The sequence below is a fragment of the Galleria mellonella genome, unplaced genomic scaffold (genome assembly GCF_026898425.1).
Source record: "Galleria mellonella isolate WM207_F2 unplaced genomic scaffold, CSIRO_AGI_GalMel_v1 utg352, whole genome shotgun sequence".
NCBI lineage: Eukaryota > Metazoa > Arthropoda > Insecta > Lepidoptera > Pyralidae > Galleria > Galleria mellonella.
The window spans coordinates 4,779,218-4,923,396 of NW_026442084.1; the positions used below are offsets into that span (position 1 = coordinate 4,779,218).

Here is a 144,179-nt window from a genome sequence, read left to right on the forward strand (position 1 = left end):
TGACCTACCTTTTCATCCTCACCTATCATCCCTTACTGGTGCTCCGCCAGCGTCCGTCAACGTCTATTATCGCTCATAATTACTGGAGAATTATGGAATATTAGTAATACATATTTGACCCTAACAATAAAGAGAAATCTTGAAGATTTCGAGAAGATTCCTGGAAGAGATCGCTCTTAGCGATAAGGCCGCCTATTGTTTTCTTAGTGTAATATTTTCTTGTAATTGTTTGTATTTATAATAAGTTCACTATTGTAATCTTATGGAGGAAACAATAAAGAGTATCTACCTGTCTATCTAGTTTATCATATTGCCAAATTTCAGATTTGAATCTAAAATTTGGAGGTGTTATATTTTTCAGAGTATAATACTATGTAAGTTGTTTCAAAAGATATCTTCAGTTTGCCTCAAACTTAAACAGTGGACTACCCATGTTTTCCACTACAGGTATTGTTCTTTCAAAATATATTTTTACTTATATTGAAAAAGCGCACGAGTAACCGTTTATCATTAAACGAATCATATGTTAATACTTTATATTTTTGTAGACTATTTTAATATTCCTACATTTTTTTTTATACAGGTTAGAATGGCAAACAAGCTGATGGCGCACCTGATGAAAAGTGGTAACCGTCACCTATAGACATGAGCAATACCACGGACATAACAGAGTATACTGTTTCGCCCATGATACCCCCATGCGTTGCCATTTCTGAGGACTCAGGTGTTATTCCACTGTACACTGTAAATTCACGCTATATCCCACCCTTCAAACCGAAACACCGCCATGCAAACTAATAAAAAAAAAATAGGCACAGTAGGTACAATTTTGTTATTTTCTTACGCCTTCAATTACAAAAGTAAGACTATGAATGAAGCAATCAAACTTCGGCCGAGTCGAAACTTGTTCGTGAAACTTATTTAACTTTTAACTGTTTTGTGCAAACTTTCGTCTCGGTAGCGAGAGTTTTGACATTGCGAACTCGTTTATTTATTAATATTAGCATTTTATTCCCAAGTATAAATGGTTAAGCATTTTTTTTTATTACGATTTGATACTTGACAGTTTTACTGCATAATTGCAAATTGATATGGAAATATTATAAAAATATACAAAGTCTTATTGCAGTAATTATTAAGTGATTGAAAATTTTCGAAGCAGTTGGAACTTGATACCGCATCTTCTATACTATACTATCCTTTTTTTCTATTTTACCCGTGTGGAGTACAGGCCACATATATTATTTCACATATTATACATCACCAGAGGGAGACTTTGTACAAAAGTCGATTGCTTGGGTACCTCTGTCCCATTCGTGTTTCAACCGTGAAGCAGTTGTGTTTGCATGGCTGTGTTTCGGTTTGAAGGGTGGGATATGGCGTGAATTTACTGGGTACAGAGGAATAACACTTGAGTCCTTAGGAATGGCAACGTATGGGGGGTATCATGGGCGAAACAGTATACACTGTTATGTCCATGGTACTGCTCATGTCTATAGGCGACGGTTACCACTTTCCATTAGGTGGGCCGTCAGCTTGTTTGTCATTCTAAGTTGTACAAAAAAAAATATTTATATATTTATATTATTATTTACCAAATTCGAAATTGACACGCATCTCTATTGTTTCTTTTTGGTTTCCCTTCACAGCCTTTGTCTTCTCTTTTTGTTAATATACATACCTATAGTTCCAATTCGTGATTTTTCTGACGCCTAAAATCCGACTACTGTAAAAAGTTATAAGGTTTTGAGATGCATGTAAAATATGCCCTTCTTTTCTTCTTTTTTACTCTGTGTCGGGAATAAAACACAGTATATATCTTTCTCAATCTCAAGTAGTTTGTATCTAATAAGTATCGTACCAACTGAAGGTACCAAGAAGTACACAATAAGACAGAGAATCCATCTTCATGCACTAAAACCCAAATGGTCGCGTACTGTGCAATTTCCTTCTGCAAACGTTCAGGTTGTGGAATGAACTCCCTGCTGAGGTTTTCTCTGGATACCACAGTAAGTGGTTTTTCAAAAAAATTTAAGATTTCTTCAGGGTCAGCATCACGGATGTGATATTCCTAGTGTTGCAGGTATCCATAGGCTATGGTGACCGTTTACTATTACGTCCACGTGGTATAAAAAAAATACAAAGTCTTACATTTATAAAATCAGTAAGGATTTGTTTTAAGCATGAGAGTGAATCAAAAAACCCTTACTGTATAGGTAAAGTACCATATAAGTTCTGTATTATGTATACTTTACTAGCTGTGTCCCTTGGCATCGCCTGTGTTCGTATCGTGATGCTGCCTTTTGCCTTTCTCACGAAAAGAACTATCAAATGCTAGAAGAATTTTTCGAATCCGACTGGTAGTACCAGAGATTAAAGCATTTAAACAAACAAACAATCTCTTCCACTTAATCTATTAGTATTTATCACTGTAAGGGATGAGTTGGTAAATACATTACCAACAATAAATAGATTATTCTGCTCAGGAGTAGGTAACTATCTTTATTTTTCAAAAAAACCACCAATTAATATACATTTTAAAACATTAATTATTATGGATAATTTAATTTGTATACCTAATTTACGTACAGACGCGGCATCGCTACATTGAATTTTATTGTCTACAACATAAGGTCATATATCATTTGACACAGATTTATTGTCATTAAAAATTATTGTCCAAAACACAGACCGCGCTGTATATGGTTATTACGCTATATAGCATATTGATTTTTAGCTATCAACCATCGAATGTTACGTATTTGAGTATTCATAGACAATAGTTTTTTTTTTTTTTTATATAAAGAAGTGTATTGAATCGTTATTAAAGAAATATATTATTGTATTTAATTTTATTATTAAGATTTTATCTTGTAATGACGATGTAAAATTAAAATAAATACACAAAGCTTTCCACGTGTATTACATAAAACTTTGGCATATTGAAGAAAGCTGTATGAATTAGTTCCTTAGCTTAAAAATGGACATATTATTTTTTTTTACATTCGATGGCTTCACATATATTTATCACATAATGCAGAAATATAATACTGATATGGTAAATTATATGTTTCCAGTTACTGTGACTTCATAGTCCAGGGATATGTAAATGCGAAATGTCTACGCAATATATCATACGATTTATTAATTAAACACCTATTTATAATTGCAATACGCTTCCAATAAACACTACTCAATGTTTTATCCACTATCTAATTTATTAATGATATTTTTTTTTATAAGACAATAAAATAATTTGTAAAACTCTACCGAATATTGTTAGAAAATTATATATAAATAAAAATATGTATAGATAATCTCGCTAAATCGTAATATGTAGGATATGACACATCCTACAATAAACCCTTTACAATAAATAGAAGATTAATGAATTCATTGACTTGCTTAAAGCCATCATAATACATGTGTTTATATAATTTTAAAGCCAAATTTCATAGTCTGTGAGGTTATGTCGACGTGTTGGGTCGATACTTACAAGTCGATAGTTGATTAGATATAATAATAAATATAGTACACAAATAGATAACAATTTCCTTAGAATTACAGCCTCCGCTTCATGGCAACACTTTTTTTGGGTAACATTTGATAGGTAATGGCAACACTGTTAAAATGGAGATAAGCGACCGACGAAACACCGTCGCCATTCGTTTTTTTATCCGGAACTTTCATTATTGTCTCGCTTTGTCGATATTTTAAAATATTTTTTACTCCTTCAAAAATACCTTCGTATTTTTAATCGTCATAGGTACCTATCAGGCTGCCCCCAACCCTACACCTAAGATCCAATAGTACACAAATATTAAATAAGCCGCGCGAGGCGCGCCAATTGCTAATTTACAATTAACTATTACAATAAACATGAAACATTTAAACGTAGTTAAAGCATTTATCTGTCGGACCTCGGTTGCGCAATTACATCGTACGATATTCACAAATTTGATTCGCACAAAGCACATCCGAAATCGACTTAGCCGTCTTGAAGGCTTTTGAAGATTATATTACATGATAACTATCACTTAGTGACTAATCACAACAATGATTATGTATATATTTGGTGAATAAATAATCTACGGAGCCCGTAGTGACTTCCAGACAGTTATTGTCAGCCTAGTATATAACATTCCTATAAAGATAAAGTCATAGTCGTGAGTATTCTACATTTTTTTTTTCAAATAATACTGAATAATACAATAAAAATTTTAGCAACAAGCAAATGAAAATTCATATTGGCAGTTCGCACACAAATATAAGTACATCACAAATTACGAATACAAAATTATTTTTATTCTAATTTATAATGCGTTTAAATTAACTTAAATAATTATAAATAGGTATCTACATTAAAAATTAGCGAGCGTCTAATACTAAAACATGTAAACGATAGTAAACATATATTGATACTTGAGTATTTTTCGCTTCGATTCCAAGAGGCCGTCGGGCTCGGACTGTACCTCGTAAATATATATTTATATAAAAAGAAACTATACAAAATTGATATTAAAAACAATACGTCAAAAATCAGACCTTTGATTATTAATGTTGCTAGTAGAGACATCTCATTAAATGGGAGAATCAAAGCGAAAACCTGGCAATCTTTGTCCGGCTTCCCGCCGCGTTCTAAATAATTAGATTCTTATTTTAAAATGAAAATATATAATTTTCGACACCCTTATTTTCTACGAAACATCAAATTGTAAAACACCCATACAATATTATTGTCAGAGTATAATAATATAAATTTATTATGTTGCAACATTATCGTCGAATTAATTATTTAAGGAATTGACGGGTGTTAAAGGATTAATTGCTCGATTTGTATACGAATAGTGATTTATTGTCACATTTGGAAGTACCGTAATTCCATGGTGTCCTATTAGGACTTATATTCGAAGAACTATCCCACTTTTCTTAAACCTATCGAAAAATACAATGCGATTATTCAAAAGGGGTATATTAAAAAGTCAAATATCTACATAGAAAATGGGGAATAATTATAAAAATATTGCAGTAAGTAAGTTTTGCCCAAGCTCGCGTATAGGGGACAAACTGTCGACCAAGCGAAGCGAAGATATGATTTCGATATGGCGTAGAAACAATAGTTGGAATTAAAGCCCTTCGCGGGAAGGTTCCCGTAGAATGTTCTAGAACGTTATAGAAAGTCCGCCCTTTGAGTCCGAGGGGTGGGGGAGGGTTCAGTACGCATAAGGGACGTACTCAGGGGCTAAGTAGTCGAAGAACGGGTGATAGAATGTACGGCGGACTGGTGGCAGCATCACGTCGGAATACCGAGAGAACTGAGAGATCTGGCGGCTTCCAGGTGAAGGTGGTTTCCTGAAATGATAAAATATATGTATTTTAATACTAATTCCTTTTTTACTACATGAAATGACAAATAATGACAAAGATTGACGAATCCTCGATGGAAAGTTCTAACCGTTGCCTAGACATGAACACGGCAGTATGCACATCACTGTGACCATAGTATCGCTTATGAATAGACATTTTAGTTAATAAAATGTTACGCTTATGTACCCTGTAATTTAACAGCCATGTCCCTTCAAACTAAAATACAACTATGCTAGCGCATCTACTAACTTAAAATAAGTTTTGTAACACTCAGTACTCTATTTATATAGGATATAAGGGGGGGGGGGGGGGGGAGGGACTATTAAAAATGGGGTCTAACTTTTTTTTTATACAACTTAGAATGACAAACAAGCTGACGGCCCACCTGATGGAAAGTGGTAACCGTCGCCTATAGACATGAGCAATATCATGGACATAACAAAGTATACTATTTCGCCCATGATACCCCCCATGCGTTGCCATTCCTGAGGACTCAGGTGTTATTCCTCTGTACCCAGTAAATTCACGCCATATCCCACCATTCAAACCGAAACACAGCCATGCAAACACAACTGCTTCACGGTAGAAACACGAATGGGACAGAGGAACCCAAGCAATTGACTTTTGTACAAAGTCTCCCTCTGGTTGGTCCTCCCTAACATTCCCGTTATTAGCAATATACCATAATCGTTCGTCACGATGGGCTAATTGACCTGCTTTCGTCCTCACCTATCATCCTTTACTGGTGTCCCGTCAGCGTATATCGATAACGAAGGCGGTATCAAAAATGATACCATTCCATTTACACCCATAAAAATCTATCTATATATACATACATATATATGTTTATATATATAATATAGAAAATTACAGTTCTTTTTTATAAATGCCATTGACTGTTTCAATATAATTTATAGTATAATAAACAAAAAAGTAATCTTACTTGTTGTGCCTTGCGCTGGGCTCGTCAGCAGAATACTCCACTTGTAAGGGCTGCAGACCTCGTGGCTCCTGTTCACCATAATTGCCATATACGTAGTCATCACCACTGTAAATAAAAATAAACATGCTACTCAATCACATTAATAACCTAATCCCCAAGCCAAGGGAGAAAGGGATTGTTAGCAATGGAGTTTGACAGCTCCATTGCTAGGAATATGCTCTACTAGGTCGACCTCCACGTGGTTCCCCCTGGAAACCATCGTGAACTATTCTTGTTGAATTCGTCACGATGGGCTAATTGACCTGCTTCATCCTCACCTTTCATCCTTCACTGGTGCCCCGCCAGTCTATACCGATAGCGCGGGTGGGGTTACCATTCCATTAAAAACCATTAAAAAAATCCTCAACCCAGGGTACACTGTGTTGGAAGAAACCAGTTAAAGAACATTTGAATACGCCCCTAAATGTTCGTTGACTCTTTCCTAGCCCTGAACACCCAGACCTGTGTCATTTCATATTCAAAATTTTTCACCGTATAATTACATTTCGCATACATAAAGCGCTCGAAAGCCCTGATTAAGGGGTTTTCTAAGAATTAAGAAATTAACTCTTTTGAGTAAAAACAAAATGTGTACTACCAAAAACTTTTACTAGACACTGCAAACTAAACAAATCAAAACATGGCCCAACAAGGCCTATACCCAAAAAGTGTTTGCAGATTTTGAGGATGAGGAAGAAACGCCGCAGTACTTAATTTGTGGCTATAGCCCACTCGTAAACGATATATCTCCTTTAGAAAATACACTTTAAATCGCGAAGCGATACGAAACATACAAAGAACATCTTAACATTCTTACATACCAGAGGGAGACTTTCACGACTTTGTACAAAAGTCAATTGCTTGGATACCTCTGTCCCTTTCGTGTTTCAACCGTGAAGCAGTTGTGTTTGCATGGCTGTGTTTCGGTTTGAAGGGTGGGATATGGCGTGAATTTACTGAGTACAGAGGGTATCATGGGCGAAATAGTATACTCTGTTATGTCCATGGTACTGCTCATGTCTATAGGTGACGGTTACCACTTTTCATCAGGTGAGCCGTCAGCTGGTTTGCTATTCTAAATTGTATAAAAAAAATCTTATAACTGATACAAATTAGCAGTGAACTTTAAAAAAAAAGGCGAGTACAAAAAAAATTATGATAAGGTCGCAGTATCATAAGTTTTTCTGCCTGGTAAAGTCAATAATAATAACCATCTTAACTCAATAGAAAACTCCGAAGCAAGCGTAGAAACATATGACAATATGAAATAATAAAAGATTTTTAGTAAGTCTACTAAAATAAAATTTATATTCAATTTAAATTTAACAAGAATGTATAAGATAATGTTATTTATCTAAGAAAATATATACAATTACGTACAGCAACAAGTGGTCATAATGCGGTGATGTAAATATCTTTTGACGCAATATTTTAACGCCACGTCAGATTATATCCGCTGGAATACTTTAATATTCCTCCGTTCCTCGGAAAATTACCCGCAGTTCCGACGCTCTACAGTTAAAGTGGGACAAATTAATACTAATCCGCAGAAAGAGAATAATTTAAAATAAAAAAAACGTGTGCATACAGAAGATATGATTTAATAATTAATAAAAAGGAATTACTAGAGGGAGACTTTGTACAAAACTCGATTGCTTGGGTACCTCTGTTCCATTCGTGTTTCAATAGTGAAGCAGCTGTGTTTGCATGGCTGTGTTTCGGTTTGAAGGGTGGGATATGGCGTGAATTTACTGGGTACAGAGGAATAACACCTGAGTCCTCAGGAATGGCAACGCATGGGGGGTATCATGGGCGAAACAGTATACTCTGTTATGTTCATGGTACTGCTCATGTCTATAGGCGACGGTTACCACTTTCTATCAGGTGGACCGTCAGCTTGTTTGCCATTCTAAGTTGTATAAAAAAAAATTAAGAAATACAAATTTTGTTGACAAAGTAAGAATACAAGGTATCGTCACTCCCTATTATTCCCATTGTATCAACTAGGGATCAAAATACAAAAGAATGAATTATTTATTTTTTTCTTCACAAAAGATAGTAAAATTAACAGTTTGCGGTACAATTAAATATATTATACCAGTTTTGTGAGAGACTGTTAGACATCAAAAACAAAGCAGGCGCAGTAGATTTGTAAACGACCTGTGTTACAAGTCACCAGTGTCCCATCTCCATGAACTACACAAGTATAAGGCAACCAATAAATGTTACAATAGACAGATAAAAAACAATAAAGAAATATAAATTACGAGAGTAAACTTAATCTATAAAATAGGCATATGCATTAATATTGTATTATATTTAATGTTTGTTATATGTGTTATAATGCAATATGCTGTTGGTGTTCCTTAAAATAAATAAATAATTAAAATAAATAACATTGAAAATTATTTGAATTGTAATTAAGGTAAAAATTATTTGCAACCTACAGACTTTGTGTGTATTTGTGTGAGTGTGCATTTGTGTAGGTGTGTGTGAAAGGAAGAAAAAGAGTATAGATGGAGTAAGTGTAAGAGATACATTAATGCTAGAGAAGAAAAGCTCTAAATAAAATACCTAATATCTATAGCCAGCATAATAATATGTGATCAGCGTAAAAATAATGTAAAACTTTAAAAAACAACGTCGGTACAAAAGATACTATAAAAATATAAATAAAACGAAAACAGGTTTTTTGCTGACTTACTAACAATACAATGTACTCCTATCATCGCTTTATTTCATCCTCGGGATATCGAATAAGGGATCAGACACCAAATAGCAAAACACATAAATTACCGAAAATACTAAAGGAGGAAAACTTGAAATAAAATACTTTAGCAAACCACCCGGGCGGCGTAATAATACGAGCGTAAATACAGAGTTCGAGTGAAAATAATATAAAATTTTCAAAAACGCACAACAGAACTTATCTAAAAAAAAAATTTATTATATTTTTTTTTGTTGGTGAAGTAAAAATACAATGTATTATTGATTCTTCATCCCCGGAATGTTGATTAAGACGTCAAATATACAAATAACAAAACACATAAATTACAAGAATAATAAATGAATTAATTAAGAATGTCTTTTTTTTTTATATTCTCAATTTAATAATGCACCATCTACTTATTTCTCGGTTTTCCCATTGATTGACTGATAGAGAAAACCGTCCGGTGTTAAGTCCATCATATGTACATAATTTCACTGTGCATTAAAGTTTAAATAAATAAATCATAATACTAAAGAAGGAAAACCCGAAATAAAATGCTGTACCAAACCGTCTGGCCATATACTTTACATATTAAACATTTTAACTACAATTAATTATTAATGTTATTGTGATGGAGAATTTGTTTGTTTGTTACATCTTGACACCATAATAGCTTAGCCAAATATCATGAAATTTGATTTACATATCTTTAGGATGGTGGGTGTCGTGAAAGTCGAATAAGGGAACTTAATGATCAGTGTCTCTCTTTAAACATCATTAAAGCTTAACTACAGTTGCGAACTAGCCTGCCAAGTACGAATATAAACTTAATAATATAACTTTTCCCTATTGGGAGCTTCTGCCAATAATTTTTTTTTTTTTATACAACTTAGAATGGCAAACAAGCTGACGGCCCACCTGATGGAAAGTGGTAACCGTCACCTATAGACACAAGCAGTACCATGGACATAACAGAGTATACTGTTGGGCGTATCATGGGTGTTTCACCCATGATACGCCCCATGCGTTGCCATTCCTGAGGACTCAGGTGTTATTCCTCTGCACCCAGTAAATTCACGCCATATCCCACCCTTCAAACCGAAACACAGCCATGCAAACTGCTTCACGGTTGACACACGAATGGGACAGAGGTACCAATCGGCAATCGACTTTTGTACAAAGTCTCCCTCTGGTGTTTTGACAATAATTGCCATCAACTACTGGCAAAACCTCCCAATAGGGAAAAGTTCATATTCAGCAGTGGACATTTAACAGCTGGTATGGTGATAATAATCTATGGGATGGCGAATGAAATAGGCACATTGACATATCCCGATTACGCGGACGAAGTCGCGGGTAAAAGATAGTAATACACGTTCTTAATATATCTCTGGATTATATTGAGACATTAAGGTCGAAGGGCAGTCCAACCGTACTTAAAATACCCTCCCTTTAAATGAGAAAGGGTCCTTATACGAAATAAGTGTCTCATCGTATTACAGATTACGCCGAGTTAGGGAACCCTTCCGATTTTTCTCAAAAAGATGTTAAGCTTTTCTCCTTCCATTTACCGTTAGCTGTCAGGATTATTTTTATAAAATATATAGAGGATTATTTGCCTCATTTTGTGTAGGCACATAGGCTGTCACCTTTAATCCTGAATGGGACCACCATCATCATCATATCAGCCGTTAACTATCCACTGATGAAGATAAGCCTCCCCCCATTGAGGGGTTTTTCAGAAGTTGCTACGCTTGGTATGCGGGTTGGTAACCCCAGTTAGACTTTGATGATTTAAAAGGAACGTTACTGTCCATCTCTATAGCATTTAGTTCCCATAGCCGGCTCTTACGAGGTAAGAGGTAGCCCATTCTATGTCGGAAGTATACGGTTAACATGAGTGAGTACATACATATATATAACTACGGACTATGGTGTTATACTTCCATACTCTGTAATTTTACTTCCGTATCCCATTCTTCAAATTTAAACATAGCCATTGTAAAACAATTACTCCATTATCCTAAGGTTGTTTTGAAAGATTGCTCTCAGCAATAAGACCACCTTACTGTACGTATCTGTATCGTTATATTTATTAATTGACTTTTTTAATTTTTTTATGCAACCTAGAATGACAAACAAGCTGAAGGCCCACCTAATAGAAAATGGTAACCGTCGCCTATAGATATGAGCAGTACCATAGACATAACAGAGTATACTGTTTCGACCATGATACCCCCCATGCGTTACCATTCCTGAGAATTCAGACATTATTCCTGTGTACCCTGTAAATTCACTGCCATATCCCACCCTTCAAACCGAAACACAGCCATGCAAACACAACTGCTTCACGATAGAAACATGAATAAGACAGAGGTGCCCAAGCAAACGAATTTTGTACAAAGTCTTCCTCTGGATTTTTGGTGTTTTCTATATTGTATAATTAAAATAAAGTATATTCATTATTTCATTCATTCATTCACAGGAACACGAGTGGGACAGAAGTACCCAAGCAGAGGACTTTTATACAAAGTAAACATTAACTTACCCGCGCCCTGAAGTGATCTCCTTCAATTCCTGTTTCTGTTCCGTGTCGTATTTCCTCTGCAGTTCACGCACGTGCTCTTGTCTGATCAACTTCTTCAGAGCTTCGAACCTAAATATTAAAGAGAATAATGAAAAAGGAATTAATATTGATTAGTAGTAATATGTAGTAATACATATTTTAAACATTAGTACTTGTAGCAATTTAGCTGCCTGCTAACGACATGCTTTCCAACTGTATTGGGTTGACTGGAAGAGATCTCTGTCAGAGATAAGTCCACCCTATCTTACAACATTTATAAATGCATTAACAATGTAATTTACAAGTGCAATAAAGAATATCTAATATATAAAATTCTCGTGTCGCGGTGTTTGTTACCAAACTCCTACGAAACGGCTTTACCGATTTTTATTAAATTTTGTGTGCATATTGAGTAGGTCTGAGAATTGGCCAACATCTATTTTTCATACCCCTCAATGATAAGGGTGACCCACCCTTAAATATTTTTTTAAAATTTTTTTGAAAATTTTTTTATATTTAATTTATTATGTTTAGCATTGAAAAATACATACAAATTCAAATTTTCACGCTTTTACGATCAATCTCTGTTTTTTAATCGCGATTATTATATGCCGCGATAGGCTTGCAAGATGGCAATTGAATATAATAATTGTAGTAGGATACATTTTTATCTATTAGTGCTCGAAACAATGTTAAAACATTGAAACAAACATATGGTAAAACAATGTTTGCCGAGTCAGCTAGTATATATATATATATATATATATATATATATATGTACGTGACATTACCAGGAAACTATCTCTATAGATATCTATATATAATCTGTATCTTTACTAATAGTAATAATATCTATATAAATATTATAAAAAGGAAAATTTTGATTATTTAAATTACTCAAAAATTACTTCACCGATTTTAAAAATTCTGTCACATATAAAAAGCTTTGTTATCAGCGACTAACACGGTCTATATATTATTTTCACAAGAATTGGAAAATCCCTATGAAATTACAATAATAGAGCCCAAACCCAATATTTTTTTTTTATACGCGACTGCCCAAATAAAAGGTGTGTACTGATTCAGGTTTCATGTATGTGATTTTTTTTTATTTCATCATAACTTCTAAATGAACACATTTCTATGTACAGGTAAATATTATTAAAGTCTACATCATTCCGAATAATACTAACACATTTTAAAAAACATTAATATGGCGGCTGTTTCGCGCCATTTTCAAATGTGAAAAACATAATTGGAAATGGTTGGATTTTCGTGTTATTTTCTTTTTTTTTTAATTATGAAAACTTATTTAATTTTACCTGTCTCGTTGTGGTGGTACCATGAAGGTGGACCCTCGAGGTCGCGACGGGCCCGGGTACCGGAGGATCTTGCCGGACGTATGTGGTACATTCAGCATGCCAAACATCTGTAACAAATTGCATATATACATATATTGTTGGGTAAAGTTAAAATTTAGCATATATATAGTTTGTTGCAATAAACTTTACGTAATCCTTACTAATATTATATGTAAAAATACGTTTGTTTGTTTGTTACCCTATAACCTCTTAAGAGACCATTATGAAATATTTATATGGATAAAATCATTTTACGCCGACACCAAAATTTATATAATTGAGATAAGGGTAGGAAATTGATGACAATGATGAATAAATATACATACAATAAATTAGTAAAACGACGTATTGTAGTACTTTGTTTATTTTATCATAAGTATCACCTTGTTCGAATACGCATTTTAATTTATCAAAAATATCGCTAGATGGCGCTGTGTACTAAAACGTACAAAACATTTCACAGCTGGTTTATCCCTTCTTTGCATAATGTCGGAAATTTCCATCATAACACTGAATGCCCAAAAGTTATATAAAAAAATAATTTTATTTAAGTTGAACGTATCTGAATACCTTTTTAATGTCCATTGCAGAAAAAAAACATAGCTGTCAAATTTATTTTTTTAACCATTTTTCCTTTAATTTGGACATGAATTATATCACCTTGATTTATTTTACCAATAACAAAAAAACCATATATATACATATATATTTCGAAGGAATAGGAATATACATAGGAATGTACCCGTTTCTCGTACAAGTCAGTGTTCTGTTATTGCTATTAATAGAACATATATTAATTTTAACCAAAATAACTTAATTTATGTTCATATAATTATAGATTAATATTCTCTGATATTCCGGCACTACAGAGAAGCGAGTGTGAAGAGGCTACCAATTCCAATTATAATACCAAATTTAGCTTTGAGTTCTTAAATGATAAAGAAAAATATAAATGTTAAATGGTTAATCAGATATGTCACCAGAGGGAGACTTTGTACAAAAGTCGATTGCTTGGGCACCTCTATCCCATTCGTGTTTCAATGCAGTTGTGCTTGCATGGCTGTGTTTTGGTTTTCGGATATGGCGTGAATTTACTGGGTACAGAGGAGTAACACCTGAGTCCTCAGGAATGGCAATGCATGGGGGGTATCATGGGCGAAACAGTATACTCTGTTATGTCCATGGTACTGCTCATGTCTATAGGCGACGGTTAGCACTTTCCATCAGGTGGGCCGTCAGCTTGTTGGCCATTTAAAGTTGTATAAAAAAAAATTGTAAATTATGTTGTAATTTTTATAATTAATTATGTTTATTTATTATTACATTTATTTTATTATTGAATTAAAATCTTTACTAGACAAGTAATCAGTATATAAATAAATCATTTTATAAGTAAATCACTTTTATTTTCATCTCATGTGTTTCTAATTTTTAAATATTTCACACCTGCATTGTGGCAAAAGATTGGACTATAATTTTCTTCTCATGTAACAGTTATAAAAAGTGCCTTATTTTTAAGCAAATAAATAAATTCTATTTTATGCTGTTCTATAACTTTTACCCGCGTCTACGTCCGCGTGACTGGTATATATTTACTGATCGAGGTAAAAAGTAGCCTATGTCCTTTATTCCATATAGTTAGTACCCATATACCAAATTTTATAATGATTTATTAAGCTTTAAATGCGCCAAGAAATAACAATTTGTTTTTTACCTCTTAGCGATTTAACGGCAATACGTAACAAACTTAATACTATTTACTAGATTTTATTCGCGACTTCGCTCACGTCAACAGAGATTTTGTTCAAGAATTCTGGTTACTATATATGGTATAGATAAAGTTAAAATAGTTACAAAAAAGTCACCACCTTTTAAGGAGTAGTTTGATATATATGTATACTTTAATACTTATAAATAGTATATCTGCAAATTTTGAAACAAATTGGACGCAATAAAAAGTTTCATACAAAAATTAAATTCAAATTTTTCGTAAAAAAAATATTATTTTATTTACAAGTTTCTATATACAATATATCCAAAATAAACTTTAATAAAACAAAGTTTCAATTGTGCCCTTCATGCGATATCGCAAGGGGAGCTAGTAAACAAATAAGAAATATGTTATTCAAGTAAACCTAAATTTAAACATTTTTTGATAGTCATTTTTTATAACTCTATAGTCAATTGGAAAGCAATTTCAACTAAAGAGAACGGGTAAAACACGCAGTTGCTGCTGTATAAATAAATAAAGTAAAATTATGATAAACTTATAATTTGTATGTGATGTACTGAAAAATATTAAAATATAACAATAAAAAAAAAAATACAAAAGGGTAATATTTAATTAAAAATTACAAAAAGGGAGCTTTCGAGCCTGCCAGGAGTCGAACCTGGAATCTCCTGATCCGTAGTCAGGCGCGTTATCCATTGCGCCACAAGCCCACATGACGTACGTATCGAAATTACAAGTCACTTTCTTCAGTCCACATTGTTGAATCTATTTTTACATTATTAGCTAATCTAGTACACGTTTTTTTCCTATAAATAACTGTCCCCTACCCGTTTCATTGCTTTATTATCGAGATAAAAAATGAGCAAACTACATATTATTCGTATATACTTACATTTAAAAATCTTATTAAAATCGGCAAAACAATTTCGGAAATTAGCATTGACATATATCACAACACGAGACTTTTATAAAATTATTTCAATATTACACATAATAATAAAATATTATTACAATACAAACAAATAATTATATATATAACCTATATACAAAGCAAATATTACACAAAAATTTTCTTTCTTAACTCTTGAACGATCCTTTGTAAAAACTCATAAATACTTCTTAAGGATTGAGGAAATTAAACATTTCAAAAGAATCTTCAATGGAAAATAAATATATAATTTCCTGTCATGGCGGAATAGATAACTGTTTATACTCATTCCTTGCACTGCCGTGAAACATTGTGTATTTAAAAAAAAAAGTCAAAGCGGGAAACGGTAAATTGTCGAAACTCACAAATGTAATTACTCGAAGATCTTATTTATTTGGAACATTTTACTTTTTAAAACAGCCCTTCTGTCTGTTCTTTGAAGTGAGTTTGCTATTGTTTCCTTTGATTCTTCTTTGTCGTTATAACGCGCCTCTGTGATGCAACCTTAACGATTAACGTTGTTTTTCGTCGTTTCCGGCTTTTGTTTTATTTTTTAAATACAACTTTTTCTATTTTTTTTTTCAACTTAAGAAGTGTTTTAAATTCTTTTTTTTTAATTCAATTGTTTTAATTTGTACAGTCTTCTCTTTTCGAGTGTTAACGTTCATTAGACGAATTGATTTTTTTTTCGTATACACTCTTGACGCAATGTTGACTTGACGTCCTTCATACATATATACTAAAAGACCATTTAAATCATCCAGTCTCAGCTACATATTACTTTGATAGCAAACAAACATACGGCCCGTCTGATGGTAAACGGGATTACCGTAGACTATGGACGCGTCGCCGACCCATACAACAATATAGGCTATCAACAGCAACACAATGACACTGTGGACATAACAGAGTATACTGTGTCGCCCATGATACCCCTCATATGTTCCCATGCTGAGGACTAAGGTGTTATGCCTCTGTACCCTGTAATATCACTGTCATATCCTATCCAATTCAAACCAAAACACAACCATGTAAAGACAATTGCTCCACAGTACAAACATGAATGCGACAGAGTAATCCAAGCAGACGACTTTTATACCAAGTATTCAAGTTCACTGGTAAAAGTCGCCTGCCAAAATTGGCAACCACTGCCAAAACTCTCCTTATGGGGAAGGCAACGGTAGACAGTCAACAGGTGAAATGACTTTTAAAACACTTCTTTAACAATATGTTAAACATTTCAACTAAACACTATGTAAAAAAAAATAAAAAAAAGTCTTTTTTAATGGATGATAATGGAATGGTTACCCTGCCTACGCTAACAGTATACGCTGGAGTACCAGTGAGGGATGATAGGTGTGGATGAAATACGGGTGAGATAACATAAAACAACTAACCCTTTCCCCCCGGGGGGAAAAGGATTGTTAGCAATGGAGTTTGACAGCCCCATTGCTAGTAATATACCTTATTAGGTCGACCTCCACGTGGTTCCCCCTGGAAACCATCGTGAACAATTCTTGTTGAATTCGTCATGATGGGCTAACTGACCTACTTCATCCTCACCTATCATTCTTCACTGGTGCCCCGCCAGTGTATACCGATAGCGCGGGTGGGGTTACCATTCCATTACCATCCATTTAAAAAAACCTTCCCCCCCCCCCCCATAAAAGAATAGTCGGTACTAACCTCGTCATAGTCTGGTGTGCGGACAACATTTGGGGGCGCTTTGGTGACGACCCGGCCGTACGCCTCCCGCGGCAGCGTAGGATACTGGTATCTAAACCTGTTGAAAACATAAATTATGGTCAAGCACAATTTATTTCTTGTCTGGTTGTCTGGAAGAGATTGCTTAGCGATAAGGCCGCCTTTTGTATCACTTCTCATTACAATTAACTGTATTTACTATTTTATAAATAGTGCAATAAAGTGTAAAATAAATAAATAAATAAATATTACTTAATTACAGACGAGGAAAAGATATTTTTAGTAATGGGGATGTTACTCCCCATTACTAGCAATACAAGTGGTTTCCGATGGAGATCATCGTTTTTAATTCTTGATGAATTTATCACGATTCTTCATTCATACAGCTGTCATTTCTTGCTGGTGCCCCGTCAACTTATACCAATAGCACAGGTGAGGATATAATTGTATATTATTACCCTATTTATATGTAAATGCGAAAGTTTGTAACGATAGATGGCATTTGTTACTTTTTTACGCAAAAACTGCTGAACTAATTTGTATTGAATCTTGACTTTTTATTGATTAGCCAGTCATCAATAAAACAAAATATTTCGCACCAAAATCCATCATGAGTTAATATATTTCAATTTATCTTCTCTACCTTCAGTTATACTGGGCCCATAACATAACAGTTCATAGTATCTTAATACGTCTGGATTGGCCAGTCCGGTTTCTTTGCCCTTAGGATACTGTTGGCGTAAGACAATGGATATCACGATATACGCAATGTCGCCCATGGCATCCCCCATACGTTTCTATTACTACGTCTTAAGTGTTATGCTTCCGTACTCAGTAACTTTACTGACATATCCCATCTATCTTTCAAATAAATATGAATCAGCAATAGAATAATAAGTGAACTTCGCTGTGAACAGAAGTACTCATGTGTGTAGTCTTTTATTCCTTTACTTTCGAATTCACTTCAAAAACATGTATTAAATTCGATAGTATTTTTTCTGTATTTTAATATTATAATAATATTTCGGTAATTTAATGTTGGTCTCATGTTATTATTTTTTTTATACAACTTAGAATGGCAAACAAGCTGACGGTCCACCTGATGGAAAGTGGTAACCGTCGCCTATAGACATGAGCAGTACCATGAACATAACAGAGTATACTGTTTCGCCCATGATACCCCCCCCCCCCATGCGTTGCCATTCCTGAGGACTCGGATGTTATTCCTCTGTACCCAGTAAATTCACGCCATAACCCACCCTTCAAACCGAAACACAGCCATACAAACACAGATGCTTCACGGTTGAAACACGAATGAAACAAAGGTACCCAAGCAATCGACTTTTGTACAAAGTCTCCCTCTGGTTATATAATCAACAATTCAAAACATATTTTAAGTACACAATCGGGACTTAACGCGATGAAAACCCTTTGCAGGTGAATAGTCTACCCTTCACCTACACGCTACCTACACAATCTTTGTCTGCCAGCTCGTGCTGGCAAAGTCACCGCTATATATAGTCACACTAAACGCTGCTTCAATCCTGTCTTGACCACGACGAGATGCAATCCACGTCGAAACATCGACAATAAAGAAGCAGGTATGTAGGTAGTATATATATATATATATATATATATATATATATATATATATATATATATATATATATATATATATATATATATATATATATATAATATGTGTAAACAAGTCGAAAATTTAAAATTAACTAATTCAAAACATAATCTTAAAGTATCGAAATTATATTTCAGATATCGGTAATATCTACTTCGTGGTTACAAAGTTATTAGCAATTCAAGATTTATATAGATAATGTCGAAACTAAATGTACCGAAGTGATCAAATCCATTTCGTGACTTGGACACTTCTGTGGGTACATAATAGTGATGTGCCGAGTATTAAAAATGTATATTCAGGGATATTTTCTTTGTTGACGTAAAAGGCGACTAAGGGAACTTAATGGTCAAAGGATGAGCAGCAGCGTCTCTCTTGAAACATCGTCAAAAGCTAACTGGGGTTGCCAAACTGCCTGCCATCTAGCATCTAGCATGGCAACTATTAGAAAAACCTCTTAATATGCATATTTAGCAGTGTACAGTTAAAAGCTGCGATGATACAGAAAATAAGTATCTATTATGAAAAATATATATATAATGATTGATGTATATTGTCTTAAACTTCTTAAATATTTCTACAAAGTATAACTTAATTGTATTCAACAAAAAACCGATTTCAATTATGGAAAAACTAGTTATTTTAATTTAAAAACTAATGAACCGATTTTGATAAAATTTCTGTAGGACTAATCTGTAAACATGTCCTTTCCGATAAAAAAAGAATTTTGGAAATCGGTTTAAAACTGTCGGAATTAAGAGGTATGAAAAAAATAAAATTACGATTTAATTGAGAACTTTTTGATATCAATTGAAAGAAAGTAGTCCTCCTCTCTCCTACTCTCTGTGCTCAACAGGGTCCATAAATAGACCTATTTCGGTATTTACCAACCACATCATGGAATGCAATAAGAAATAAATAAATAAATAATACCTTTCAGGTACTATAATGGTCACTCACTGTAATAAATGTTTAAACATCAACTTTCTACATTATAAATGTACCTAATATGTCATTCAGGGGGAGAAGGGACTGTTAGTAATCGAGATTAGTAGCCCCATTGCTAGCAATACACCCTGTTAGGTCGACCTCCTCGTGATTCCCCCTGAAAACCATCATGATTGATTTATTGCTAGATTCGTCACAGTAGGCTAACTAACCTGCTTCATCCTCACCTATCATCACTCACTGGTGCCCCGCCGGTGTATACCGATAGCGCAGGTGGGACAACCATTCCATTATCATCTATTAAAAAAAAATTATTCAAAGAAATAAAAATTAATTTAAATGGATATTAATAGTATTTCATTACGATCTATATTTAGAATGTCATAAATGAAATTTAATAATGTATAAGATCCATTCGAGATATGTCAAAATGTAATGGACACAAAAACAAATCTGTTTTCTCTCTCGGATATGATTTATGTATAATATTGTATAATATAGACAGTATGAATGGTAGTTATATAACGCGAATTCGCTCACGTGAATCAACAAGTATATAAAGTGGTAGTACATAAAAGCCGTTAACAGTCCACGGATAATGGCTGAGATGATGATGATGATGAACGATGATAAATAACCTATATCGAAACAAATTAAGTTATCATTCAAGTAAAGTTACAATTCATTCATCCATCCTTACAAAATTTCACATTTTTAATATTAATAGTAGGATCTCTACTAGTACAAATGCAATATTGCAATATGGATAGCCCCTATTCTTCTATTTATCCGCTCCCTCTGGTAAATTAAAGGTAGACAGCTTTTTTGTTTTGTCTAAATGTATGAAAACTAAATATTTTAATAAATACTTGCAAATACGAATGCATATATTCAACTTTCAAAACTTAACTTTCATTTTAAAAAAGCAACTGCTGAGTTTATTTCCCGTTTCTCTCAGCTGAAATTGCTTTCCGAAGCCTTTACTTTGCGGTAGATTTATAAAAAAAAAACGACTATTAAAAATATTTATAATAAAGTTTACTTGTATTTCTTTTTTTTATTTGTACGAATACCCGGCACATCACTAGTACTTAGTTCGGGCTGCCCTATTATTTGGTCGCATTTCCACTACCCACCCACGGCAAAGCCGATCATTCGAGAAGACTTGTCAAATTAAGTAAAGGTGGGTCGAGAGCTTGGGGTCTGATGTTACTTGTCAAACTATAAATGGATCTACGACGCATTTCCTTGCCCTTTGTCTGTATGACGGAATAGATAAATTTACTTTATATATATATATATATATATATATATATATATATATATATATATATATATATATATATATATATATATATATATATATATATATATATATATATATACACTAACTTTTAAACTTTAACGTTGTATGTTTTATGATTTATTAAGAGACGGGAATTAAGGCGACCATTTTGGTAGACTGTAATAATTTATCAAAATTTTTTATGGTGAAAATAGAATGGCAAGCACGCCTGCATTAACAAAATACACTGGTGGGGCACCAGAAAGGTTATAGATGAGAATTCAGGTCATTTTTATTAACCACTATGGTTTCCGGGGCAGAGGGGGGGCGTGAAGGGCGTGAAGACCTGGTTGGGTATCTAATCATAATATCAATCATAATAATACATTCTATAGCATTTTGCCGTGTGGTCCCGGCGTAGAATACGCTACCCCTTCCTTTACCGTGGGTGTCGTAAGAGTCGACTAAGGGAGGGCGAGGGATGGGTAACAGCGTTCCTCTTAACACATCTCTAAAGCCTAACTGCGGTTGAAAATCCGTCTGCTAAACGTAGCAACTACTAAAACCCCCCAAGGGGAGGCTTATGTTCACCAGTAGTTTTTATTATTAATCCTATATCCATTCGTACCTTCACTAAGCTTTCAGATCAATTATCTTTGATTTCTTATTACGACTGTACTTCTTAGAAAATATTGTTGAATGAAACAAGGACTCGTATAAATATTGAAATAGAACATTCCAATATTTATAAAAGATCTCTTTCATAATATTTTTCATAATATCGATTACGATCCGTATATTACATTCAAATTCATTCATTTCAATTCATCAATTCTAGTTATAAGCATGATTGGGTCACAAACATTCAAATATAATTATAAAGATTCATATATTATTATTATTATTTTACACTTTATTGCACCAAGTAAAAAAGAAATAACAAATACAGTAAATATTAATGAAAAGTGATACAACTCAGGGGGAACCACGAGGAGGTTGAGCTGTCAGGGTGTATATTGCTAGCAATATGGTTGTTACTCCCCAATACTAATAATCCCTTCTCCAGGGGGGAAAGGGATTGTTAGTAATGGAGACTGAGAATCCCATACCCAACCAGGTCGACCTCCTCGCGGTTCTCCCTAGGAACTATCATGGTTAATTCCTGATGAATTCATTATGATGGGCTAACTGGCCTGTTTTCATTCTCATCTATCACCCTTCACTGGTGCTCCGCCAGCGTATCCCGTCAGCACAGGTGGAGTTACCATACCATTTTCACCCATAAAAAAAAATACCACCTCGATGATGACGTATTTCCCTATACATATATAATGTATGTATGCCTCGCAATGTATAAAAATCTTGCGTCACGTTTGTTTAAGCTAATCTTCAACAATTCAACTTTAATGAAATTTCATATAAATATATATGTATTGTTTATTCTAATTTCGCGGGAAAGGATATCTTAAAAAAAACGGGCCCTGTAGATGGCGGTAAGAGGTAAAGCAAGGTTTACTCTGTCAATTAGTTTTGTTATAATTATCGTTACAATTTTCAAATTACAATCATAGTTACATGAGAAATTTTTAATATATTTTTAAATTATATATTTTTAATTACTAAAATATAGATCAATAATATGTATTAAACATAAAATATTGTTATCATTACACGAATGAATGAAACAAACAAAAACTCTTTATTTTTCCTTTACTATTGTTACTCCTTATAATCTGTATCATTCGGATTGTAAAGATTAACAATATGTACAAATACAAAATGAATAATTAATTACATTATCTTTATTAAATAAAAGCAAGATAAAGAGGCATTAATTGGCGGCCTAATCGCTGAATAGCGATCTCTTCTAGGCAACCTCAGAGTGGAGAGGAATAATTACAATTATATCTGCTCAAGACGTAATAGAAAATAATAAGACTGAAAAAGAGAGAAAAAAGAGCTAATTTTTTTTTAATTTATTTTCTTAGCGTACCTTCTTCTTTCACAATACTACGAGTGGCGTACGTATTAGTGAATTTCAGCTTATTATATCGGTTACATGCGTATAATAAACAAAACATTACCTGGGTGCGGCTCTGGGCAACGCAGTATACACTGGCCACTCGTTGTACATCAACGGATCGCGGTATGAATCAACATGGTTCACGAACTCGGGAGCACGAGCTTGCCGTTTTGAAAACCTGTATACAAAAAAAGAGATTATTTAAAAAGGTACATAATCTGCCTGCCAAGCGTGGCAACTACTGGGAAAACCCGCCAAGGGAGAAGCTTATGTTCAGCAGTGAACAGTTAAAGGCTGATATGATGATGATGATGATAGGATGGATAATTTCTTTTAGCTTCGACTTTTTTTAATGGTTGATAATGGAATGGTAACCCCGCCTGCGTTATCAGTATACACTGGCAGGGCACCAGTGAGAGATGATAGGTGAGAATCAAGCAGGTCAGTAGCCCATCGAGACATTCAATAAGAATAAGCCATGGTTTCCAGGAGAAACACGTGGAGGTCAATTGATACAGTATATTACTAGCAATGGGGCTATTAAAGCCCAGTATTTCCCCCTTTTTAACTATGACTAACAACTTATATTTATAAAATTTGTGCTTAATTATTCCATATCAAGATTCGTGCACTATATTATTGTTAATTATTTTCTAATCCCACAATGTTAATTTAACTGGAAAAAATCTCTTTTTTAGATAAGTCCACCATTGCTAACAATATCTACAATAGCTACACAGCAACTATAAGTTTTTATAAGTTCCATAAAGATTTTGCTACAACAGAATAGGATAAGAATATAGACATATAAAAGTGGCTATGCGAAAAGTCAACACATTCTCGTATCAGCAAAGTGCAAAAACAGATGGTACTTCTAGTGTTGATCGAATCAAATACCAATACCAGTACCAATGTACCTTTCAGATATAAAAAAAAAAGAAAAAAACGCGAATTATTACATATCGAATTTCAAATAATTTTAAGCACTTCTAAATTTTTATCTTCTAATGCAACCCCACTGTTAATACTGCAGTTTTATTTGAGAACAATAGACAATAAACTGGGCTTGATTGGTGTTTTCAAACAAAAATATAATTTTTTGAATACAACCTATCAAACAGCATTGAAACCGAAACCAAATTACGACTTTTATTCTATTCTTGGCAGAAATAGAAACCTTTTTTAAACAATTCTTCTATATAATTTTAAAATATCGATTAATTTAAATAATAATAACAAGAATTTTTTTATTATTGCAAGTAATTATTTTATAAATAATCTAAACTGAAACCTAAAGTTTTAGCGAGTACTACGGATTCTCAAACATTAAGATGCAATTATCTAGTGTCGTAATTGTGAATTAGAACTTTGGTATCATTTATTGTTACCACCATTTCCAACCCTGCACATTTTATACGAGTCTACATAAATTATAAATTAGAACTGGTATCTTGGCACTCTTATTCGGTATCATTGTTTATTACTATCGTCTCCAACTTTTCACATATTGTACGAGTCTACATAAATTATTAATTGGAACTGGTATCAAGGTATTCTTATTCGGCATTATTGTTCATTACCACCTTTTGCAACCCTGCAAATATTGTACGAGTCTACATAAATTGTGAATGGTATCATGATACTCTTGTACGGTATCATTGATCGTTACCGCCGTTTCCACCCCTGTACATATTGTACGAGACTACATAAATTGTATCATATCTATTTCCTTTCATGTATGGAACACCCATATATTTATTAAAACATTCCATAGGCTCAGTATTACGTTGTTTAGTGTAACATTTGGCGACGTAACATTAAATCTTCAACGAACGCTGAGAACGTGAAACGGGAATTCCTCGCTTGAATATTCAACCTCATTCCCTCTTAAATTATATTTGTGCATGCCATTTTGGACCTTTTTGTTAGTGTGATAAAATATTTTATTAGAACAAATATAACAAAATCCGTTGCCATTATCATAGGGTGAGAAAACAACGACTTTACTCGAAACATATTGTCATTAATACAAATTGACAATATTGGGAAATTGAAAATCTACTGCAGTTTATTTTACAAAAAGATTTATGTAGCAATTTTAGAAATTTATTTTGATAATTATATAAACTTTTTCCTTATTTATTATATTTCTTTTTTATTATTTTGAGTCCAAACATTTGTCATGCGTATTGCATGTCCATGAGTCCTATCATTTTATTTACCTTTCATCTTCATCATTCAACCAATTTTTTTTTTTTTTTTTTTTATTATACTAAATACGTCATCATTATCATCATGTCAGCCTTTTACTGGCTACCTGAAGGATTTTGCCAGTAACCGCTACGCTTAACAGGCTGATTGGCAACCGCAGTTAGGCTCTGGAGATGTTTTAAAAAGGACGCCACTGGCAATCCCTCGCTCTTCTCCTCATCGATACCCTCATGAAAATAAGGAGTGACTTATTCTTCTATATCGGGACCACACGAAACTCTTGAAATCGGTTGAAAAAGATACAATATCATTCAATATATTTGTACTTAACTCCACTTGATTTCTTAAAATGTTTTTATAAAGACAAAGACTCTAATTTTGCAGTCTTCTTTTTGAACTGACTTCTTCACATAAATTTTAGACTCTAGCCCAAAATTAAGAATCAGTCGAAAGAAAGGAAACATTTTTATTTGCAAGAAAATACCTCCAAAAACAAGTTAAAAGGTATTTAATATTTCAAACAGATCTTACACATACGTAAGTATTTACGTATACAAATAATATGAGTTGAATAAATATAAACAAGTCTCAAAGATTTTCTATTCCCTTGTTCATACTAAAACTACCGATGCCTGCAAATCTCACGCCCGTTTCTTGAATAAAGTCAGACATATGCCTCTTTTCAAGGAAGCACTTTCGTTAACCCGTATTTTCTCTGATCTAGTGATGTACCAAATTGGTATTAGTTTGTAATTGAGTATTTCAATATTGATTAAAATAATCGATTCCTATTTGTATATTTAGTATTATGTATCTATTTATGTAATATGAAAAGTCCTCAAACAATTTACGGTTTCAAGCACTTTTAAATTAATTAACGTTATCTTCTGTTTAATGTCATATTTGATTGTGTGTGAAATTGGTATCACTGATCTATACTTGTAAAACATTGTGTCTTGGTAATCCCTTTATGGACTCCCACGTTACAGGTTCGCCTAGTGCAAGGTCTAATGTACTCGTGTTGTTTGTACTTATGTTTAGCGACTAACCAAGTAAAACAAAATAAATAACTTGACGCAGACAAGTACTTGAGTATTTATTTGGATATTCGATTACTTCATCAGACTCGAGTAATATTTCAATTGATTTCTGAAACTTATTTTTATTCTTTCTTTATTCTTTATTGTACACAAAACATACTGTTAATTACAATTTATTATAAAGATAATGTACAAAGGCAAGCTTATCTCTAATAAGAGATTTCTCTTCCAGCAAAACCTTTCCATGTTAATTGTGTTATTTTAAAAATATAAATAGGCAGTCATACGATCTGCATATTATATATATATATATTGCTTATTTTTAATAAAGATAACTTTTCTTTCATACCTACCTAATTAATATTTTTGATTGATTGATCCTTATAGAAAACAAAACGCTAAGACAAAAATATATAATACATAGCATAAAAAACTTACGATAAATACGTGACTAGTATTCGAGTACAGAAAATACTCTAAACTTGTAGATATTCGAATATCGCGTATCTGAATTCTTTATATTAAGTACTCGAGTAACTATTAGATATTCGGTATTTACTAAATACTAGTTTTTACCCGCTACTTTACCATAAATGCGTGGATTTCAAAAATAAGAAAACCAATGAGTCGTTATCATATATAAGACTACTCCTAGATGATATATCATAATGAAATAAAACTCCCCATCCATTGCTATTCCTGAAGACTCAGGTATTATTTCTCTGTACCCTATAAATTCACTGCCATATCCCACCCTTCAAACCGAAACACAGCTATACAAACACAACTGCTTCACGGTTGAAACACAAATGAGACAGAGGTATCCAAGCAAACGATTTTTTGTACAAAGTCTCCCTCTGGTAAGTTTTACTTAAATATCTCTTATGTACAGAGATCGTCTAGTTACAATTTTGATATATTATTAAGATATACGTACTCGAGTCAGTTTGTCTTGGCACATCACTGCTCTGATCACACTGCGTAATATGAACAAGACATTATTGAGTTGTATTTGCTTTTGTATGGAAAATTGAATGTCTTGCTTTTATCCTTTGACGTGAATGTGGTTTTAAATATATGCTCATTGATATAGCTTGAGGATTTAATAAGCTTTTTGTATTCTAACTGTATGTATATATTTATTTTTTGTATTCTATTTATTTTTAACTGGTTTTCCTTCCTTCTTCAACATGGGTATATTAAGGTTTTTTCAAGGTCGGCGACACGCACGTGACGCCCCTGAAATGTGAAATGTGTGTAAATATGAATAGGACTCTATTTTCTACGCTTAGCCTCTCATTTGGGCCGTTGTACGTATGAGTCGTGGCTAGTACAGCCAACCTAGCTCCGCCCAGAAGCGCAGAAGCTTCCTGGGATCTTTACAGACCTTACAGAGCGACCTCACCGTTCCGAGGATTTCTAAACGTTAATGGGCCACAGCTTTACATTCAAGGATTACGTGAGCAGCCGTTTCTTCGGCGTCGAAACAGCCTCGACATAGAGGGCTGTCTGTGGCTCCTATTGTGTATAAATGTTTATTTAATGAACAATGACTCATTATTGTCCCTATCATTATTTTGAGTTTTTTTTTTTTTTATCTAGATGTAATAAACGTTTTGATAGTCGTTGATTCAACGTAGGTACGGCCAATTTTGATTGTCTGCAATCAGTAGCCTGTATCCATCTTTGGTTTTGTACGTCAGCGGATCTTTGACGAATCCATATTCGAAGTTACGAAAACGGAAAAGGAAGAAGTGGATACGGGCCTACGACCCTTGTTCCTGAGCCTCTTCTAGCTAGATCGTCTGCGGCATCGTTACCATAAGATTCACTGTGCCCTCATATCTATTGGAGGATAACTCGGTTATTGGAAGATAATGTGACACTCCTAGTGTTGCAGGAGTCCATAGAGACCGTGACCGTTTATCATCACACAGGCTGTATGCTTGTTTGCTACCTTCTTGATATAAAACAATGACGGTAAAGACATTGTATTTCATTTATACATTGATTTCCATTTTTCAGGTTATTTTTTTTTTCTCAGTTAGTGTAATGTAGGATAATGAGTAGATAGTAGAAGATACTTCTGCTTCGAAAGCAAATACATAACAATTCTACATCTATCCTGACCACGGCTGGTGTAACTGGTAGGAAAAAGTGGCATTATTTTTACATTTATCCCTACTGGGCACACAGTGGTAGGGGCAGGTGGAAAAAATATTCCACTCTTACTCTCCAGGGAGTAAGTTGGTAGGAACAAGTGGAACTGGGAACGCGGTCATTTAGGTAAACTATGATCATCACCATATCAGCCTTTAACTGTCCACTGCTGAACATAAGCTTCCCTCTTAGGGGCTTTCGCCAGTAGTTGCCACGCTTGCCAAGCGGATTGGCAACCACAGTCGAGTTTCAGAGATGTTTTAAGAGAAACGCTGCTGCCCATCCCTCGACCATTAAGTTCTCTCTCGCCTTTTACGACACCCACGAAAAAGGAAGGGCTGTTCCATTCTACAGGAGAGTACATGCAACATACTTGTTTACTTGTGGCAATTCAGTACAAATGTAATCGACAGAAATATTCGAGCCGTCTGTATGAGTAACAAAAGAAAAATGAATGTCAAATTTATATGTAATATAAAAGGCGCAGTCATTTCGTGTATGCACGAATATCTTTCCATATATTAAAGATATTGAATATACAAGTATATTGTTATATCATCAAAGTGTTCGACACGACAATTCCATTGTCTTATATTTATAAGTGTTTAAGAGGGAGACTTTGTGCAAAAGTCGATTGCTTGGGTACCTCTGTCCCATTCGTGTTTCAACCGTGAAGCAGTTGTGTTTGCATGACTGTGTTTCGGTTTGAAGGGTGGGATATGGCGTGAATTTACTGGGTACAGAGGTATAACACCTGAGTCCTCAGGAATGGCAACGGATGGGAGGTATCATGGGCGAAACAGTATAGTATACTCTGTTATATCCATGGTACTGCTATATATATATATATATATATATATATATATATATATATATATATATATATATATATATATATATATATGTATATATATATATATATACATACACATATATATATTAAAAAATTCTTCTTTTATTTTCAACATGACACATTTACTTATTTATTTAAATAACTTTATTGATCAAAATAAATTAAGGTGCAAAAGGCGGGCTTAATGCTAGTAGCATTATCTACCAGTCACCCTTTAGGATGAACAATGAATCATGAATACGGTACTTTATTATCGGAATAGGTAAAGAAAATAAGAACTAATAATGTATACCTATACAAAATATATAACACATACATAAATAACATAAAATAATGACTACAATATTGTATTACAAGTATATTGTATTGTAAAATCTTTATTGTATATAATTTATATTGGACACATTAAAAGATTTAATATACAATGGCGGACTTATCACACAAAGGAATCTCTTACAGTCAACCTTTGAGAAGCTGAAAAAAACTGTAGAATGTACGAAGGTAAAAATCGTACAGTTAAAGATAAACTAAATAATATCTAGTTAAAATTGCATATATAATACAATAAAAAATAACTGTATACGCCTACATATGTAAATAATAATAATAATACATAAATAATAAAATAACATTAATATTAATGTGTAGGTTTATTTTTATTTATTTATAATAAAAATAAACCTACACACAAATATATAAATAATTAATACATAGATATCATAGAATCAGAATAAAATTTTATGATAGATAAAGATAAAGGATTTTAATCATTGTGCCGTCTTCAAGTTACTTGGAGGTGAATTCCAGAGACTTGCAGCTCGTTCAGTAAATGACTTGGCATAGCTTTGAGTATTAAAACAAGGCAAATCTATAATGAAGTCATTACTGCATCTCAGCCAGACATCAATCTCGCGAAATTTGAACCTTTCCCGAAGGTAATATGGATATGTTGGATTATAAAAGATATTGAAAAGAAAAGTAAGAATGCATATATAAACATAAAGGATTATACAACTAGATAGATATATAAAATATAACTAATATATAAATAAATAAAATATAAAAGATGATGATTAGCTACCATTGTTGAAATGTTCATAAGGTGAGCACGAACTCTTCTTTTGACCATGAATTTATTTGAAAGTTTCCTTCATTATATTGAATGCAGTATGCAATATGGATTCTAACTAACAAGTGTGTGTAAATATAAGGGCGTCTAGATATCTAGGTATTCGAAGAATTTTTTTTATTACTTTAAAAGTTGTTAATGTTTAAAAGTTGTAAATATTCAAAAATAATTTTTCATTTTTTTTATACCACAAAGATGGCAAACAAGCGTACAGCCCGTCTGTATATATTAGCCACCTTTACCTTTTTCTATTATACAACTTAGAATGGCAAACAAGCTGACGGTCCACCTGATGAAAAGTAGTAACCGTCGCCTATAGACATGAGCAGTACCATGGACATAACAGAGTATACTGTTTCGCCCATGATACCCCCCGTGCGTTGCCATTCCCGAGGACTCAGGTGTTATTCCTCTGTACTCTGTAAATTCACGCCATATCCCACCCTTCAAACCTTTTAGTGTTTATATATGATATATCATGAGCATTTATCATTATCCGGATCACAGAAAGAAAATATAGAAGTATCCACTATTTCTATGTCCTAGGTCCTTAATCTTAACACAAGTTCTCCGTTACTTACCTCCACATGGCTTTGAGCTGGTCGCAGGTAGGCTCATCTGGTTTCCCGATCTCCCTGTCGCGGACCCTCGCCGGCCGTGGTGACAGCAGTGGTTCCTGGTCGATGCGCTGCGCGAACACCACGCATGCGCACACCACCACGCTCCACGCCCGCCAGAAGTACCACATCCTGAAACAATGAAGAAATCATGAAGTTAATTGACTGGGGTTTTAAGTTCTGCCAGCGAGGAAGTAATACGATGAAATAATTCTGTTCATCCATAGGAAACTGTAACTCTTACAGTGAAAGTATGCTGAGAAACGCCTGGTAGCACAGGGAATTATGGAGAGATTAGTGCCAGGGCCGTATTATCTATTAGGCAAGGTAGGCAAGTTCCTTGGAGCCCCCATTAGCTGGGAGCCACGCGCTTTGTAACTTTTTTTTTTCGAGATTGTTTCTTTAAGTAAAAATAACATTTAGAGCTTCGTATCGAAGAAATCCTTAATAAAAATATTAATTCTTTCACATGCATATTTTTATTGCCTTGTTTTTTCTTTATTACGTAGTCATATTTCAGTATAATTCGTAACGCATTTCAAGTTATTATAAGTAATATATATAATTATAGTATTAATTTGTAATTTTTAAACGAAATATGTATTACCTGGAGAGCCGAGCTGAACAATCTGGCTTTGACTAATTCTCAGAACAACTCTAATGCACCGTAAAACAAACTACTCCTAAAGTTGGAGACGTAAAAAAGATAGTGTCTAAAGTACGGAGAGGAAGAATGGACAGGCTATAATATTATGAGAACGAACCACCAAGAGCGAACGGAGCTATAGTGAAGGCCCTGCTCAGTAGGAGTCGACCACCCAAAAGATGGTCCTGACATTGATGAACTAATCGCTTTCGCCAATAAGCCGGGAACTTTCTTATTGTTCACCAACGCTATGTAAAGAGATTGTATTAGAGATTAAATCAGCATTCTTGTCTATATATACAGCAGCGTCTCACTTAAAACATCTCCAAAGCCTAACTGCAGTTGCCAATCCACCTGCCAAACGTGGTAACTACTGACAAAACCTAGGGAGAAGCTTATGTTCAGCAGTGAACAGTCAAAAGTTGATATGATATGATATGTAATGTATGTAAAATGTAAAAATTTAGAAAGATGTTCAAATGTTTTTTACTTGATTCTTTAACGAACTTGAACGTAATTTTGTTATGAGTACAAATAAGCCATCGTTCTATAAAAAAAGAACATTATAAAAAACCTTTATGTTCACGCGCCGCAGAATTATAACTATTTAAAAGTGCTTGTAACCAAGTCTAACCAAGTCAAATAAAAAGGATTTGAATTTGAATTAAGCTAGTATTATATATACATACCATAGTTTACTTCCATATTTCTAAGTACCAATAAGTAAGTATTATTTTTTAATATTCTTTTGAAAGGTATCGAAACGAAATTACAAAAGAAAATATCCTATGTAAACCTATCTTTAGAAAATGATAACTCAAGAATTGCAACTGAACTCTCGCAATATTATGAATGTAATTTACAATTGACACTTATTCTGAAAATAAATCCGTGTTCACATATGAGTCAGCCTTCTGTTCCTAATAATAGAAGTGGATTATCCGCGACGGATGTTTTATACCGCGTCGTAACTTGCGGAACAGATTGTGTCATCCTGTCTTCTCTCACAAAGTTTATAACTCACTTTGTATGTAGGTACGCAATACATACGTATCCCATATACGTGAGTGGGTAGACCTAGCTATTCACTCACATATATTTATTACCAGAGGGAGTCATTGTACAAAAGCCGATTGCTTGGGTACCTCTGTACCATTCGTGTTTCAACCGTGAAGCAGTTGTGTTTGCATGGCTGTGTTTCGGTTTAAAGGAATATGGCGTGAATTTGCTGGGTACAGAGGAATAACACCTGAGTCCTCAGGAATGGCAACGAATGGGGGGGTATCATGGGCAAAACAGTATACTCTGTTATGTCCATGGTACTGTTCATATCTATAGGCGACGGTTGCCACTTTACATCAGGTGGGCCGTCAGCTTGTTTGCCATTCTAAGTTGTATAAAAAAAAGTTATAGTAGTCATCTGACTAGGAATAAAATAATAATAATAATGTATTAATTTGTAGTTTTTTTATCAATATATATCATTATATGTTTATACTATATGAATATATAAAGTATTGCTTTATATTTCCTCTATTCAATAATGCGCCGCCTACTTAGTTCACGATTTGCCCAATGGTTGACTGGTAGAGAATACCGTCCAGTGTTAAGTCCGCCAAATATACATAAGACTTTACTGTGCATTAAAGTTTAAATAAATAATTAATTTTATGGGAGTATTTTTATTCATTCAATTTTTTCTTGTAAACTCATCATTTATTTGAAAAAAGCAACAGTTGAGTTTCGAACCCGTTCTTCTCAGCTAAAGTTTCAGTTAGTTAAAGTCAGTCAGCTAAAATCAGCAAAAACGAACCGAGCGGTAGACTCATAAAAAAATACCATTCAATGCTTATAATTAACTTAAATAAAAATTAATTTCTATTTTACTTTATGCAGCAATGTAATACATTGGTATTATCATTAAGGTACAAGCATGTTCTTAAGAGCAAACAAGCTCTCAAACAGCTTAAAAATGGCAAGGTACCGTGGGCGGACCAAATTACGGTAAAGCTTTTGAGAGCGAGTGGAAAATCGGTACTTGTAGTCCTTTAGAAGCTATTTAATTTCTTCATCCATAACGGTGTTACGCCAGAGGCGTGGAGCAGAAGTGCGGTCGGCCTGTTCTTCAAGAAAGGTGACAATACCCTATTGAAGAACTATAGACGGATATCACTTCTGAATCGCGTCTACGTACTGTTTTCGAGAGTCCTAACCAATCGTCTTACGCGCAAACTCGACGACTACCAGCCACCCAAACAAGCTGACTTCCGAAAGAGCTTTAGCACCATAGACTACATACATACGCTACAGCATATTATATAGAAGACCGAAGTGTAAAATCTGACACTATGTATGGTTTTGTGGACTATGAGAAAGCCTTTGATTCGGTCGAGACATGAACGGTACTACAGTCCCTCTAGCGTTGCCAGATTGACTATAGATATATCGAAGTGTTGAAGTGTATGTACAGTAAGGTAACGATGTCTATCCGAGTACAGAACCAGAGTACGAAACCCATCCTAATGCAGACTGGTGTAAGACAGGGTGACGTCATATCCCCGAAACTCTTCACAATTGCATTGGAGGATTGAACAGGTTTTCAAACTCTTAGAAGTGGAAAGGATATGGTATAAACATCAATGGCGAATACATCACTCACTTTCGATTTGCCAGTGATATAGTAATCATGGCGGAATCCCATATATATCAAGGATTGGTCTAGTAGTTTTTAAGTTTATTCGTTACATACATACTAACAAATCTTTCTTCTTTATAATAATAGTGTAGATGTAGACAGTGTAAATAATTATACAACCAAAACCCCTATTTGTTTATACTCGTAAAATAATTTTTGAAATTGGTCTAGTAGTTTTTAAGTTTATTCGTTACATACATACACACAAATCTTTCCTCTTTATAATAATAGTGTAGATGTAGACAGTGTAGATAATCATACAATTGAAACGCCTATTTGTGTTGTGTTGTACATACAAAAAATATTTTTTTTTATATTTTTGTATTATTTATGTACATATATTGTCAGTTTATTGATATTACATCATATGTACTATAATATTTATATTAAAAATATCGTATTTCATATAATATAATATCAATAAACTCGCAATATACTCGTTCTGAAAGGCAATGTGAGCGATGAAGGCGTATCGGTTAACAATATTTGAACACGGTCACTGTTTGAGCTTGGAAGTGGCCTATATTGCCACACTAATTGAGGCTACTACAAACATGGGCCAGATGTAGACCAGTAACGTTATTGGGTGTCATAAATCAGAAATCACTTCCGATCAAGTTCAGGAAGTTGGGTAACGATGTATAACAATATTATGTATAAATTTAATTGTAGGTATGTAATTTTAATAAAATAATAGAATTATAACTAGACGATGTATCTATTGTATGAGAGATATTTGAGAAAAGTTCATATGAGGGGTCATGTCTATCTGTCTGTATGTTTGTTCCGGCTTCTCGCAAAAATTACTACACTAAATTGGACGCGGTTACCAAATTTGTGTTCCTAAATGTCTAACATAAAATCTGATTACAAGGATTTACTATATATAAGGGTATTTAAAAGAAAAAGAAACGTTAAAAAAGTAAAGTTCAGTTGAAAGATTGATTTTACGATCTCAGACAAGCAACCTTAAATATGAATATTTGATTTTACTTTGAAAGGGAAACATACAATATCTAAGACATATAAAATACTATACACAACCAGAACACAAATCAGTAAAGTTTCCACTATAAACTAATGCCAAATAATCGAGAGTAGATGATTATTGATATTATATATGATATTGATGAACATAAAAATATATATAATAGTATATACATGCACATACATACACACACACACACACACACACACACACACACACATACATAAATAACTAATAATAAATATATGATATAGTGGATACTCTTGTGAAATTCTATAACATATCTTCTAAGTTATATCAAGTTATTAAGTTAATAGTGAAAACTGCATTCAAATTTCAATCAACGTCAATACAATTACCATTCAACTCCTTTACAAATTCTGAAAGACCCACACCATACATATCCCTTTTTGGGGAGATTATTACGCATTATAAGTATAAATAGACAGTATAGTATATAAATTGATATATGATATCATTACCCCAATAATATGAACACCTCCCACGCCTAACCATAATGTGGGCATATGTTACTGGCCAAGGACACCAAAGGAAAATAATGTTATGAGTATCAATATATATTATTCGCATTAATAAGGACAAATCCTTTCTCGCAGTATCGTCCGTCATACACGTTATAGAAATATTCAATAGAAATAATAATTTTTCTTCATATTGGTACAGCCGGCACCCACCAGAACTCAGTCACACTGAGGGGAAAAGAAATTGATAATAATAAAAGCATTGTTGTTAATTCATATGGAATAACTGACCTGCTTTCATTTTCGCCTATCATCTTTCATTTTTGCCTCTCGCCAGTGTATATTTATAGCGTGGGCGGTGGGCCATTCCATTTTCAAAAATATATTTAAATAAAAAATAAATACGTACAAATAATTTGTCATTCGCAGTTTGGGTTGGCAACAGTTAACACAAGGCACCGAGCGGAGATCTAATAATTTGCCTGAAGATGCCTCGTTTAGAGGTGAAACACGTTTCGCAAAACGTACGTGAACAAAATGACAGTCGGAGATTGATGGCTAATATGTAAGACTGTGGAACTTCTGGTAATAATAGCGGTGGTCAATCTTTGGGTGTTGACGGTCACACACATACTAATTCTGTGTAAAATGGAATTAAACAAAATAAATGTAATCCATTAACCATTCCATTTATACCAAATAAAAAAAAACTCGCTTAAACTCTCCGACTTTCATACTTCTCCACATGTTCGACTTCCTCTACTCCTTTTATATTTCATATATATATATATATATATATATATATATATATATATATATATATATATATATATATATATATATATATATATATATATATATATATATATATATATATATATAGGTAATTTTCGAATATTTTCTGATTTTTTTGACAATAAAATTACCTAAAAAAATTATATTTTAATATCATAATTTATCAAATATTTGCAAGCCCTAGTATAAACGTATTAGGTATCTTTATTCATTCGAGCACAATATATTAATTAGATAAGTATCATGTTTCATAACAGATCCAAGGGTAACGTCGAATAAGAGGAATGTAAACGTTTTGTTTTCATTAATAATATATACATAGATACTTGTATATTTAATCGAAATTAATATGTAAACGGTTAAATTAAATTAACATGGACAGAGTTTCAACAGGTTTAATACAAGGTATCAGTATGAGTAAATCTTACATCTTCCAAAAAATCTCCCATAATGCTTACCATAATTTCCATAACTAATAATTCTGATTCTATATATGGGGTTCTTCAAAAGGGGGGTAAAGATGTTTCTTCAGGGTCGGCAACGCGCGCGTAATACCTCTGGTATTGCAGGCGTTCATAGGTTACGGTAACCGCTTACCATCAGGTGGGCCGTATGCTTGTTTGCCACCTCAGTGGTATAAAAAAAATACACTGTTTTAATAATTCTATGTTTTAACTATTCTTATGTTATCATTTGTATGTTTTTTTATTGTTTTGTTGGTTCGTAACAGTTATACGAGTATTAATGTATAATCGATGTCTTATGGAAATGTTGTGAACAATCCCTGTATATAAATTAAAATTAATTTTTGTATTTACTGTTGATGTATCTTTTAAACTAAATAGATAAATCTTAGCGATCATAAACCAAGTACAATGTAAAATTCACTATGTATAATGTGGATATGGCCTGGGATAGAGCTGGCTGGAGGAAGATGCATGAATTAGTTGCACCGACAAGAGGAAACTCTTAAATTAAAAAAAAATGTAGGTAATATAAGTATTATGTGTATGTTATTTTTTTAATATTATTGTTTTAATTTACCAGAGGGAGACTTTGTACAAAAGTCGTTTGCTTGAGCACCTCTGTACCATTCGTATTTCTACCGCGAAGCAGTCGTGTTTGCATAGGTGTGTTTCGGTTCGAAGGGTGAGATACAGCAGCGAATTTACAGGGTACAGAGGAATAACACCTAAGTCCTCAAGAACAGCAACGGATGGGGGGTATCGTGGGTGAAACTGTATAATCTATTATGTCCATGGTACTGCTCACGTCAATAGGTGACGGTTACCAATTTCCATCAGGTGAGCCATTAGCTTGTTTGGTATTCTAAGTTGCATAAGAAAAATGAATAATTGCACCGTTGCACTGTCAATTAAATTTATTGTTATTCCTACGATCGACTGGTAGATAACGCCATATGGTTTTAAGTCTACCATTTACACTTTTTGGTGTATTAAAGTTTAATAAAAAATACAATTCTCAAAGCATCCTTTAAAGTAATACATTATTGAAACAACCTACGTACATACAAATCAGTTGAGAATGCAAGCGGATATAAGTATTTTATCCGGTTTCATCCAGTTTCATCCGGTTTTAAAGTTATATCCGGGCAGCAGAAAACGCCGCTTCCGTTGGACGGCTGCCGTTGGGATATAAATCAAACGATAGTGGGGATTCTCAGGCGGAGATATGTAAAACAACTTTGTATGGATTGATTTTCTTTAAGAACAGTTCAACTATCTTCGATATCATTTATTAGTTATATTATATTAGTGGTGGTGGTTCAAGCATAGAATAAGCAACCCCTTCCCTTCCCGTGGATATCTAAAGATGCGGCTAAGGGAATTTAAAGGCCGCAGGATGAGAAGTATGGCCCCTCTTAAAACATCACCGAGGCCTGACAGCGGTTGCCAACCTGCCTGCCAAGCATGACAATTATTAGCATAACATATCATAGGAGGCCTATGTTCAGCAGTGCACAGTTAACTTAAACTAACAGTTAAGAAAAGAAAGAAAAACATAGTAGTAGGTGGCGCACTATTAGATATAAACAAAGATATATACATATATATATATATATATATATATATATATATATATATATATATATATATATATATATATATATATATATATATATATATATATACATTAAATAGATAAGAAATTGTGATATGACTATGTATATGACTACCTATTTATGCTTTAATTCCTACTACCCAAAGGTTGTCTTAAAGAGATTGCTTAGCAATAAGACCGCCTTTTGTACTACACTATACGTATTGAAAATTGTTCAACAAATCCTGTTATGTTGGTGCAATAAAGTGTTAAATAAATAAATTCATTAATTTTATGCGTATTGTGCAATTAACCGATCTAGTTAACAAACAAAAAAAAAAGGTACTCAATTCAATTGTATTTTTTAATGTTCGTTACCTCATAACTCCGTCACTTTTAAACCGATTTGAAAAATTCTTTCTTTAATTGAAAAGATATACCAACAGATTGGTCCCGTAGACATTTTATCAAAATCACTGCAGTAGTTTAGTCTCTAAATCAAAATAACTAGTTTTGCCACAATTTAAGTCGATTCTTTCGTGCTACCTAATATAATTATTTTACTTCGCAATCAAGACAAAAAAAAGAAAAGAAAAATCAAAAAGAAAATTAATCAAATCATTCTACGTAATTATTGTCCCGAAATATCTTTGGTATTATTAGAAACTATTTATTACTTAGTTATCAATACATAAGAACTTGGGAGACGGTATCGATTTCTAAATAGTTATCCGATAGTTCTGTACTTCTCTTTTTTGTTTTATTATTATTATAACTATATCTCAGCCATTAATTGACCACAGTTGAATATAGGCCTCCCCAAAAGGGGAGCTGTGCCAGTAATTGCCACGCTTGGTAGGTAGATTGGCAACTGCAACAGTTAGGCTTTGGTGATGTTTTAAGAGGGGCACTGCTTCTAATCACTCGACCATTAAGTTTCATTAGTCGCCGAATAAGCCAAACCATCCAAAGATTAAAATTAATAACCTAAAGGATCATAGTAGCATGAACACCAAGGATATCATAAAATACACTGAAAGAAATATAGAGACAGATGAATATATGAAACTTCTAAAAATTATTGTTTTGGCATCTATTGGGCTTAAAAAGACCCCTCATATATTTTCCCCCTAAATATCTTCCATATACCGATATCATTACATTAGTAACATAATACATTAGTTGTTTAAAGGCATTCCAATTAATTTTCTTTCCAATAACAAGTGAAAACAACAATTAGAGTGGCTTTCAGAGCATTGTCACTTACTTCAAGCGCAGGCGTGTCTAGAATTAGTTAGCCTCTAGTTGTCCTTACTGAGAAATAAGTGAGGAATAAGGGATAAGAAACTTCAATCTAAAAATATCTACGTAATTTGAATTTGTAACAAATATACTACTTAATTTTTGATCTAATCATTAGATCAAAAATACGCGAAATTTCTAGTTAATATAACAATTATAACATTAACTCAATAACAAGAAAATAAATAGGGCATCAACATGGGAGTAAACCCTATCGGTTATAAAAAGAAAAATCAAAATCGCTTCATAACTGGCAAAGATATTACGCAATATATTTACGCAAAAAAAAAAAAAAAAAACATAAACGAATTACAAGTTTTATCCTTTTAAATTCTATCGAAAAATAGCTTCTTGGGATAGAAAAAAAATATATATATAAACGAATCGTCATTCCAGAATATAGGATCTAATAAAATCTTATACATGGTCCCTCGGATTTGATGAAAGATAAATTGACGTCAAAATTAAAACCTTATCACGTTCTAAATATAGAATCGGTTCGTGCCTAGTTTCTACATTAATAACAACGTAATTTATGCTCGGTTCAAACGAGGTTGTCTATTTTTGATTACATTTTTTATTTATTAGTCTTTGCCCTCGATTTGTTCTACGTGCCGTGAGCATGTTGGTTTACCAATCATATGATAAAAATAAGCCTGTGTCCATCACAAACATTACATACTAAATGTCACGAAGATTGATTAAACCTGTGGTCCAGACATAAAATGGGCCACCCCTGCCTTTTTTAATGGATGATAATGGAATGATAACCCCGCCTGCGCTATCGGTATACACTGGCGGGGCACCAGTAAAAGATAAAAGGTGTGGATGAAAAGGCAGGTCAGTTAGCCCATCGTGACGAATTCAACGATAAATTAGTTATCAGTTTCCAGGGGGAACCGCGTGGAGGTCGACCTAATGGGGTATATTGATAACAATGGGGACTAACCTTCCCTTTACTAACAATCCCTCCCCCCGCCACCTCTGCCTTTCGCGTGAGTGTCATAAGAGGCGACTAAGGGAATATAATAATCGAGTGATGGATAGCAGCGTCCCTCTTAAAACATCACCAAACCCTAACTGCGTTTGTCAACCCGTTTGCCAAGCGTGGCAACTACTCTCAAAACCCCCCAATAAGGGGAGGCCTATGTTCTGGTGAATGGAATTTTAATCTTAATTTCATTAAGAAAGAAATTACATTAATAAACATGACAAGTGAAAAAATTTAAGTAATAAATGAAATGAAATTTTTTGGAATTCAATTAGACCGACATTGTAATTGGAAATCTCACATAAATATTGTAAATACCAAACTAATTAATAAATTCTTATATTCTCTGAGAATGCTCCATAAATTAACGGATGAAAAAACAGCTCTTATAGCGTACTATAAATATGTTGCATCTGTATTGAAATATTGAATTTCATTGTAGAAAAATTCATCAGATATAAAAATAAGTATTTATTACACAAAAAAACAAGTGTTAGAGCCTTATGCTTAGTACATCTATTGGATTCAAGCAGTCCTCTCTTTAAAAATTAAAATTATTAACACTCTCTTCCATGTTTTTTTTTTTTTACAACTTAGAATGGCAAACAAGCTGACGGCCCACCTGATGGAAAGTGGTAACCGTCGCCTATAGACATGAGCAGTGCCATGGACATAACAGAGTATACTGTTTCGCCCATGATACCCCCCATGCGTTACCATACCTGAGGACTCAGGTGTTATTCCTCTGTACCCTGTAAATTCATGCTAAATATTGGAGGCTGGAATTATTGTAAAAAATATTCCAGGAATATTTGGAAAATGTTGTAAAAGCCAATTACATTTGTCAAGAGATCCAACTAAATTATTATTACCAAAACCAACTTACGTTTTATTTAAAAAGAATTGTTATTTTATGTCGAAAAAAAGTATATAAAAAATTCCCAAAAATATTTTTGGGAATCAAGATCACTCATTTTCAAACGACCTTTAAAAAATGTCTTTTTGACCAATGTTTCTGCACTGTGAATGATTTTCTTGATCATAGTTATAATCTTTATAATCTTATTATTTTTCATTATTTCATAATTAATATAACATGGTATGTATGTATGCAATTTGTTTATTGTAAATTTATTTATTTATTTTAAAATTTATTAATTACTTTAAAAAAATATATTTATATAATTTGCATGCTTAATATTAGCTGAATATGGAACTGTCTACTTATTAAATGAGAACATTTTATAACTTATTCAAAGCGAATAAAGTGTTCTATTTTAAAGAATACTATTTGAACGATAAAATAAATTAATTAATGACTAATAAAAATTACCTTGTCTTTTTTTTATGCAACATAGAATGGCAATCAAGCTGACGGCCCACCTGATAGAAAATGGTAACTGTCGCCTATAGACATGAACAGTACCATAGACATAACACAGTGTACTATTTCGACCATGACACCCCCATGCGTTGCCATACCTGAGGACTCAGGTGTTATTTCTCTGTACCCAGTAAATTCACGCCATATCCCACCCTTCAAACCGAAACACAGCCATGCAAACATAACTGCTTCACGGTAGAAACACGAATGGGATAGATGTACCCAAGCAAACGACTTATGTACAAAATCGCCCTATGGTGTTGACGTCCTGTAACCGATGGAAATTTCTATAATTATTATTGACTTAACCTAAGTAGGTACTAAGTTCATTGGCACACCAAATTTTATCAAAATACGTCCAATAAGATACTTTTAAATTAAAATTTTATATATTGATTGATTGGATGATTGATTGATAATATAGATTTGAAGAAATCAGATTATAGAAAATCATATTACGGCAACCCTATGCAATAGCCCCAAGCAACAAACCGCGTGGGACCACCGCGTGGGCGTTTAACGATTCGTTCACCATTTAAGAAAGCCAATGCTTTGAATGGTTTTATGAAAACAAACAATAGCGAAACGCACATTCTGTTTTTATTCTAAAAATAATAATTTATAGCTGTAAATATAAAAATAGATTATTTGTACAGGCTCGTTTGTACTATTATTATTAGGACTGTAATTATACGAACGAACAATAATTTAAGAAGTTTTGTTTTTGTGTTACTAAATTAATATAGAATTGTTTGATTCTTTTTTGATAGATAAAAAATAAACAGTAATCTCATTTACTTTGTCTGTTTATGCAAATCATCATCATTATTACCATCTCAACCATTCTGTCCACTGCTGGACATAGGCATCCCCTTAAATTCCTATAAATAACGATCCTAAGCCACCTGTGTCCACTGACTTTCTGCAATACAAATACAACTGCTTCACGGTTGAAACACGAATGAGACAGAGGTGCCTAAGGAATCGACTCTGTTATGTCCATGCTACTGGTCATGTCTATAGGCGACGGTTACCACTTTCCATCAGGTGGGCCGTCAGCTTGTTTGCCATTCTAAGTTGTATATAAAAAAAAAATTACAAATATAAATACAAAAAAAATAACTCGTTGCGCCAAAATAAATGTATGCTTCTACCAACGAATGTTTAAGCCAAATTGAAATTTACGCAATTTAAAAATATTTTTAACTGGCACGATGTTTGGTATTAGTCACTCATATGTTTATGAAGCAAACAGCCCAGGAAGTTTGTTTATATTGTAACTAGAAATTATGTTTTTATTATTCTATCTATTTTATAAATCCGAAATTTTATAGGGATGGATGTATGAATGTTTGTTACTCTTTCACACAAAAACTATGGAACGGATTTTAACGAAATTTGGTACACGGGCAGATTACATCCTAACTTAGCAAATATGATATTTTATGTACCGTTTAATGCAGATGAAGCCGCGTGATACAACTAGGAATTACATGTACTTGAGTTTTATTACTGTATTTATTATTTTATGTTTCAAGAAATCGTTTAATAAGTTAATTTTTTTTTCTGCATAATAAATATATATGTTCTTTATTGCACTTGGGAAAAAGATATAGCTATTATTTTAACAATTTGTTAGCATGACTTATCTCTGAAAGAGATCTCTTCCAGCCAACCCATTGCAGTGGGAGAGAAAATGATTAGCGGGTAATCTAGTGCAATAAAGATACAGGAAAAAAGACCGTAAACACAAAGCAAATAGAATACAAATAAAATACAATAAGTAATATATATACAACATATTTACATTTACAATACATATAATAGCAAGTGAAGTTATTTATTATTAGTTTCAATCGTGAAGCAGTTGTGTTTGCATAGCTGTGTTTCGGTTTGAAAGGTGGGATATGGCGTGAATTTACTGGGTACAGAGGAATAATACCTGAGTCCTCAGGAATGGCAACGCATGGGGGGTATCATGAGCGAAACAGTATACTCTGTTATGTCCATGGTACTGGTCATGTCTATAGGCGACGGTTACCACTTTCCATCAAGTGGGCCGTCAGCTTGTTTGCCATTCTAAGTTGTATAAAATATATGAAAAAAAAAAATTGTTTAAAAGTAAGAGATATTATTAATTTTATCATAACAAGACAAATGATATATTATACTTCATCGCTTTCATATTGGATTATTAAAAATAAAATACGAACATTTCAAAACTGTTCACTTAACGCACTGTTTATTAATCTATGAACCAAATTTCGTTCTGATATTTAAATCCTTCATACATTTAATATTCACAGATTTTTATACAACCCTATCATTTTTTATATTTATTATTGTTTATAAATATGCTTAGTCATTAATTTAATTTCACATTTTGATATTTGATTTTATTTATTGGAAATCCTGACTAAGAACAAGGTCAAGTGATAATTATATTTTAAATCACTCTTTACGCCGTTTTGTATAGAAATATTTGAGTGGGATGTACATAAATGGATCGATATGATAATAAAGATGATTAATTATTTCGACGTTATCAGGACATCGGACGATGAATAAAGATCTGTTACTATGACAACGACGCTTAGTCGAAGATAATCATCAATAATATTATAATATTGACAACCATCAGGGTTCTTGTTTTACACATGTAAAACCTCTCTCTCTTATCTCTCTTGTCGTTGATTGTAAGATAGATCCCCGCACTTTTCATTGCCTGCATTTTACAATCTCTGCAATTTAGAATCACCGCACTTTAAAACCCCTCCACTTTACAATCACCACACTTTATAATCCCTGCACTTTACAATATCCGCACTTTATAATTCCTGCACTTTACAATTCCCGTGCTTTACAATCCACAAACTTTACAATCCCCGCACTATACACAAACACTTATATACGTGAATATTTCTATTTATACTATTCTAGGTATTTACTTTATATAACATACATGTTTTAAAAAATGTGTTTTTCAGAAGACTTTCTACAAAAGTCGTTTGTATGGGTACCTCTGTCCCACCTGTGTTATATAGTGAAATTACTTGATACGGGAGCATAACTTCATAGTCCTCAGGAATAGCTACGCTTGAGAGATACTTTGGACATTACAGTGTATTCTACGACGTCTATGTTGTTAATGTCTAACTAATGGTATTTATTGGGAGGAAAGGAATTTTAGTAATACAGTTAAATAGCCCTATTTCTAATATTATATATACCCTATCAGTTCGACCTCCACACGGTTCTCCCCAGAAATCATCGCGGTTAACCACAGTTGAATTCGTCAGGAAGAGCTAATTGTTCTGCTTTCATCCTCACCTACTCTCCCTTACTAATGCCCCATCAGTAAGGAAGTAGACTGATAACATAGGCGGAGATACCATTCCAGTATCATGCATTAAAGAATTATATTTATTAATTATAGTATTTATTATTTATTTATTATATTATATTGACAAATAATACGGAACCAATGACCCAATAGAAACGGACATATTCCAACTCTACAACTTCCTATATTTCTAGGAAATGTCCCGTACATTCCGGGAAACAGTGTTTTAATGATTAAAACCGAGAGTAACCACTTGTTGCGATCGTTTGCATAAGCCCTGCTAAACGTACCAGTTTACTATGACCTTCCATCCTCCGCGGGTTCCTAACAACCAGAACGAAGTAAGAGTCGAGCTGGATAATGTGACAGTTCACACTAGATTGGTCGTGCTCATCCTCGCTTTGAGAAACAGGAATTAATTTGAGGACAAGTCCATTTGGACGGATTATTTACTTTGAGGGAGATATATGTGTACATATAATGAGTGTGTTTATTAAAATAGAATTCTATTACAATGTTTATTTACTTTTAAGAATATTTTTTTGTTATTTCTCATTTATTCTATTTATTGATAGTCCGCATTACTAACAATCCCTCTCCGGGGGGAAAAGGATTGTTAGCAATAGAGTTTTACTGCCCCATTGCTAGCAATATATCTTATTAGGTCGACCTCCACGTGGTTCCCCCTGGAAACCATCGTGTTCTTGTTGAATTCGTCACGATGGGCTAACTGACCCGCTTCATCCTCACCTATCATTCTTCACTGGTGCCCCGCCGGTGTATACCGATAGCGCGGGTGGGGTTACCAATCCATTATCATTCGCTAAAAAACAATCCCTCCCCCCCCCGTCCCTAGCTCACTTTTACATTTATAATATTAGTAAGAATCATTAATTACTAGCTAAGCCAGCGGCTTCGGCCACCTGAATCGGTACATAAACTACGCTTAGGAATGTGCTAAGTTAAGAAGCTAAGTACCTACTTGTGTACCAAATTTCAATTAAATCCGTTCAGATTTTTTTTGCGTGAAAGAGTAACAAATATCCATCCGTCCGTCCTTACATATTTTCCCATTAATAATATTAATTGGATAAATACGCTTTAAGATGACAATTTCAAAACTATACATAAATACATATACAACAGTTTATATACATAACAGGTCGACCTCCCCGTGGTCTCCCCTGGAAACTATCGTGCTGAATTCCAAGTGTATTCATCACGATGGGCTAACTGACCTGCCTTTTCATCCTTACCTATCATCTATCACTGGTGCCCCGCCAGCATATACCGTTAGCGCAGGCGGGGTTACCATTCCATTATCATCCATTAAAAAAAAAAGCAGTTTATATACAAAAAACTGATTTATAAGAAAAATATTTTTATTGTTAAAAGTTTCGTAACAACTGATTTAACTTACGTGTAGTTAGATCGAGAAAGCTCGACTAGTTTCGGGATCAACTCGAAACCCTTAATCCTGAACTGTTAGTTATTATATTAGAAAAAATATATAATAAAGAGTACAACAAAGTATAAATATTTTTAATAATCTAAATTATATAATCAATAATTAATTTCCATAAATATACCTAAAAACAAACAGTGAAATATATATTATAATATCTATAATATTCTATTAATTATTTATATAGCTTTGTGTTCTAATGTCCACTTTACAAACATTATTCAGGTACAAGTGGACTTAACGACTGCAATTTTTTTTAAAGCGCACTAACGACCCTTTTCTGTAATGAACGCTAATTGCTTAGAATTAAAAAATAAAACCTTGAGACCTTTACTTATTTTTAAAGACAGCTAAATATAAGCTGTTTCTTTATGTTTATCTATTTCTTACTAATATTATAAATATGAATGTAAGTTTGTTTTTTTGATACATCTTAGTGTTATAACAGCTTATATAGTCACTATGGTTAATATACAAGTACAGTATGAAATGAAGTCATAGGCTACTTTTTATCCCAGTTTGATATATCCCAATCACACAGACAAAGTCATGAATAAAAGCTAGTTTTACCCATACCCATTTACACCCCAATACTGGGCAAGGAACTCCCCTCATAAGAAAAGGATATTTATGAAATTGGAATGATAACACCTTATATTGATTTCCACCAGCGAGGTAGCAATAAAAGGCTAGGTAAGAATAGCCAGAACATTTGGCCTATATTCACGAATTCACTATAAATTAACTATGTGGTTTCCAGGGGGAGCCATTTGGAGATCGATCTGTTATTATTAGAAATGTGGCCATTAAATCTCCATGTAATGGCATTTCTATAACCCACCCTTCTCACCAAAACATAGCCACACAAGCACGGCTGCTTCAATTTGATAAATTATTGCTAAAAATTAATTTATCTAAAGTGTAGAAAAGAAAAAGCCTTCCTATTTTCTTACTGAAAAACATCCTAGAACCAATTCGTCATTTTAATATTTGACAATCATAATACTAAGTCCAGACTTATTATTTTAAAGGAGCAATTTCAATTTATCGACTCAATAGATTTTAAGTTCGATATCCCTGGAAAGCAATTAAGCAGGAATAGCTTTAATTCCAGACTCGGATCCCATTGTGCAAGGCTGTGACAAATGGAAATTGTATCTACTCGTATATAAAGTTGAATACAGATAGACCTATAGACGTTTCGATGTTACAAAATAAGTTAGCCGACTGGGAATTTGGAGTGTAGAATTGAATAAGCCAGTTTGTAAAAGATAGGCTTAGCAGAGATATTGGAGTTTAGTTCTTGTTCTTAAAGGCTTAGAGATCTTTTATCCATACTAGATGCAACGTACGCAACACATGCTATACGAAATTTCATCATATCATTTGAGCCGTTTATTCTCCACTGCTGAAAATAAGCCTTCTTCATAGACTGCCATAGGGACCGTTTTATCCGCTGTTCGACATTAAACTGCCATAAAGAATAGTCCCGAGCCACCTGCATCTACTGATTCCCTGAAATCTCATGTTATACTACACATGCTTACCCATTGTTACTTCTTGCATTCCTATTCTTTTTTTTATACACAATTCAGAATGGCAAATAAGCTGAGGGCTTACCTGATGGAAAGTGGTAACCGTCACCTGTAGACATGAGCAGTACCATGGACATAACAGAGTATACTGTTTCGCCCATAATACTCCCCATGCGTTGCTATTCCTGAGGACTTATTCCTGAGGTGTTATTCCTCTGTACCCTGTAAATTCACGCCATATCCCATCCTTCAAACCAAAACACACCCATGTAAACACAACTGCTTTACGGTTGAAACACGAATCCTTTAATATTATTTTGTTTATACCCGCTCTTTATGTCTATAAGCGACAGTCACTATTTTTCGTCAGGTAAGCCATCAGCATATTTGCCATCACACTATCTAGGGATTTTTCCGTAATTTTAATTAATAAAGTACTTCTACGTTCCACGCAACTCAATGATCTCTCCTGGGACAGTCCCCAAAGAAATCAAAAGTCAGAAAGATAAATACCCAATTTTTTTATTAACTATCCAACCTAAGTTGGCAGTACTTTCTCGTATAAACTTCATTCCTTATTCTGTCATTCCCTGTTAACCCACACCTCTATCTAACCATAAAAGGTATCATTTTTAATTTATAATTAGGATTATAAATTAAAAATGATACCTTTTATGGTAATAATATTAGGATATTAGAATTTTGGCAAAAACAATTTTATCCGAGTTGTCCGAGATGGGTTCTGTCACCCGTCTCAACATATATAAGTAACATTTGGGAGAAATGGAATCCGACCCATTTTTACAATTGAATGGATAATGCTCTATTTACATTATCCATATGATGTCCCAGAGATATATATTATACAGACATGACCCACGCAGACAAAATATATAGAGAATGGGCGACATTATAAATTTATGGTAACGCGACCCAACATTGAACGAATTTATCTTCATAATGTGACGAGAAAGTAAAATATATTCAATTATATGAAGATTTTAATGTCGTAAAGGGCGCTCTCACTAAATGAAAAGGAGGGAATGAACGGAACGTTTTAAAAAAAAATACCTATTAAGTCTGAACGTGGATGACTATAAAGGTAGAGGAAAACCTAAAAAGACATTGATGGACTATGTAAAAGATGAAATGACTCGAAAATGTGTGAATACTGAAATGATTAATATAGAATGGAAAATGTTTTTTTATTACGTTAAAATCTCAAATTATTGGGATAATGACAAGAAGGTGATGAAAGTAAACTAGATCGAGCTATCGTCATCGTAACCCTTAAGCCAAAATACACACGCACTTTTACTTAGGGAAGAAATAGGTAAGAATTAAATAAACCTATGAGTCAGACAAACCTTTGCCACTTATTGACGAGCACTTTTTCATCTCAAATTTAACATCCCATGGCTAGGTCTCGTCCCATTAATAAAAAGGAGTCTGATATATTATTACTACATTAGCAAGTCTTGGTACTGGGTTTTATTTCACTGGTGTATTGAACTTTATTCTCTTAATCACGTCTTATGACATTCCAGGAATAACAAATTGCAGCAAATTCCATTCTTAGTCTTTCAATGCAAAGAGTAGAACAAAATATTTATTTAAACTCGGTATTACCACAGAAGCTTAACATGTTAAGCTAGAGAAATAAGAAGAAAGAAGATATACATATATATCTAAAGCCATCCAAATCTAGCTGCATAACAATACATAATTATATAACTTTATTAACCCCGCCATTCAGGCTAAGGAAGATATAAACACTCTTAAACGGCGATTATAAAACGATTACGCTGCACGAAAGCTGCTTATGTAAACTCCGTGCCAGTTCTCAGCTGAAAGATTAATAAAACAGAAATTAGTGAGGCACGGAAAAAATATATTATGATTTTGTGGCTCAATAGACTTCAGTCGACAATCGCCTCTGACTACCCCATTCAGTAAGTATATTTTAACAGAAAACATTTCTTTATATTTGCCGTTTGGCACATCAAATGAAATGCATATTTGTACAGTAAAATGTATTTGAGATACTCGGAATCGTTTCTTGCGAGGTCTGCCTTCGTAATTACAAGCATGAGATATGCAGAACGCCCACTCCTTTCCCGTCTCATTAGGTAGTCCATTTAGCGTTTCTTGGTAGGAAACATTCCAGTTTGTGATGTTAATTTAAGGGAGAATGCTTCAAATATCATCAGTGGAATACACGAAAGCAATCTTTTTGTCATAGTACATTCGAAGGGAATTTCCCCAGTTTATGAGCGCAGAATGTTTCCGAATATGACATTGAAAGTGTTTTGTGAACTACGTTTTGGTTCAATTAGGACGTAAAAGTTACTAAAAGAAGATATTTTAAAAGCAATTTAATTTTTTTTCAATATACATTTCGAACCTGAACGAGCTGAAAAAAAATGTATATAATGTTTGAACAATTCAACAATTCAAAATCAAAAAACAACCCACGAATGTCACAAATTTGTCTATTTTATATTTATTTTAGAAATATTTTGAATCTTATTTAATTATAAAATAATTTTTCAATAATATTATTAATTGATTGAAAACTTACCAGAGCAGACGACATGGCATGCCGTGCCGTGCTAATAATCATACTAATATTATATATAAGAAAGATGTAAGGATATTTGTATGTTTGTTAACGCAAAATTGGATAAGCGGGTAGATTATATCCTAACTTAACTCATACAATAAATTTATATACTGATGCCAACGGTCAAAGCTGCGAGAGCAGCCTATACTCTCTCTTCTTCTACTCATTTTGGTGTTTACCAAAAAGAGACCTCATCACTATTATCTAATGGCAATGTAATGGGGGGAAGAGATTGATAGTAATGGAGACTGAGAATCCCATTGCTAACAATATACCCAAACAGGTCGACCTCCTCGCGGTTCTCCCTGGAAACTATCACGGTTAATTTTTGATAAATTCATCATGATGGGCTAACTGGCCTGCTTTCATTCTCATCTATCACTCTTTACTGGTGTTCCGCCAGCGTATAGCGCAGGCGGGGTTACCATACCATTTTCACCCATCAAAAAAAAATGGCAATGTGGTTTCAGTAGGATAGTACTACAGCTATATCATTTTAATAACATTGAATAATTCTCACTCCTCACTAAGTCTAGGAGATTTGACTTTGTCATAAACTATTTTACCTTCTTATATGGAACTATTAGGCTTTGAAGTTACTAATTTCGGAGTTCGTCTGTCGCATCTCTCTGTGAACTGCGGGCAAAGGATTTAATAATATTGTATAACAGATAGAAAGCTACCTCGAAATAAGTAGCGGTAGAAATACTACGATGAGAATACACCTGCGCGGCTTATAACCATGTGCACTAGCTGCTTCAAGCTTATACCACAGAGCGATTTTCTCATTTTGTTTGTTTCTTCCTTTCTTTGTTTCTTTCTTTTTTATATTTCTACCGAGATATAAAAAAAAGTTGTTCAAAGTGCATATATACTGCATAAAAATATAAGGACACCCTTTGAATATTGGCGAGTTTTTAAAAATATTATGACTAAAAAATAATTTGTATTAACACAGCCAATCTTAACTGAGAACCATTGCAAATCACGTCGCAATTTTCTTTCACTTTAAGTTTATTAAATACACTGTTTTTTACAATCTTATTTTCAAGCACTCCGGTCACTTTGGGCACTAAACAATGCAACAAAGCCATATTACAGGAATTATAAATTTAATAACTTTACATAATATTTACTACAGACATTGTTATAACTCAAACTATGTACTTAAAAGGAACTATTTGTCTTTGAAGTTACTCGTTTCGAACGTTGTTTTGTCGTATCTCTATGCGAAGTATTAAAGCATAGTTACTTTATGCAAGTACAAACTAATATTATTAAGAGATATATAAAAAAAAGTTGCTGCAAGTCTAATACTTGGTAGAGTTGGTTTATTGTTAAAATAACTTTGTAATAAAAATTCACCTTTGAAGATTGCAATGCAACTTTTCCCATTTTGAGACCTATTTTTACTGTACCAAAGTATCATGACGTTAACATACGTAATACAATAAACAGTTCGACGCCTACACTTATTTTTTAAAAATTTTTGGTTCCACAATTTCTTATTGACATAAAGAAATCTTTTTATATTATAGATTCGTCTTTCTACTTATTCTTTTCTTAAGAACTTGTACAATAGAGTGTAACAAACAACTTTTCATAAGCACAGAACCGCCCACAGAATATGTATGACATGTTGTGCAAATATTATGTCCGGCAACAAATGAGAAAACTTTGCCTTCCATCGCTTTATATTTACTATACAAGTATTCAAATAACGTTCTAATATACGACTTGCAAATATTGCAATGTCCAATAAAGCTACCGACGAACTGTGAAATGTTGCATTAAACTCCGGCAAATTACACAGACAATGTTTCTTGTTGTGTAATTTATATTTCTGAATATGTTGGAAATATGGTTGACAATATGGATACCGATGCGATATCTATATATATTGGGTTCTTCTGAACTTTCGTAGAGGAAAGAAGTTCATCACCCATTTCGATATCGCCGATATCGGTCGGATATCTATTTTCAAATAAGTGAAAAGAATATTATTTTTGGTTAACAGATTTTTAACGTATTCGTTATTGAACCAGTATATAGATATTGTAATTAAAATACATAGTTATTGCTGTATATTACCTACCCCTAGTAATTAGGAAATAATTTGTATTTCATCATCATCATAATTTCAGCCATTATCCATCCATTGTTTGATATAGGCCTCCCCGAATTTGTATTTAAAGCTTATACTCGTAAAATTGTAATGTAATTTATGATATAAGTTATACATGAAACTGATACAAATTAAAAATATGTTATTATGGATTATACATTATATTTAAAAGCTATATTAAAAGTGTAATAAATAAACAGTGATAATAGTATTGTAATAAAAAAATAATAATAAGCTTCTGTCCTTGTTATTATTACAATAATTTATTATAAAAGCATTTATTATTTACTAGCATTTTCCCGCGACATCGTCCGAGTGACCAGGATACGTTCACTGGTAGGGATAAAAAGTAGCCTATCTCCTTCTCCATCCCATATAGTACGTGTATAGCATAGTGATTGGTTACACCGTTAACCCTTCTTTGCATACTGGTGGAAATTTCCATCATAACATTGAATGCCCAAAAATTATATAAAAGACCAAGTTCATTTTAAGTTGATCATGTCTGGATAGCTTTTTAATGTCCATTGCAAAAAACAAAACATGTATGTCAAATTTATTGTTTTAACCATTTTTCCTTTAATTTTGAACATGAATATATAATTCACCTTGATTTATTTCACCAATAAAAAAAATCATGCAAAGAAGGGTTAAGATGCTATAAAGTGACACATAAACAAAAAAAAACTAATTTTTACATTTTAATAAATAATATTAATTTCAAATAGTAGTGTTATTAAAAAATAAGCTGTAGGTACCTAAAATCCATCCATATTGTCTAACACTTGCACACTGACATACAGACAGAATATATACGGAACAGGTACAGACCTCTTTTATTTAAAAAATATCCACATTCTAGCAAAATAAATTCATTTCATTATTTTTTTTTAATTTCATTTCCATATTAAAATTAAAATCTTACTTATTTTGAAACTAGATGGCGCTGTATACACTGTATACTTTATTATAGACCATCGTGAAATTAAAACTAATATAAATGTCATTATTGGTTGCGTAACGAAACATTAAACATAGTATTTTCATGAGAATTTTAAAAAGTTATTTTTAAACTTTTAATACGTTTAAAGAGTTAACCGTACGTGTGTGTGGGCGTCCGTTCATGCACCATGTACCCGTCATAACAATCTATTCATTTACATAATGGTTTGTAAACGCGGCTGGATTAAAATAACACTCTACGGCTTAATTCTGTCTAAACCTTCTTAGCGATTAGGCGGGAATTTTACGAATATTTTTTTTTATCTATGGTATATAAAAAAGTTTAATGCCAGCCAGTGCGGCTCGTTAAAGGTTGCGTACAACATTAAGATAAAATAAAAAAAGTATTAAGGTATTTCTTTTTTATCATCTTTAGATATTGTACAAAGAGTCACTTTAAATTGCAAAGTATTTAATATTACTTGTATTTTAACTCAGTTATTTACAAAAACTTCAAACTTCTAATAAAACTATTTAAGATATTGAAGTTTTTTTTTTTTCTATTGAACTAAACTAACTAAATATTCTTATATTTTATTTAAAATACAAATAACTTGTTGTTTAAAAAGTGGTAAAAAGGATGGTACATAATATTTCAATATTGTTCTCACTTTTCACCAGAATCTGGTATACAAAATTCATTTACTTGTGCTATGCTACGAACACAAAACAAAATTGAATGTCACATATTTACTTATATGGTCAAATTATATAAATGTCAACATATTTACTTATTAATAATAAATTATACAAATTACACTAAATATAATAACAATCTAATTAATTGAGTCAAATATTTAAGCTTTAAAATGATTAAAATATTCATTCATTCATTTTCTAAATTAATCATTAAAAATTATTATAATTATTAATTTCGATTGATATGGATTGAATATGGCCTATAGTTTTTATTCCCAATTATCTATATATGTAAACTACGCAGATAGATCATTAGTAGCGATCAATGTTGAAACTACATTCCCATCCTATAGATTACATATACATCTATATTAATAATAATTAAAAAGTCGGTTCAGATTAGACGACGATATTTAATTTCTTCCACGCACAACCACTCTTTGGAATCAACTTCCAGCAGCAGTATTTCCGAACCGATACGACAACATAACCTTCAAGAAAAGAGCATATTCCTTTTTAAAAGGCCGGCAGCACACCGTTAGTGTTGTGGGTGATTATTAGCGACGGTAGTCACTTACCATTTTGCAAATTGTATTTTCAATCAGTCGCAAGAGTATAAACTGATGTGTTAGGTGCTCTTTGACTCCATAATTTAAACTAGCGGCTCTCCTACACATTTACATAACATCCATAGTGCTGAGGAAGGGTAACATATGAGAAGTACCATGAACACCACAGTGTATTCTGAGACTATCTGTATCCCGCGGCTTTGCCCGCATACATCAATTATTACAATTATTCTATGTACTAAATTAGGATATAAGGTAACCAAAATTTTTGAATTTAAAATATTTATAGAATTTTCATGGTACTGTTCATGTCTACAGGTGATAGATACACTGTCCATCAGACAGGCCGTGGTTTTACGTGACATTTTAAAGGTCAGAAAAAATCCTTCTCAGCGTTCCACATATCTATTTCGGACCTCACTTTTCCTTGAATTATTGACATATTAAGTTATTCATGAATCTCATCATTTCTCAAGAACTATGGAAAGAAAGAGAAATAACTATTCATGTCGTTTTTTATTTTGATGATCAGACCTCTGTAACGATATGTCGTTTATTATAAGAAATGGTAAGACAATTCACGTGATCTGATTTGAAGTAAAAAAATAGGCCGGCATGAAACAGTATCTACTCACTCAGTTTCGTAGCTGACATTTGGAAGTGGATTGTTATTGATTCGTCTGCTGAACAAGAAGGCATACTCCTTTCGGGGAGTAGAGCCAGTAGTTGCCACGCTTGGCAGGCGGGATAGCAACCACACTTAGGTTTTTGAAATTTTAAGAGGAACGCTGATGCCCAACTCTCGATTATTAAGTTACCTTTAATCGCCACTGATATTTTTCAAGAGTATAACGATAGCAAAGGAGGTGTCCTCATTCATTGTTCGTTCCTTAAGCAAGAACGCAGGCAGGATTATCATTCTATTTCCATCATTGAAAAACATGTTTTAAATATTGATCAATAATGTTTACCCCATTTCAAATCACCTTCAATTACCAAGAACAACCAACAAAAATATTGAGCGTGAAGCTCTATGAACTCCGTGCCGACGCCCACTGAGCACGCAATAATTTCGAAACAGTTAATATCAAACTTCCAACAAATATGAAATTATCGTTAAAAAAAGTCTCGAAAACTTCATAAAGTATATAAGCACGTATTTCCAATAATTACTTAATGACCTTCGTCAAAATTATCCAAGCACTAAGTACCTAAGATTGAAAGCGCAGAAACCATAAAAATTAATTACAAGAACTTTTTTTTTGTATGAATATCGAAACATTGGAGGTAAGTTGAGAGTTATTTGGAGTAAATTACAATATTAATTTATATGATGATGACGATTTTTTTTATACAACTTAGAATGGCAACCAAGCTGACGGCCCACCTGATGGAAAGTGGTAGCCGTCGCCTATAGACATGAGCAGTAGCATGGACATAACAGAGTATACTGTTTCGCCCATGATACCCCCCATGCGTTGCCATGAATATGAACATGACAATTTCGATTGATCATTAAATAGTTACTTGATAGCGAGTGTATTTAACGGATGTGTTTATCGCATCCTTAATGGATAATATCATCATCGAATCCTTAACCGACCACTGCTGAACATAAGCCTCCCCCCCTGGGGGGAGACTTAATATAACTAAAGGCAATAAACTGAAGTGTCTACATGTGCCCAGAAAACAACTATTAATTTAGGCCTCTTAACAAAACAAATCGTGTTCGATTGACGCGACCCTCAGAAAACCCGGCCGAGCTTGAAGTGGGCGACCGAGCGAGCTAATATCCTACCACCCACATGCGTGTACCCTCAATTCGACATCCCTAACGTTAAATACGCAGATAGACACATCGGCATATAGTAGAGCTAATGAAATTTTATTGAAAAGTCAATTTATATTATATATTAGTAATTAGATGATGGAATCACTCCTGATGGAAAGTGGTAGCCGTCGCCTATAGACATGAGCAGTACCATGGACATAACAGAGTATACTATTTCACCCATGATACCCCCCATGCGTTGCCATTCCTGAGGACTCAGGTGTTATTCCTCTGTACCCAGTAAATTCACGCCATATCCCACCCTTCAAACCAAAACACAGCCATGCAAACACAACTGCTTCACGGTTGAAACACGAGTGGGACAGAGGTACCCAAGCTATCGACTTTTGTACAAAGTCTCCCTCTGGTACTTAGATAAATACTTTAATATGTTTTCGGCAACTATTTTAACTTCGTCTGGAAGTATTCTTCAGAATGAAAACGATGGTTACGTCGTAACATATCGCCTCGCACTGCACTAGATATATTCTGTATATTTTAAAAATAATCACAAGTTTTAAATATAAATCTATCAAGAATATCTAGGAGTGATAATTGTGACATGACAAGTGATATGAATAAACTGACCCTGTGCAGAACGCACCTTTTTAGAGAATATTTTTAAATTTTATATTTTTATTTTGTTTTTTGATATCTGACAATGTCATGATTCTTTATTGTATTTGTTCTCTACCACTAGCAGCGACCGTCTTATTATTTCATAAAATATACAGTCCTTTTTCAAGAGCATATCTCTCGTTAAAATATTGGTATATTTTACGGAAACGTGGTGCTCTGTTTGTGTTTGTGAGGTAGGTAACATCTTCAGTAGCGATTCGCTCAGAGTAGGTTTTTACAAGGTTTCAACTATATTTTTTTTAATCGAAACCTTGTAAATGTAACTATGTAACAGGAAATTGCAATTGTATCCGGAACTGTTGTATTTTGTTAAGAGAGGGACTGGCTGAAAACCAGCGCTGTGCAGCTGTACACATTGCAGTGTGACACTCACAGCATGAGCTGAGACAGTTCCTTTTGTCTAATATGAAACACTTCTTATATACATATAATTTTTGTATTTTCTTTTTTTTTTACAACACAGGGGGCAAACGAGCATGCGGCTCACCTGATGGTAAGTGACTACCACCGCCCATATATATTTCTGTTATAATTATGTGTTTATCTGGCAATAAATATTTTCTATTTTATTCTAAATATTTTTACTTATACACTTTTAATTAATTATTAAAGAAGCGTGCCACTTTATTGTAGATAATATACTATTGCGTATAGCAAGCTCAAGTTATCTTGTACTTTTTCGAATCAATTTTCTTTGAAAATAAATGTTGTTTCATGGGCCTTCCACATTTAAACTTCTTTCTTTCTTCACTTCCTCATTTCCTTAAAAAGATGCAGATTTTTTTTAATATTACTCCATACATTTAATATTATTATTAAATTCAGCAAGTGATGGGTCTTTTAACGAGAGATATGCTCTTGAAAAAGGACTGTATATTTTATGAAATAATAAGACGGTCGCTGCTAGTGGTAGAGAACAAATATAATAAAGAATCATGACATTGTCAGATATCAAAAAACAAAATAAAAATATAAAATTTAAAAATATTCTCTAAAAAGGTGCGTTCTGCACATGCTCCCCTCTTAAACAGATGGGAACAACCCTTTTAACAGGTCTACGAATTACGCCTGCCTGGGTATCGATGTCTACGACCCGTGTCACGCCGTCCCTACCTGGGTACAAAGTCGTAACTAGGCCTTTAGGCCAAGTACCTCTTGGTAACGTTCCGTCCACGACTACGACGACGTCTCCAACTGAAATTTGCGGCACTTGTCCTACAAATCTTCGTGGTGATAGTGTGGGCAAATACTCTGTAATCCAACGCTTCCAAAAGTGATCAGCCATTCGCAGTGCTCTTCTCCAACCAGATCTACTGCACATGTCACTGTCGGTTAAGTTGGCTGGAATAGGATGACCTGAGGAGTAGCCTAATATAAAATGAGATGGTGTCAGGGCTTCAGGATATTGTGGATCACATGCGACGTGCGTTAGGGGCCGTGAGTTTACCAATGCTTCTGCCTCGCAAAGTAGGGTGGTGAATACTTCATCGGTGGGCGATCTTGTATTGTTGCCTAAAGTTTAATAATTAATTAAAAGTGTATAAGTAAAAATATTTAGAATAAAATAGAAAATATTTATTGCCAGATAAACACATAATTATAACAGAAAATACAAAAATTATATGTATATAAGAAGTGTTTCATATTAGACAAAAGGAACTGTCTCAGCTCATGCTGTGAGTGTCACACTGCAATGTGTACAGCTGCACAGCGCTGGTTTTCAGCTAGTCCCTCTTGTAACAAAATACTACAGTTCCGGATACAATTGCAATTTCCAGTTACATAGTTACATTTACAAGGTTTCGATAAAAAAAAATATGGTTGAAACCTTGTAAAAACCTACTCTGGGCGAATCGCTACTGAAGATGTTACCTCACAAACACAAACAGAACACCACGTTTGTATACAGTCTCACACATTGAAGTAAAAAATTGGAGGAATGTGCCTTGTTAACGTAGACAATCTATAGGAGTATAGCTATTAAGTTAATATAATCAATCTCTATATTCTTTGTCATTTTCCAAGCCACGTTTCTTTGTAAATAACGTTATTGTACTGGTAGAACATTCCCTTGAAAGGGATCATTTCTATTTTTAAACTCCCGACACAAAAAAGAGATGTTCTAAGTTTAACATATCTAACATCATAGCTCTCAATCGGATCGATCGATTTTCATGTGGCTTTTTTTAAAGCTGATTTCTTTTTATACCACAAAGGTGAAAAACAAACATACCGTCCGTTTAATAGTAAACGGCCACTGTATCTTATGGACGACTGCAACACTAGGGGTGATCGTAATGATAAATGTGATCGTGATAGTTCTTAGCCATAATTTAAGAAGATATATTCAGGTATTTGAAGACAATCAACTCTTTTTCCACTTGACTACACCATCCACCACAAGTCCAGTTTATCTCAAATCGGGCAGACCGTTCCTGCGATGGTTTTTCCATTGCAGAGTATCCTTGACCTGATGCTGCAGTATCGAGTAGTCTGCAGGATAATCAACTCCCTAGCAATTTACAGATATAGTGTTTGGACTCAATACAATGGGGTCAATGAGAAGGCGTTAAAGGCTTCTTCTATTGAAAATAATTTTGAAGGAAAAATCTTTATAATTTATATCTATATATTGTAATTGTTTATATCTATAATAAGTTTACTATTCTAATCTTTTGGAGGAAACTATAAAGAGTATCTATCTATCTACCTTTATCGACAAAAATAACTGGACTTATTTTGTCGTATATCTTTAACAATTTTAATTTGGCGCCCAACGTGGGACTCCATACTCGAAACGGAAAACGAATACTTTGGGACTTTATTTCACTTTGCAATTACATCATCGCATAATATCCAACATTATGAGCAAACTTTTGATGAGTTTTCGTCTTGTAATTATGGCAGCTGTGCACGTATTTACATGAAAAAAAAACTTTTTAATTTCAGCAAATCACCTATTACTTAAATTGTTATTGCTGAACATGACAATATATCATTTTGGCCGAGTTGATTACTCATAATACCTTCCTCGTGATTTGACTTTTACCACTGCTGTGTCATTAAAATATGGAATTAATTCTACACCATCCTGTAATCTTTAGGAAGCGAGCGAGATACAGTGACTCGGCTAACCATTATTTATAGTAATAATATCTATTTAATGTTCATTAAGCCATGTAGTTCCGGCATAGAATGAACTATCCCTTCTCTTTCTGTAGATACCGTAAGAAAGGAATTTAATGGTTCCTTCATAGCAGCCTCTCTCTTATAACATCACCAAATTCTTTTTTTTTTTTGTTATACAACTTAGAATGTCAAACAAGCTGACGGTCCACCTGATGGAAAGTAGTATCCGTCCGTGGTGGTACATAACAGAGTATACTGTTTCGCCCATGATACCCCCCATGCGCTGCCATTCCTGAGGACTCAGGTGTTATTCTTCTGTACCCAGTAAATTCACGCTATATCCCACCCTTCAAACTGAAACACAGCCATGCAAACACAACTGCTTCACGGTTGAAACACGAATGAGACAGAGGTACCCAAGCAATCGAATTTTGTACACCCCTCTGGTAACTACAGTTGCCAACCGCCAATCCGATTACTATACGTGGTAACCACTAGCAAAATCTCCAAGGGGGAGACCTATGTTCAGCAGTGGATGGTTAACAGCTGATATAATGAAGATGTTAATGAATCTTTATTATTTTTTACTTTTGTTACTAAATAATTTAATTACAAAGATATTTATTTTATTTATTTATTTATTCATTAGTACACATATGTGTACATGGCTGACTTAATGCTAAAAGCATTCTCTCCCAGTCAACCATAGGGAAGTGTCAGAATACTCGAATGCGGTACTACTAATTATTGATATACATACATACTAAAATTACATATATAAACGATATGAATTGTTGTTGGTTAAAATTTTTTTGGTGTTACAAGAAAAAGGCAGTGGTATATACTAAAAGCTACATTCGACTCGAAACAAAAGAGTTGAAGTAATTCAACCTTAACTTTCCGCTCGTGTAAGATCATTCCGAGCATAGCACAATAAATTATATTCTATAATTTCATACGTAGTGGTAGACGAGGGTTTTGTAGGACTATGGATAAATTTGACGTCAACCGAGAAAAGCATAATTTAAAATTGTGTTCCACAAAAAACCGACTTCAATTGTGACGAAACCAGTTATTTTAATTTAAAAACTAAACCGATCTTGATAAAATTTCTATAAAGACAATCTGTAAACATATTCTTTCAGATAAGAAAGAATTTTCCAAATGAGTTTATAACTAAAGAAGGTTATGAGGTAACAAACATTTAAAATTTAATTGGCCATTGTGCTTCGCAAATAAATAATTACTTCGATGATGACAAATATAGTGTAAGACCAAAATATTCTTGTGTAAATTTGCATTTATGTACTCTAAATTATTAATTTAAAAAATTACCGGATCAAGAGGGATCAAAAATTTTATTTTTAAGAAAGTTGCCTACAATCTTTTAAAAGGCTAACAACTCATAAACAACTCCTTTCGTGTTGCAGGTGTTTTCCTAAGAATAAAAGAAGTTCAACCTTTTAGTAAATTTATTATCAACATCATTTCAGCCATTATCCGTCCACTGCTCGACATAGGCCTCCCCCATAGACTGCCATAATGAACGATCCTGAACCACCTGCACTGATTTCCTGCAATGCCTGCAAGGTCGTCACTTCATCTAGTGGGGGGTCGTCCTACACTACTTCTGCCCGTACGGTGTTCCCACTCAAGAATTCTTCCCCGTTTATAGTGCAAATATTTTAATTATATCGCTTTCACCCAGAAAATGTAACTCTCTTTGTCTGCAGCTCAATAAATATCTATTTGCTTGAACAAAGCCTGGCCCAATACCGTGCAGGCCGAGAGCCCGGTCCGACCTTTCGCAAAGGAATATTTCCGATACATTTTATCGGTTCATTTCTGTGAGACGCTGCTAGAATGTTCTAAAAATAAATGTCTTATAATAAAGTCGTTATAAAATTACTTATCTCAAAATAGCGGACATTTTACACTTACAATGACGCGAGATAGATTGGAGTGAGAAGATCCTACGCATTATTGTAAACCTTATTATTACAAATATAAAAGTTTGGACGTTCATTTCTTAATTACGCTTGTTATATATATGTTATATTGGTCGTGTGGCCTGGCATAGAATAGGCCACCCCTTTCTTTCTCGTAGGTGTTGTAAGAGGGGACTAATGGAGGAGGAGGGATGGGCAGCAGCGTTCCTCTTAAAACATCTCTAAAGCCTGACTGCGGTTGCCAATCTGCCTGCCGAACGTGGCAAATACTGGAACCCTTTTTTAATAATGAATCATATTCCGTGAAAATGCGTCAAAAGTATATTACGATACAAATACTACTTTATATGTAAGGTCACACAGTGCTAGTACTCGCCGTTACGATGTAATATAAAGCACCTCAGGGAGCACTCCCCGTCCTGCCATCATCCCTACTCTTTTTACAAATCGGTCCAGATGGTTTCAAATTGAATGTTACTATTGGTACTCGAATGCAATTTTTTAATTTGATAATCTTGAAAAAAAATCACTGAACTCGCATGACTGTCACGTTCAGATACACACACACACACACACATACATACACATTCACGCACGCACGTATGCACGCACGCACGCACCCACGCACGCACATACTCATCACACACGCACGCACACATGCATACATACAAGCACGCATGCCGAATATTTCATATAATCTGTATCATTCTTTGAAGGGTTATAATAAAGAGATTTCATTTTATTCATTTGGGAGTATAACCCAGAACCTGGAGCAATTCGAAAAAGTTTTTTATAATACTTGAAATGGCAAACAAACTGACAGCCTATCTTAGGGAAAGTGTAACACGAACAACACCCTGGACATCGCACATATATTGTGACCCCCATGATAATTTTTACGTTAACATTCCTGAGAATATGGATAACAAAATGACGACTTTTATACAAAGTCACCCTTTGATAGTAAAATAAGTATTTACCAGAGGGAGACTTTATACAAAAGTCGATTGCTTAGGGTAGAAGGGGTAACCCCTCTGTCCCATTCGTGTTTCAACCGTGAAGCAGTTGTGTTTGCATGGCTGTATTTCGGTTTGAAGGGCGGGATATGGCGTGAATTTACTGGGTACAAAAGAATAACACCTGAGTCCTCAGAAATGGCAACGCATGGGGGGTATCATGGGCGAAACAGTATACTCTGTTATGTACATGGTACTGCTCATGTATATGTAGGCAACGGTTACCACTTTCCATCAGATGGGCTGTCAGCTTGTTTGCCATTCTAAGTTGAATAAAAAAAAAAACACCTCATGTAGTACCTAAGTAAAATATTCTATAATGAAATCCTATTGAACATTTAAAAAAAATTGATCCAAAACTAAACCACTGATCCATTTTGATAAAACTTCCACGAGACCAATCTGTGTCTATATCCTTCCAAATAAAAAAGAATTTTTCAAATCGGTTTAAAACTGATGAAGTTATGAGCTAACAAACATAAAAAAGTAGGACCGATTTTAAAACCTCGTTTTTTGCAGTCAGTTGATAAACTAAACAAATTTTAATTTTTTATAAAAACACATAGAAATATCCCTCGTTATGTTTCGATCGATCCGGTACAAGCTAAGAATAATAATTCTTAAACGAACGAGGTCAACCGATCAAAACATTGGTGCAAAATGAAATTTTACCTCAAAGAGGATACAGTACAAAGTGCCTACAGCAAAATAAAAGAAAAGCTTTTGAATCCAATAGAACTAACAGAATTAAATCTTTACTAGCATTATAAGTGTGAAAGCGAATTCATTTATTTATTGCCACTTAGCAAATTAACCTAATAAAATTAATCATTATAAAGTTTAGTAGACGTTAGACTAAGATGAATCTATACCGGTCACGCAAATGAAACCGCGGTTAAAAAGTAGTAATGTATAAATGGTCAACAGTATTCTATTTCTGTTAATTTTATTCCTTAGTATTTTCATTATTTTTTACCTTTTAATTATATCTTGTGGTTTCCCCATTGTTAATTATAATAAAAAGATGTCATATCTGAATCTAAGACACGAATTTTTTAATATCATGAAAATATATCTTCCTTTTATTCTAAATCCTTTACTGTTCAGGCAGTTCGTCTATGGAACTCACTACCTACCTCTATTCGGTGCACTCAAACTCTTACTAGCTTCAAAACCTCTGTTAAATCTTACTACCTCTCACTTTAGTACTATTTTCCTGTGTACTCTCTTCGTTTTCCTTCGTCATTTTTTTTCTGTTGTATGTGTGCTGTTAAGGATGTGTATGTCATATATATATTTAATTGTGTATATATTATATATGTATATGTATGTATATGATAATATTTATATAATAGTGCGCCACCTACCCTTTGTCTTTTTCTCAATGTCCTCTACCCAAAGGTTGTCTGGAAGAGATTGCTTAGCGATAAGGCCGCCTTTTGTATCACTTCTCATTAATATTTACTGTATTTGTTATTTCTCTTTTTACTTGGTGCAATAATGTGTAAACAAATAAAATAAATAAAATCGTTACCCCGCCTGCGCTGTCGGTAAATATTGGCGAAGAACCAGTGAGTGATGATAGATGATAGTCAGTTGGCCATCGTGACAAATTTAACAAGAATTAACCATAATGGGTGAATCTACTAAGATTCCATTAACTAACAATCCTTTGCCCCCCTTAAAACACAGTTTTTTTAATGAATGATAATGGAATGGTTACCCCGCCTGTGCTATCGGTATACACTAGCTAAGTACCAGTGATGGATGATAAATGAAGATGAAGCAGGTCAGTTAGCCCATCGTAACGAATTCAATAAGAATTGTTCACGACGGTTTCCAGGGGAAACCACGTGGAGGTCAACTTAATAGGGCATATTGCTAGCAATGGGGCTGTTAAACTCCATTGCTAACAATCCCTTTCCCCCCACAAAACACAGTTTATCTGTCTAAAAAAATTCATTCAAACCTATTCAGCCACTTAAACGATTCAAGCTGTGAATATAATTCTTAAACAAACGAGGTCAAACGATCACAGCGTTGGGACATTGTTGGAAAATGAAATTAACCTCAAAGAGAACATAACAAAGTGCCTACCAAATGACTTTTCTTTTGAATAAAACAACAATAATGGAATGAATTTATGTATAACTGAATGAATGTACTTTGTTCGCATTAAATTTGTTCGATATTATTTTCATATCGTTACCTACTAGTTGTATCCCGCAGCTGTTCCTGCGTAAATTTATATTTACGCGCATAAAACTGTATATAACATGTCATAATGCGTTCTGCGTGTGTATATAATGTCTAAGACACATATACATATGCAAGCTGCCAAGATAATAACCGCCAGCTCAGAGCTTATTGCTGAGATGGACATCTTCATATTTGGACCCGCTTACCCATAAGTGAGGTGTAGTCACGGGGGCCAACACACACACACACACACACACACACACACACACACACACATCCAAACCCACGCGCCCACGCGCCCACGCTTACGCTCACGCGTTCGCCCTCGCCCACACGCACATACACGCACACTCACACACGCATACCCAAATCAGTCCATTCATAATTACAATATATCTGCATGTTTGTCATGACTAAATAACTGTTTTTGTAGTACAAAATGTTATCCTAATGTATATAGGCAAAGCCGCAAGTCAATAACTAATCAGTAATTATTCTTTTACTTTGACTCAATTGAATGTTATTAAAGTTCTCGATTACGTTTTAGAATACCTCTATAATATTATTTTTAATGAAATGTGAAGATGTTTTACTTTTATTCCAATATTTGATAAAGGTAAAGTGGGAGGAGATATGTCAATAAAAAATAAACTGAGACATCTTCATTCATTTCGTAAGAATGGCTCGTAGATCACTGTAACGAGTTTCGTAGTAAAAATATAAATAAATATTATATAAAGTTGACAAAAATGAACAATTCAATTGTAATCTTATTAGAATATTATAAATTATTATTATTTTAATAATATTTCTCACCAGAGTCTTTTATTATGAAAAAATTCAAATATATCGATGTGTGAAAATAAGGAATGTGATTTAAAAAGAATAAATAAAGACACTTATGGTGTTATTTTGAGAACGTTTTATAAACTGTATTGCTACTTTTGTATGAAGAATGCCCTCAGGCGTCCAAAGTTTCAGGGCCTCTTTAGTTGTACACGAAGGTCTCTGACTTATCTTCTTAACTACCATCTATTACTTACCTCATACTACTTAACTTACCATCAGACGATGATTCTACATACCCTCTGAAGCATGAATTGAATGACAATTACGTTTAAATGATTCAAACATGTACCCTAGCTATGAATATTTTATTACTTATCCATAGACAAAAAGGTCTATCGAAATAGTTTGCCACTTTAATGGAAATAGGATCATCGAAGTTGACTTTTAATGACAGGGGAACATTCAACAGGTTTAGTTTTTGGACGGGCTAAATAAAGATGCCAACAGTGTAGTATATTATGCTAAAATTTATACCAAATATTGGCAAGATTTTGCAGTGTGGTCCCGGCATAAAATAGCCCACCCCTCCCTTTATCGTGGGTCTCGTAAGAGGTAAGTAAGTGAGGGCGAAGGATGGGCAGCAGCGGCGCTCTTAAAACCTCTCCAAAGCGTAACTGCGTTTGCCAATTAGCTTGCCAAGCCTGCTTGGCCCTCCACGAAGGAGGCTTATGTTCAGCAATGGACAGTTAAAGGCTGATAAGATGATTGGCAACATCGTTAAAATGGCATTATGTCTATTTTAAACGACCGCAGTTACTATTCTTAATCTACATTTTATTTAGTTTTCAACTCTCTGTAATAGTCTTGCCTTATTAAATTGCATTAAAATTAAAAGATCTTTAATTCTATTTGTTAGTGAGACTTAAAACTATGTTATTATGATATTTTTTTTTAATAAAATTTATATCTCCCTCTATAAGGAGAGGAGATAGCAATCTGATTCCGGCAGAAGCACAGCCGGCCGGAATTTAGGACCCCAGAGAAATCGGCGTAAAATGCGAAATTATCGATTTTCAATATAATACTTACGTACTTAATTTTTTTTTTTAAAGATCAATTTGCATTTGCATTTGATCTTACTTCACTAGATTATAAGTTGTGATAAAATCTTAGATTATTACTTGCTTATGATTAATTATAAAAATATAATCCAAATTTTCTTCAATATTTTAAACTAGCTATATCCCACGGCTTCACCCGTGTGAATCTGTATGTAAACTTAACATATACTTTATATGTTAAGTTAGGATATAATCTATTCGTATACCAAATTTAATTCAAATATGTTCTGTAGTTTTTGCATAAAAAAATAAATAACATCTATTCATTCCCACAAATTTTCATATTTATAACAATACTCGTAGTTGGAGGTAAAACTGAGTTTTTTTACGCCTTAACGACTCAACCAAATATTGTATTGTATTGTATTTCTATAATTTTTATTGTACATAATTCATATTGAACACTGATAAATGATTTAATATACAATGGCGGACTTATCCCATAAAGGGATCTCTTACAGTCACACCTTTGAGAAGCTGAAAGAAAACTGTAGAATGTATAAGGGTAATAACCGTACAATTAAAGATAAATTAATAATACCCAGTAAAAAATGAAATATATATAACAATAAAAACAGCTCTGTATACTTACATATGTAGGTCTATAGAGCTGTTTACTCAACCAACAATATATCATTGACATATCTATGATATTTGGTTGAGTATCTATCTATGAGTAGTAGTATATCTATCAATACTACATCTACCTATATATAGATGTAGTATTTGGGATAGAAAAGGACATGTTACACTTTATCCCAGTCAATTAACATATCCTGGCTAACGGAATTATAAGTTATTTTAAATGTAATCATATACTAACATATGCTAGCTAACGGATGAAATGAGAACACTATCTTTAAATGTATTAAAAAAAATCTTTTTAGTTTTTATAAAATAGAAAAATATTTTTTCTCAATTAATGAATACTTTAATTATTTTAAATCTTGAATCTATAATATGATCCAATTATGATGACTATGACTACATTGTTTGTAATTGATATAATCCTATTAATAAGTAAATATGTTGGCACTGTAAATTATTCTATACATAACATTCGGTTTCAGTTTGTGTCAATAGCACAATTAAATGAATTCTGCACGCCAGGTTCTGGTGAAGAGTATGAACAATATTTAAATATTATGTACCATTCTTTACCACTTTACTACTTTTCACGCAAAATAAAACTGTTTGTATTTATATAAAGTGACGATTTACTTGACGACGATTTTATAAACAAGTCTATTATTTCATTAAAGATAATTTCTGTTGTATTAGATACATTCCATTCATTCCATACAACTCTATTGGATTCCATTCCGCTCCATTCCAATTCACTTTATTCCATTTCATTTCATTCCATACTATCCTATCGACCGTCGATCAAGCAAATCTGTAAACACCCGAACTGGGACTTTCGTATTAGCTGTGCAAACTTAAATCTTTGGGTCATACTGAAGATAATATTATTGCTCTCAAGGGACCAAGTTTTAATTGGAGTGACAAGTGTTTAATTGTTGTAGCTCGAGGATTCCGAGATAAATTTTGCTCGTAACAATACCTACGGTATTTATCAAGATAGCCTCCCGTGTTTCAATTTAATTTATTAGCACAATAATTAATACTTACACGGTAATTTCTTGTGAGATGTAGCAATTTTACAGTGAACAGATGTGTTCTTCAAATTTGTAAGTCACATAAGAATCATATTCTGCTCAAAAGAGAGAAGTTTTAATGGTGTGTAAGAATGCGTGCGTTAATTAATTAAAGTTACAAAGTAGTACAATGTCGCAGGATATACATACATATTTATATGCTACACGTTTTTAGACAACACATATGTACGTAACGATTAGAAATTTTATTGTTAAAGTTTCTAAAATACACATTATATTTTAATACTATAACTACCAGTTTAACTTACGTGTAATTTGGTCGAGAAAGCTCTACTAGTATCGGGACCTTTAGCTTCATTCATACCCAAAGATCTCTGAACGCCATCTTTTTTATCTTTGGCAATGCTGCGAACACTTACAGCTGAAGAGGGCAGTCACTTGCGCTCACGTCACAACTGCTCAAAACTAAGAACCCTGAATGAGGAGTTCAATAACAAACACAAGAATCAAGATCTTCTCGATAAGCTAGACCGTCTCCTTAACCAAGCCATATGCTTTATCTTCAACCTTCGGAAGTTTGATCACATTTCTTTCTATCGGTCTCAGTTTAAATGACATCCCATTCATCAACACAGAAACGTTAGGATTCTTTGTACGCTCTATATTCTTCTTCGAATCCCCCAGTCTTCTAACTACTTAAACAGCAAATTCCAGTACCTTTTTGAAACTCACGATCGTAACCTTCGTTCCAGTAATACTGTTCAACTATCTTTCCCCTCACACCGTACTGGTTTCGCTTCAAATTCTTTTTTCCTACATTCTTCACGACTCTGGAACGCGCTTCCTGATACCATTAAGAGACTACCGACTAAACCGTCTTTTAAGAGACACCTACGGGAAAGGAAAGGGTGGCAAATTTTGTGCCAGGACCACACGGGTATGTATATAGATATTTAATATTCATTGCAACATTTAAAATATAATTATAGTACCTACTATATAAAATGTTATCTACTTCAGCTGTGAAACAGCAAAGGGCACGTTTATGAAAGTTCCGGACCGAAATAGTAAAATGGAACCCTTATGGTGCGGCTTCGTTCACACTTCCGACCGTTCTATTTTATTACTGAATGTCAATATATTTTTATTTTTTTTTGCCAAAGGATCCAAAAGAGCTCCTGTAGTTTTAGACGTACTTGATAGAAAGTATAAAAAAAAATATTATTGAAATTATTATTGAAACACACTCGTCTGCCCTCTATGTTATAAAAAACCTTCAGCAGACTGTTATATTCCAGTCAATTATTAATTTATTTACATTTTCGTTAAGTTCCATTGAAACAGACTGTAGACAATAATTATATCTTACATTAAATCATCTCTTACAGCGTTAGATTCGAATTAATTTGCTCAAACGAGTTGAGCGTAATTTGCAAGATATTTTTCACCACCACCTTCTGTGTGTGTGTGTGTGTGTGTGTGTGTGTGTAAGATATATAAGTATATATCTTAAGCAAATATTAATTTTTAACGAAATGTGGATGAAAATGATACGGAAAGTATGAAGGCGCTACCCGGTGTGGGCGTTCCGAGATGAATTATTGCTGTTGAAAGTTGAAAAAACCTGTTAATGTTAGTGAGAATAGAGTTTCTTAGAATCGAAATATCCTCCGTCTCTGCTGGAAATTTCCACACAAACCGAGCAAGAATAAAGTATTCGCCTCTCAATAGATTTCTGAAATATAAAATCAAAGAAATATAGTGTCGCTGTAAAACAGTGGCGTGGTTTTATTTTGTTGTTTGCACTCCTTCCTCTGATAAGATGAATCGATGCCATATTGTCGCGAGATGTATTGATTGTTTCTCCTTTATTTGTGTTAATATAAAAAATTGCTATGACCCAATTTTGAGACTGATGGGTATTCTTGTTTTGTTCTGAATCTCTATTATTTGTATAAACAAAAAATCAAAATAAAAATGTGTTTATTACCATAAGGTAATAAACACATTTTTATTTTGATTTTTAATTTCTATAAGCATACCATAACATCCATTAAATTCCTATTGCTGATTATTGGTTCTGTGCTTATTAAGGAAGATAATTAATATTGAGTTTCTGTTACATTTCCACAAAAACAAGGTCGTTTACTGAATATTGTCACGTCCAATGCCTTACTGACACGCCAGCTATGAGTTTTCTTCCTCTAAATACGTTAAATTAAAAATTTTCATTAATTTTTCAAGTTCTGAAAAAGGTCCACTATTTTATTATTTATTGGAAGACAACTTGAGATTGAAAGTATATATAGGGGAGTAGCTGACGGTCTGTAAAACAAAGCATCTAGTGCCCCCCTCCCCCTATTAATACCCCTGGGACCCCAATTAGTTCCCCTGGAATCCCCATTGACATTTTTAAGGAGAAACCTCTCAGTTCACAATTATGCTATTAAGTATGTTAAAGAGTACCTAAATAGTAATATTCGATCGACGCCCGCACAATATAAAAATTTGTTTCCACAAATACATTTTTTTTTATATTAGTCTGCATGTTTTATATATATTAATCTGTGCATTTAAAAAATAAATAACTATGTGTGTCAGGATTAGACTGCGCTTTAGTAATATGCCTGTGCTATCTTTATTTATTTTAAAGAGCATACTAGAAGAAAAAAGAAAACAAAAGAGGAAGGGTAAGACAGAGAAATAATTACAAAGGACAGATAAAATAAAAACTAGGTGTCATGTCGTACAGGGAGGTCAAATATATGACCTGGAATAGAGCTGACTAAAAGAGAATGCATGAATTAGTTACCTCGCAAAAAAAACTCTTAAATAATAAGAGAGATTTTATATTTAATTACTAGCTTTTAACACGACCTCCTTCACGTGACTGGGATACATTCTTTAACCGGATGGAGTCTACAACATTTTGCATCCCATGTAGTACGTGTATACCAAATTTTATAGTGATTGATTAAGCCATTATGACGCTATAAGGGATATGGGGTGAATTTACTGGGTACAGAGGAATAACACCTGTGTCCTCAGGAATGGCAACGCATGGGGGGTATCATGGGCGAAACAGTATACTCTGTTATGTCCATAGTACTGCTCATGTCATTGTTTGCCATTCTAAGTTGTATAAAAGAAAAACAATCACTTTGATAAAAAAAAACATGCTCACTGTAACTCGATGTAATACAATAATACACAGCTATAGCTGTTGTATTGTGGTGAACGCAGCACTCGTCATGCCTACATTACGGTGAGCGTACTAAAATCCATCGTGACAAGGGGTGAGTCCACCGCCGTCACTCGGATTAATTTGGTTGGTTTCTCCTCACCGGGGAGTTAGTCGGTAAATTTAAATTAATACACAAAGTTTTCGATGTTAGCCAAAATTCATACTCACGATTTGTGCGTCCTTTTTTTTAGGATAGGTACCTCTCTCTGGTGTAACTGAGCGTCCTGTCCTCAGTATTTAAAACGAGCAACAGGACACATTACGTGAAAAAAAAAGGTACGTACGCTACGTAGATACGCAGTTCGACTTTTGATGATGTTTTAAGAGGGACCCTGCTGTCCATCCCTTGACTATTAAGTTCTCTTAGTCGCCTATTACAACAGCCACAGAAAAGGAACGGGTGGCTCATTTTATTGCCGAGACCACACGGCAATTGTTTTTGCCTATCTTTTTCTTCTTTTCATTTAAAAGTTTCCTCTTGTCGGTGCAACTAATTCATGCATCTTCCTCCAGCCAGCTCTATCCCAGGCCATATCCTTTATCTCCCTATACGACATAACGCCTAGTGCCTATACAGAGTCGTTATTCAAAAATTCTACCGAACTGATATATTTTTTTTATTGAAGCCATTTTATTATTCGAAAGTTATATATGTACATATTCCGATAATGAATACCTATTTAATTAAAACACTTTATAAAAGCGCGTATTCATTATTCAACACGTTATAACGGTATGTTTGAAATTAGTAAACATTTTGGTTTACATGAATACTTTTATCTTATTTTAGAAAAACTTTAATGGTGTCTCTGCTGTATATTATAATGAAACCGCAGAATTTAATTAATATGGCGGGAGAACATAACGTGTCATCGATCTTCTTTTGATCCCGTGATATCATAAAAGACGAAAGAGAGCAAAGGTCAATACACTTTTGTAAAGAAAAAAAAAATTGAAATAAAACACTGTAACATACTACCTGGCCAGTGGGCAAATTATATTTAATATGATCATATACAGCTAGATGAAGTATCGAGTGTTAAAAAAGGTCCCTAAATACGTTCAGCTTGTCTGCTCTTTTCAGGCTAAAGTTTAAAATATTGATAATAAAATAAATATAAATAAATTACAATTTGTGTAATAAAAGCATTGATTCAAAACCCCAAGCTTTAAATCTCCATATAAAAATAAATATCATAGGTGTCATCATATCAAACTGTGACATCTTTGCAAAATTTGTAAGAGTAGTATGGCTTTTGATTACAAACGTCACTAGATGATACTAGATAAAAATTCATGCAAATTTATTGCTAAATATTCTCTGTTTTCTGTACAAATAGATATATTAATATATAATAATGGGGGATATATATCTAACAGTTTACCTGATAGGCAGTGGTTACCGTCGCGCATCAACATTCATAATATAAGGAATATTGCTAATAAGTTTTTGGTTTAAATAACTAAATTACAAACCTAAATCAAGAGTTAAGTCACAAATTAAAATATACAATTTTACTTAGCCATTTAAAAAAAATAAGCTTAGAAAAGCTGAGAAAAATAGTTGAAGCATTTATTAGCCGACACTCCATCTAAAGATTATTGATCAATACGAATGTTAATACTTGTATATAATATGTATATCTCAATATCTCTTCAATTTCTAACTTCGTTCTTGTACAAACAGACTTAAGATGAGCCCATCTACGTTTCAGCCTCCATTATCGAAAAAAGTACATTAACTTCGCAATATTTCGACCTTTTGTATTCATATTTCATCATTGCACGCTTCTTCTAAATAATAGATAAAGATGATTTTCATAGTAGCAATTTAATGATCTGCTTTACACGAAATGGTTGCAGGTTCGATACCTGCACAGTACAACTTTTTTTATTATTGTTAGAGAAGCAATCGAATAGATAGTGCACCTGATGATAAGCGACTACGATCGCTTATGAACCCCGCCATCACGAGAAAAACTGCTTGTGCATCGCCGGTCTTTTAAATGTTTATAAGGTACGTTTCTTTAAATTATTACATTGTAAAGGAACATCTAGAAGGGAATTCTTTCCACAACCCAGATGTATGAAGCAGAAACAAACGGGATGCACGGACACTGGTAATGTACCACTCACAAGAAAAATGTGGATGAACTCCAGTTCTATGGCTTTATGGTAAAGGGGCAATGAAGGCATCAGGTCGTAAAATTCTTTGGAACATTCCCTATTGTACAGTGTTCGTGTTAATCTAAATCAGGGGTGATTAACCGGTTCATAGTGATCGACCAGTCGATCGCAACTATTAGTCGAGTCGATCGTGGCAAAGCAAAAATATAATATTTGGCTAATCTAGCGGAAGATGCTCAGACGCAATGCTTACACTAACATTAATAAGTGGTTACTAAAAATATTTTCACTTTTAATAAAATAAAAAATACCCACAATACTACATAATTGTGTACTGAACTATGTTATTTCATTTGATATTTCAAGTCTGTAATTGGTAGATCCTACAGGGTTTCGTCAGTAAATAATAGATCTTGGGTCTAGTAAAATTGACCAACCGCCTGCACAATAGATTGTGTTCAGAGGAATGGTTCAATATGATACCCACGGCCACTTTCTACCATCGTACGGCTCGTCATCGACAGGGAGTTCACCCTCATACCCTACAGCCTAGATGGTCGCGTACAACGCGGTTTCAGAGATGTTTTCTCTCACGAACACTCAGGTTATGGAATGAGCTCCTTGCCGAGGTTTTCCCAAGAGACTACAGCATAGGGTTCTTCAAAAGGGGGGTAAAGAGGTTTCTTCAGGGTTGGCAACGCGCGCGTAATACCTCTGGTATTGCAGGCGTTCATAGGCTACGGTAACCGCTTACCATCAGGTGGGTCGTATGCTAGTTTGCCACCTAAGTGGTATAAAAAAAGCCTAGATGGTCGCGTACAACGCGGTTTCAGAGATGTTTTCTCCCACTCCCACTTTAACACTCAGGTTATGGAATGAACTCCCTGCCGAGGTTTTCCTATAAACTACTACTACTACTACAGAGACTACATATAGGGTTCTTCAAAGGGGGGTAAAGAGGTTTCTTCAGGGTCGGCAACGCGCGCGTAATACCCCTGATATTGCAGACGTTCATAGTTTCATGCCACCTCAGTGGTATAAAAAATATATATGTACATATGTATAAATAATAAAATTATTAGTATTTCAGTATGTACATCGGTCCTTCCAAGTTGAAAACTTAACGACCGTAAAACGCTATTTTGTTATTATGACGTCAAGTTCCATAAACCCGTGTAATTGTTCGCTCGTTTCTTTTTTCTCCCATATTTAATAAACGACTGGGCGGATTTTTAAGCAGTTTCGAGGAAAAGGAAATTCTCAAATTATCTTTTTTGGCTATATTAGAGGATTAGCCGAACTGATTTTCATAATGTTTTTTATAATCGATAGAATTTAATGGGATAATAACTACATGGGACAGATAAAAGAAACACTAGGTGTCATGTCGTATAGGGAGGTCAAGGATAGGGCCTGGGATAGAGCTGGCTGGAAGAAAATGCTTGAATTAGTCGCATCGACAAGAGGAAACTCTTAAATGAAAAGAACAAGAGAAGAATTTATTGTCTGTAAACTTTATATCATTCATGTAAAATCATTCAAGTAAACTATGTTCATCATTACCATCATTTACCGTTAATTGTCCGCTGTTGAACATAGAGCTCCCCCATAAGGAGAGTTTTGCCAGTAGCTACCACGCTTGGCAGCCGGATCAACAACCACAGGTAGACTTTGATGATGTTTTAAAAGAGACGCTGCTGCTCGTCCCTCGACCATAAAATTTACTTAGTCGCCTCTTGTGATATGTGATTATAAAAAGTCTACAAATCTCTTATGAAGAATCTGTAAAAGCAGTTCATCATCTTCATCATCAACACCTTTGTTCTCTATCGTCGCTTTATTGGTAATATAGTAAATTATTGTTTGTGTATTTATATTTATACAGTTATATGTATGTTTTAATGACATATGTTTATGTCATCATCATCATTTCAGCCATTATCCGTCCACTGCTGGACATAAGCAGCATAATATTACTTACATATACAAGCATACATATATTTGTATATATAAATAATATTTATTTAATATATTTATGTAAATATATTTATATGGTCATAATATGCAGTAGTTCACAATTGTATGTCTTAAACAATTTTTAAGTCAATATAGATAGATACGTCTATAACTTTTAATCTACTACATTTCTGTTTTACCAAAGGTTGTATGGTAGAGAATCCTATATAGCAGTAAATCCACCTTTTGTATCAAACATTTTTTATTGTATGCTCAATAAAGAATAAATAAATAAATATGTGTAATTATGAGTATTGCTGTTTGTACATGACCAATTAATAAATTCAATTATACGAATAAATATCCAATTGATTGGATGTTTTATCGCTTTTTTATTATTATTCCTGTTTTAAAATTATTTGAATTCAATACCAGTTTGTTGAAGCGTGAAATTAATAAGGAAACCGCTCACCGACAGTGCTTGATCTTTCAAAGAGTTAACAATTGACTTTCCAAATCAATTTGTCGAAGTTTGATAAAAATTTAATTAAAGCATTTTACAACGCCACGATTCAATGATGACAATTATCGTTTCAACTTAATTTATTAATAAATAAAAAATAAATAAATAAAAAAATAACTTGTAAAGAAAACATTATTATCATGCCATGACAATTAAAACTGTTTCCCACTAGTGGACTCTCTTTTTTATTCAACACTAGATGGCCGGGTGAACTTCGTATCACCAACAATGCCGGGGGAAAGAGATTGTTATATGGACTACTAGTTCCATTGCTAGCAATATACCGTGTCAGGTCCACCTCCCCGTGGTCTTCCCTGAATACCGTCGTGGTTAATTCTTGTGGAGATCATTATGATGGGTTAACTGACCTGCTGTCAACGCCATCTATTAAAAGTAATCCAAAACAGCGATTCCCATACAAATTTATAATATATATATATATATATAAATTTCTGTTAACTTACTGAACAATGCAGTAAATTAAAAAAAATGACAACTTAAAAGTGCTTGTAAACAGGCCTATTTGAAAAACAAAACACAGCTACTTCACTGCTAAAACACGAGTGGGACAGAAGTACCCATGCAGACGTCTTATCGGATGGTCTGTAATGACGATGAAGACAAAATAAGTTATGCGCAATCTAATAGGCATATCGTTTTGCGAAAGAAAGTAAACTTTTTGCGTACATTAAGTCCCAAAAACTTGTCGCACCCTCGTTAAGGCCATGTTGCTTGCCACGTGTAACCGAGTTTCAAGGAGTGTCTCCCACGCTATTGAATTACTTTCAAAAGAAATATCTTAAGAATAATTTCACTCGTTATTAAAATAATTAACATTTTTTGAAGCATTTTTTAACGTCTGATAACTAATTAAATAGTTCGCAGAAATTATGTAATAATAAATAAAAATTTATTATAAAGCACAAACCTAATATAATGTGAAGTATTTATAGGTTAAGTTTGTTTTATAAGTTGGGTTAATATTTATTTTTTAATATATTATAACCATTATCATTTCAGCCGTTCACTATCCATTGCTGAACATAAGCTTTCGCCATAAGGGGACTTTTGCCAGTAGTTGCCACGCTTGGCAGCGGATTGGCAACCTTAGTTATGCTTTTAGAGATATTTCAAGAGGGATGCTGCTGTCCATCCCTCTACCATTATGTTCCTTTAGTGGCCTCTTACGACACCCACAGGAATGGAATGGGGGTCCTATTCTATGCCGGGACCACAAAAGGTGGTTTTATAATTTTAACACATTAATAGACTGTAGATACTGTAGAACCGTGAAGCAGTTGTGTTTGCATGGCTGTGTTTCGGTTTGAAGGGTGGGATATGACGCGAATTTACTGGGTACAGAGGAATAACACCTGAGTCCTCAGGAATGGCAACGCATGGGGGGTATCATGGGCGAAACAGTATACTCTGTTATGTCCATGGTACTGCTCATGTCTATAGCGACGGTTACCACTTTCAATCAGGTGGGCCGTCAGCTTGTTTGCCATTCTAAGTTGTATAAACAAAAATATTTCTAAAAGTCTTAATATAGATCTATTTTCGAAAAATATAATATCAGTGAGAGACCAACCGAGTAGGCAATTTTTTATTCATAGTCAGTTTGAATAACTATTGTTAATCAAATATTTGAATTAATTTTTATTTTGTATGTAAAAAAATGATGAATAAATTCATTATTTTTTTTTGTTGGTTTGTTTGTTTTCGTTCTTGTTTTTTCATATTTTTTTTGTTAACTTCTATTTTTGTTGCTTTGTGTACAGCGCCTTGTATCTATATTGTTGTTACTTGTGAAAACCTATTAGTGGCTTATTATTTTATTTTGTGATCCTAACTGTATTTTTTTTTGCTCTAGTGTAGCCCTGGTTTTCCTATGAATAAATAAATAAATAAAAAAATAAACTATAAATATAATTGCCAACCCTATTTCATTATTCTTCTTCATATCTCAACGGAAATAATTTCGTAACGAAGTTATCGTTTTAATTTGAAGAGCGAGTACTCTTATACCCTCAATATTTCATATTAATTAAGACACGTGAAAAGCTTATAAACAGATATTAAAGCCTGAAACGTATATCTAACTCGAATTATTATAAACCCCTTCAAACTATTATAATTATATTAAGCAAACATGTACATAATTAAATGATTTCACAGATCGATATATAATACAATGGGTGACATAATAAGATTTTATCTGTGGAGGGAAAGGGATTGTTAGTAATGGAGACTAAAAATCCCATTGCTAGCAATACACCCAACCAGGTCGACCTCCTCGCGGTTCTCCCTGGAAACTATCATGGTTAATTCCTGATGAATTCATCATGATGGGCTAACTGGCCTGTTTTCATTCTCATCTATCACCCTTCACTGGTGCTCCGCCAGCGTATCCCGTTAGCGCAGGCGGGGTTACCATACCATTTTCACACATAAAAAAAAACATGATTTTATCGTAACGATATGCTAAGAAAAAGTCTATGTATTCTCTGTCTTACTACAAAAACGTTAAACTCATAGACATATATTTCAATAGATTAATTAATTAGTTCAATAGACATATTTAGACATTTTACTACAAAAGTATGTTTTAACATCTATTTGTTTATCTATATATAAACCAAAGATCTGATTTCTATTTATAATTACCTATTTTTAATTTTTAGTTTTTTCATCTGACTTTAGGGCTTTTTACACTTTTTTTTTCTTTTTAACCATCCCTGGTATTACAGTGAACAAAACAAAAAAAATATTCAAATTAGTCAAGCCTGTTTTAAGCAAAATTTATATACATATATAAATAGAAAGAAAGAATATAGAAAGCATATAAGAGATCTCTTCCAGTCCACCTAACAATGGTATAGGATGTAGAGAAAATAGGAAAGTAGTGCAAAACAATAATAAGTATACATATATATATATATATATATATATATATATATATATATATATATATATATATATATATATATATATATATATATAAAATCTTGTAATCAATCATAGTGTAGCAAATAATCAAGTCACATTTGAAAAAATAATATTTTTACATTAGATCTTGAATATAAATAATTTACTTGTGTTCTATTTCAATTCCTGTCACATTCAATTATCATTTTTACTTATCAAAATGTGAATCTGTGATTTGTTTACATCAATGCAAGCAAACCGTCGACTTTATCATTCCAAGTTATATAAAAGCGTTTACTGGAAATATGAAAGCTCTTAATATCACAAAGACGCCTGCGAAGATATTGCGACGTTGTTTCACCATCCCTTTATCCGCAAGTAACACAAAGCGTACAACATTAACCCCACCTGGTGCGAAGCTCGACAGTTTCGTTTCTAAATTAAGACATTTTAGCCACAAACTAAAGACTGGACTGCCCGATAACAACGCTCCAAGACTAAGCTGTAAAATCAACTTTTATAAGCCGTAAGCTTTTAATATGTGATACAAAGACGTCGTAAACAGAACTCTACTCTCTGATACCAGAGGAAGACTTTGTACAAAAGTCGTTTGCACCTATGTGCCGCAGTTGTGTTTGCATGGCTGTGTTTTGGTTTGAAGGGTGAAATATGGCAGTGAATTTACCGGGTACAGAGGTATAATAGCTGAATTCTGAGGAATGGCAACACATGGGGGGTATCATGGACGAAACAGTATACACTGTTATGTCCATGGTACTGCTCATGTCTATAGGCGACGATTACCACTTTCCATCAGGAAGGCCATCTGCTTGTTTACCATTCTAAGTTGCATAAAATAATAATAGAGCTCCATATTTATGCTATTTTTACTCTTAAAAATGACATAAATACGAGTATATATTTATAATAGAATAGAATAGAAAATATTTATTGCCAGAAAAACACAATTGCTACAAAAAATACATATAAGAAGTGTTTCATTTTAGGCAAAAGGAACCGGCTTAGCTGATGCTGTGAGTGTACCAGTGCAATGTGTATAGCTGTACAGCGCTAGTCTCCAGCCAGTCCCTCTCTTAATATTCTATACTTATGAATGTAATCCCGGTATAGAATGGGCCATCCCTTCCTTTCCCATGGGTGTCGTAAGAACTGACTAAGGGAACGTAATGGCCCAGAATTGGGTAGCAGCGTCCCTCTTTAAACATCAGCAAAGCCTAATTGCGGTTGCCAATCTGCCTGCCAAGCCGGGCAGTGACAAAGTCCCACAATAGATAGAGACCTATGTTTAGCAGTGGACAGTTTACGAGTGATAAGATGGTGATAATAATACTTATAAAATCATTGATCCTAACTACGACTTTCGCTGTATATTGATAATCATCAGTAACAGCGAAAACTACTAATTCTAGAAATTCAGAACATAGATTTTATTTAGTACATAAGTATCTGTTAAAAAAGGATTTTTAAAATTTTTAACTTAAGATAGAAACACGACACTACGCATGCAAAATTGTAGGCAACCATTATAATTAACATACGAGTATGTTCACGACTGTAATCTTTAACGGATAGTCAAATGCATTTGGCGCAAACTGCCGTAGTAAGTGCAAAAATTTGATATGACCATATTTCACTAAGTACCTTTGAATCCAAGATGACAAGGGACAAGCCCAATGCTTGGATTTTTTGCAGATGGAAATAAAGTGATTTTCCCGTCTACTCTATTGGTTTCTTCTGACGGATTACCAAGTAAAGATGATGGACGAGGATGAAATGCGGCCGTTGGCCCATCATAATGAATTTACTAGAAATCAACCACGATGATTTGATGATGGAATGGTTTCCACTTGGAGATCGAATTAACAAGATACATTGCTAACAAAGGCGACACCAATCCCATAATCTAACGAAAATTCACCATCAAGACGGTATAAAGACTTTCAATGTTTTAATATTTGCCAAGTTTACTCACAATTCCATAATACCATGAACACATCTACCGTGATTTACGCCTATTACAAAAGATAATTTCCGATTGCATGTCTCTATGAAAAAATGTCTAAGTTCTAAACGATAAACATAAAAACGCCGACTTTCTGTTGCTTTAATCCGCCATATTACGTTTGAATGGACCATTGCGCGAGAAATATTGTTATCACGTTCTTTTTTAAACACAGTTTCTTTTTAAAATTCGAATTCTTTCAAAGGTCAAAACGTTCAAGATAGAATGCCGTATTTATTACATTCTATATTTAAAAATTCAAATATCTTTTTAAAACATGTACCTAATTACGTAACATGGCGCGATCCATAAACGTAGAGCACTCACTATGGACCGACCATAAATGAACAATCTGCGCATTATTCATAACTTATGACTAATACTTTTACGATATTACCATAAAAATAAATTTAAAAAAGTCGATTGCTTGGGAATCTCTGTCCCATTCGTGTTTCAACCGTAAAACAGTTGTGTTTGCATGGCTGTGTTTCGGTTTGAAGGGTGGGATATGGCGTGAATTTACAAGATACAGAGGAATAATACCTAAATCCTCAGAAATGGCAACGCATGGGGGGTATCATGCGCGAAACAGTATACTCTGTTATGTCCATGGTACTGCTCATGTCTATAGGCGACGGATACCACTTTCCATCAGGTGGGCTGTTAGCTTGTTTGCCATTCTAAGTTGTATAAAAAAAAATTTAAAACACTATCTATCTAAATAGTATTTAACGAAACTGTAAGTGATTAAATATTGTTTAACTAGTGTAATAACGTTTATTTATAGTTTTATATACCAAAGTCTATAACTATTATAATAAAATTTACAATTTTTTAATACCTTTTATCTATACTAGTATAATAAATCGAAAGTTAGTTTGATTATTTGAACGCACTAATCTTTGAAACTATCAGTAAATTTTTAAAAAATCTTTTTAGTATTTATTCATTGATAGTTCATTTCTTGAAGAAGATTATATGTTAAACAACATTACGTTAAATATAGTATTACACACACTTCAATAGTATAGCATCTAAACATCTATTGAACACTCGTCTATTACAAGTTTAACCTTTTTGTGATAGTTTTTTTTAATGGATGACAATGGAATGGTAAAGCCGCCTGCGCTAATGGTATTCGCTGGCGGGGCACCAGTGATAAATAATAAATGAGAATGAAAAGACATGTCAGTTAACCTATCGTGATGAAGACACTTGGAATTCAACACGATGGTTTCCAGGAAAGACCACCTGGAGGTTAACCTGATAGGGTATATTGCTAACAACGGGACTGGTAATCCGCATTATGAGCAAACCCTTTCCCCCGTGTTAGGACAGTTAATATCTATAACAATTAGTAATAAAATAAATTATTTTTAGAAACATTAATACGTATTATATCTTTCATCCATTAACATAATCAGAAGCAATAGAAAAGTATATATTCTGATTTAAAGTGTTCTTTTCCGCTTCGTTCACATTTATCAATATGTCTGTTCATTAATTTTGGCCCTTCTTCAATAGGTGTATTCCTTATTTGGTTAACATAATTAAATCAGTCCAGAGTGGTTTCTGCCGACGCAAAAGTTTAAATTAAATGTATTTTATAACTTCCCTAATTTACGTTTTTGCGATGGAAAATATGGCTGAAAGCTTTCGCTTAGTATGCTTGATAAATAATTTTCCGGCCTGTTGCACTATATGGTTAACAGTCTGGAAAATTTCAGCCAACCAATTTAACTAAGTAATGAAACCGCTGAACTGGCAGTAAGTTTATCATAATAACTCATTAATATCACACTTATTGGATATAAATCTCTCTCCCAATCAACCAAAACTTATAAACAACTGCATAATGCTATTAAATGACTTGAGCAGCAGAAGTAACATAATCTTGAGATGAATCCTTGATCAGTTAAACATTCATGGAAATGAAACAGCTGACCAATTAGTAAAGGAAGGGGCAAAGAATGCCCAAATATGACTAGAACTTTATTGTAGCATACCTCGGAGCCTAAAGCTCAGACACCTCAAACTTGAAAGCTTAATAGTAGCAAATAATAGCTGACTTTTATTGCCAGGATTAAAACACTCGAAAACCCTGATTAAGGGGTTTTCAAAAAAATATTCTAAGAAATTAATTCTTCTAGGTAAAAACGATATGTGTGTATTAACAAGGGTTGACACTGCAAACTAAACAAGCATATGGCCCAACTAGGTTTAGGCCTAAAAAGGGTTTGCATATTTTGTCACAATACGGAAGAAACGCCGCAGCACTTAATTGTGGCTGTAACCCACTCATACATAAACGATAGATATATCTCCTTTGGAAAATACACTGTAGAGATAAAAAAACATCGTTACATAAAACAGCTTAAAATATCTATCGTTGATAGATATTAGTAGCGAACTTTAAAAAAAGGCGAGCACAAAAGATCGAGGAATAGTCGCAGTGTCACAGATTCTTCTACCTGAAAAAGCCTGTCTTTCAGTAATAATATAAATATAGGTCTCTCTCCAAAAGAGTAGGATGTTAACATTTTTGTTTTTACAACACAGGGGGCAATCGAGCATGCGGCTCACCTGGTGAAAAGTGACTACCGCCGCCCATGATCACCCACAACACTAACGGCATTGCATGTGTGCTGCCGGCCTTTTAAAAAGGAATATGCTCTTTTCTTGAAGGTTATGTTGTCGTATCGGTTCGGAAACACTGCTGCTGGAAGTTGATTCCAAAGTATTACCTGGACAGGTGCTCTAATATAGCGTTGTTTTTTTAGTTTTTCTTCTTTAGTATTAGTTTTAGTATTACTTTGTTTACATGAGCGCCTTTTGCAACAAACTGAATAATAAATAGAGTAGTAACAAATTATAGTCTGCCCTTATCACCACATAGACATAAACTATATTTTTATTTAAAGGAAATATTATTAAAAATGTGGATCCTATCGAAACTCTGAACTTTTTTAGCCACCAAGTGAAATCACAAACTTTAATCACTCGATCGAAGCATGTAAATTGGATTTCGAAGCATCTGAATTATATCTCATGCTCACGATTGTGCATACATTTTTAATTTTTTATCAAAGTGATTGTTTTTTTTTATACAACTTAGAGTGGCAAACAAGCTGACAGCCTACCTGATGAAAAGTGATAACCGTCGCCTATAGACATGAGCAGTACCATGGACATAATAGAGTATACTGTTTCACCCATGATACCCTCCATGCGTTGCCATTCCTGAGGACTCAGGTGTTATTCCTCTGTGCCCTGTAAATTCACACCATATCCCACCCTTCAAACCGAAACACAGTCTTACAAACACAACTGCTTTACAGTTGAAAAACGAATGGGACAGAGATACCCAAGCAAACAACTTTTGTACAAAGTCTTCCTCTGGTAAGTTTACTAAGAATACCTATTTACTAACTCTAAAATTATCCATGTTTAAGGTTTCACTAAACTTTTGTATTTAGCAGCTACTCCGTAACGTTACATTTCATAACTATTTGAAAAGGTTAAACTTTATAAGCGTTGACACTTCCGCCGATTTAACGAGAAAAAAAAGCACAAACAAAAGGAAACTCCATTACAAGAAACAATGGCGGGCGAGGCAATTTCATTTAGCAACTAACAGGGGCTCGACATTCAACGTCGGGCTTATACAATACTGCTATCTAGTGTAATAATTGCTACCGGAAAGGTATTTTAATGGAAATACACAAAATGTAATCGATTTATATAATGCTAGCTTTTAGCCGTGACTTTGTACACGTAACCGAAATATGTTCATTGATCATCATGTACTACTATGTACCAAATTTGATAGCGATAGGTTTTGGTAACGCTAAGGCACTACGAGGTGACAAGAAACAAGCTCAATTTCACATTTTATAATATTAATAAGGACAATTAGCAACATATAAACTAAGTTTACCAGAGGAAGACTTTGTACAAAAGTCAATTGCTTGAGTACCTCTATCCCATTCGTGTTTCAACCGTGAAGCAGTTGTGTTTGCATGGCTGTGTTTCGGTTTGAAGGGTGGGATATGGCGTGAATTTACTGGGTACAGGGAATAACACCTGAGTCCTCAGGAATGGCAACGCATGGGGAGTATCATGGGCGAAACAGTATACTCTATTATATCCATGGTACTGCTTATGTCTATAGGCGACGGTTACCACTTTCCATCAGGTGGGCCGTCAGCTTGTTTGCCATTCTAAGTTGTATAAAAAAAAGTTTACATGTTAGTTCATATGGATGTTTACTGTATTTAAGATTATGTAAAATATAACCATAACTTTATATAATGAATGATTTAACATTAAAAATACTGTAGTTAGACAAACTTTTATACTTTATAATTGCAATGTATTATTTTAACGTAACCATCATCATCATATCAGCCTTTAACTGTCCACTGCTGAACATAAGCCTCCCCCTTGGGGGAGAGAGGGGCGGGTTGTCAGTAGTTGCCACACTTTGCAGGCCGATTGGCAACCGCAAGAGGACATTAAGAAAAAAGACTATAAATAATATATAATTCATTTAACTATAAATTAATATGATTTGATCATGAAATTTACACAATTTTACATACAATACAAATGGAAGAAAAAAACTAAATAACAGTAAAACCTGGATTAAATGTTAAGTTATTATGTCGTTTAAAATAAATAAACGGAATAATACAGACGACTTCACTTCACATTGTTTAAAGAAATGCAATCCATTCATTCACTCATTTCATTTAAAATTGTCCAATACATTCATGTCAAATAAGCATAAAGCTTTCTTCAAGAGGTTTCTTCGGGGTCGGCAACGTGCGCGTTATACCCTTGGTATTGCATTGTTCATAGGCTACGGTAACCGCTCATCATCAGGTGAGCCGTATGCTTGTTTACCACCTCAGTCGTATAAATAGAGCTTTTTAATCAAAAACGTGAGATGACACTGTATGTCGTCTCTTTAAAGAATGGTAACCCAACTTGTTTTTAAATGGCTCAATTTTACAATTGATCTTAATTACTTTTCCGTCTCACAAACCATTGTTTTATTCATTTACTAGTTATTACTCATGATTTCATCCGTATGACCGGGATATATACACTGATAGGGATATAAAATAGCCCGTTTCATTCTCTATCTCATATAGAACTTTAGTACCAAATTTTTTTGTCTTAGGTTAAGCCGATAAGGCGCTAAAAGGTAACAATCAAACTTTCACATTTATAATATTAGTAAGGATAATTACCATATTATTAGATTTAATATTTAACATTAATTCCGTCTTTAGTATGCCCAAACACGAAACTGAGCATTTGTATATTTAGTATAAAACAACAAACACGTCAGCTGAAAACTGGCGGTCTTTTTTCGGCCAATTTTTGATACTCGACAATCTGTATATGCTCTAACCCCTTTTTTAGTAAAAGCGTCAAACCTGTCATAAATTTAGTTCAACTAATGTTAATTTCACTCTATTTTCCGCGATAAGCCTCTCATTTTGACCATTTTGCATATGAGTCGTGGCTAGTACAGCCAACCCAGCTTCGCCCAGAAGCATAGATCTTCACAGGCCTCATGGAGCGATCTCACCGTTCCAAGGATTTCTAAACGTTGAGTGGCCACAGCTTCACATTCCAGGATTATGGGAGCAGCCGTTTCTTCGGCGTCAAAACAGCCTCCACATAGAAGGCTGTCTGTGGCTCCTATTGTGTATAAATGTTTGTTTAATAATCGATGGCCCGTTATTGTCCCTATCCATGTTTTTAGGTGTTTTCTGTCTAGATATAACAAACGTTTTGATAGTCGTGTGCTCAACGTTGGCACGGCTGAACTTATGGTCATTATTGCAGTATTTTATCCTTGTCTTTTACGCTAAATTCTCAATTTGAAAGACACTGACAAAACACTGATAGTTAAAATAGGTTTTTTTAAGTTTTTTTTTTTTAAATAAAGGGCTAATATTTTAATCTATTTATCGTACTAATCTTACTATTATAAATGTACAATTCTGTAAAAATGCATCCATATCTAGTGTCGTGTAGTCCCGGCATAAAATAGGCCACCATTTCCCGTGGATATCGTAAGAAACGACTAAAGGGATTGCCAGCAGCGTCCCTCTTAAAAATCACTAAAGCCTAACTGCGATTGCAAACCCGCTTACCAGGGGGGAAAGGGATTGTTAGTAATGGGGTCTAATAGCCCCATTACGGGCAATATACCATCAGTTTAACCTCCACGCGGTTCCCCCTGAAAACCACCACCACCACCAACCAATTCTTGTCGAATTCATCATGGTGGGCCAACTAACTTTCATTCATTCTCACCTATCATCTTCCACTGGTGCCTCGTCGGTGTATACTAATAGCGCGGGCGAGGTTACCAATCCATTTTCACCCATTAAAAAAAATACCCGCTTACCTTGTGTAGCAACTACTGGCAAAACCCCCCTTATGGTGGAGGTGGGTTATGGTGTGGTGGTTCAGTGTTCAGCAATGGACAGTTACCGGCTGACATGATGACGATGGTACATGTCTAGATTTTTGTTACTCAATCACCAGTATACGCAATACGTATAAAGAGTAGTACGTATATATTTGTTTGATACGGATACTAGATAATCACGGTATTTTTTATATATTTGTATAAATATAAGTATATAAAGCTGCTTAGATACATAACTATCTGTAACTCAGTCACGTCAACACGGTTGAATGGATTTGAAAAAAATATTGTACGGTAATTTAAACTAACATTGTAAAGAGGAAAGATTTAATACTTTGTTCGCTTGTTTGCAAACTCAAAAAGCGGTTAACAGATTTTCAAAATTCTCTCACCTATAGGAAGATACATTATCAACAATGAACCTACATAGGCTATATTTTATTTAAAAAAAAAATTGTCCAAAGCAGGCGCGAGACAATAGTAGAAACTAATATAGTAAAAAGGCAATACTTCTATCTTTATTTGTATTAGATAAACTTAAAAAAATACTAAATCGATTAACAAGATTCCTTTGTCTATAGAACGCTACATTATCAACGAGTAATATTATATGATAAATTAAATATGATAACTATACTTTTTCTATTTTAAATGTTTAACTTAAATTTTAAATTAAAATCTTATAACTGGATACTGCTTAGTAGTTTGTATTCACACAAATTCATTATATATATATATATATATATATATATATATATATATATATATATATATATATATATATATATATATATATATATATATATTATAGCAACAACTGATATATATATATATATATATATATATATATATATATATATATATATATATATATATATTCCGAACGAATTTATTGGTAATGCAAAAATGACTATACAAAAATGATTATATGTAAGTTTACTTAAATAAAAAAAAAATCTTTCTAATAATCTATCGGTATTAAACCGTAGCGGGTCGCTAGTAGACTATATTCGAGATTAAAACAAAAGCCATACAAATCATCTATTAATAAATAACAGTAAAACTCACTCATTCATTTATTCACTCATTCATTTTCTCATTCACTGACTAGCAAACGAATGAACCTTAAAAATAAAGATTCTATAAGATGTAGAGATATTTCATTAAGAAAGGATTTTCCTAAATTCCCATGGTAACTGGATATCAGGGATTCGAGGGGATAAAGCTACGGAAAACAATGGATACAATATAAAATAAAATATCTTACCTGAGTACATAAATAAATGTACTTTCTCTCAAATGAATTGTTGTATATAAAATGGCTTTAGAACCTAAGTTCTGTTTTAGGCTTATATTCTTATACTGATTTAGGTATTCATTTATATTTTTGTAAATTACACACATTTTCTGTATATAAAAATAACTGATAATAATCAATAAATAATTTAAACTACTTTTAATTTTACACTGTATAAACTTTTATAAACCATATTAGCTTTTTCTTTTCTTTTTACGTCACTCATATTTTTCTTGTAATACAATTCTTTATTGTTTCTTTTGTAATAATCGTACACTTTTTATTAATATTGTAACGTATTGGAACACGGCTCGATCGATATGCTATTTTTTATTTTTATTTGCTATTAAGAACATTTACTTAATAAATTTTATTAGAGAAAACAAAAATGAAATTTAGACAGGATAATAAATAAACTTTTTTTTTTTATAAAATGAAAATAAAATGTAATTATAAATGTATTTCTGTTCTGTGTGAAAACAATACTTTTCAAATATTTTTATTTATAGATACTATGACAGGTGATAAGTTTGCAACTTTGTACATTTTTTTACTCTGATTGTAATTGTTTGACAGGAGTCCTTGGACATACAATGTTATGGATATATAACAAAATAAGAAATATACAGAGTGTGTCGAAAATTATGTGATTGAAGATTTAAAATCATAAATTAATGTTTTAATATTTTATTAAAGAAAGCTACAAAAGAGGAAGAAAATAATCGAATAAATATTTCTTAAACAAATATAACAACACGACATTATTTGCATTGCAATCTTACACTCGTATAGAAAATATTATAAACAGATGATATTATAAATAGATTTATTTGTATCCACTCACCTGTTGTTCACGCCGAAATCGCCCGCCTGGCCACACAAACACAGCTCCTTACAATAATAATAAGTCTCTTGTAAATTATACCTCAATATCAGAATAATTCAGTCGAATTTATTATCATCAATTATATGGAAGACAAATTTATGTCTTTAGCCGTGTATTTTTTTTAATTATTAAACGTCAAAAGATCATCATTGGTGTTCGTATTTCAAAAATCGAAGCTCCAAATTTAGGCTGTGGAGCTGCCGGATTTTTCTTTTTTATTTTTGGCAAAATTATTGTCCGTGACGCGTTTTCGCCGTGCCGTCGGGGGTTAGACTGAAATTGTGGTCTGAAAACAGGGGCTGTAGCAACGTAGGTGTAGCTGCGAGTGGGTGTCTTTTAGAGAGGGTGGGAGCTATCTGTGCTTGTGTTGGAGTGAGAGAGATAGGTATATAGGCGCAGGGGGAGCTCTGCTCACGTACTCGTCTCTTCATGTCAGGAAGAATAAGTAGGCGTCCGTAATTGAACCTTTTGATTGGGGTTTTCCGAATTTAATATGTGACTATCATCATGACTTCTGATACACTACTCAATAAATTAACGTTTAAGTTCTACAAAATCCACTTTAGTTGTAACAAGATTAGTTAGTGTAAGACCAACTTCAGTAACGTTTTTCATTATAAAAAGACTCATCAAAAAAAATTATTTTTATGGTTTGCGGTACAGTGTTCAAGGCATCCCGTCCTCGCTATTGGATACGGGTGATGGAATGCCTATACAAGAGGGTACATGGTGGGCGCAGTTTATAGGCAATATTTGAGGAGCATTAGGACATCAAAATTGGTTTGAATTTATCATTGTTACTTAGAAGCCAAAAATAGAGCCGAATTGAGAACTTCCTCCCTTTTGAAATCGATTAAAAACATACTTTCTTCGTTACTTTTCGACACTTTAACGGTTCAATCAATTATATTATCTTGTACCTATCAGCCGTTAACTGTCCACTGCTGAACATAGCCTCCCATATGAGAGGGTTTATGCTGGTAGTTGCCACGTTTAACAAACGGGTTAGCAATCGCAGCTTGGCTTTTGGTGATGTTTTAAGAGATACGCTGCTGCCCATCCTTCGACTATAAGTTCCCTTAGTCACCTCTCATGGCACCCACGGGAATGGAAGAGGTGTCCTATTCTACACCAGGACCTTCACAGCTTCAGCAGCTTCAGTGGGTTCAACCAATGGTGTTACCTATTTTAAGATGAAATTTGAATTTGAGGCCATAATTTATCTGGGTCAATAAACATATCCAGTCTCACGGACGTCATAGAAGAGAACTACTGTAAAAAAAAAATAGCGTACCAGTATGAAAATAAATGCTGTCTATTGCAAAAAGAAGTATCAAAATCGCTTCAGAATTGGCGAAGATATAGGTTAACATACACACAAAAATATTGAGTAGAAATGAGAGACTTAATTTTTGAAAGTTATTTAAAAAGTGCTAAATATTGTTTAATAAATAATTTTATGGGAAAATCTTTCTCATATTGAAATGTCCAGTTATGGATCAATAATATATATACATATATATATATATATATATATATATATATAATAACGAAATAAAGAGCCTTATCTAAATGAATATAAATATCAGACTGGTACGGGCGATATCGGATTGAAATCAAAAGAAACTAATATAGATATCGACGCGATACTGTTATTACCCATGCCTAATATAGGGCCATGACTTTTTTGATTCTATGTATTTTGCATAAACTGTATTCTTAACAAACCTATTGCGTATTCGAACGGAGATCTTATTAGAAGTTTGTATAATACGAGATAAGAAGAAAGATGCTTACAAAAGAAATACAGGTTCACAAAAAAAAAAAACATATAATTGAAAAGGCCTCTTGATTATAATATCGATTTGAACATCAAAGTGAAGCTTTTGAATCTATCAATATACAATGATCTTATTTTACATTATTCTTATTATATTACTTGTATTATATATATATATATATATATATATATATATATATATATATATAGCGGAAGCTATACATAGGAAATAATTTCTGATATAATTTTCACTTCATAATAGAAAAAGATGTCATTCTACCTTGTTGTTTTCGAAAAACTGGCCCACTAATTTAATTTATATTTGTAAATCACCGTGTCTTGGTAATCTCTTATGCACTTCCGGTCTATGCGATACAGTCGCTGTAAATTTCTTGTATTGAATAAATAAATAATATATATATTAGGTATACGGACATTGATAAAATTAAAAAAATATATACATATATAATATATAGGCAGGCCACTAAAGAAACACAATGGTCGAGGAACGGGCAACAGCGTCCCATTTAAACATCACCAAAGCCTAACTGTGGTTGCCAGTTGCCAATCCGCCTGCCAAGCGTAGCAACTGTTGGCAATAACCCCCATAGGGGAGGCCTATGTTTAGCAATGGACAGTCAACAACTGATATAATGAAATAGATATACCAAAATTCATGGCAACTGATTACTTTACGTTTAGACGCCAAGTGGTAACAAATAATCTCAACTCACTTTAACATTTAGAAGATTAACCAACTTTTGCCCGCAACTTCGCTCGCATGTAGTATTAGATTTTTCGCAGAACATTTCACCTTTATAGCTTCCCAACTCACGAAATTCTGTACAAACTTTCAACCCCCAATTCATCTCTTTAGGGGTTGAATTTTCAAAATTCCTATCTTATTGTTCATCTTCGCTATATAATGAACCTACCTGCAAAATTTCATGATTTCAGCGGTTTCGACTTTGCGTTGATATATGGACCAGTCAGTCAGTCACCCAACATCCACTTTTATAATATGTAGTTAAATATTAACGTGAAACTTAAAATTGAATATTACTTATTTTCTTGGTTTATTTTCTTTTTTCTTTTTTTTTTTTAATATTGGTTACTTATTCTTAATTTTATTATGATGACTATAGATTTAGAAATTACGATTTACTACCAAATATTTTACTCATAATTCTTATTTTGCTTCTATAATTTCAATGGAATTAGATTAATAGTTTCGATATTCAGTAAATTTTTGATATAAAATCAATTTTAAAATAAATGAGTACACGCTACTATTATATCTCTCTTAAAAAGTATAGGTACTACATATACATTGTTTAACAAAATTCTAAGTAATTAAACATTGTTTTATCGGTATAACAAGGTTTATTTTTAATTTTAAGTGCCAAAATCTATTGATTTAAAATAATTAAAGTTTATTATTACAAATACATTTAAATTTTAATAAGATAAACTATATTTTGTTTGAACATTAATAGGTGTTAGACGCCCTTCTGTAGTAAAGCCACTAAACATGTGTTTAATAACGGTTTATCGGAAGTGTAACCTTTTTGTGATTAACACCGCATTAGTTTAGATTTCACTCTGTAAAGATTAACTGCTAATTCGTAACGAAGTGTCACATTGTCTAAGCCCTGAGGGCCTACCACAAAATGTTTTCCGAAATTTCGGAGCCGAACGAAACACAAATTTGATGTTAAAATTACATAATACTTACCATTTAAAAACATTAAAAATATTAAAATATTATTCCTTTTGACTTTTATGGTAGGATTTATGACGAACGAAATGTTAAGCTCCATTTGCTGGGCCGATTTATGTATAAACGAAAACACGAAATTAAGTCCGAAACTTCGGAATTTCAATTCATGGTAGGCCCCCTGATTATCTCTCGCCGCTCACACGGCGTCGCTTTCGTCAAGTGATTTACAACAAATCGTCTCTCATACATAGCTCATTAATTTTAACAAGCGACTAAACCCTAGCTACGGTTTTATGAATCGTAAAAGTTGAATCACTCAGCGAGCTTTGGAGAGGGCTATGCTCGGAGTCTCTTACCGTGATAGGATCCTAAACGAGGATATCCGCAAAAGAACCAAAATGACCGACATAGTCCGAAGAATAAGCAAGCTGAAGTGGCAATGGGCTAGTCACATAGTTTAAGGAACCGACAACTAAAGGGGAAGAAAGATTTATGTGTGCCGACCCCGTACGGAAAAACGCATTGTTGGACGACACCCCCCTCCCCCACTAGATGAAGTGACGACCTGAAATACATTGCAGGAAGTTAGTGGATGCAGGTGGCTCGGGACTGTTCTTTATGGCAATCTATGTGGGAGGCTTATTTCAGCCATTATGTCCAGCAGTGGATGGACCACTACTGGACATAATGGCTGAAATGAATGACGATGAAAAAAGTTGAAAAATATTCATTGACTTGTTTTGTCAACGAACAAGTACGTTTTTAATATCATCGCAAAACTATAGAATTTTTGATTTATATATTTGTTTACTCTTTAATTTACAGCTTAAGTAGCACTGTCCCTCTGTTAACAACACCAAAGCTTAACTGCGGCAATCCGCCTGCCAAGCGCGGCAACTACTGTTGCTACTATCCCCCCCTCTCCAGGGGGAGGATTATGTTCACCAGTTAAAGCCTAATACGATGATGATGATGACGCAAATAAACATATTTTGTCGACCAATTTATTTATTTCAAGTAAACAGTTACATAGACAATACGTATTCTTAGTGCCGTGAAACTGCTTTGCATTTTGTCTGCAGCTTTGATTTCAAAGAGAATATTCTCAAATCAATTGAAACGTTTGTTACTCTATACCTGCACTGCATTTGATGTTTCAAGAATGGCACAGCATAAGAGAAACCAAGGACGTCGAAGTTTTTTTTTTTTTTTTATCACTTAAGAGGCAAACGAGCATGGAGTAAACGTCGCCATCCATTAAATAGCAACATCAGAGAAACTGCAGGTGAAATTGCAATTCTTATAGCACCCATGGCACTGTTCTTGTCTATAAACAACTGTCATCATATTATATTACGTACCTCGTCAGTTTGTTTGCCATATTTAATTTTAAAAACTTTTAAAAATCGTAACCCTCCTTTTTGCTTCACCGCAATGAGATGTAAATGTTCAAATCAATTTCCTAGGCGAATAACGCACCTTGAATAAAAAAAAAAAAGATTATTAAAATCATTTCTAACGGGACTAATAAAATCGATATCACAAATAATAAAGCTCTCTTAGCATAATATTGAAATTTCACGTCTCAAATTCAAATTAGAACCTAATCTCTGGATATAATAATAAAAACGTCAAAAGGCCGAATCTGTACATTGAATATTTATTTCAAAAGACTTATATATATATACTCATTTTTAGAGTTCCGTTTTGAGGGTTCAAAGGAAAAACGGATCCCTTATAGGATCACTTCGTTGTCCATCCATCCGTCCCTCCAGCCGTCCATCTGTCAAGACTGTTTTTCTTAGGAACGCGTGGAGGTATCAAGTTGAAATTAATATCCAGCTCCCTCCAGCCACAGCCGCTGCCACACGCCAAGCCATGCCACGAGAGGCGCTAAAGCCAAATCATATATACGTGTGTAATGCCAATTATTTTGTCAGTCTAAATTAAGATGATAGGGGTCTAATAAAAATCCTATTACCATATTTGGTGTGTTTTTTTTAAAGTATGCACCAGTAAGAGATGATTGGTGAGGATTAAAATGCAGGTCAGTTAGCCAATTGTGACGAATTCAACGATAAATTTGTCACGATGGTTTCCAGGGGTAACCGCATGGAAGTCGACCTGATATATTAATAGCAATGGGGACCAATCTCACCATTACTAACAATGTTGTTTGTGTGTTTTACTATATAATTCCTATACTGTGTCTAATAAGGTAAGATATTTCAGAACTAAAGGACTTTTTTAGAAGGAAATTGTAAGGCTCTTTAAATAACATAAAGAAAGCTGGCAACCCTACTTAACCAGAATAATAAATTAGCCGAAACTACGATATAATAGGTTATATTGAATTCACGTTGTGCGTAATTGCACCCATAAATTTTGTTCAAAGTTTCATTTGAACCGTCTAATAGAAGCTAAAGCAAACTTCGGCCCGCGAATTTAAATCTTTACTAAATCCTATCAGGCTTATTATAAGTCTAAATATTAAAACTCATTACGATGTTTCAATACGATTTATTTTTGAAAATTGGAAGTCAAATATTAAATCGTCTGAATTTACACAATAACTTATTATATTGAATCAACTTTTAGCTGTGACTTCGTCCGATCGACCAGGATATGTTCATTGACCGGGATAAAAATAGGTATATCCCTCTTCATCCCACATAGAACATGTATCTTAAATTTCATAGTGATTATTTAAACTGTTAGGACACTAACAAACAAACAAACTTATTTTCATATTTATAATATTAGTAAAGATTTGCCATTACCCGCGACTCCTCCTCCATAATAATGTTGATTGACAGACATAAATTACTACTTATCCCAAAATTTTATAATATTTAATTAAGCTGTTGATTTTTTTGATGATGATTGATGTTGCACCTAAAAAATATACAAACAAGAGCCGTTGTCTGATTTACAGAAGTATAAATACTCCATACAGGGGGAATGGAATTGTTAGTAATTGTGTCTAATGAACCCATTGCTAGCAATACACCCTATCAGGTCGACCTCCACGCAGTTCCCCCTGGAAACCATCGTGGCTAATTCTAGTAGAATCCGTCACGCCTGACTGACCTGCTTCCATTGTCACTTATCGTCACTCACTGGTGCCCCGCCTGCGCTATCGGTATCCGCTGGCGGGGTTACCATTCCGTTATCACCCATTAAAAAAAATACTCCATACAGCGTGGCTATATTTACTTCCTGCCCGTTTTGAGATAAACTCGTCTCCTTTATACTATATTTGTTTTTCATTCTTTTATCTCTTTTACTGTGTATTATGTGCATGTTTGTATTGTAATTTGTGTGCTGTAAGTAATGCAAATAAATTATCTATCTATCTAAATCTCTGTCTACTAATGCGGGCCATAAATAATATATTTGGTAAACACTGATTTAACCAATTTTAATAGGAGTCGTTAACATTTTTTTTTAAATAAGTCTCTCTCTTTCTATTAACGTAGTTTATACATTTAGATACCTGGGAGTTTACAAAGCTTTATTGATTTATTTTATTAACTCTTAGACATAGTAATAGTACTTATATTTGTCAATTAGGGCCTTTTTACACAGGTTATACCTACCAATTTACCTTAGCTGTGTAGTCTCGGCATAGAGTAGACCACTCTTAAAACATTTCTAAAAGCCTAACTGTGGTTGCCAACAGGTGGATACCTGCCAAGCATGGCGACTACTAGCAATACTCCCCTTATGGGGAAGGCTTATATTCAGCAAAGGACAGTTAGTGGCTGAAATGAATATCATTTGTACTGCGTAACGCGTAAACATTAAACTATACATACTGCGTAATTCTATGCTCTTTCGACAGATCTTGTTTGATCATGATATGACAGTTTCAAGATAAGCTTTTTTTTATAAAAGTTAAAATACCAAGCAAGCAACCATTTTACATCAGGTAAGCCGACAGTTACCTGATATAAAATGGTAACCGTCACCTATAGACATGAACAGTACCATGGTCATAACAGAGTATATTGTGACGCCCATGTGTTGTCATTCCTGAGATGTTATGCCTCTGTACCCGGTAATTTCATTGCCATACTCCACTCTTCAAATCGAAACACGACCATGCAAACAACTGCTTCACGGCAAATACAATTATGTAGTATTGTAATATTTTATATTTTATTAAGAGGGTAAACATAAAACACAATACTATTCTCAATAATAATTAATAAAAAAAATAAAAATAAATAAAAAAATATGAGAACAAGTCACTTGGTAACAAAACCAGCTGAGAAAATAAGCTGAGAAATAATACATATACATAATAATAATAATAAACTTCTTAGTAACTGCTTATTTATATTAGTGCGAGCATTGCCTCTGAGCATCTTCCACTATATTAGCAAAATATAATATTTTTTGCCTTGCCACAATCAACTGGACTGCAACACATGCAACACAACGCTAATTGTTTCACTCTGTTGACTAATCGTAGATTTTGCTTCGCTTGCGCACTCCGACACAAACTTCGGCAAGCGTTCCGTTGCGAACTTTGCCACATGTTCCGCCGCGAACTTCGCCGCACGTTCCGCCTCGAACTTCGACGCACGTTCTGCCGTAAGTACACTCCGATGCGTATACGGGTACAGAATTACGTTTGAAAATCCACTAAAATTGGAACAATACATGCAAATATATATTTTTTTAACGTTGAAAGGTCCCACAATCGATTATGTAACCTAAAATAGAGCTCACGGACTCTCGAATAACCTATTCACATTTGCCTTAAATCGATCTAGATTGAATGTGGCTGCAAAACATAAATAAGGAGACAATGCCACTTAGATTTCATATCTCCACAACCGCCACGATAAGGGGTAAGAATTATTAGTAATGCGAACTACCAGTCCCATTGCTAGCAATATACCCTATCAGGTAGACCTCCCCGTGATCCCCCGGGAAATATCGTGCTGAACTCCAGATGTATTCAACACGATGAGCTGGGGGAAAGGTTAGCAACAGAGTTTGACAGCTCTATTGCTAGCAATATACCCTGTTAGGTCGACTGCACCAGACTGAGGAGACTTTGTACAAAATTCGATTGCTTGGATACCTCTGTCCCATTCATGTTTCTACCGTGAAGCAGTTGTGTTTGCACGGCTGTGTTTCGGTTTGAAGGGTGGGATATGGCGTAAATTTACAGGGTACAGAGGAATAACATCTGAGGCCTCAGAAATGGCAACGCATGGGGGTATCATGGGCGAAACAGTATACTCTGTTATGTCCATGGTACTGCTCATGTCTATAGGCGACGGTTACCACTTTCCATCAGGTGGGCCGTCAGCTTGTTTGCCATTCTAAGTTATATAAATAAAAAAAAACCTCAACGTGGTTCCCACTGGAAACCATCGTGAATAATTCTTGTTGAATTCGTCACGATGGGCTAACTGACCTGCTTCATCCTCACCTATCATCCTTCACTGGTGCCCTGCCGGTGTACACCGTTAGTGCAGGCGGGGTTACCATTACATTATCATCTATTAAAAAAGACTGCCACGACATGAATGTATGTTTGAAATGTCAGCTTTACGCTCCGAACAAACCTTCTGCTTCCATAAATGAGGATTAACTGTTACACGCGTCTATATTCAATATTTTTCATTTTTATTTTCTTATTCTTTGCTGAATAACAAAGCAAATTTACACTCATAATACAGGGTGTGCCTTTAGGGGAGGCTAATATCAAATTATCCTCACAAGAGTATGTGCACACGCCCTTAGAATTCCTTATAAGATACACACAAAGGAATATCAGGTCGGAAATTGTGTTAAAATTCTATCACGGCCGCATTATGTGAAGATCGCTTGTTATAAGCCTACCATTTTTGATAAACATTTAAAAGCAATATATATGTACTTATCTGTTTGTATTAATATTTCGAAGAGATTAATGTTAACTGACTTATCATCATCATATCAGCCTTTAACTGTCCACTGCTGAACATAAGCATCCCCCTTGGGGGGTTTTGCCAGTATTTGCCACGTTTGGCAGGCGAATTGGCAACCGCAGTTAGGCTTTAGAGCTGTTTTAAGAGAGATGCTGCTGCCCATCCCTCGCCCTCCTTTAGTCGCCCCTTCCAACACCCACGGGAAAGGAAGGGGTGGCCTATTCTATACCGAGACCACACGGCTGTCTCATCGTCGCTGAACCAACAATAATAGCTACAAAAAAATATATTGTAACTTCATTATAATAATTTCATTTTTTTATACCACTCAGATGGCAAACAAGCATGTAGTCCATCTGATAGTAAGCGGTTACTATGGCCTTTGAACGCCTGCAATACCGAAAGCATTACTCACGCATTGCCGACCCTTAAGAAACCTCTTTATCCCTTTTTTGAAAAACCTCATGCTGTAGCCTCTTGAAAACCCTTTAACAGAGAGCTCACTCCATAACCTGATGCATTCATGAGAAAAACATCTTTGAAATTCATTTTTATTTTGGGTCTGTATGTTTTTTTTTATAGGTGAAAATGGAATGGTAACTCCGCCTGCGCTAACGGGATACGCTGGCGGAGCACCAGTGAAGGGTGATAGATAAGAATGAAAACAGGCCAGTTAGAATTAACCATGATAGTTTCCAGGGGGAACCGCGAGGGGGTCGACCTGGTTTGGTATATTGCTAGCAATGGGATTCTCAGTCTCCATTACTAACAATCCCTTTCCCCCTCTGTATAATATTAGACTATATAATTTATACAAATACGTAAAGGACTGGCTGCCATTCATTCCTGCTTTAATCATTGTTATTATTAAACAAAATATCAAGATTAATAAATATCTTTCATTTCTGGTAATAACCAGTAAAAATTCATCCAACTATTAATAATAAAACAAAACTGTTCATCTGTTTTGGTATTGCCAAAAAAAATATTAAAATCACAGTTTCAATGAGATATCTAATACTCTAAATACAAGCTCTGCTTAATTTTGAAACAAGATAACGTTCTATAACGGGGATTAATTATTTCGTACGGTTTCGATACTTCAAATTCTCGTAGGAGGTAGGCAAATCTCAAGTATTAAGGAATACTGTGAATAGGTAAACTAAATTTCAAACAGCTGTAGATTCCTCGGAATGGCGCACAAGCTCGCCCGATATACCATACTGTTAACTATAACTAAGAACTCGAGACTTGATAATGGAAAGACTGAACTATGCCTCTAGGCTGTAACACTAATATACCTCCAGCTGTATCATAAACCAAGAGTTTGTATCTAGTTTCAAATTTCTCTAAGTATGCAATATTAATTTGTGGAAACGAACAACTCACCAAAGGGCGGGGCAACAGGGATTGTTAGTGGTGAGATCCAACAGATCCATTACTAGCAATATACCCTAACAGGGCGACCTCCACGCGGTTCCCCCTGGAAACCATCGTAACTAATTTTTGATGAATTCATCACGATGGGCCAATTGAACTGCTTCATCCTCACCTATCATCCCTCACTGGTGCCCCGCCAGCATACCTCGATAGCGCAGGCGGGGTGACCATTTCATTATAATCCATTAAAAAAAAAACTTACAAAAGGATACCAATGTTGCCAAATGGGATGGTTTATTTCTCCCCAAATTTCAAATTATCCTTCAGTTTTATCCAATTATAAACTTTTCTCTGACTTCATTATTTTTTACCAAATTACAACTATTACGAGAATTAAAAACAAATATCACTGTTTCGAAACTCATTACACCATCTTCATGTCATTCTATGCAATTTACAAAGGCTACAACTCAACAAATGATAAAAAAACTAAAATCTAGCAGAGCGTGGTTTCGATCCACGGACCTCTGGGTTATGGGCCCAGCACGCTTCCGCTGCGCCACTCTGCTGTAAGATACACATCGCGAAAATAATACTGTATTAAATTAGTTTAATTCTCAAATAAATTATACAAAAAAATTTTACACCTACTTTATTTTTCTTAAAACATTTCTCCAACAATTTCGCAGTAGTGGGCATAAAGCATCTAGCTTCGTACGCGTGCATTTTAAAAGCAGGAAAACCAATAAAATGGATTATTTTTAAAAAGCGTATGAAGATGAAACATATACCAGATTTTAAGTCAGACCTTCAACAATACTTAAGTAAAAACTGTATCCAATTTGATGTAAATATTTTTGTGTTATACTGAAACAAACAGACAAACACGAAATTTTAAAAAATATTTTTTGGGCCTTATTGATCTTATTTAGACATTTTATTTGTTAATATTGTCTAGTTACAATTTTAATATATTAGTAAAATATAAATATAATAAAAATGAAAATATTAGGCTTACAAATCAGTTATAGCGGAATTCATTATTTATTTTTTATTTATTTATTTATTTTCTCCACAAATCTTACAGAATGTTACATGAAAAAAATACAACTATATATGTATGTATAATTAAAGTGGTCTGTAAAACTTGTGGGAGACTGGACCCTAAACTAGATCAGAGATCTGTATATCAGGTATCCAGGCCACCCAACTCTGACACCATGTACAGCTTGCATTAAGCTAAAATTAAAATTTGTGAAAACGAATATACAAAATAAAATGTGTGTGTGTGTGAGTATATGTGTGTGTGTGTGTATGTGTGTGTGTGAATGTGTGTGTGTGTGTGTGTGTGTGTGTATGCGCGCGTGCGTGTGCATTGTGTGTGCGTGTGTGCGTGTGCGTGCGCGTGTGTGTGTGTGTGTGTGTGTGTGTGCGTGTGCGTGCGCGTGTGCGTGTGCGTGTGCGTGCGCGTGTGCGTGCGTGTGTGTATGTGTGCGAACGTGCGTGCGTGCGTGCGTGTGTGTGTGTGTGTGTGTGTGTGTGTGTGTGTGTGTGTGTGTGTGTGTGTGTGTGTGTGTGTGTATGTGTGTGTGTGTGTGTGTGTGTTACTGTTTTATTTCCATAATCTTTTCCGTTTCTTGGTAACTAAGGGAACTCAAATATTGAAATAACTTTCTCTTTAATATATATTTAGTAGTATTGTATATTTAATGAATAAATTAATTAAAATAATTTATTATTATTAATTCAAATTACATTTGTATAATATTTAATTAAATTTAATAATATTAAATTCACTGACTATAAACTACATACGTTCTAATTAACTTTATAATATAGACTGAAGCAAGTAGAAATTAGTGTGTGCTACAACTATCTCATAATATATAAATCAATGGATTTAAAAGAAACTTAAATAAAATTATAATATTTTATTTATAATAAATAGGAACCTCAATAAAAAAATTTATGGATAAAGAATCTTACTCTATTTGACTAAGTAATTAATAACTGTCCACTTACACCACAGAGACGGTGTAATAAAAATATGTTAACAATAGTAAATATAAACAAAGTTAGTGATGTTTAAGAACCATAAATTAAGGAAAGTGTCACGTCAAAAAACATCGCAATGCTTTGGAGCGTCCAAGCGAGATATCCAAAAAAGACAACAATAAAAGAATGAAATTCTAATTTCGAAAGCGGTTTCTTTTTCCTACTTCGATTTTTGTAAATTGTTTTTTTAACTCAAACACAAAACACAGTGAAAACAAATATTTAACAATCGTAGAAGTGTTTCTACCCACACTGGCCCAGAGCCGCCTGTTGCAAACATTCAAAGGGCCGTTATTTATTCTTAGTTAGAGGTCGCTAATGAATTTAGGAACGCACACAAACACAGCACACGCACACTAATGTACTCGTATAAACACGACACGATGTCCCAATGGCCCGGTCGGGACTCCCGGGACTAAATTAAATGATATTACTGACCCTGCATAGCGCAAAACTAACGCACATCTCACCAGTATTATAGACTATTAGTATACTGCGATTTTGCCCACGAAAAAAACTTATATATTTGTTAACCTACAATATGATCAGATACCACGCCGGCATACACAGACCACCAGTGTATGCCGGCTGAAGAACCCAGCGACCCGGAGGTCGTCGCCTCCGGAGCGAAGCCGGGGTAATGGGGTATACCTCGAGGCCCCTACCTCGCCCGCCCACACATCATCTGGCGGGCATGAGACGTCCTTGTTGATTGATTGATTGACAATATGATCTATCTGTATGAAAAACTTCATTTAAAAATGTTTTGTCGTTTAAGTGTGATTAAGTAATAAACATCCAAATATATTTACAAATTTTCACATTTATAATATTAGTTTCCATTTATTATTAACCCATGATGTGATAACTGATGACTCCTACCAGACGGAGACTTTGTACAAAAGTTGATTGCCTGGGTACCTCTATCCCATTCGTGTGTCAACCGTGAAGCAGTTGTATTTCCATGGCTGTGTTTCGGTTTGAAGGGTCCTCAGGAATGGCAACGCATGGGGGTATCATGGGCGAAACAGTATACTCTGTTATGTCCATGGTACTGCTCATGTCTATAGGCGACGGTTACCACTTTCCATCAGGTGGACCGTCAGCTTGTTTGCCATTCTAAGTTGTATAAAAAAAAACTCCTCTGATGGGCAAAGATCTCCCCATCTCCTTTCAAAACATTCCTGTACAGCGCCACCTCAAACTAATCCCTTTTAAATGATTTTAGGTTGTCACGCTATCGCTTCCAAAGCCAAACTCAGAACGCTATTGGCACCCATTGAATGGAGAACTTTGCCCACCTATCGAGACTCGTACAGCTACTGTGACCCGTTCATATCTAATTAAATTTGGCCGCCTAAGTCTTTAACACCAGTTTGGGAACAAATTATAATATTGGATATACGATCCGTCCTCTTTACCTCTAAAACAGTTCGCTGCACTGCTCTCTGGCAAACCTTGAATTTGGACTACTGCGCTTCAGTCAATGATCTGAGTATAATATAAAAAATTATAAGTAAAGACGTTTGGATTTTTTTTTCTAATACAGGGGGTAAACAAGCATGCAGCTCACCTGTATACCTGGTAGTAAATGATTACCGCCGCACCAACAAGCACCAACAAAAAGCATGTACAATTATGTTACCAACCTTTTGGAAAGGAATATGCTCTTTTCTTGAAGGTCAATAGATAGATAGATAGATAATTTATTTGCATTACTTACAGCACACAAATTACAACATATAAAGATATACATAAAAAGCGAGATAATATAAATGATTAAAAAAATACATACAGCTAAATAAAATTTTTCGTTTGTGCGTGTGCCATAACAATACAAAATGGTCACAACTCAGTTTTTTGCTTCGCCCTCAAAAGAGCAAAGCACTGATATTCTGTTGCGGTCAAGGGAAATAGGGTAACAATAAAACAATACTACCAGATAATCCATACATTAAATAGATAGCTATACAGTAAACAGACAGATATGACAGTTTATCTAGCAGACAAATGGAACATAGAGGTAACTTGTTGGAATGTCTCAATTTCCTATCTGTTTGGAAATACTGCTGTTGGAAGTTGGTTCCATACTTTGATTGTGCGTGGAAGAAAATGCCTGCAGAAACGCACAATGGTGTAATACGCACTGAGTCATAGTGTATTCTAATTATTTATGTTTGCTTTACTCACGTAATAAATTCTGAGATACTCGACTACTATTTATTTATTTTATGTCTTGCACGCGAGTTGCCGAGTAGGTCCCGGCATAAAATAGGCCGTCACTTTTTTCCTGTAAGCATCGTAAGAGGCGACTAAGGGAGCTTATGGTGGAGGGATGGGCAACAGCATCCCTCTTAAAACTTCCCCAAAAGCCAAAATGCAGTTGCCATCCCGCCTGCCAAGCGTGGCAACTATTGGCAAAACCCCCCTTATGAGGGAGACTGTGTTCAGTAATGGATAATTACCGGCTGATACAACAACGCCAGTAGCATTATACGACCAGCGCGCTGTTTATCGTTGCATTTTTTTTTATACCACTGTGGTGGCAAACAAGCATACGGCCCACCTGATGGTAAGCGGTTACCGTAGCCTATGAACGCCTGCAATACCAGAGGTATTACGCGCGCGTTGCCGACCCTGAAGAAACCTCTTTACCCCCTTTTGAAGAACCCCATGCTGTAGTCTCTCGGGAAAACCTCGGCAGGGAGCTCATTCCATAACCTGAGTGTTCGTGGGAGAAAGCATCTCTGAAACCGCGTTGTACGCGACCATTTAGGCTGTAAGGTATGAGGGTGAACTCCCTGTCGATGGCGAGCCGTACGATGATAGAAAGTGGCCGTAGGCATCATATTGAATAATTCCTCTGAGCACAATCCGTTGTATAAGCGGTAGAACACGCAGAGTGAGGCAAAATCTCTCCTAAGACTTAAGGGTTCAATACCGCTTGCAAGTATGGGATCATCGACAATTCTCATAGCTCGTCGTTGCACTGAGTCGAAGGGTTCAAGCTGGTATCTAGGTGCTCCCGCCCATAAGTGACAGCAATACTCCATATGGGGCCGGATTTGCGATTTGTAAAGCATTAATCGTTGATCCGGCGTGAAGTAATGCTTCGCTCTATTGAGCACACCGAGTTTTTTGGATGCCAGCTTCACTTTATCTTCGAGGTGGCTACGGAACTGTACGTCACTAGAGATGTCGACACCAAGGATCCCAAGAATCCCAATGCATAAATAAATGCTACTATTGAGTTCGAAACTAGTCGAATATTAAAACTATTTAAATTTTCAACTTTCTTGGTAGTTTTGGCTGTGTATCGTCAGACACCAGAGGGAGACTTTGTACAAAAGTCGATTGCTTGAGTACCTCTGTCCCATTCGTGTTTCAACCGTGAAGCAGTTGTGTTTGTATGGCTGTGTTTCGGTTTGAAGGGTGGGATATGGCGTGAATTTACTGGGTACAGAGGAATAACACCTGAGTCCTCAGGGGGGGTACCATGGGCGAAATAGTATGCTCTGTTATATACATGGTACTGCTCATGTCAATAGGCGACGGTTACCACTTTTCATCTGGTGGGCCGCCAGCTTGTTTGCCATTCTAAGTTGTATAAAAGAAAAGAATCAAGACATACGATTTGATTAGTTGCTCGCAAATGTACACAGAAAAGGAATTCCTCAAAATTCCCACGGATATAGTAAAGGAGATAATCACAAAACATGTTGTTGTCTGTAACATCTTATTTACGCAAACATTGACGTCTTTCAACGTTTATACTATATTCTTAAGCGGATTAGAGTTGAAAACTGTAGACGCCAGTCAAATACGTAAATATCTAATTTTATCATCGGTTTCACTTTACATGTAATCCGGTTTAAACTGGATTAAACAAGTCATTAACTCACGTGTTACGTCATGTGGTGTTCACGCCGTACATTATAAAGGCCATTTGGTTTGTACTACTAAATATACTCGTATATCCTTACTAATACTGTGAATGTAAAGGTAAGTTTGTTTGTTACCTTATATCACCTACAGTTTGAATATGTGATATGGAGAAATATATAGGTTACTTACTACTACGATATTTTTATCTCGATCAGATCTCGTTATTCTATATCCATATATATAGGCATGAAGCAACGAGAAATGGGCAGCAGCGTCTCTCTTAAAACATCTCCAGAGCCTAACTGCGGTTACCGGGGAGGAAAGAGATTGTTAGTAATGGAGACTGAGAATCTCATTGCTAGCAGTATACCCAACCAAATCGACCTCCTCGCGGTTCTCCCTGGAAACTATCATGGTTAATTCCTGATGAATTCATTATAATGGGCTAACTGGCCTGTTATCAGCGTATCCTGTTAGCGCAGGCAGGGTAACCATACCATCTTCACCCATCAAAAAAAACTGCGGTTGCCGACCCACCTGCCAAGCGTGGCAACTACCGGCAAAACTCCCCTTATGAGAAAAGCTTATGCTTTTTTATCGATTAAAGATTATAAAGTAGCTTTTTGAACCAAGTTCAAAAAAGGAAGTTTCTCAATTCAATGATATTTCTTTAATGTTTGTTACTTCATAATTCTGTCAATTATAAATAAATTTGGAAATAGAATTTCTTTTTTTTTTTATCTGCAAGGTTATATACAAATTTATATAAAATTATTTACTAAATAAACCAACTATAAAAAAAAACTTTACACACAGCCATTAACCCGTTGGCGCCCGACCTACGTTAGTAAAGTACACATCTGTCCCCGCTATAAAGCCTTCGTTTCACACAGGAAACCTTACGCCGAACATATTCAAAATCCATTCATATATATGAATATCGTAAAAGGTTTTTTTTTGTTAGTGGCATCCACTGTAATTTATGAGTAATGCTGGGTTTTATGACGGACAAGCTTGTAACACACTTTTATGTCCCAAGTATCGTAACATTTTCATGAAACTTTACCAAAAATGGTATCCATATGACCACCTTCGTATGTCAGTGGTAACAAGCCACGATCAATAAATAAATATTAATTAGAAACTAAGGCACTTTCTAGTCCCAAACTAAGCAAAGCTCGAATAAGTAATAGATAACCGACAGAAATATATTAACTTTTTTTGGTAATTATACATACAATACAAAACGCCGAGAAAAATACAAACAGTCAGGGGGGAAAGGGATTGTTAGCAATGGAGTTTGACAGCCCCATTGCTAGCAATATACCTTATTAGGTCGACCTCCACGTGGTTCCCCCTGGCAACCATCGGGAACGATTCTTATTGAATTCGTCACGATGGGCTAACTGACTTACTTCATCCTCACCTATCATCCTTTTCTGGTGCCCCGACGGTGTATATCGATAGCGCGGGAGGGGTTACCATTCCATTATCATCCATTAAAAAAAATACAAACAGTCATACTCATAAATAGAAATATTTGTATATGTGGAATCGAACCTGAAACTTCAAAAGGAGGTGATACACAATTAGTCTTTTTTGTTCATATTACACTAATCTTGAGCCTATTTTCAAGACTCTTACAGTACTGATAGGATTTACGGCCATGTTGATCTATAATATCATGGCTTTTGTTTGTGGAACTTAGTCTTAAATTATTTTATTTGTTATCTACCCTCATTTAAATATCCTTACTAATAACATAAATAGATAGACAGATAGATAATTTATTTGCATTACTTACAGCACACAAATTACAATACAAACATACACATAATACACAGTAAAAGAGATAAAAGAATGAAAAACGAAAAAATAAAGCATCAAAAAACCAAAAAGCAAAATATATAAAACAACAATTTCCTTTTTTCATGCGCGTGCCATAGTAACACAAAATGGTCACAACTCAGTTTATTGATTTGCCCTAAATCCAAAAAAGGAGACATTCACAAATAGTATTTTTTGTTTCTATTACGCTAATCTTGTTTATTTAACTCTTTATTGCATCAAAAACCTAAAAATAAACAATGACATATAAACAATTCAACTGAAATACAGTAGTATGAAGTACAAATTAAAATATTCGTATAAACAATAGAAGGCAAATTTTCACCACCGTACAACCCGCCATAAACTAAAGTTTCATCCCTACCATCTGGACGAGTGGCGGTCTTTCACCGTGCATTTTTCAAGGCACTTTTTTCCACACACAACCACTCTTTGAAATCAACTTCCAGCAGCAGTATTTCCGAACCGATACGACATCATAACCTTCAAGAAAAGAGCATATTCCTTTTTAAAAGGCCAGCAGCACACCTGCAATGCCGTTGGTGTTGTGGGTGATCATGGGCTTCGGTAGTCACTTACTATCAGGTGAGCCGCATGCTTGTTTGCCCCCTGTATTGTAAAAAAATATTTACAAATATTCTCTGTCTGTCTGTCTGTATGTTTATTTAGGCGTCACACAAAATTTAAAATAAATATATACAAAATTTTGATGCCTACGGCCACTTTCTATCATCGTACGGCTCGCCATCGACAGGGAGTTCACCCTTATTACAGCCTGAATGGTCGCACAACATGTTTTCTCCCACGAACACTCAGGTTATGGAATGAGCTCCCTGCCGAGGTTTTAAACATGGGATTCTTCAAAAAAGGTTTCTTCAGGGTCGGCAACGCGCGATGCCTCTGGTATTGCAGGCGTTCATAGGCTAGTAACCGCTTACCATCAGGTGTTGCTTGTTTGCCACCTCAGTGGTATAAAAAAAAACTACTGAAACAAATTGAATGCAGTTCACAGATGTATTCCTGAAAATCTAGTATAATGTTTTATCCTGACAAGCCATCTAGAAGTAGTCTAAAATAGTCTTCTTATATCCACGCGTACGAATTATCGAACAAAATTCTAGTGTTCAAATAAAATGTTAAATATTTCAAAGTATATTTCTAGTACTTTTCATGTTCTATTCTTATAAAGATGGCTGCTTTGAATGCTTATTCAAATGACATCTAGACGATATAGGTAACATTATTATCTGTTAATACCCACACACATTATAAAAGAAATTATTCATGTAAGTGCCTGCTATGATAGGTACAGCCTTACGTTTGATATAAGGCTTTATGCACACTGGACTCGTAACAGTGATTTTCCACCTAAACGCTTGTATCGGATCGGATCGAAATGGATTTTGCAATATTTAAACGATAATGAATCGTGTACACAATATTTAAAGTCTATATTACCAAGCCGCACACAGCAGTTTGACTGCGTGCGTCTTTCGCGACACGCGATCGTAGCCGAAGATATATTGCGACGCGCGATCGGTTTCGATCGCCTGTCGTCGTATATGATCGCATCTATTCGGCTGTCTAAGACGGCTAATAAGAGCCAAAACAATAATTTTTAGAAATTTTGTCTGACTGTTTAGTGATTTTGATATGACACAAAAACTACTGCACCAAATTGGATGCAGTTTTCACAATTGTACTCCTGAGGGTCAAACTTAAAAACTGGTGTATGTTTAATCTTGATATATCATCTCGAAATTAATTAATTAAATTGAATTTGGTTAAATTATAAATTGTTTTTCTACTTCTAAAATCCACGAGTACGAAGTAGCGGGTAAAAAACTAGTAATAACATATAGGTAAAATGGAATATTGTTACATATATATATATATATATATATATATATATATATATATATATATATATATATATATATATATATATATATAATAGATGTCACTCTTCCAAACAAAAACTACTAAACGAAATTAAATGAAATTTTATATACAGGTAGCTTATATCCTAACTTAGTGCATAGGATACTTTATGTACTGACACACACAAGTAAAGCCGCGGTATACAGCTAGTACAGTGTACTTTTTTTTTAAATTAGTCATCATGCCACGTTCTTAAGTATCCGAAAAGTTCCATTAAGGGTTTTTGTCAGAATGATCCGCTACACAAAAGGGTATTCTGTCCGCCAACGCTTTTCTCATTTAGCGGCATAACTCATTAACTTAGCTGGCGATTCCTTGAAATTTATTCATTCCAAAGAAAATATTTTATCACTTCCAATTCTAAATATTTATACGCAGGATAAGTAGAATCTGTTTCAATAGAAGTTGATGAAAAGCTAACGAAATTTTGTGGGAATTATCACCGAAATACTCTCTAAACGAAATTAGTAAGAAATTCAAAAGTACAATCGATTAATTTATTCTATAAGACATCAGCAGATTCTCTTTTCAGATCAGCTCAGTTATTCATTTATTTATATTTTCATTCATTTCTATTAAAACATACTTTTTATATAATAAATTTTTACGTTCTACACAAACATATACATGTTTTCGTATTTAAGGCGACATGACCTGATTAATAATCGAAGCATTTTGGCGTTTCATTGTTTCTGCCTACCTTAATGGGAGACAGGCGTGACAGATATGTATGTGTGTATGTATGACCTGATGCCGTTTTTTAAGTCACTTTAATTAAAATTTATGAGTACACATCACATTGTTTTGAAAAATTGAAAAAGAAAAATTAAAATAAAATAAAAAGAATTATTCTTATCATCAGCATGTGTATTCGAGGCTTTACATCTCATTGATATTCCGTCCGACATCATTTCCCCAGATAAATTCGACCAATCCCCGGTGCCCCGCGTCCCGCGCCGCTTGCCCCGCGCCCCACACATCGCTCGCGCTGCGTGGGAGACATCATCATTTTTCTTCAGTAAACTTAGATGGAAAAAGCGGCTTTGAATAAACTAATATTGACGTTGATATCAGCTAATCTGGATGTTAAAAATAATTTACATAATGTCGACCGTATATACTGATTGAAATTGAATTTGTCAGCGTCCCTTTAAGAGAGTGTTCTATTAGTGTATCAAAACATTTGTCCTCAGTTTGGATTCTGTCACGCAAAGTTTGGAGTTCCAAACATAGCCCTCTCCATAAACCGCTGAGTATTTTGACGTTTTTGCATACGAGCAACCGCGTGTCCCACATGTTTCGGTTCCATAGCTCATCACTGCCAACAAGCACTAGTTAAAGACCTGTTCAATACGAACAGAGATATTGTTATGCAAACAATTTTTTTAATGAGTGATAATGGAATGGTTACCGGTAACGGTATACACCGGCGAGGCACCAGTGAAGGATGATAGGTGAGGATGAAGCAGGTCAGTTAGCCTATCGTGACGAATTCAACAAGAATTGTTCACAATGGTTTCCAGGGGGAACCACATGGAGGTCGACCTAATAGGGCATATTGCTAGCAATGGGGCTGTCAAACTCGATTGCTAACAATCCCTTTCCCCCCTGTAAACTATTTTATGATAATAAAATACTTTTTTTGTTTTTCGTTTGTTTTATGGAATGTGTCTTTTGTTCTTCTCTATTACTTCATCAATGTACATACACATCTATACACGACATTTTTATTTTTATTTTATTTTTCAGGGTCCAAGTTCCTGCTAAATTTAACTACAATAAAACCAGGGACCAGCGAGGAACTGAACAGGCAACAAGAAATGATTTACACCAGTAACATTTATATGCATGCATGCATACGAAACAGAAATTATGATGTTAAAATGTACATAATATATGTGTATAAGATGTAAGTTTAATAAAAATTAGTATATATTGTAAGTTTATAATTGTTTAATAAGCTGTATGTACATGACGAAGGCAAAAAAACTGCAAAGTTTCTCGGCACATAAGAATATATACTGTCTATGTAACTGTTTACTTGAAATAAATAAATAAAAATAAAGACCTTCGGTTTCAAACTTTAAGATATTTGATTGAGTAACAAGGACATATGTTTTTATATAGATTGATATTAGAATGGTAACTCTGTCCGCTGAACACGCTGGCGGGCAAGTTAGAGACGACTGATTAACTAGTTCTGTTAGCCCAACGTGACTATTTCAATCCAGAATTATATCATGATAGTTACCAGGGGTATACCATATGTGCCTGATATGTATATTAAGATGTAAGTTTTTTTTATATAGTTTTAGTATATATATTTATATAAATTGTTTAAGTATTTTCTTTATTTTATGTGTTTGCTTTACATGAAAAAACTGTGCATAATGTGAGTTATAACCGCCGAATCACAAGAATATATATTTAAGTTTTTTATGGTTGTGATCTGTTTTATGTGTCAATAAAATAAAATAATAAAAAATACTACTCCCTATTACTAACAATCTCTTTCCCCCAATGGCATATGTTACGTACTATTTAATATGGAGAAGGATATAGGATTTATATCCGGGTTAATCAGCAAGTCCGGGTCGCGGATCAAAATCACTGGTGAAGATTACTCACAAAGTAAACTCTTAACAAAAATCATTATCATCATCATCATATCAGACTTTAACTGACCACTGCTGTTATGTCCATGGTACTGCTCATGCCTATTGGCGACGGTTACCACTTTCCATCAGGTGGGCCGTCAGCTTGTTTGCCATTCTAAGTTGTATAAAAAAATTCTGTAAATTCACGCCATATCCCACCCTTCAAACCGAAACACAGTCATGCAAACACAACTGCTTCACGGTTGAATGAGTGACTGAAGCTGACGGCCCACCTGATGGAGAGTGGTAACCGTCGCCTATAGACATAAACAGTACTATGGACATAACAGAATATACTGTTTCGACCATGATACCCGCTATACGTTCCCTTCCTGAGGACTCAGGTGTTATTTCTCAGTACCCTGTAAATTCACCGCCATACCCTTTATACCTTTCAAACCGAAACACAGCTATGCAAACACAACTACTTAACGGTAGAAATACGAATGGGACAGAGGTGCCCAAGCAAACGACTTCGAAGTCTCCCTCTGATAGTAAGTTCTTTGGAGAAAGTAATATAAAGAGCAAACTAAGAGCAATGCACGAGTATTTATTAGTTAACAAGTGTTCGTTATGTTATTTTAAAAGACCTTAAACTTAAACACAGTTTCCAATCACAAAATACTCTTCGGCTAATAAAAACAAGCTGTTACAGTTTAAACTTTACTGTTGTTATGTAAATATTACTGAAATATAATTTAATGAAATAAATTCATTGTAAGGAACTTTCGGTAGGAAGAGATTCTTAATTGATCCATATTTGTTCTATTTTAATGTAATAACTACCGGTTTAACTTATGTGTAATTAGATCGAAAATTTTCGACTAGTTTCGGAATCAGTTTGTGATCCTTAGTCATGTGTGACTGTAACGCAAGCACGAGCCAGACTGCGTGTCTCGTCCCGATGAATGCGAGCTGTAGACGTTTGCGGCATCGTCACCTTTAAGATAGGCGGCATTCGAAGCTCTTTGGGTATGAACGGCTGGTCTCCGTGGTCTTCCTCTTCGTCTGCCGTTTTTTTGTTGGATGAAAATAGATTGGTGATCCCGCCTGCGCTAACGGGATACGCTGGCGGAGCACGAGTGAAGAGTGATAGATGAGAATGAAAACAGGTCAGTTAGCCTATCATAATGAATTCATCAGGAAGAATTAATCATGACAGTTTCCAGGGGGAACCGCGTGAAGATCGACCTGGTTAGGTATATTGCTAGCAATGGGGTTTTAGTCTCCATCACCAACTATCCCTTTTCCCCCTCGTCTGCCGTGTTAGCCACTAGTTGTGTTGTTAAGCCGTCGTGTAGATACAATACTGACGGTGTCGTCCTTCAACTCGACATATTTAGAATATATTTTTTGTAGCTATGTTACTCGATTTACATCGCTTATTGAAATTAATGTAATAAATGAATATAATTTTTTTTATCGACGTATGTACATATATTGGTAAAGAAGAACATACACAATTTTTTCCTGTTAATTAATATATGGCAGTCATGCGGACCAAGTAATATGTAAAAACTAGCCAGATTCTAAAGTACTTTAGGTTTTATTTTAGGATTAAGAGCGATTATGTAAAAAAAATTCACAATTAAAAAGAATAAGGATTTTTTATATTTATATATATATTTCTTTTTTATATATTTATTATCCCATACCTCTGTGAGTTATAAACTGAATTGTTTTTTTTTATCTGAAAGGACTTATAGATACAAAGTCTTTCATTATCTACTGCAGAATATAAGCCTGCCCTAGGAGGGTTTGATTAGTACTTGCCATGCTTGGCAGGCGGATTAGCAACCGCAATTAGCCTTTGTTGCTATAGCTGTTTGTTGCCATGTTTTAAGAGAGATGACACCGCTCATCCGTCGCCATCCCTTAGTCGCCTCTTACGACACCCTTACACCTAACTTAAAATGTGGTGTAGGTTTTATCTTGATATGCCATGTAGAACTTTTGTGCAAAGTCTACCAGAGGGGAACTTTGTACAAAAGTCGTTCGCTTGGGTACCTCTGTCCCATTCGTGTTTCAACCATGAAGCAGTTGTTTGCGTGGCTGTGTTTCGGTTTGAAGGGTGGGATATGGCATGAATTTACTGGGTACAGAGGAATAACACCTGAGTCCTCAAGAATGGCAACGCATGGGGGGTATCATGGGCGAAACAGTATACTCTGTTATGTCCATTGTACTGCTCATGTCTATAGGCGACGGTTACCACTTTCCATCAGGTGGACCGTCAGCTTGTTTGCCATTCTAAGTTGTATAAAAAAAAAACAAATTCACCCGTACGAAGTACTGGCAACAAGTTAATTTTAAAATACAAAAAAATAGTAAAATTATGAGTCAATACTAATCTGTTTCGTTTAACTTGGTTATTTTGTTTGAGAAAGAAAATTCACTGTCTAAACTAATTAATATCCAGCTACTTAATACGCAGCTGTTACAACTATCCGGTTTTTATGAAGCTTAATTTATTACATAAAAAAGCAACCATTTATCAGAGCTGTCCGCGATCTAGCGCGATTGGATCACGTCTTGACTCTTCTTGTTTCACGCTGGATTTATGAAAACAGTACTAACTTTAAGAATAATTAAAAGATAAATTAATAATTTTCTTAAAAAGAGTAAAGTTATACTATTTACTACGAGTATTATATAATAAAGATTGTTTATCATAAAAAACAACATTAATTGTGTTGGTTGGTTGCTAATTCGCCTACCAAACGTGGCAACTACTGGCAAAACGCCCAAAGGGCAGGCTTATGTTCAACAGTGGACAGTTAAAGGCTCGTATAATGATGATATATAATTTTAAATGGTTATAGGAATTTATCGAAATATAAAAATCATACTTCATATAATATGTTCAGGTATATTTAAGATGACCTACTTAACATTTAAATAGACTGACATAATAATTTACAAAATACGTAACTGTATTAGGAGAGTAAATAACTATCTTTGACTCAGTGACAATGTTGAGGGATGGGATAAACTCATCTACAGCGGTGGCAGACAACAGGCAAGACTCATTATGGATGCCCTAACTGGACATATGCTAATAAGGCATATACTACACAAGATGGGTCTATCTTCGGACACACTGTGCAGACTGTGCGGGGAGAAATCGGAATCCATGGAACACTTGATGTGCAACTGCGATTCATTGGCAAGCATGCGTATGAGTCTACTGGGAACGGCTTATCCAGAACCAGGGACTACAGATATCTTAAACCGCGGGATATCGTTAGGGTAACACATAGGATCTATGAAATGATAGTATAAGGCAGGGGGAAGCACAAAAGATCCGTATGGGTCGACGTGCATCGGCTTAGCTGACCCCGTATGCGAAAAATAAGATAAGATCTTTGACTCAGAGTAATCAGCAAGAAATAAGTTTAAAGAGAAAGTGAGAAAAGAATATCGTGTGACAGTATGATTTCCAAAAAAAGTTTTCCCATGAGACTACAGCATGGGGTTCTTCAAAAGGTGCGTAAAGAGGTTTCTTCAGGGTCGGCAACGCGCGCGTAACACCCCTGGTATTGCAGGCGTTCATAGGCTATGATAACCACTTACCATCAACGGCTTATCCAGAACCAGGAGACTACAGATATCTTAAACTGCGGGATATCGTCAAGGTAACACAGAGGATTTATGAAATGATGATATAAGGCAGGGGGAAGCACAAAAGATTCGTATGGGTCGACGTGCATCGGCTTAGCTGACCCCATATAGCGAATCTAAGATAAAATAAGATCATGTGGGTCGTATGCTTGAATGCCACCTCAGTGGTATAAAAAAAGGAGTAGATCAAGACAGTCAATAAATATATCCCAATTACGCCGACGAAGTCGCGAATAAAAGATAGTTATTGAAGTCGCTGGCGGAAGACCCAAAAAAAAAGCCAATTTTATAAATATAACTAAATTAAATTTTAAAATTAATTATTACGATAATATGTGTCTTCAGATCGATGTGTGAATCCGTAAGTGAAGTTATATCAAATCAAACATAAAGGAAATGGGTATTTTTACTGCAGGAATTGAAATGCTGACTCGACGCAGGTGTCTTTCTCGGTAGCGTACCTTCTTGCGCCATGCTAGGTGGTCCGATCCGATCGCCGTTGAGGATGTGTCGTAATACTTGATAGGTATCTGCTATAACAAAATAGAAAACTACATTATCAACAAGACACATAGACTATATGTGGTATTATTTTAAAAAATGCTACGAATATCTACCCGAGCGAAGCCGGCCAGGGTCGCTAGTCTTTCATAAAGTTATATCTAAAAATAGCGTATATTTCTGGCTATAATGCAGACATAATTACATTAGTCGACGCTCTACGTCGGAGGTTAATTGTCAATTAATATTATGAGGGAAATTATGCGCCACGCTCTTGCCTAGAGGACTCTCAATAATTCGGCATACCTTTGATTAAATATCACTTAGAAACTAATTGTCAAAGATATTTAACTGTACAGTTATTTAGATAAGCTAATTATAGCACTTATAAATACTAATTTATAGCTAATTATATTTTCTTTGTAACCTTCGAGAAAAGAGCACATTTCTTTTTAAAAGGCCGGCAACGAACTTGCAGTTCCTCCGGTGTAGTATATATATAGTATGGTGTATCCCATTATTGTATTATGCTATTTCTTTATTTTTAGAAAATTCACATCTCCCGTCTTAAGGAGAGGAGATGGCAAACTAACCCCCGGCAAAAGCACAGTCGGCCAGGGTTCAGGGCCCCAAGGAGAGAAACCGGCGTACAATGCGGGCAGAATCTAAGAGCACCGCTTTCTGCATCTTTCCCGGGAGTGAGCCACCCCGGAATCCCAACCGTCTGAGATGTTGTTCCAGACTGATTGGGATAAGACCGTTCACCGACAAAACGATTGGAATGATTTCGGTGGACGTCACCCCCCACATTTCGGTCACCTCATGAGCCAGGTCGAAATATTTTCTCTTTATTTTATTATTATTATTTCAGCCGTTGACTGTCCACTGCTGGACATAAGTCTTCCCCGTAAGGCAAGCGAGTTAGTAACCCCAGTTTCTTTTTAATTAATGATAATGGAATGGTAACCCCCCTGCGCTATCCGTATACGCTGACGGGACACCAGTGAGGGATGATAGGTGAGAATGAAAAGGCAAGTCATTTAGCCTATCATGACGAATTTCACTATAATTAACCACGATGGTTTTCAGGGAGAACCGCGTGGAGGTCGACCTGATAGGGTGTACTGCTAGCATTACTAAACCCTTTCCCCCCGATAACCGCAGTTAGGCTTTTAGAGATGTAAAGGGGACGCTGCTGTCCATTCCTCGCCCTCCCTTAGTCTTCTCTTACAACATCCACGGTAAAGGAAGGGGTGGCCTATTCTATGCCGGGGCACACACATTTCTTTATACTTTATACTATTACTAGCCTCTACCCGCGACATCGTCCGTGTGATTGGTATTTATTCAATAAAGTCTATGTCCTTCTCTGTGCCATATACGAAACTTATATGTAACGTACCTACGTACATACGTACGTACCTATATAGCAAATTTCATAATAATTGATACAGTCATTAAGGCGCTAAGAAGTAACAAACAAACTCACTTTCACAGAATTTCACATTCTAGTAATATTATAAATTTGATAATTTGTAACGAAAGATGGACGAATGAATGGATGAATATTTCACGAAAAAAAGTACTAAACAGATTTGAATGAAATTTATTACACGGGTAGGTTATGTCCTAATTTATTATATAGGATACTTTATATACTGATTCGCGTAAGTGGTACCGCGGGATACGGCTAGTTCATAATATTAGATAAGGGCTGAGGCTTCCATACTAAACATCAATACATTTCAGCCCCCCTAGACAAGTGGCGAGTGAATCCATCAATAGAATCGTTATTAGCAAGCGACTCCATGAATTGGAGTGAGACATCGAACGTATAGCGACGTAATAGCCCCATTACTAACACTATAATACCCTTTCAGGGCGACCTCCATGCGGTTCCCTCGGGAAATCATCTTGGTTAATTTTTGTGGATTTCGTCACGATGGTCTGACTGTCCTGCCCTTTCATTCTCATCTATCATCCCTCACTGGTGCCTCGTATGCCAGCGTATATCGTTAGCGCAGGCGGGGTTACCATTCTATTATCATCTATAAAATAAATATTCGATTATATTGGCGTAAAATTCTTAACATTTTTAGTTTTTTACCCTGTCTACAATGTTAAGTACACTACAGTGTACAGAAGTTTTAAAAGTATAATATCAACGTTGCCAATTTAGGTTCTTTTTCGTAAGTTTTAATAAAAGAATTTCTAATTGTAAAATTTTACAAAATTAAATTCTCAGAGAAATGTTTGCAAAAAAGTGAAATAGACTTGGTGAAAATTGGGAATTTCATTTTTTTAAATTTTGGTGTTTGTCAACGTTGCACTGGTATAAATATAATAAACTATACCAATGAAGGTAGTAAAGAAGAAGGTAAGAGAGGATGTTTTTTTTTTTTTTAATGAATGATAACTCCTTATTGTTCCTTTCAAAGAATGATACAAATTATAAAGATTAACAATATGTACACAAAAAAAAATTAATTACAAAAACTTAATTACATAAAAGCAAGATGAAGAGGCCACAATGGGAGGTGTTATCGCTAAATAGCGATCTCTATTTTTATCATTCACTTTGTGTTTACGTGGCAAAACGTAATGAAATCGACACAAATTTATGCCTACGTAAAAGTGAAAAAAAAAATATATCGTTTTAAAGAAAATATTATTGACATCTGGTAACCCTGCTTAACGTAATCATAGAGTTAGGTATAATGCTAACATGAAGTACCTATGTATATTATCTCTGCTAGCGCTCCACATTTGATCGATCGACACTAGAAAACTGACCCAAATCGTATACTATGTTGTTATATATTTTGTTAGACATTTTAGACTTACATGTATATAACATAATACAAGTACATATATATCAGCCTTTAACTGTCCACTGCTGAACACAAGCCTCACCCTTGGGGGGGGTTGCCAGTAGTTGTCACACTTGGCAGGCGGGTTGGTTAACGCAGTTAGGCTTTAGAGATGTATTAAGAGGGACGCTGCTGCCCATCCCTCGCCCTTCCTTAGTCTTATGACACCCACAGGAAAGGAAGGGGTGGCCTATTCTGTGCTGGGACCACACGGTAATTTACAGGTCATATGAGTGTTTAATACGAGTTGATATCCCAATGTACGTACGGCTCTGACGACATCCACGGGGTAAGAAGAGCTGGACTATTCTATGCCGGGACCACACGGCCAAAGTACAAAATACAAGTACATACTTAACATTTTTCTTCTTTTATAAAGCAACATTGATTTCAATAAAAAATAAGTATTAATATTATTTAGTACATTTGCCTCAGTATTGCCTACATGTTTGCTTTTCATTAGTTTTCCAAAATATTGTAAGATTCAATAAATTTCTTCTATTCTATTATAAATATAAAGAAATTTATAAATCTTATGAGTATATAGCTTGTATGTATGTGTATCCCAGTATAAAATGGGCCATCCCTTCCTTTCCCGTGAGTATCGTAAGAAGCAAGTAAGGAAACTTAGTAGGCGAAGAATAGACAGCAGCGTCTAAAACATCACTAAAGCCCAACTGCGGTACCAACCCGCCTGCCAAGCAAAATCTTTAATTACTTCCTATAATTAAAGGTTTTGTCAAAATTTACAAAAATCTATTTTTACAAAAATAATGCATTTTATAACCTAAACTACAGACGTAGTATAACATGATACCTACTTTATAATCTAAGACATAAACTGACAGGAGTATAAATCCACAATCTACGAGAAATTTAATTATTTTATTGAAATATTCATAATTTAATAACTGTAAACGAATCATTAATTAAAATATTAATTATCAAGCGTGTATTCAAAAGGTATTATTGTCGATTATTATTATGTTAAGATTAATAAAAAAACAATATATCATTTTTCATCTTCACATTTTAAAATGCATAATTTTTTTTCCAGTAATTGCTACGCTTGGCAGGCGAGTTGACAACCGCAGTTAGGCTTTGGTGTCGTTTTAAGAAGGACGCCGCTGCCTATCCCTAAGTACCTTTAATCGCCTCTAACGACACCCACGGAATAGAATGGAGTAGTCCATTCTATGTCGGAACCACACGACGTGATGGATAGATTGACGACATGGTAATAACGAATAAAAGCATAAAAAACATATTACAAGACATAAAAGGAGAGAAAGAGATCAAGGAATAATCACGTGAACAAAAGGGAAAACGTTGTTTTTATATCGTATACGTAAGTCAAGAAATCAGTACTTCTTACATTGAGAAATTTTATATGATTGCTTCTAACACTCAATAGTGGGGGGAAAGGGATTGTTAGTAATGGAAACTGGGAATCCTATTGCTAGCAATGTGCCCAACCAGGTCGACCTCCTTGCGGTTCTCCCTGGAAACTATCATGGTTAATTCCTGGAGAATTTATCATGATGGGCTAACTGGCCTGTTTTCATTCTCATCTATCACCCTTCACTGGTGCTCCGCCAGCATATCCCGTTAGCGCGGGCGGGGTTACCATACCATTTTCACCTATTAAAAAAAAACACTCAATATGGGCCTGCATTAGAGATCGAGTTAGTGTTACCAGATTATGTATTTCTATCACAATTTTGAATAAAAATGTGTTCGGGGAAATTTTGAAGAAAATTAATTCTTAGAGAATACTGAAATGGATTTTTTTTTTTACAGATTTAGTATTTGTGATCTAGACTAGACAGATTTGTGGTTTGGTCCTATACAAAAATAATCAATGTGGGTACTTCTGCCACACTTGTGTTTGTGCTTCAAATCACTGTTGATTTTTTTTATGCGAGAAATAAAATTTTTGTAAACATGTAAAATAGAGAAATTTTATTATTTCTTTTTACAGTTTTGGTATTTGTAAGTTACATTTGTATATTGTACCTATATCAAAATAGTCTGCCTAGATACCTCTTGTCCTACTCGCGTAGTTCTGTTGTTTTTTTTTGGCAGCATCGATTTGAAATGCGGAATGTAAGTTCATAGATTCATTAATCTGTGAACTTACATTCGTGTTTCAACCATGAAGCAATTGTGTTTGCATGGCTGTGTTTCGGTTTGAAGGGTGGGATATGGCGTGAATTTACAGGGTACAAAGGAATAACACCTGAGTCCTCAGGAATGGCAACGCATGGGGAGTATCATGGGCGAATCAGTATACTCTGTTATGTCCATGGTACTGCTCATGTCTATAGGTGACGGTTACCACTTTCCATCAGGTGGGCCGTCGGCTTGTTTGCCATTCTAAGTCGTATAAAAAAAAAAATCTGTGCATCTTCGTAGGCGTCAAAGTACTCTGTGGTGACCACGATGCTGTAAACGACGTTTACCACTTTCCTCCAGACGGGCCGTCAGCCTGTTTATCATTCTAAAGTTGTGCAAAAAAATTCGCAACGTCTGCCCACGCAAATAATTAAAATGTCATCAGGCGTAAAAAGACCGCTTCACTTTTAACGGTTTTACTTCTTTTTTTTTTAAGAATTTTCTCTTACGTAAATGTGGCGACGGTACGGCATCTTAAGCATGATTTGTCAGTCCTGTTGTGCAGAAACACGCCCAGAGAACTAGGTCATCATAAATATACGTATTATTATATAAAGTATGATTTTCATATTTCTTTAATTTTTCTATAAACATTTGAAATTTTGTAAAATACTATAAATTGCTGAGTGTCTTATCGTATAATTCTTACTCTCAAGGGGAAAAAGTTGGTAGAGACAAGTGGGACTGGCCTAATAAATAGTGTTTAGGTTATGTAACCTAAACACTAGGTATTTATTATATAAAAAAAATAGATTAATTTTAAAATATTTTTCTTTATAACAAAATTATGGATTACAGGAATTTAGTAATAGAATAAAAAATATCATTATTTTAAAAATTTGATTTATTAACAATTATAATAAGTAAATAGCATATTAAAATTAATAGAGTATTTTTTATTATCTTATCGCTAGTATTAAACGTTGATAATCTGTAAGGACTCTACGGAGATCATTAAATACTAGTTACCCGCCCCGGCTTCGCATGAACTTGTCGCATTCAATCGAACGCATTCTGTACGAATTTTTAAACATTTTATTTCAAGCACACCTTTTCCTGACAATTAAAAATACAACAACAAAATTGCCATACACATGCAGCCATTCTAAAGTGATACGATGTGACAACGAATGAATGTAATTCAGCAATTGATTTTTACTTATTTGTTGGAATAGAACGAAAATATAAAAACTATTCTATAATTGATAGAATTACAAATCAGGCGGAGTTTTAATAATATTTAAATATTAATTAATATTAAACTTTGACGTTGCTTTTAAATATTTTAAATTATATTTTAATCTTTGGTAATAAAAATCGATACCTTAGTAGATACTAATTACCTGTAATCCCGATCGTGAATTTAAAATATGAATAAAATATTTTTGACAAACTAAGGCAAAAATAAATCAAAGTAAGCTTTAAGGTAACTCACTTTGATTTATTTATTTGCTCCGTCAATCTAAATAATTCTATAACCGCATCCCAAATCTAATTCGAATGGATTAAAAACTGGATATTTATAAACTGATCGACATAAAAGCAAGTAAGTAATCGAAACCTATCAATCATGTTAAAAAAAAATTGGGACATCAATCGCTCAGCCAATCGAAAAACCAATTTCAAATTTGGAACGTCAGGCCCCACGCCTACGGCGGGGAGTAGCATACCTATGTATGTGTAGAGTACAGCATTACACTTCATTCTCAAGTCACCAGTTGCTCCATGAATGGGCTCATTCAATACTGCGGGGCGCGGTGCGCATGCGCGCCATCGATCCGCCAACATGGAGTGAGGAGAGGTGGTGGGTGGCAGTGGTGGAGTGCCATTTGACCAAATCGTTTGTCGGTGTCGACACAACATTTTCAATTTTAGAACGCTTAACTTTTTTTTTCAAATGCATAATGCATCAACTAGTTACATGTTTATAATAATACAATTTTTTATAATAATAAGTTTTTTCTCCGCTACTTCATACATGTGGGTTTCGGAAATAGGAAAATTAATAAAATAGACTACTTCTAAACAGCGCATCACAAAATATACACCATAGTTACATCAGGCACATCAAGGAAGGAGTTGGTGTCGTGTCGTTCAAGAGGTGAAGAGACTCGCTGAATGAATCGTAGTAAGTGGCAAGAGCTCCATCGACAAGAGCGCAGCTCTTAAATAGGATAGATAAATGGGCTATAATTATGAAAACCGCATTCAACATTGTGCAATGATTTTTACGTGATGCCAAAACAAATAGAAAACATTCTAAAAATTATTGTATTGTCTCTTATCAATGACATACATTTTTCTTAAATATCTCTCATCTACAGAAACTGTGTAGTTACAATTTTATTATAGCAGTAATAATATACGTCCCAAATTGTTATTGCTTACATTAACAAACGTAATATCTCATCTCCAATCTCCAAAACGGAAAAGATTCGCCTACTACTACTTCGCTGCTCAGAAAATGTTTTATATGTTTTTTCTTTAATTTAAGATTCTCGAACATTGTAATTTAAGAAATAAATGTGTTTCTCCATTAGTTCAAAAAAGAGGCATTTCAGCAAAACGATATTCAGTTTAACTTGTGACAAGCGTACAATCCAATACCTTTCAAAAAGGAAGAAGTTCTCAATCCACTATTATGTATATTACTCGACACCTTCGTGAATGCTGGACCACATTTAAATCTATAAATTTTTGTCGATATTTTTCACAAATTGATTTAATACTAATATTTTTCCTGAATAAATAGTTTATAGAATATGAGTTCTTCTTATTAAAAAAAAAAATTACTACCATAATATTTTATTGGCGCCCAACGTGGGACTATTCGTAAGATTCCAAACATATTGAACTTTCATCTAAAACCAAATAAAAAATCTACATGTTATAGTCCGAAATATAATAATTAAAGGTAAAAGCTAAATATTTATTCTAGAACATTCATTCTACTATTTTATTAAGCTACTCACCAACAGATGGCGTAATTAAGGAACAATTGGTATATGAATATATTTGAAAAATTTAAGTATTTATAAAATAAAATTGAAAAGTAATGAGGTTTTGAACTGTTGCCCACTAGTGGGACAAAGTGGGTTAATATGCAAATTATAATCTATATTATTACGTTTATTAAAACTTCCGACACAGAATATCATTGGAAAATCGCCACCGGCCGAATGTTACGGTTTGGCAAATAGTGTACTTACCTACATAACTATTATCCTTACGTACACACCTATAAACCAAGAATATACATAGAGGTTTCAGAAAATTTATTTATAGATTTACAAATCCGATCTCGAACATTATAGGGGCAATACTCTCATTACAATCACGTTCGGCGCAGGCATAATTTTATATTTTATAATTATTTCTTACAAGTATCCCATGTTTCTTAACATATTGGACATATTTTAATAAGACGTCTACCAATTTTGTAATAGAAGATTTTATTTGAATTTCCCTTGTTACTTGACTTGTTTGATTTCATTTTGACTTGCTAATCATGAAGACAAATCTTTTAATTAAAATTTACACTGCGTAATTCTAATAATAACAAGCTTTCAAAATTTACACAATTGTAACTTAGCTTAAGAGTCATTCTACTTACATTTAACTTAGAATGACTGTTTAAATAAAGATGGGGTCCCACAAAAAACTGGCTTTGATTATGACAAAATCAGTTATTTCGACTTAAAAACTAAACTACTATTTTTTTTATAAAATACCGATTTTGATAAAATGTCTATGAAATTAACATGTAAGTATATTTTCGTTTCAGTTCGAAAAATAATTTTCTAAATCAGTTTGTAACTGACGGAGTTATGAGGAAAAAAAAACAAAAAAAAACCACCGAATTGAAAACCTCCTTTTTTTGAAGTCGGCTGAAAACATTTAGAAATCTTTCTTCATCCAACTTAGAATGACGAACAAGTTCTTCTTCGTCATTCTAATTTCGTCGCTCTTAGTTCCTTACTTCACGGCAGAAACCAGCATCTAATATTACATAATATGAATAAATTCGGTATCTTTAAACGTGGCATGACTTTCTTTTGACTTCTTTCTCCGCAACTTTTTAACATGGAAATAAAATAAAAAAATTAGCAAACGTCTTTTCATATCCGATAAGACCTCAAGATTGTGGATTGTGATTTTTTTTAATGCAGCCATTAAAAAATAGAAAACTATAAAGTGTTTGCTTTCATCAATAAATTATCGCTTTATTGTATTTATACAAGCCACTTTTATTACCTTTATGGTACAATTTTAACAATTGTAATTTATTGTTCTGTGTTTTTTGATTCTCTGTATTTTATTATGCAAATAAACTCATTAATACAAAGCGTAAATTATAAAAAAAAATTAACATAAAAACATAAAACATTAAAAAATAAGACAAACGCCACAATGTCTTTTATTTTTAAACGAATTGAAAAAGTACGTAGATCTATTTGCTTGTTTTCATCAACCGACTTAAAAAAATTTAGAAAGATTCTAAATTCAATTGTATTTTTTATGTTTGTTACCTTAGAATTTCGTCATTTATTAAAGGATTTAGAAAATACTTCCTCTTATCTGAAAGGATATACTTTTCAGGTCGTTTCATTGGTATTTTTAAGTTCAATAGTTTGGTTTTTAAGTAAAAATAACTGCCACATTTGAAGCCGGTGTTTTTTTCTTCGTGGAACAAAATCAACTTGCGTGTGTACTTTCACGTAATATCTTTGCTAATTCTGAATCGATTTAATAATTATATACGTATTTGAAAAACCACAATAAATAACCCATACAAACTTAATAGAGAATCTTCTGGTTACATTTTCTAAAATATTTTACCTGCAACGTACATTGGGATATCAAATCGTATTAAACACTCATATGACCTGTAAATTACCGTGTAGTCCCAGCACAGAATAGGCCACCCCTTCCTTTCCCGTGGGTGTCATAAGAGGCGACTAAGGAAGGGCAAGAAATGGGCAGCAACGTCCCTCTTAAAACATCTCCAAAATCTAACTGCGTTTGCCAACCCGCCTGCCAAGTGTGACAACTACTGGCAAAACCCCCCCAAGGGGGAGGCTTATGTTCAGCAGTGGACAGTTAAAGGCTAATATGAAAATGATGATGACCTGTAAAATATCAATGATTTTGTCAGTGCTAAAAAACTATACCTGAAAGAATACAAATTGAACAATTTTTATTTCGATATATATTTTGGAGGAGTACCAGGACAAAAGTCCACAAATAAATAAAAATCAAAATAATTTAACATTTTGTTCCACAAATCAAATACCCCCCATGCGTTGCCATTCCTGAAGACTCAGGTGTTATACCTCTGTACCCAGTAAATTCACACCATATCCCACCCTTCAAACCGGAACACAGCCGTGCAAACACAACTGCTTTACGGTTGAAACACGAATGGGACAGAGGTACCCAAGCAAACGACTTTTGTACAAAGTCTCCCTCTGGTAATAATTAAGGCATAACTGTCACACAAATATCTTTACACTAACTAGGAATATACTTAAGTTTATAACAAATGGTTAAGCCTTAATAATGCATGTTTTGCAATTTCCATCAATTTAACCATCTGAACGAGTGGCAATCTCCCACCGTGCGTTTTTCAAGGCACTTTCTTCCACGCACAACCACTCTTTGGAATCAACTTCCAGCAGCAGTATTTCCGAACCGATACGACATCATAACTTTCAATAAAAGAGCATATTCCTTTTTAAAAGGCCGGCAGCAGACCTACAATGCCGTTGGTGTAGTGGGCCAACCACCCATGGGCGACGGTAATCACTTATCATCAGGTGAGCCGCATGCTCGTTTGCTCTCTGTGTTGTAAAAAAAATTGCCACGCTTGACAAGCGGGTTAGCAACCGCAGTAAGGCTTTTGGTGATATATTAAGAGAGACGCTACTGCCCATAGTGCAATAATTACGTTCCCTTAGTCGCCTCTTATGACACCCACGAAAAAGGAAAGGATGGCCTGTTCTATGCCAGGACCACACGACAAAATTGTCTGCTTATAATTACACAGTATAAGTACATAGGTAATGCATTTTTGATATGATTTCCACATCAAATTTTTACATTGTTTATAATCTTCGAATCCGTTTCTTTTAACAGGTGATTTTCTGCAAGTGATTTTTAGCATTTCTGTCTAATTTCAGTGAACTTTCTTGGTTTCGAGACTTAAGAAAGTACCTAGATGTCCCCAGAAAGTATTTTATAAAATGAGTCCTTCTATATTTCGTGGGCATCGTCTTTTCTGGGAAGTCAAAGTTGAAAGTACAGTTGAGAAGTCCACCGAACTAGAACAGAAGGCGCACATGCTGAAAATCACCCAGTAGCGGTTCTTTTACATAAATTTTGATGGGTCTTCAAAAAAGATACTGTTCTCAATTTACCTATATGTTTGAATATATATTATTTTTACAACTGATATTTGTTCCATATTTGTTCCATATTACTAGTATTTAATCCTCATACAATATTATGCTTTGACGTGAAGGGTAAGAGCAAGTTTGCAAACACTTTGACTTTATCAAAATTCAAAGTTCCTACTTAATTTTAAAACCTTAATCAATCATTTAGATTGATTAAGGTTTAAAAGTAAGAGATGCCATATTTTATATAATTAATTTCTCCTTATTTCCATTTTAATTGTGAAGTTTGTTTATTTGTTATTTGGCGATAATTTTAAGACATCCAAAATGGTTTCGTGCACCATTTGATTTTTAATAAATCTATTTTCATGCAATATTTTTTTTTTTTAATTAATCTCATCTCATTTACCAACCAAATCAGTTTTAATCTTTTAATACTTCATGCTTTAAAAGATTAAAAGTAAAAATAATTTCACATTGCAATCTCAGCTTTATATACGAGGTCTGTCCGGAAAGTTCGTATAAAAGTGTTCTGGAATGCGAGAAAGAGGAGTGGGGCGGCCAGGTAAGCGCAGGACCCCTTCCTTATGGCCCTAACAATGCTTCAGTTCTGGTCTGACCGCCATGCGAACTGGCTTGTCACGCCATCTGTGAAGTTACCTCTTAACGAAACCCCGTCGGCATGGAGCCCGCTTCCGTTGAAGAGCAGCGCGTCGTAATCAAGTTTCTCTCGAAACTCGGCAAGAATGGCCGTGAAATTTTTGCCGATCTCAGAACAGTTTATGGGGATGATGCTGTGAAGGAACCAACCGTCCACAAGTGGCTAAAAAGATTCAGAGAGGGCCGAGAAAGCGTTCAAGATGACCCACGTTTTTCGTCCCTCCAGGCCAGACAGTTGATGGAAAATTCTACGTCGATGTGCTCAGACGCCTCAAAGCTCGTGTGGCACGAGTTCGTCCAGAATTGGCGCGAGAGGGGCGTTGGATTCTTCACCACGACAATGCCCCTGCCCACACCTCTCTTGTTGTCCGTGAGTTTTTGAGTAAAAATTCCATTACGGTGACCGAACACCCCCCCTATTCGCCGGATTTGGCCCCGTGTGACTTCTTCTTGTTCCCAAAAACCAAATTGGTACTTCGGGGGCGGCATTTGGGGGACATAAATGAGATAAAAAAAGCTACGACGGGGCAGCTGAGAAACCTACAACCAGAGGACTTTCAAGGAGCCTTCTCACAGTGGAAACGGCGTTGGCACAAGTGCATTATGTCACTTTATATATTTACCTGAATAATTGTAAAATAAAATTTTTAAAAAACTTTTATACGTACTTTCCGGACAAACCTCGTATTACAAGAGATCCGCCCGGCTTCGCCTGCGCTATCGGGATACGCTGACAGGGCACCAGTGAGGGATGACAGGTGAGAATCAAAGCCCTTTTTTAATTCAAAAGACAGGTCAGTTATCCCATTGTGACGAATTCCACTAGAATTAACCACGGCGGTTTCCAGGGGGAACCGCGTGGAGGTCGATCTGATAGGGTGTATTGCTAGCATTGGGTTATTAAACCCGATTACTAACAATCCCTTTCCCCCCGAGTATATAATATATATTACAATAATACTATACACCTACACAGATAACCGTACGTATATATCGTTAGGTACATTATTAGCTCGTGACGTATAGAACGGATAATCTATTACATAATGATTTTATCCTTTCATAAAAATAACATTTCTACGAGTGGATATTTTTAGATCCATTATAGATTTGCGTCACATCAGATATGGGCGTCTATTTAGTATGATACTATAAAAGAAAATCCTGTTATTTATGACTATTGTAAATAACCATTGATGTAATGAATATTATGTAAGTACATATTGTGTTCACTTTCTCAACCAACTTCAAACAGGGAAGGGTCTCGAATCAGTTGTTTTTTTTAAATTTGTTTACTTATAATTCCATAATTTTTTTTTATACACTGAGGTGGCAAACAAGCATACGGCCCACCTGATGGTAAGCGGTTACCGTAACCCATGAACACCTGCAATACCAGAGGTATTACGCGCGCGTTGTCGACCCTGAAGAAACCTCTTTACCCCCCTTTTGACGAACCCCATGCTGTAGTTTCTTGGGAAAACCTCGGCAGGGAGCCGATTATAAACCGATTTGGACATTTTTCTTTTTTAATCTAATAACTACCGACAATCAAGCACGCCCTCACGTTACAGACGTTCGTGATTAAGGGTATCGAATTGATCCCGAAATTAGTAGAGCTTTCTCGATCTAGTTACTCGTAAGTTAAACCGACAGTTACTACATTAAAATATAATATGTGCTTACAAAACTTTTAACAATAAAATTCTTTTTTTATCTGTATGTGTATTTCAGATTGGTCTTGTAGAAATTTTGTCAAAATCGGTTTAGTATTTAAGTTTTAAACCAAAATAACTAGTTCTTACTTGTTTATGGTAGAAAATGGTATAGTTACTATTAACTCGTCTATTTCTATAGTTTACTCTGAAGCAGCATCAGTTTTATTTCTCTCTGATATTCAGAGGTGACAACAAAGTCGGGTCACAATACAATCCACTTACTAGATTATGGTATTTGTCAATGGAAAATACTCGTAGTACGCAGCGAATGAATGTTGTACCTGACTGGTCTTGACATTTTCAACCGACATCAAAAAAGGAGGTTCTCACTTCGTTGGTATCTTTTTTACTCCGTCAGTCGTACTGTTTTGGAAAATTATTTTTTTATGTGAAAGGATATACTTTCAGATTAGTTTCACAGATTTTTTTACAAAATAGGCTCAGTAGTTTAATTTTTAAATAAAAAAAAAAACTGGATTTTTTTAAATAAAAGTAACTAGATTTTTAATTTTTTTTTTCGGTTACATGCTGATTTGTTGGGAGAAACATCAGGTGATTAAGAGTTAAACCAACTCCACAACATACTAGCTTACTGTGTAGAAATGGATCACCCATTTATTTATCCATTTTTATACAACAATTATACAATTTTATCAATTGTTTTCTTCATTTCATATTGTATAATTATGTTAAAGCAAACGCTGTGAATACCTTTAAAAGGCATGTGCATTAAAATTTTATTGTATTTAATATTTGTTATATGTTTTATAATGCAATATGCTGTTGGTGTTAGGAACACCAAATAAATACGAGAAATCAATCAATCAAAACACCTAATCGATGTTGTTATTTTTCTTTGTGGAACAGTCTTCACTGTTGGAGTTCTGTTGCCAACAAAATTGGATTCCATTTCTCCGCTTACTTCCACGCTAGTCCACGCAAAAGATTTTTATAACAGTTTCACAAATATTTACATTTTTTTACGAAAGGTTTGTTTCTATGTACTTACAGTTTACACCCGTGTGAAGCCGAGGCGGGTCGCTAGTCAATATATAAACACGGACACACCTACGTACATACAACGTACAAACCAGAGGGATACAAAACAAACAATTTCGGGCACATTGCGTCCACCCTTGGTCCTCCGCTACAAACTACCCAAACCCGGTAAAAACTTAGCGCGGCCCAAAAACACGTGTGACCTTTGAAGTACTTTGAACAGAACTTGTTTACAAAGACCCGAGGCGTGACTAAAAAAAAATCTAAAAATATTCCAACGAGGGGAAAACTTAGGGACGGTCATTATGACCCAAAAACTTCTGTGTCACGAATATTAGATACATAAGGTATTGTCTACCAACCCACTAATGTTAGATATTTTTGTTAGTAGTAATCCTTACTAATATTATGAATTTACAGGGTACAGAGGAATAATAACCGAGTCCTCAGGAATGTCAATGGCATAGGGGGTATCATGGGCGAAACAATATACTCTGTTATGTTCATGGTACTGCTCATGTCTATAGGCGACGGTTACCATTTTCCATCAGGTGGGCCGTCAGCTTGTTTGCCATTCTAAGTTGTATAAAAAAAAATTATAAAGGTGGTGAAAGTGAATTTGTTTGTTAGCTTATAGCGCTCTAATGGCTTAACTACTCGCTATGAAATTTGGTATACCGTACTGTATGCGATGGAGAGAGATATAGGCTACTTTTTATCACGGTCAATAAACATAACCCATTTACGTGGACGAAGTCACGGGTAAAGCCTAGCAAATTATAACCCCCTTATTCATAAAAGTCAAACCTCTCATAAACCTATTTTAGCTATTGAACTGTTTTCTCTCTCTCTCTCTCTCTCTCTCTCTATTCATTTTTAAAAATCGAAGAAATTATTGTATACCGGGAGGTTAACCATTATTACCGAAATCTCCCGAACAAACCAGGAGGGGTAACAATCCTGCACATAGTAATGGTAGCGGAATTAAACAAAATAATTCTAACCAAATAATTAGTGATAAACTTCCGCAAAATAACACCTAATTCAGTAAAATAATCAGAATTAAAGTTTTCGAAACTATCCGCTAGAAGCACAGCAAAATATTCAACAAAAGTTATCCACGTAAACGCTAACTCAACAATATTGTAAATCTTTATACAACTCACACCAACCACATTAAGACTAAATATCATTCAGAAATATTAAGCTAAAAAACAGCTCTCTCTCTCTTCTTCTTCTCTCGTCTGGGTATATAAAATAAAAGACGTATTGTAGATAATTTCTTATATATTTTTACAATTGAAATAATACAGGCGGTTACAAAAAGAAATAAATAATTCTCCATTGATTTACATATTCACTGTGATTTGTTGTACAAAAAAAAAGTCCTTAAAAACTACGATCGGCTAGACACACTGTACATGAAATATATAAAGAGAGAGCAAAACACTACCTAATGAGTATACAAACGAGCTATTGAATAATATACTTCAATGTACGCGCGTACAGTTCGTTACAAATGCAAGCTGCAATATTATAGTTGCTTCTTTGCTTGCAATTGTACAAGTAACGACACACAAGCTCGCTTGTATAATTTCCAAATTCAAATAAGATTAAGTTCATACATTTCGCACCGTTAGAACAAAAAATGCCTAACTCAAAATGGGCAAAATATAATAAAATTAATATTTATTACAATATTTTCATTATTTTGTAATATTTAATGAAATATTTACCTATTTAGATAGATAGATAGATACTCTTTATTGTTTCCTCCAAAAGATTACGATAGTAAACTTATTATAAATATAAATAATTACAACAAAGTAATATGGAAAAGGAATATTTATTCTGAACTCAATTGTGAAATCTGCTCTTTTTAGGTCGATATTTCGTTAAAACTCATTTTGCTAATTTTGAGTTTACCCAATTTTTATTAAGGATGCGAAAATTTTGTATGTGTTTTGTATGAACTGCTACGATCAGACTTAGGTACTCGTCAACCATACACGTGTCCATCACCGATGATGAACATCATCCCTTCATAATGACTATCCATTGGCAGTCCAGTGCTGTAAATGAAATTTTAATAGGCTACAGATTGTAGCTTTTATATAATTAGGTCACAAAGCAACGATATGACTGATGACAACCGTACTGGGATCAAATCGAAATCTCATGTCATCGAATGGACATAAAAGGTAATATCCATTATATTCAACGTCTATTCGATGATACTTCGATTCGATATCAATTCGATTGACTCAAGTCATACGTAGGTAACAGTCATATGTAGTAGACATAGCACGATGGGCATATATCTCACTATAACGTCAAAATTGTAAAACATATCGTGACATTATTTAGTTAAAATATTTAAGTAAGAACACAATATTATATGAAATATGACTAAATTAAAAATTTTCACTTAAAAAATACATAATCGAACACTTATATTCATGATCCAAGTAGATACTTCGTTGACAGTGTATTATAAGTTGAAATAATACTTTTCTGAATTTCTTATAATAATTTTTAAATAAAATGATACTCGACCGAAGAAGTTTATTTCTTTGTATAAGTCAAATATTTTTTTTCAAGTCTTTAGTACGTCTTACGACAAATAAAAGCTCTAATATAATTCGGTGGTACCGAATGGAAAATCTGTACTGACCAACTGAATCTATCCAATGACATTCGTAATAGAAAACGTAGGAAATTTTGAATTTCTTATTTCATACTAAAGTCGCAGATTCGTCGGGAAAATATGTTCTGTTTTACTAATAATATATACTATCAATTAGCATCTTTACACCCTTTTGTTATAACATGTATATTTGTTATATATATATATATATATATATATATATATATATATATATATATATATATATATATATATATATATATATATATATATATATATATATATATATATATATATATATTAAAATGACATTATAGTGTGATGTTCCATCGTACTTAACAATTTAAATAACTGAAAAGTTTCACAAATTTAAGTTACACTACTTTTGCAATGTGGGTATACAACTTATATTAAAGTGCATTGCATTTTGGAAAAATCTCCTGTACATTTTACAAGTTATCGTGTTATTTAATTATAAATCTACAAATTATTTAAATTTGCCTCTTGATACAATTATATTCAAATTTATTTATATATAAATCATTCCGTATTCTATTTTTTCATTATTTTTTTTTTTAAAGTCAGTGTCTAATAAATTCTATTAATAAAATATTACAATATGAAATAGGTATTTTTGACGAAAATGAAATTAGTACTGATTAATACCTATATTTATCATACCACAGCTGTACTGAATCATTGATATCTAGATAAACATGTTCCTGTTATAAACATAACTCGAGTGTTTCAAAATAAATGCAAAACAAAATACTTTAATTTTACACCTACCGCTAACAAATATGCTGGAGGCCGAACCGATGGAAAATAACTATGGACACGAACAACTGTAAAGACGTCAGTGCTGATTACATCAAGTCAGTTACTGGCTTTGAACATGCTGTCAGTGTTGAGCCACTATTGTCATCAATTAAAGGTTGATTTCAAGTCAGCACTGTACCGCCAGTACTGTCACGCCAGCACTGTCACGCCAGCACTGTCACGCCAGCACTGTCACGCCAGCACTGTCACGCCAGCACTGTCACGCCAGCACTGTCGCGTCAACACTGTCGCATCAGCACTGGCGCATCAGCACTGTCGCGTCAGCACTGATTCAAATATTCTGGTTGAATATCTTTGTAGTCGACACGACCTCTGTAGGTACTGTCTAAACGTCGATATCAGTAGTTGGTCAGCCACTGACGCGAATTAAAATTTTAACTAGTAAAAAAAATTATACGAGAACTCGTAGATATTTCTTCTAATAGACACCATACACGGTCAAGCGGCTTGGATCAAATACGCCATATTGCCATTTATAAGACAAAGACAAGGCAGCGCCCTCTCTGTACAAACACCAATATATACGTACTGGCATTAGCTGCTTGATGATTTACAAAACCCTTAAAAACTGTCATATCAAAATCAGTCAAACTCATTTACTCCCACTTACTTTAATAACACGTGTATGTCGTGAAGAAATAACTACAACCACTGAATCTTATCAGTGAGTTGATGCGTTAGCGCTGACATTTACAACTGGCTCAATACAAGTCAGCTGAATACTAGCATGCCCTTGACACCCGACCACCAATTTCTAATTCCAAGATGTTATACCTAGATCTAATTATCTTATTACTCTATAAGATACAAGTCTCTATATCGAACGGTCAAAACTGTACCCCTGCGTAACGCATGCTAATCTCTTTTTGGCAATGTTTTTGTGTGAAATAAATCATCACAGGACATCACAACATTCATAATTAGTAAAAAAAAGTACTTAATTAGTATTCTAAATATATTGCTAAAAGTGCAATATATTAAAAATATGTTATGTAACCACTTATTGGAACTGAAATGGTTTTAGGTGGATATAATCATTTTAAATGTACTAAAACTATACTTACAAGATTACAATGTAGATAAAGTGTAAAATATACAATAAAAAAAAAAACATATAAAATATGTTATTAACAGAAAATGTAACTGTTATGTTAACAAGTATTGTGCTGTTTTGTTAGTAAATTAGTGTACTAATTTATTTATTTATACATAGTGAAATTATACATAGTAATAAACACGAAAACATTCATAATTATTACAACCCTGTGGTAAAAGAAACTTATTGAAAATTGCCTCTTCTTGATTAAAACAAAAGATATGCTCTTTAGATCAATGACAAATTAATCCATTCGTCAGATACATTTACACTACCGCGTGAAAAAAACGAGAATACACATCCAGTGTTCTTTTTCATACATACACGTTAACATATCTACAGGTAGATTCCTAAAAGGAATTAAAATTATACGTTAAATTTAAATTTTAACTTTGGAAATATGTACTTAATAGATTTTTTAATTCAACAGAATTTTAAAATCAATTAAGATCGAAAAGAAAAAATACAATTCGACATTAATCTTTAATTAGTATCAAAGACAACCAGAAATTAACAAATTTATTATAAGTATACGTATTATGTTATAGGAAATTACTATGGCAATTGGGCAAGTAAAATAAAAAAAAAAAATGTGGAATGCTTCAAACCGGTAGGGTATTTTTACAAAAATTGGCACAATACTGTACGAAGGCGGTATTTTGATTACTTGATTTAATATTAATCTATTTATTAAAAACCTGGCAACATTTTTACATCTTATAAGCTACAGCAACACTCTCAGGCGTACATACAACATGGAACATATATTAATCGTACTAGTAAATATTCACTGGAGCTGTATAAATTTGGAAAAAAATTCAATTAATTAAAAAAAAAATTGACGTCCATAATCTAGATACGAAAAACTTTACAGCAAATTGTCATTAAAAAAAAACATAACTCACCATCTGGTTGTAAATTTGTGATAGAAATTCATTACATTTTTATGATTTAAATTTTTTGTAAGTACTTAGCTCCAAAATAATTTTTACACAAAAAATAACACATTAACAATGAGAGAAAAAATAGCTACAACAGCAGTCTTATCCTATTATGCAATTAGTCATAATACCAATTACATATCGGAAATTTTCGTACAAATTTTCATCTTATATAACCCTCTTATGAATTTTCAGAAATTCTTAGTATTCAGCTACGTCAATAGAAAATTATTTACAAAATTTTAATACTTATAAACTTTTCGTTTTTTGGTGATGCATTGTCTGTCAAACACAGTTATTTAATATATAATTCCCCCTATTACTTCATACTTATTTAGCCTTTAGAGGGCATGTAAAGTCGTCGTTAAATACCTTCACACCAACTGAGGATAAAAAGCTTGACACCAGATGGCGCTATCCTCACTAACAGTATTTATTAGTTAAGACACGTGATTCGTGCATCGAAAATTTACATAAATAAACTTGTGGAACTAAGTACATTCAAAAATTCAAATATTAATTGTCAATTAAAAAATTTCATGGGAGCTTAATCTACAAAGAGTGACAAATTTACAAACGTATCAACTATTATGACGTACGCTATTATGATATATCGTAAGGCCGTGTGCACACTATTCAACAACAACGTAAAGGGCTCCTTAAACGAACAAGCAACTCATGTCAAGCACATATACTGCCGTTCGTAAGACAGAGACGAATTTACTCAAGTCTTTATTTTACAAGCTGCAATGTGTGCTTGATAGAAACTACTTGATCGTGTATAGTGCCCATAACACAATACATTGGTGTTGTAAATAGACTCGAAGGTAGACAGTCGCGTGATGTAATTTGATAATACGCTATCTACTTAAGACCCTTCGGAATAAGAGTTGCAACGCTGCACTTTCCAGACACATTGAAGTTTTTGAATCAGTTTACTACTTTGTTCGTTTAATATAAATGTTTAGTACATTCTATTTCGTTTACACTTCCTCTGATATTGGGTTACAAATTATTTATAATAATTATAGTGGTACACAATAAATACTATTTAACATGTATTTATGACACATTATTTATACAATGACACGGGGACGGTGAGAATTGTATGAATGAGCACATTTTTTTTTATTTACTACAGACGATGCAAACAACCTCATTTCCTAATGAAAAACTCCTATGTTCAAAAATGTGATGTTGCCATCTTATCGAAAGGGCCTTTTGACCATTTTAATAGAACTCTGACAATCGCTGTATAATTTAGGTACATTATTACACTATCTTTGGGATATATATTAATATATAAATTTATACTTAAACTAATTTATCATATAGCAATAACATTTTCAACATCAGTAAAAAAATTTGCGAAATCTTCTACAGTAGTAGAAATAAAAGAATGGTATCACTTATCGTTTTAAAATTGTATTTATGTTCTATGGAATTATCCCCCAGCATGACCCATAAATAAAAATCATATTTCTATTATCCTATAATCATATATATGATAGCGTAATAACCCTATGACTTCATGCAATGTCAGAGATCTAAATAAAAGTTTTTTACAATATAGAGGCACACGTTTCAATGATCAGTGAGTTTAACATCTGTGAACGCCTTTCCATGATTGCATGACAATACCCTGATCGATTCACCGATAATGAATGGTGTTGTACATAAAAACTTGTTGAAAATGTATAAAGTACGATTTTAATTCGATGCAGTAAAATGACAGATCAAAATGTCAGTTTCTAAAATAGTGTTGCCACGCTAATTTTAATAGTGGCTTATACCATATTTAAATTATGACGTCCGAATCACTTGTGACCATTTCAGTTATGACTCTCAAATAAAAAATTAAGTTCTTAACAAGTAAAATGATACAACTTATGTCACAAAAAGAATTTTTCTAATTTTTGACATTAAATTAAAATCTCTGATTATTATTATTTCACATAGCAATTCTTTAACACTACATGGGTACTGGCAATACTTTAAATGTCATTTTACTGCATTGAATTAAAAGTCTGACTATGTATTTGGCCGTTTCACACTACGTGTAGTTGTGTCACCCATAGCGTGGGCAATTGCCCATAAAAGTTATCTTTTCGTTCGCTATCCGTAGGAAAATTAAATCCTAAATTTACAATTTTTGATAATCCAAATCTAAACTTTGAAAAAACATATAGAACGATCCACGCTGGGGTCCAAACGTTCCGTAAAACGTCCAAAAATTCCAACGCAACAACGATAATACAAAGATTACAAAATTGAGCCGAAGAGATATTTATTTCTAAGTTAGATACTTGAGTTTACGAATGTCTGTCTCAGAGATATGAATACACTAAAATGTGTAATGAAAACATATTATTTTCTGTGTAAAAATCGGAAAGAAAAAAATGGAAAAAAAAAAATATTTTCCAGTATATTCAGTTCAAAGTACAGACATAGTCCATAATGTTATAAATAGATTAATTACACAGGATTCCCTTAAACTAGACGTAACTAATTAGCAGCGACATCCATCTTGCTACTGACCTATACATAGACGCGCATCTTTGGTTTACGTGTAGGCGGGCGTGCTTGCGCGTTCTGAATGCTCACACCAACCACATTACAAATGCGTTATTTTTTATACTTACTGTATTATGTATATATAACTGTTACATCTAATAAACTTATTTTAACTATCGATTTATTTCGTCACTTATTTCTAAAGAAAGTGACCGATATATTTCCATAGTTAAAATAGGTTAATTGATGTAAATTTATTAAAAAAAAATTTAGAAAATGCATAGTACTTACTAAAAAATGTTATACAAAATTGTGTTATCATGTATCTATGTTTACAATAAAAAAACGAGGAAGTATCACATTAGAGTATTCTAATTGATTTACAGACTTACTTTTAATAGGCTTTTAATGGAATTAATATAATAATAAAGCTAAATAATTTTTGTCTGTCCGCTGCATGCACTAAATGAAAAGTTGTAGACCAGTTTCAATCCAACTTTACATGAGATTCATACCGGACACGTTTTATATCAGTTATTGCGTGATAGACAATCATGCATAGTAGGCAATGGTTAAAACACGTTTAAATTTCTAAATAGGTATCAAAAAAGAGGTACTCGTGAATAGAAATAGTAAAATTTGCTATTAGTCCATTAAAAAAATAGCAATTGTCCACACATTCACACTTTGTTAGGACAAAATTAGTATCAAAACGACAACCAAGTGTACTATACTTGTAGACAAATGAGAGACGTTTCTCTCGAACGCTTTAGCTACGCCGAAGGAAAATAAACATTACTTCCATAAACATAGAAATTAATGGCCAAATTCTCATGTATACAATAATCCACTCGAAACCTGATCAATGTAAACCTTATGTCAATCACATAAGATTTACTCTAATCAGTCCACACACATATCACAATGCTAAACTCATCAGAAATCGGGCAAAAACTGTACTGCTTCCTGCCCCGAAAAATGAAAACAACTTTAGGAGTGTCCTCCCATGCCAGACTTGTCGCCTTGTCTCTTATAAGTATAGAAATAAGGGTTACTTTCCTTTTGACAACGATAAGTGTGATTCACTTTCTTTGGAAAATGATTCTTACGCTTAAAGCGTTAGAGGACAGAAACGTAGGCGTCTCGTGTAGTCTCAGATGATACAACCATCAAATTAAGACGTGACAAGTGCACATCAAATAAATTTTAAATAGACTTACATATAGCAATATAATTGGTACGCTAATGTGAACTTTGTATAACTATACTAGGCAATAGAATTCAAACTATCTAGGTATATATATATTTAGCTAAGCATAAAATGGCACGCGCGGGAACATACGCACAAACAACCCGCCATATTCCTTCTCCACATGTAGTTTAACTAACAATCCCTTTTGTGAAGTGATCGATGTTTGATGAGTAAAAGAAGAGAGGGACTTCTCCAAAATAAAACTTAATACAACAAAATAAAAATTACATACAATTATATATAGACAAAGAAATCATTTCACACATTGATCGCTTCACAATCAAACCTGACTGCGAGCTGATGATTACCATTCTATATGAATATGGTACATATCCGACTCGTGAAGGTTTATAACAAACTTAAAATTTGACAAGTTTGGGTCACGTGACTACGATCTAACCTATTTCAGACCAGTTGGTAATTTGGTGCCAATTTGCAGAACAGCAAAATGTATTCTATAAAATTGCAAAATTTTAAACGCCCATAATAAACCTCCCGTTAAGTTGATACGTGCAATATTCATATTATTATACATGATCATCAGAACGCTGCCATCCATTATAATAATGGTGTAACTTTACAGAAAACATTTAGTAAAAAATTTTTAAGAACAATAAGTCAACATCTTTGTCCAGAATATAAAACATAAAAATCTTCAACAGATACTATTAAAAAAGAAATATATCGTTAAGTCAAAAGGATTAAGAGGAGTAGATTAGGTTCAAGACCTTTAGTATTCGCAAATTTTAATAAGATTTTATCAGCATCTTTGTCCAGAATATAAAACATAAAATTCTTCAATAGATACTATTAATAAAATATAGACTACGATAACCCCTATACTATCAGACGAACCTTGCTTTGTTTTGCCTTTGCTTGTTTCCCACCATAGTAATATTAAAATATATATATATCGATTAGTATCGATGACAAACCAGGAGCCTTTAGAAATTAAAAATTATAAGAAGATTTAGTCAGCATCCTAGTCCAGAATATAAAACATAAAATTCTTCAATAGACACTATAAAAACAAATATATACATCCTTAGTCCGGACAGAGTGGATCAAGATTTCTGGTGCTCAGAAATATTAAAACTTTTAGTCAGCATCATTGTCCAGAAAATAAAACA

At 34.1% G+C, this 144,179-nt stretch overlaps 1 protein-coding gene, 1 long non-coding RNA gene and 2 other non-coding genes across 4 annotated transcripts; 1 reads left to right on the plus strand and 3 right to left on the minus strand.

Moving 5' to 3' along the window:
- Positions 1-2,486: 2,486 nt before the first annotated feature.
- Positions 2,487-91,886, minus strand: LOC113519484 (uncharacterized). The gene is made up of 8 exons (XM_052897152.1): positions 91,583-91,886; positions 31,217-31,384; positions 23,304-23,420; positions 17,333-17,429; positions 12,948-13,054; positions 11,608-11,715; positions 6,311-6,415; positions 2,487-5,352 (listed from the first exon to the last, which is right to left on the minus strand). Exons 2-8 carry the CDS (start codon positions 31,381-31,383, stop codon positions 5,214-5,216), a joined length of 840 nt encoding a protein of 279 aa, XP_052753112.1. The 5' UTR covers position 31,384; positions 91,583-91,886; the 3' UTR covers positions 2,487-5,213.
- Trnar-acg (transfer RNA arginine (anticodon ACG)) lies at positions 15,356-15,428 on the minus strand. Its single transcript has one exon. It is a non-coding gene; the product is annotated as a tRNA-Arg (tRNA).
- Positions 91,887-102,931: 11,045 nt separating the features above from the next.
- Positions 102,932-103,003, minus strand: Trnam-cau (transfer RNA methionine (anticodon CAU)). Its single transcript has one exon. It is a non-coding gene; the product is annotated as a tRNA-Met (tRNA).
- Positions 103,004-121,141: 18,138 nt separating this feature from the next.
- On the plus strand, positions 121,142-123,750 carry LOC128201142 (uncharacterized). The gene is made up of 3 exons (XR_008253092.1): positions 121,142-121,319; positions 122,870-123,160; positions 123,613-123,750. It is a non-coding gene; the product is annotated as an uncharacterized LOC128201142 (long non-coding RNA).
- Positions 123,751-144,179: the final 20,429 nt, after the last annotated feature.

Coding starts and splice junctions, on each gene's coding strand:
- LOC113519484 (XM_052897152.1), bottom strand. CDS start 31,383: ATGTGGTACTTCTGGCGGGCGTGGAGCGTGGTGGTGTGCGCATGCGTG. Junction 17,430..23,303: donor TTGCCCAGAGCCGCACCCAG/GTAATGTTTTGT, acceptor TGTTTTCAACAG/GTTTAGATACCAGTATCCTA. Junction 11,716..12,947: donor GTACCACCACAACGAGACAG/GTAAAATTAAAT, acceptor TTTAATATTTAG/GTTCGAAGCTCTGAAGAAGT.